The sequence below is a fragment of the Emys orbicularis genome, chromosome 10, assembly GCF_028017835.1.
Source record: "Emys orbicularis isolate rEmyOrb1 chromosome 10, rEmyOrb1.hap1, whole genome shotgun sequence".
NCBI classification, from domain to species: domain Eukaryota; kingdom Metazoa; phylum Chordata; order Testudines; family Emydidae; genus Emys; species Emys orbicularis.
In genome coordinates, this window is record NC_088692.1 from 63,994,434 (window position 1) to 64,130,996 (window position 136,563).

Sequence of the window (136,563 nt, forward strand, 5' to 3'; positions counted from 1 at the left end):
TTCTGTAGCAAGTGGAATAGGGTTTACATTGGTTTTTAATCTCCTTTGTTTACTAATAAAGAGCAGTCAATGGGTCTTATTTACCCCACGGAATAGAGCAGAGCAAGGAAGGGGTGCTTCAGTCTCCATCAATGGAATGTGCTGATGGGAGTAGAAGGAGGTGCTGAGGTTTTATTTACTTATTTTGTTAATATCTTTAGGCCCCAGGGCCCCATTCCTGCTCACCTTGGCTGAAATTCAGATCAGGGCTGTCAGCCTGGGAGAGCATAATACCTTCAGGCTATGGGCCATTTAGAAGTTTTTCTCAGCTCTCACTGGAATTTTTTCCTTGGCTCAGTCAGCCAGTGAAGGACCTAGTGGCTCCCCAGGTCCCTCCAGTCATTCCCTATGAATTCAGTTGCCAGCTATGGTGTCAACTTCAGAGACTGCACCCTGAGAAGGAAACTGTGCTTGAATGCCTCATGTAGGTTATGATCCTGCAACCCTTCCTCATAGATACAGTCCACCAGTACGAGTCTTCCTGTGAGTAAAGGTGGCAGGGCTTGGGTCCTTTGTGTTCCACAGATGGATTTCCCTCTCATGCTGGCATAATTCCATTGACATCAGTGAACTTTCACTCATGTAAAACTGGTGTATAACATTCAGCCTCTTAGTTGGGTGCCTGATCCCAGGCAGCCTCAGGACACACATTATTACTATAAAGATTTAATCACCATAGCTTCTAGGTAACAACGCATGAATTTCATATCAAGTTCCATGATGAAGAGCAAATTGACTCAGTGCTCCTGAACCTCAGCAATAAAGCTACTTACTTAGACCTTGATTCAGCAAGGAACTTAAGCAAATACTTAACTTTAAGCACGCGAGCCGTCCCATTACTGATTCATGCCCCTAACATATGTTAAGAGAATGCCAGCTAGACGAGATGCCCCAAAGATCACCTTACTCAGGCATAGGCTGGTCTCTGGCAGTACAAAATTGCACAACACCAGAACCTTTTGGAGTTGCCCTTTTCTGCACCTTGATTTATCGACAGCTTTATAATTAAAAAGAAAAGAAAAGATACTTTTCTGCTTGTTACGTTTGATATAATCAGACATATCAGACCTTAACCTCCTTCCCTTTGCAGGAGGACTCTGGCATCTGTGGAATGCTGTGGTCATACAAGGTTAGAACCTGAGCTGCTGTTCTCCCCTCCTCCCCCAACTGAAGGAGTTCAACTGACCTTCCATGTGCCTAGAACCAGGAATTGCATTTGGGAGCTGGAAGAGCTGCAGTTCAGGTTATAGTCTATGTGGCATCTCCTTTTGGATCCCCTCACAGATGCCAGAGTCCTCCAGCAAAAGGGGGATCTGATATTTCTAATGAGAAAGAAGAAGCAGACAGAAAAACATTTTTGTGGAAGAAAAGTGTGATGCTTCATAAAAGAACACTAGTGGGCAAACCTTGTAATGTTGCTTTGCGGATTCCCTTCATGATAACGGCAATAGACTTTATGGGTCGAATCCTCAGCTGGTGAAAGGGGAAACAGCTCAACTGAAGATCCAGCTGAGGATCTGGCCCACTTTCTTTATTTTATATAAGAACTGTGGTATCTTAAGTATAATATCTGTTTACTACTATGATTTTATAAGACAAACATATTTTAAGTTGCATTTAAACACTGAAAAACTGTAGAACTTTCTCTTGACTGAATCCCTGATTGACATCAATATTAACAAGGTTAAGATATTTTTCTGCATCTTAACTTATACTGTATGTCAAGCAGCTTTTAAGAGGCATATATGGCAAAGCAATATATGGAACAGATTGCTGCGTATTTTTAAAATAGTTAATTAAAATTACACCCCTGCAAAACTTTAAATGTCACTTTAGAAATGAAAAATAGAAACACCACATTTAGGAATGATTTAAAAATTTAAATATGCTTGTATCCAGTATCTCAATATTCATCAGGCTAAAACTATAAAGCATCATTAAACCGACGTACAATATACTACATGGGAGTTTGCAGGTCAAAAGAGGGGTCAAGGCAACCAATATGAACAGTTTTCACCTATATACAAAGAAAGCATTAAAAGAAATACAGGCATGTAAATTATTTGTGCTACAAACAGTTTGAAGTGGGCCTTTTACTACTGTTTTCCATCAGCACTTTTCAGTGAATTATCTTCCTTTTCTTTAGGAATGAGTAATTAACACTTGGGAAGAATGCTATTAATAAGTAAGACAATTATCCAGAGAATCCAGTCCCCGTGGCGAGATTGGACGGCAAAAATGGCCAGGGTAACTTTGACAGTCAATGCATTTCAAATTAAAGGCCTACGGTGGCAGTCCTCATTTAAGCACAACTTCCATTAATTTCAATGGGAGTTACAAGACAGCATGATCAGGCCCTAAGTTTTCCCCCACATATAGAAGTGAAGAGTATTGGTGCCACATGAGAGGAGTATTTTACAATTATGGAATGAGACATATATAGAATTATAGACATCAGCCATAGGAAACATCGGTTAGCTCCTCCAGTCCTACCCTTTACCAATGCAGAATTGTTCTCTACAGTGCATTTATTAGTACCTTGTCCAATTTAGTTTTATATCCTGCCTCTGCACAGGGGGCTGGACTGACCTCTCAAGGTCTCTTCCATTCTTATATTTCTATGATTCTATGAAAAGATGGGACTTTCCCTTAGGAGACTATTCAACAGCTAATACACCTCAGAGTTAGGAAGTAATGCTTGATATTCAATCTATATTTTCCTTTTCTTAATTTCATCCTCTTGCTCTTATTTATTCCTCCTCACTCCCCAAATACACCACACTCAATACTTCCTTTCCCTCATCAGTGTTTCTACGAGAGTGAAATAAATTACAGTGCATCAGCTACAATGCTGACAGCTTCTAGTGCACAGCGTTAGCAGTAAGAAATCAAGTATTCTAAGGTTTATAATTAATTTCCCCTACTTATAAGCTATAGATCAATTAGCAAGAAGTGAAATTGCAAGAGTGAAGCTTTTAGATTATCATACTTAAGGTTGATTTGTAGCTTTCTCTATACTTCCCTAGCCATCATTTTTATAGTATATAGAAAAGGTCTACAAAGCACAAATTACATTTTTTTAATTAACATGGAAATTTTAAACAAAGATTCAGGTCAGAATAACCAGGATACTGGTTATTTTTAGGATATCAAAGCAGAAAATGTATTTTGCAGATCTCGGAGAGTTGTGATAACATGGAACAAATTCTCTACATAGTACATACATCTGCAAACCTGCATTTCACTAATTCACCCCCATGATTGGCACACACAAGACACCAGACTTTTCCCTCTTTTCAGCACACTTTTGATGGCAGAGGGCCACTTTATGCATCCCTACAATGCAGCTGACAGGCATGATTCCCAGCATGGGTAGACAGACTCGTTCTAGCTCTGCTTGCATGGGCTAGCCATGCGAGCACAGACCATATTCTTAACACAATTACTTTTACAAAACTAAGCAAAAGCCGAAAAGACCCTTTTAAAAAGATATTGGGAAACAGCCTTTTTTTTTAAAAAAAAATTGTAATCTTCTTTCACCACTATTTTAGTGGGCTGCATGGCTGGAATGAATTATAATGCACGGCCAGGGTTTTCAGAAAATGCCCTTCCGCCCAAGGAAAAGTTCAGTTGCATTCTGCTTTAATAGCATTTGGCAAGCTTACACTATTGTTTTTGTATAAACAGAAGTAAATTAGATATGAATAAAAAACTGCATTTAATGTGAATGAAACAAAAATCAAATTCTGTAATCTTCAAAAGAAATTATATACTTGAATGATTAACTATGATGTATTTATAAAACTAGAATAATTGAAAACAGGATTTTAAGGTGATTCATGTAGAGACTGTGCTGAAATATTTATTATTGCAAGTCCAGAAGATCTGTCTGGGTTTTGTCACTGGAAATGTCTAAACTCAGTGTCCAGATGTTTATTTAAGTTGCTCCCACATAGTTCTAATGTCAATTACCAGAGGTTATCAGAGAGCATCACTGTGTATCTTCCTTGACTAATATTCTCATTTCTTCTGCATCTTTGATGTTTTCTTTCATTAAAATTCCTGGCCTACAGCCACAAAAATCTGCTGTGCTAGCAAAAAAATGGTCTGCAGACATGACATATGATGATGCCCTATGTCTGTGCAAGGATAATATTTATCATCAGCTATCATTTAAGTAGTATTATAATCAGTACAGTGCCATTTTGAAACAGCTAAGATGAATAATATGAAACTAGGGGCTGAGAACTTATAACTAATATGAGACAACATAAGTCAGTAAAGAAAATATTATTTCACATAATGAGGATTTGGGGAATCCATATATCTATCTTTTTCCTTACGTGGGGGAAAAAAAACAGCTGAAGACAGAGGCATTTCACACATAATTAGGAATGGATCTGATGGTTCTGTAACTCCAGAAAACACAACTGCACCAAGAAGCTCTCCTGAGACACTTAGGAAACTGTGGGACTTTCATAGTAACCAGGAGGCAACAGAGCATTCATAATCTAACAGAGACTTAAACACGGCTGTCATCTTACACACAGTCCTGAGGTCTTTCCTAAATTCAAATGCAAATATGAATAATTACTGTCTTGCTGGCTAACAGCTTTCTTTGAAAGCTCATTTATGCTCTTCTTCCCCTTGGAGATCAGCCAGCTCCTTTGGCTCATGTGAGTTATAAATAGGACCTTATCAAATTCACGGCCGTGAAAAACGCGTCACGGACCATGAAATCTGGTCTTTTGTGTACTATTACCCTACCCTACACAGATTTCACAGGGGAGACCAGTGTTTCTCAAACTGGGGGTCCTGACCCAAAAGGAGATCATGGGGGAGGGGGGTATTGCAAGGTTATTATAGGGGGATCATGGTATTGCCACCCTTACTTTTGTGCTGCCTTCAGAGTTGGGTGGCTAGAAAGCAGTGGCTGCTGTCCAGGCGCCCAGCTCTGAAGGCAGCACCGCCAGCAGCAGCGCAGAAGTAAGGATGGCAATGGGCGGCCGGAGAGCGGCAGCTGCTGGCCGAGGGCCCAGCTCTGAAGGCAGCAGCACAGAAGTAAGGGTAGCAATACCATACCAGGCCATCCTTACTCCTATGCTGCTGCTGGCAGTGGCGCTGCCTTCAGAGCTGGACTCCTGGCCAGCAGATGCCACTTTCCAGCCACCCAGCTTTGAAGGCAGCACTGCCACCAGGAGCAGAACAGAACAATACCACGACCCCCCTACAATAACCTTGCAAAGCTCTCACTACCCTCTTTTGGGTCAGGACCCCTACAATTATACCACCATGACATTTCAGATTTAAATTATGACATTTATGATTTTTAAAATCCTCTGACCATGAAATTGACCAAATGGACCGTGAACTTGGTAGGGCCCTAGTTATGAAAAATGAATTACAATTAAGGCTGTCAAGCAATTAAAAAAAAGAATTAAACGTGCGATTAATCATGCTGTTAAATAATAGAATACCATTTATTTAAATATTTTGGGATATTTTCTACATTTTCAAATATATTGATTTCAATTACAACACAGAATACAAAATGTACAGTATTCACTTTATATTTATTTTTATTACAAATATTTGCACTGTAAAAAACAAAAGAAATAGTATTTTTCAATTAATCTATTACAGGTACTGTAGTACAATCTCTTTACTGTAAAAGTGCAACTTACAAATGTAGAATTATGTACAAAAAAACCTGCATTCAAAAAGAAAACAATGTAAAACTTTAGAGCCTACAAGTCCAATCAGCCCTACTTCTTGTTCAACCAATCGCTCAGACAAACAAGTTCATTTACATTTGCAGAAGATAATGTTGCCTGCTTCGTGTTTACAATGTTACCTGAAAGTGAGAACAGGCATTTGCATGGCACTGTTGTAGTTGGCATTGCAAGATATTTACATGCCAAATGCACTAAAGATTCATATGACCCTTGAGGCTTCAACCACCATTCCAGAGGACATGCGTCCACGCTGATGACAGGTTCTGCTTGATAACAATCAAAAGCAGTGCGGACCGATGCATGTTCATTTTCATCATCTGAGGCCTGGTCTACACTAACCCCCAAATTCGAACTAAGGTACGCAACTTCAGCTACGTGAATAACGTAGCTGAAGTCGACATACCTTAGTTCGAACTTACCGCGGTTCAGACGCGGTCCACACGCGGCAGGCAGGCTCCCCGTCGACTCCGCGGTACTCCTCTCGCCGAGCTGGAGTACCGCAGTCGACGGCGAGCGCTTCCGGGATCGATTTATCGCGTCCAGACCAGACGCGATAAATCGAACCCGGAAGTTCGATTGCCAGCTGTCGAACTACCGCGGTAGTGTAGACCTGGCCTGAGTCAGATGCCACCAGCAGAAGGCTGATTTTCATTTTTGGTGGTTTGAGTTCTGTAGTTTCCACATTAGAGTGTTGCTCTTTTAAGACTTCTGAAGCATGCTTCACACCACTTCCCTCTCAGATTTTGGAAGGCACTTCAGATTCTTAAATCTTGGGTCGAGTGCTGTAGCTATCTTTAGAAATTTCACATTGGTATCTTCTTTTCATTTTGTCAAATTTGCAGTGAAAGTGTTCTTAAAATGAACAACATGTGCTGGGTCATCATCCGAGACTGCTATAACATGAAATATATGGCAGAATGCGGGTAAAACAGACCAGGAGACATACAGTTCTCTCCCAAGGAGTTCAGTCACAAATTTAATTAACCCATTTTTTTTTTATTGAGTGTCATCAGCATGGAATCATGTCTTCTGGAACGATGGCCGAAGCATGAAGAGGCATATGAATCTTTAGTGCATATGGCACATAAATATCTTGCGACACTCGTAAATATAAACAAACTTGTTTCTCTTAGCGATTGGCTGAACAAGAAGTAGGACTCTAAAGTTTTACATTGTTTTCTTTTTGAGTGCAGTTATGTAACAAAAAAAACCTACATTTGTAAGTTGCACATTCATGATAGAGATTGCACTACAGTACTTGTATGAGGTGAATTTAAAAATACTACTTCTTTTGTTTATCATTTTTACAGTGCTAATATTTGTAATAAAAATAATATAAAGTGAGCACTGTATACTTTTCTAAGTCCCATTCAAAGTCAACAGGATTTAGGCTCCTAAATCACTTCAGCACTTTTGAAAATTATATCCACAGTCCCTATGACAAGGAGCTTACAATCCAAAGCAAGTGACAACTGCAGGGACAGGGATAACAATCACATACAGACTTTTTTAGCAAAAAAATCTTAAACTATCATCATCTGCCCCTCAATCTGTGCTCACCCACTTCACTATCGAGGAGGTATTGGAGCTCTACATGGCTGCCACAGAACATCAGCTCAGGCCCTGGCTGTTGCCAGCCTTCTGCAGTCTGGCTCAGACCCTCCCATCACTGCCAGTCCTGGAAGGACAGAGCTTTACGCAGCTGCCACATACTCCCCCCAGCAGCTGGGCGCTGTCTATACAGGGACCTTGAACGTCAAGCCTTAGTAGGCATAAATTTCTCCTTACTCAGGCCTTTCACACTGCACTTCCAGGGAGGACTCAGCAACGTATTATGAAAAAATAAATAAATCACCAAATCATAAATCTAAGTAACATTGTCATGGAATTGGGGGTTTCCTGCCACAGAATTGGAATTTGTGTCACAGATTAGATAGGGCCTGGGGTTTACTATAGCAGTGGGGGAGATGGTAGAGCTGCAGTTCAAATATTGGTACAGAAGAGGAGATTATGTTATAACCAGCTCTAGGCTAATCCTATCGCCACTGGGCAGTCTTTTAAGTAAATAAAAGGGTATGATATCACTACCATGAGGGTTTCTCTTAAAAAGACATTTTATGATAGACAGCAAAAGTACAAACAGAAATATTTCAACGAGATGGGCAGTCAGCAAAAGTATACAAAGGGAGTCTTATAAAGTGTTCATCTTTAGACTAAGGTTAGATTTTGGATTGCAACTATTTAAGCCTGTTACAAATACACCATTATATTGGACACCTTGATCTAATAACTAACTACATTAATACCATCTGTGTACACAGAGAGGGAAGAAATACAAATATTTAAATTAAACATTATGGACTTCAGTGACCTCAGTGATTACTTCAATGAATATGCACTGATTTACACTATGTGAGGACCCAGTCCATAATGTCAAATTTTAAATGTAAGCTGGAGGGATACTACTTAGTACAAATTCCTGTAACTTCCCACGGTAAGAAACAACTCTCACCTCGTACTGGTATCAGCCATGCCAGTTGTATTTCACAGTTTTAAATATGAGTATTTCCATTTTTCTGGTGAATTTTGATCCCAAAAAGACAAGGTGGGTTAGGTAGTATCTTTTATTGGACCAACTTCTGTTGGTGAGATACACGAGCTTTTGAGCTTACAGAGAGCTCTTCTTCAGGTCTGGGAAATGTACTCTCTGTCACAGTTAAATACAAGGTGGAACAGATTGTTAGATTCTTGTAACAAGCCAGAAATCCAGTGTGTCTATTCAGTCCATGATTTTTAGTATCTAGCAAAGTTATGAATTTAAGCTCCCAGGCTCATCATTTGAAGGTGTAGTGCAGGTTTCCTTTGAGAACGAGGTCTGAAAGGTCAGATGTAGAGTTATCGCTTTGTGAAAAAAGTGTTCACCCAGAGGTGATCACTCAACATCTGGCCACTCAGACTCAGAGAATGAATCTGTAAGGGAGGAAGTCAGCCTGGTCATGGGATTTCAGCCAGAGACACACCACAGCGCAAGAGCAGGACCTGAGGAAGTGGATGTTGAGGGTAAGCCAGGCTAGGAGTTGGCAGAACAGACCTTGTGATGGAAGAGAGAGGAGCAAAAGAGTCAAGGGTGGAGGAGCGTGAAACATGGAGAGAATCAACAACCATATCGACGAAAGAAAGGGACGAGAGGACAAGGAGGAAAGGGCTGAAAGCAGACGAGAACTCATTAAAGCTGATGGACTGGATATCTCAGAAAGGCCAAGAGACAGGGCACTCTGGGGGAGCTGATGGGCGATGCTGAGACCAGATGATAATCATGTGGGAAATCAGCAACAGAGAGATCAGAGCAAGAGCACTGCTAGTTGAAGACCTAGGCAAGTCAACGGCCTTTTTAGTGATAGAGAATTGAACCAGGGCTACATGGTACAATGAAGAGATTAGGGTGAGGAAACTTCCAGATGAGGAATCAGGTGGGTCATCAACGTGGAAGCTGAAGTCACTAGAGAGAGATAACAGGAGTCAAAATCAGAGAAGGAAGCTGATGGGGAAGAATTGGGTGGATGGTAGATGACGGCAACACAGAGGGGAGAGGGAAGAGTCAGATGCAGGGTTGTTCACAACAGAGAGTGGGAAGTAGTGAGAAGTTGGAAGCAGCAGGAACAGAAGAGGAGAAACTCAGCTCCCTCACCATGTCTGATCCGGGGCAGGAAGTCAGAAAGAAGGACAGGTCTCTATAGCTACGTCTGCACTGCAGCCGTGGTGTGATTCCCAGTGCTGGTTGAGACTTGCGCTAGCTCAGCTCAAGCTAGTGCACTACAAATAGCAGTGTGGATGTAGTGGCATGGGTGACAGCTTGAGCTAGGTGCATGAGCTTGGACCAAGGGGGTCAGGTGGGCTTGGATTCGGGTGGCTAGCCTGAGTTCCGGCCCATGCTGCAAAATCCACACTGCTATTTTTAGCCACTTGCTGGAGAATGAGCTTGTGTGAGTCTGTCTACTGATGCTGGAAATCCCAGCTGCAGTGTAGACATATTCTAAAAGAGGGCAGCTGCAGAGCCAGTGTCAGATGAAGGATTCTGGTCTCTGTGAGGGACAGGAGCCTGGAGGGAGCAAGGTATGGCGAGGTCCTAGATGGCTGATCTTTTTAGAGATGGAGTGGGTGTTCCAGAAACAAGAAGAGGAGGGAAGTAGGATAGATGTGAGGTTAGGAATGATTGACTAGAGGGGGGGAGTAGTGGTACAGATGGGTGTGGGAGCTGGAGAGGATGAGGAAGGACCAGAGCTGGAGCAAATCTCATCAGAGATGAAGAGGCAGAGGAGCGAGTGGATGTGAGAGCTGGATTGGTGCTGGTGGGAAGAGGGGCAGGGAGAAGAGGAGCAGGTAGAGCCGGTAGAAACTGTAGACAGGTGATGGTAACAAGGATGGGGAAAATGGAGGCAGCGGGGGGGGGGGGAGGAAGAAGGATGCTATGATGCAGAAGGGTGTGATGGGAGCCTTGGGTGGCAGATGGACAAAGTTACCAAAAAATAAAAATAAAAAGATACAGGGGGAGATACTGGGCCAGGAGAGGCTCCCTGGTGCTTGCAGCAGCTCTCCCTTCCAGGCAGCTATATTGTGTTGCCCAAGGGAGGGGGAAGAAGGCAAGCCTGTTGGGAGCTGCACAGCTGGGAGAGTCAGGGTGGGACAGTGTGGGTGAGGAGTATACTGGGACAGAAGCCTCTTCATAGTGCAAATACTTAATAGGGTGCAGCTGAGATTTAATAGGTTAAACTGAGAACCTGAAGTGACAAATATTGTATCCAACTGAAACTGAAGAGGGACTTTAGATATGCAAAATCTAATATCAGAGCATCCTTACTCTTAAGAGAGACCTGAGATCTACATTGACTAAGAGCTTGACATTTGGTGTTTCTGAGCACCTGCCACACCCCATTGACTTCAACTGAGGTTGAAAAGTTTTAACATTCTGAAAAATCAGATGTTAAATGATCAAGACTACGGGATGTCCCACCTAAAAGATGAAAACTTCAGCAGTATCCCTTAATAGCACAGTCAGACATTGATTCATGAACGAATGAGTGCCACTTATGAGCCGCCAGCACTTCCTACACCACCTGGCTTTGTCCTTGGGAGATTCTCTGCCTGCCCCCCCAGTCAAGAACTGAGCTTAGAAAAGCAAACAAGATCACAGTTTAAAGTGGTATGGTTCCAAGAATCACCAGAAACTAATGCATAAGTAGGTTTAAGTTTAGTGTGGGTAGGGCTTACATAATTAAACAGGAGCAAAATCCAAACTCTTCTGGCAAGTTTGCTCTTAAAACCCACAGGGTCACAAATTAGACATGCTTCCACAGTTCCATCCCTTTAAACATGAGACACTGAGGAGCAGAGTGTTTGCTATTCAATCTTTCAATATACAGGATTCCCCAACTTTTAAACAAATATAACCAATTTCCAGTCAGTTTGCATTCTAATATAATCTTAAAAACCTGAAGATTCAACATATGTTTTCCTAACCAGTTCAACTGGGTTATTTTTGTACTAAAGTCACCAGCAGAATCAAATTTTAAAAGCATGCATAACAGAAGTCAAAATGCTGAAAGTTTTGGATTTAATCAGATGCTTCATTATTCCAGAATGTACAAAATAACTATTCTCACTACATCCTGCAAGCCAAGGCCCTTTTCTTCTTTTCAATTAGCATGCTCCAGTTCCCTTATACAGCAACACAATTTCAGAATTATCCTTTAGACAATAACCTTGCTAGCTATGATTTAGCTTGTTACTTATGCTTGGAAGCTAGAAAGGAATCTGATGTTCAGGGTCACATATTTGAAGGACACAATGCTTGAGGCTTCAGCAACATGCATCTGTACACAAGACAGGTAGCTATGTATGATTTGCACAAAGCGTGTTTTATGGGTGTGAGCATACTTTTACAAGTATGGCACTTCTATGGAAAGGCCCTTAAGTTTCCAGATGTCAGTCATTCAAAGCAGACTACACTATAAGTATATTTAACGCTAGTGGACAAACAAAAGTCTTTTTATCTGCCATGGCTTGAGTTCTCCTACAACAGCTAATGCTATTGCCAATAACTAAGTCAGCAGCAGGGAGCTGTATTCCTTATGCTTCAGAGGAAGCTCATAACCCAGGTCTTGGCAAGTAAAATAAAGAATTTTCTATTATTTTTTATCTGAGCTGTATTTCTTTGTAATTAAGGAAAGCTTTTCACTGGTGCTCTCCACCTTCAAACTTCAGTTGAAACAAAGAAAATGCTACTGTGTTTGAGAGATTTTTGATCTTCAATGGTTGGATAGTTTGCATTACTGAAAAAACACCCAAGACTTTATTTCCTCTAATGAAACTAGAGGAAGGATCTGTTCTATTAATTTCAGCAGACAATGGTATTCCAAAAGTTTAATCAATGTACAAAAATAGTATGGAGAAAAAAAAACACCAAGGCCTTTAATAGAAAATATTAGTCTTCAAATTAATTAAATCTCTTGATTTGCTTAACAAGGGTCACCATAACTGGAGAGAACGTCCCTTAGAGCCTGAAGAGGATTTGAGTTATTTTATAACTCAGAGTTCTTATCTATTCACAATAGGTCTAAGGGTGGAAAAATATATTATTCCTTTTACATTCATTTTCCCTCCAACTATAAGCATCTTCTTGTAGACACTTTGTCACTGCTTACCACAGTATGTTGAACAGCTACTTTAGCTGAGCTATATAAAGCCCAATGGGCAATTTTCAGAGGCACTGAGCACATTCTCTGTCTATGAAAATCAGGCCACAAACACCAATATCATTTGTACTCAAACTATTAATCCCTTCCCAGAGCTGCAATGCCACATCTCCTCTAGCAAACACAGCAATCTACATGGTCAAGAATCCTGGTTATCGAGTTTTTAAAAGGGTAGCACAAGAGATCAATTACACTGTCTATTGCCAGATATTTTCCTTTTTGAACTCAGTCTTCCAATGAATGGTAGTCTTCTTCATCCCTCACTTCTCTGTATTTCATTGAGGTTTCCCCTTCAGGTTCATACCTGACCATTTTAATATTCAACATTTCGGCTAGTTTTTGCGCAGCAAGTTTGGCTTGCGTCTCCTAAAACAAACACACACAGGAAAGAGAGAGACACAAGTTAAACTACAATTTGTTATTCATCCTGGGTATCAAAAAATCTACTAGCTGAAAAATAGAAACATTACAGAGTAACTCGCATGATCACATTAAGTCTCATCCCAGCAATTCCTAATATCTGCAAGAAACAGTGGACATTTCCTTAAAATATCTTTAATATTTTGATTTAGAAATTATTTCATTTTATTACTTAAGCAGCAGCTTCTCATGCTGCAATTCTTACATAAGACCTGCTTCCACTTGAGCAAGATCAGGCCTATGTAGAGATGTGGCCTACCAGAGTCATCACATGACTGAGAAACAGAACTCCCATGCTCCAAACCCAGCTCTGACAAAGACTGTGGCCTTTGGCAACTCCCGTAATTTCTCCAGTTCCAGTTTCCCCCTCCGTAAAAAGGGGAAATAACATTTACCTAACTCTCAGGAATGCTGAGATTATTAATTAGTAAGTGCTTATAAAATATTAAGCAGTACCACACTGAAATTAAATAGCCCAACACCAACAAGTTTTAACTAGCTGTCCAGTTTTAAGTATTACCAGTCTGTCATCATATGGAATTCAATGCCAAAATCCAGTGCCAGATCTCTGTTCAAAATGAAACTTCCTTAACTTCCAGTGACTACAAAGAACTTGGTCATTGCCAGTCACTGTGGGAAGAAAATCAACTGCAATTACTTGCACACATTTCAGATCTATAACACCGGATACTTCTTTTGCCTTCATTAGCATGAATGGGGTATCCAGCACATGCTAGTGACTGGTATGCTTGTTACTGAGTATACTTTTTGAGTTCAAATCACAGAAGTGACAAGTAACACTGAAATGAATTGATCATTACTATATGCAAAGAATAATGCTAAATTTTATTCACTGCTTGATAAACAGCTCTAAAGAATGAATTTGGGGGGGGAAAAAAGGACAGAATCAAATAGAAAAATTAATCTGACCTTATAAAGAGTCTAGAAGTCTCAACTGACTAACATATGAAAGGCATAGCCTTTATACTGTGGCTTTCCAGAATGGTTCCAGCAATATAATTACATTTTCCAGACCAAACAGTACCACTGATTCATACCTCATAAATTTCTTTTTGCTGTGTCTGAATTGCTATTGATTCTTCTATGGATAACAATTGGGTAGGTGCATGATGAAGTGGTGGCAGCCGGGCTGCTGTGATGTCATCCAGATGTTTCTTATATCTAAGACGTCTTTCTTCTTCAGAAATCGAAGACCCAAGTCTCCTAGGTGACCGACTAGGTGAGGAATCATGAGATGAGCCACTCCACTCAGCTGGTAATCTAAAAGGGATCAAATGTGAAGTTGCAACCCATATTTGCAATGTGAATTTAAGACAGTTTTTAATTCTAGAAATAGTCATTTCTGATACAGAAAGACTAAGAAAGAGACAGTATAAATCAGGGCATATTATAATGTACCACATAAGTGAACAATAAGCCAAACTTTCATAGTGCTTCTTCATGTAAAAAAGTAATTAATTTTCACAACACTTTTACAAGGAAGAAAACTTTACCAATGAGGAAAAATTCATGGAGAGGTTAAGTGACTTCCTCGAGGCCACACAGTAAATCACTGCTTCAGCAAGGATTAGAACAGGGGTTGGCAACCTATGGCACGCGTGCCAAAGACGGCATGCGAGCCGATTTTTAATGGCACACTGCTGCCTGCCGGGGTCCCGCTCAGCCCGCTGCCGAACCCCAGCAGCGGGCTGAGCCGGACCCCTGCAGGCAGCAGCGTGCCATTAAAAATCCTGGCCGACCCAGCCCGCTCTTCTCCGCCCCTGCCTACCGCTCTCTCTGGCGGGGGCAGGGGGCAGAAGCAAGCTTGGGCCTACCGGCTGCTGCTGTACGGCAAGCTCAGCTGGCAGCCAAGCTTCCCCCTCCCCCACCTCTTCCCCCAGCGTGCTGCGTGGAGCCCCGCCTCCTCTCCCTCCCTGCCGCCGATGGCCCTTGCGAGGGAGGGGAGAAGTGCAGCCCCAGCGCCCTCGCTGCTCAGACTGGCAAGGAGGCGGGGAAGAGGCAGGGGGAAGGGGGGCAGGAGTGGGGCATATCCCTCCAGCCCCCTGCCGTGAGTCGCTCAGGGGGCTGGGAGCACCCCCCTGATCCCAGCACCCCCCAGCCCTCTGCCCTGACCCCTGCACCCCAGCCCCCTGCATCCCCCCGCGACCCCATCCCTGATTCCTGCACCCTCCACACATACCCAGCCCCCTCACACCCCATGCCTTGACTCCTGCACCCCCTCACACGCCCCCAGCCCTCTGCCCTGACTCCTGCACCCTCCACACCCTTGCCCTGACTGCTGCACTCCCAACACCCCCTGCCCTGACTCCTGCACTCCCCACACATACCCAGCCCCCCCCCACACACACCCCATGCCCTGACTCTTGCACCCCCCCACATCCCCACCCTGATCACCAGGTTGGCAGCAGGCTGAGTGGGGCCGGTGTCTGGGACCCCAGCTGGCAAGGGGCCGGCAGCCAGAACCCCAGACCGGCAGCGGGCTGAGTGGGGCCGGCAGCCGGGACCCTGGCTGGCAGGAGCCAGCGGACGGAACCCCAGACCGGCAGCAGGCTGAGCCGCTCGGCCCACTGCTGGTCTGGGGTGCCGGCCCCGCTCAGCCTGCCGCCGGTCTGGGGTGCCGGCCCCTGGCCCTGCTCAGCCCGCTGCCGGTCTGGGGTTCTGGCTGCCGGCCCCTTGTCAGCTGGGGTCCCAGCCGCCGGCCCTGCTCAGCCCGCTGCCAACATGGGGTTCTGGCTGCTGGCCCCTTGCTAGCCGGGGTTCCGGCCGCAAGCCCCGCTCAGCCCGCTGCCGGCCTAGGTGAACGGAACCCCAGGCTGGAAGCGGGCTGAGCAGGCTGGTGGCTTAAGATCAACATTTTAATTTAATTTTAAATGAAGCTTCTTAAATATTTTGAAAACCTTGTTTACTTTACATACAACAGTAGTTTAGTTATATTATATATAGACTTATAGAGAGAGACCTTCTAAAAAACGTTAAAATGTATTACTGGCACACGAAACCTTAAATTACAGTGAATAAATGAAGACTCGGCACACCACTTCTGAAAGGTTGCCGACCCCTGGATTAGAATGAAGGAGTCCCCAGCTCAGCAATGAGTCCATTAGAATATGCTGCCTCTCTCAATCTACTGAACACTATCTACTTCAATTAACTTCCCTGAGGTTGAGGACATTCATTTTCTCACAGGAAATGCTCCAGCACATTGAAGGATCATGCCCTACTTAAGTACAATCTCTCTCTACACACAGGTTTCTAATACTAACCATAAAATCACATACTACACAGACACCTGGAGTCACTCTTTCCTGCCTTCCTCTGTGATATCTGAAGTTTTTAATCAATGGGAAAAAAATGAACTAGTGATTTCATACAGCTTGTAATCTTCTAATACTTTCAATATACTTTGTAGTGATCTGCAGCTACAATAGGTCCATCTTTTCAATTACATGAAGACACTGTGATGATGCTCCATCATGCATATCAATTGTTTCCAGAATAGCACCTAGTAAAGGTGCAAAGCTATCATATCACCAACTTCTAGCAAATATTCTTTCGGGGGGAAAAATCTCTGCCAGAAGTTATACTTCTAGTTCTCTATTTCTGCTTATTTTCTGCCCATAAAAATGGCAGTGGCTGGGAGTCAGAGAAACTTCAGGTAGTCACTGTTGAAGTTTCCAGACAATTTTGCCAATACAGAAATTAAAATTCAGAGTGATCCTGAAAAGCCACCTGCTATTACAGTTCAGTTGTAATCGTAAAGGAATATTTGCCAGTTAAATAATAGCTTTGTAGCATGGACCAAAAAAAACCTTTTAGGGTTGATGATGATTATTTACTACTTGTGGAATCAGGCGACTAAGTGACACATTTTAAGATAACGTTTGAATCAGGATTTTAGCCCCAGTCCCCAGATGTGGGGGACTAGCACATTAAACTAGCATGCCACTAAATGCCATATGTCTTTTTGATCATCTAATTCTGTTAAAACAAAGCAAAAAAGCATTTACAGTCACCAATTTTATATAGAGACTAGTTAGTCCTGCTATTTATGAGAAACTTCTATATTCTGCAATACTTACACGTTGGTTTTAAATTTATTTTTAGATCTTGGGTTCTTAGCTCTTGATTCTAGAACTTCAATATAATGTGGTTTTTTTGGTGCCACGGTGGGAAGGCTTCCAAAGGGATTATTCTTAAATTTAGCAATGTTCTGTTCTTTTTCTGATTTTCTTTCACTGTTATTCCCATCTCCAACTGCAACTCTTTCAAAGGCATCAACCAGCATGTCACCACTGTTGCCTGAAGCATCCACTGCACTTTCTGTTTCACCCAGAGAACAGTATTTAGGTATCTGCTGATCAATTTTCATCAGGCTGATTGAGGATGAATTTAAATTGGATTTACTTTCCTGAGATTTTGCATGGTCTTCTATCATACTCTCTATTTGATCACGTTTTTTATAGCCCTTTGCAGAAGCTGTATGTGTGTCTCTTTTCTCGGTACATTCAGCTTCCTTGTCTTGCAAAACAGTTTTAGAAGCTTTGTTTACATTAGTAGCAGAGTTTTCATAAATAGATGAGAAAACTTTATTTGTTGATTTGTCCTCACTCAGGGCAACTCTTTGCTTGTTTGTATTAATCTCCTCTTGTTTTGTCTGAAACTCCAGTCTAACAACAGACAACAGTTCAGTTGTCCTCCTTAATTCTTCCTGTTGTGCTATGGCAAGCTTCAGCTTTTCAACAAAATCAGAGATCTTTTTACCTTTATCTGGAAGTCTATAAATAAAAGTCCTAAAAATAAGAAAGAAATAATTATGTGACAAGCCTCAAGTCTTATTTCTGATATTCACATATGTAATATCAAATGGATAAATTTAATAGTTTCATGAAAATATTAAAACATTGCTGGTTCCATGACATAAAACATTCTGAAAACATTAGAATTCTAAAGTTTGCATAAATGCATGACATCTGTAGTTTTATAAGTTCATGACTATAGCAGAAAAAAAGTAATCATTTTGCCAAACAAGTGAAGATTATTCTGAGCTGAATTAATGGATAGCAAATATTTTACAGTGATTTCATTTAAAAGATCACAGAACTGGGAGGGGAAAATACAAGACAGAAGTGAACTGTGCTATAATTACTGAAGATATTTATCAATTGACTTTAGAACTGTGAACATATGTAAAATTTGAGTATACTTCTTAAACTGTTGTCTTGACAGCCTTACCCAGAATACTCTTCACAACTCTATTATGTTATCAAAGCTATCTGTAGCAAATTAATCATAGAAGTGTATGTGTCTGAAATCCAACCTAGAAATTGATGTGATTCTGACACAAATGAGTAGCATTCACAACCAGTAAATTGGGTCCAAGGAAGTTTACCTAACTTACTAACAGGTAAGCAGCGCCGGGCTGGAGCCCAAACTCCTCCTGCACCCCACACCACAACTCACTGCCGCACCCCGCCTGCACCCAAACTCCCTGCCCTGAGCCCCTTGCTGCACCTCGCACCCCTCTCTGCACCCTGCCCTGAGCCCCCTCCCACACTCCACACTCCTCTCTGCACCCCTGCCCTGAGCCCCCTCATACACCCTACACCCTTTCTCTGCCCCAACCCCTTGCCCTGAGCCCCTTCCTGCACACCGCACTCCCTCTCATCCCACACTCCCTCCTGCACCCCAACCCCCTGCCCCGGCTGCAATTTCCCCACCCAGTTGTGGCCCTCGAGCCAAAAAGTTTGCCCACCCCTGCCTTAGAGAATAGGGCTAAAATTGCACTTTTGTGCAGTATGCATGTTTGTTCTAGTTCTTCCTTTTCCCCACTCTTTAGTCTTCCTTCCCTGGAAGGGGGGGGGGGGAAATAGATATGTCTTTATACTAAGTTAGCTACCTCACTGTCATTTTTTAGAGGGGACCAGGCACTGGAGTTTTTACCTCAGCATAGCTAGTTGTAATCAATCATAGCCCCACTAATTGGGGTTTACCTCAACTAGCTATGCGGAGGTATAAAACTACTTGTGTCTTGTCTCCACTACAATTTTACATCAAACTAGCTATCTCGATGTGAAACAAGACATCTTTTTTACAATGAAGACATAGCCTAAGATTAGATACACCTCTCTATATTCCCCAAATAAATTGTGTTCTCCTCCCCACTTTGGCCTTTACTCATTAACACACACACACACACACACACTCCTTTTATTGAAACGAGACTAGAAAGCCTCCTTAAAAACAATGTATTTCTGTAGGTAACATGTCAGATTTGCAAATCATTAAAGCCTTGACCCCGCAAACATGTAAACATATGGGGTGGTTTTACTCATGTGAGGAACCCCATTGACTTTGAATAGAGTCACTCATGCTTAAATGCTTGCAAGATCAGGTCCTACTAAAGCAAAAGCATCATTTATCTATTGTTCTTCACTGGTTCTTGCTCCCAGGCTCAGGATATAAGTGATCACCACGTGTTGGGTCAGGAAGGAATTTTCCCCCAGGTCAAATTGGCAGTAACAAACTTTTTCACCTTCCTTTGCAGTGTGTGGGTCCAGGTTACTTGCCAGGATTAGCTGGGTCTACCTAACAATCATTTCCCTGCCACTACAGGGGCTTTGGGCATTGGTGCACCTCAGTCCCACCTATTCTCTGCCTGTGGCACCTAACAGTCTAGTTTCCTGTAGACTGTAATACTTTGGTCACTGGGTTTAGTGTGTGGGTGCTAGGTGGCGTTGGTAGCTTGTGATATACAGGAATCAGACCAGATGATCCGGTCATCCCTTCTGGCACTGAATTCTACGATAGTTTGATCCTGTAGTGCTTGGACTCCCAAATCCTTCTGTCCCTTATCACTGCACTTGCTGTACTTGGCACAGCCCCCGTGAGGTGGCCCTTTCAATAGGGGAAAATCCTTATGACTATTGGGCCTGTTCTGCCCACTGAGTCTGATCTGTGACCTGGTTGTTATCCCTCTCAGAAGGTCACAGCTCCTGTCACCGTGGTATCCACCGTCCAAAGTGACAGCGGACAGTGGGGGGACGGGTGCTCTTGCAAAGTCACTGGCAGGATCAGGCTTCACTGTGTCATGTCTGTGTGTGTTGGAGGTGGTGGTGGTTGGGGGGCGGGGGGGAGAACAGGAGGCAGGCAGCTATGTGTGTGTGCACGTGTTAATGTAGGGGGGATGATAGCGGTGTGTTGGTCTTGCGGTAGCGGTGCCTCTATCTGTGTATGTATGTGTTGGAGGTGGTGGAAGCTGGGGGCTAGGGGACAGGACGCAGGACAGCTGTGTGTGTGTGTGTGAGGGGGGGAATGACAACGGTGTTGGGGTAGTGGTGTGTCTATCTGTGTGTGCTGGAGGTGGTGGTGGCTGGGGGGAGGGGGACAGGAGGCAGGACAGCTCTGTTTGTGCGCACAGGTGTAAGGGAGATAATAGCGATGCATTGGTGTTGGGGTAGTGGTGAGTCTGTGTGTGTGTGCGTACGTGTGTGTGTCTGTGTTATAGGTGGTGATGGCTGGGGGGGGGCAGGAGGCAGGGCAGCTCTGGTGGGTGCACGCAGGCATGGCGGGGATGACAGTGGTGTGTTGGTGTTGGGGTAGCAGTGCGTATCTCTGTGTGTGTGAGAGCATGTGTGTTGGAAGTGGTGGCTGGTGGGGGCAGGAGGCAGGGCAGCTCTGTGGGGGGGGAATGAGAGTGTGTGTTGGTGTTGGGGTAGCAGTGTGTGCGTGTGTGTTGGAGGTGGGAGGGGCAGGATGCACAGCAGCTGTGTGTGTGGGGAAGGGATGACAGCGGTGTGTTGAGGTAGCAACGTGTGTCTCGGTGTGTGTGTGTTGGGGAGTGGTGGTGAGAGCACATAAGGAGGCAGGGCACCTGTGTGTGAGGCGGGGTGTTGGTGTTGGGGTAGCAGAGTGTGTGTGTTGGAGGTGGTGGCTGGGGGGGGAGTGGGGCAGGGATGACAGCGAGGTGTTGAACAGAAGGTGCACGAGGGCAGCGGTGTGTGTATTGGGGGCAGGCAGTTGGTCCCCGGCGGGAAGCAGTTACGCCGGTTACCGCCCCCCTCTGCCGCGCGGGACCGTGCGCGGGGAAGGACGGGCTCAGCTCAGCCCCGGGATGGTCTCGCTCCCCCCGGCCCCGGGCTCACCGAGCGGCCAGCAGCCTCTCCTGGCGCCTCAGCATCTCCTGCAACTCTTGCAGGCTTCGGCCCCGCAGCTCCCCGCCTTCCCCTGGCGGCGATGACATGCTGCCAGCCGGCCGGGAATGGGCACGTGCCACTGCGGGGGTTTCCCCAGCACCGGCTCCGCCAGCTGCTTCCGTTGCCCACAGGAGACCGCCATGTTACCGGAAGGGACGGTACGGCAGCGGGATCAGACTTTGTTGAAAGGCGGGTGTGTGCGCTGCTGAAAGCACCGCCCCTTCCCTAGGCCCTTAGCCTGTCGTCCCGCCCCTCTCTAGGTCCCGTTCTTATTCCACGCGCACACCCTCCCCTGGCCGGATGGGCCCCGCCCCCCCACATCCCTGGCGCCTTCAGTGCCTACCGTCCACAAACCATCACCCCACCCCCACCCGTGTCTCTCCCGCCCCCCATCCTTCCCACCATCCCAAACGTGCCTAATCCCCCTCCTCTGCCCCCTAAACCTCTGCCCACCTCCCCCCGTCTGACCAGACACCCCCCTCTCCATAAAACCCCTGCATCCCCCACACAGACATTATACCCCCGTTAGTCCCTTCCCCCACACAAGCCCCAGGCTCCTCCCTCCACTAAACTTTCCACACAACCCTTCTCCAAACCCTGATCGCCTCCCCCTCTACATGACCCCTGCTGGATCCCATATACACAAATATACCAACTCCTGAGCAAGCCTCACGCACCTCCTCCTCCCAGGCCCCCTTATCTCTACCCACAACTACTTTGGGGTCTAATATCCCACGTCCCTGCCAACCAGGGCCAGCTTTAGGAAGTGCGGGGCCCAATTCAAACATTTTTGGCTGGGCCCCGGCAGGGATGACTAACAAACAAACAAAAAAGTAAAAAAAAGCCTTTCATTTCTTCCATGTATTATTTACTTTCCATAACTATATAAATAATAAAATTATATATTATATATATTGCATCATATATGCTGTTGATCGGTTATTAATGAGCTCTGTTTCATGTGTGTGGGTCCCCGGCACTCCCTGGGGGAGTGCACATGTGTGGGTCCCAGCTGCTCCCTGCCCCCCTCATTGAAGCAGGTATGCAGGGTTACTGCCCTGGGAACTGCAGGGCACCACTGGACATGGGGCTGGCTGGAGGCAGGGCAGGGGCTGACTGGAGGTAGGGTCTGGCTGCAGGCAGGGCAAGGGGTGCGGGGCTGGCTGGAGACAGGGGTGTGTGGGGCCGGCTGGCTGGCTTCAGGCAGGGCCGCAGGGGGGTGCGGCAGGGGTTGGCAGGGCTGGAGACAGAGGAGTGCCGGACTGGCTGGCTTCAGGCAGGGGTGTGTGGCAGGGGTTGGCTGGAGACAGGGCAGGGGGTGCAGGGCTGGCTGCAGGCAGGACAGGGGGTGTGGGGCTGGTGCGGGCAGGAGAGAGGGTGCAGGGATGGTGTGGGCAGGGGGTGCAGGGCTGGAGGCAGGGCAGGGGGTGCAGTAGGGGCTGGCTGCAGGCAGGTGGTGCAGGGCTGGCTGGAGACGGGCTGGCTGTGGGCAGGGCACGGGGCTGGTGTGGGCAGGGGGTGCAGCAGAGGCAGCTGGAGCCCCCCGCTATCCCAGGGTTCTGGGGGCTATATAAAGGGCCCAGGGCTCCCCTGCTTCTACCGTCCCAGCCCTTTAAATAGCCAAGGGAGCCCTGGGGAAGCGGTGGGGCTCCAGCGGCTATTTAAAGGGCCGGGCCGGTAGAGGCAGCAGGAGCCCCAGACTTTTAAAATAGCCCCCAGAGTCCCGCAGCCCTACCCCAGGGCTCCAGCAGTGCGGCTCTGGTGCAATTTAAAGGGCTTGAGGCTCCAGCCCCTGCTGGGAGCCCCAGGCCCTTTAAATTGCCTCCTGGGGAAGCCGGGCCACCCCCGTACGGCACACTGGATCTTGCTGGTACGCCGTACCGGGGCTTGGGCGCGAGGCCCTCTTAGGTGCGGGGCCCAATTCAGGGGAATTGGTTGAATTGGCCTAAAGCCAGCCCTGCTGCCAACTGCATTCCTGCTTTGCACAGAAGTTCACACTCACCTTCCAGATAACCATGTATAGGGTCATACATTATAATGCAAATGTACTGTTTTTCTCTACCATAGATAAAACTTTGTGGAGCACTGTATCTTAAAAATAAACGTTGTCACAGATGATGTTGGAAGCAAAGCCAGTTGTGAATGCAATCCTCAGTCACCCAATTGTGTTCTACCTGTTCAGACCAATGATGCGGCCAGCTCAGGGTCTGCAATATTTTTTCTACTGAGATCCTGATGTCTCATTTTTCAACCTAGACAATCAACGATTAGATATTCATGCAGTGTTTTAATTCATTAGGGACAAATCCTGTCCATTCCTCCATGACTGCAGGAACGAAGACATAGAAGAATCAGTGTGGTGGTTTCACTGCTCAGAGGGCAGGATCAGGGTGGTTACTCAAGTCTGAATTGTGGTGACTTTTACAAGTCCCTCCAACTCCCAAATTAGCTTCTGGTAATGGCTGAAAAAGCAAAAAAGATGGGAAAGGACAGCATCTATACCCTCCGTTCAGCACTCTTAGCAGCCCGCATGCATCAAAGTGGAAAAGTTGTTCCTTTCACTCCCCCAACCTTGGTGCTTCTGCAGTTAGAAAGCAGACCCCTACAGCCAGATAGAAAATTTCCTCATTCCTGAAGCAAGTCATTTTGTTAAACTTTCTAGTAGTACTTTAAATAAACAAACAAGAATAATAGAAATTAGCTGTCTACCACCCCCAGAGCAACATTTATATAATGTTGTCATATTCACTCAATTATTGTGCAATGGGGCACCCCTTGTAAAGTGACTGGTGTCAGAGAACAGATACCAGGATGAGACTCAAAATGGCAATTTTCAAATACATCTATATTCCCCCAAAACATTAACACAAGACAACCAGCAAAATAGGAGAAATGCACTCAAGACTACAGGGAGTGGGACTTAAACAGCAGGAACCAGGAAGAGAGGGATGGATTGAGAGGAGAAGGAAGGGAATTGAATGAGGATGGTAGGGTGGCGCCAGTTTCCTATTTCAAGCTGAGCGGTGCAGATGTTTGAAAAGATCTGTGGCTTGTGAACCACAGGTTGCTGACTTCTGCACTAAATAAATCAAGCGACCCAATTGAGGCAAAGGGCCCTGAGCCCATCAGAGTTCAACTCAAGATGGATCCCCCGTGTCACAAAGTCTGCATTCTTGAAAGTGGTCATTATGTTCATTGCAAGAAACACATTTTGTAGTAAACTGGATGAAAGAAATGGTAGAGAACAGAAGCAGATACTTGTGTCTGGTGTTCAACAATCAGTTTACTGAGAAAGTAGTGAGGGTCTAGATTTCTTACAAAAATTGATTATTTGCATTTTTCACTGGTAAAAATCTAGCCACTTCCATTTGTTTCAATGGACATTATCTTGTAGCTGACTATAGGAACTTATTAGGACTCAAGATTTTTAATTGTCAGGGATTGCTTAGTAAGGGTAAAGGTGGAGATTACAGGGATTTTTGCAAATTGACATTTTCTATTGACTATTTTTAGTTTGGCCACAAATTTACATTTTGAAAATACAGGTTTTTATAAAATGTAGTGACAATGGATACATTTCTACCTTTTAAAAAAAAATCCCAAATGAGAACAGATGATTTGAAGTAAATAAACATTTCTCTTCACAATGCAAGAGCTAAACCTTGCAACACTAAAAAAACCAAAAGTGAAACTGACTCCATTGACTTTCAAACAGAAATGCAAAATCTAACAAAGAACACAAGACAGTGTCCTTGTTATGTCAAACTTGTTTTAAAATATCTTAGTGCATAATACACAAGGTAAATATAGAACTTCAGACTCCATTGGTTTGCTTATTTTGTTTTTTCTCAACTGGTTGTTATGAGTGCCATGATCTTTATTAAACCCACTCCATCTAGTAGAAATAATAATAAAGCCATTAGCTGAATGGTGGTTCCCAGGTGGCAGATTTGGGTCTTTTAAAGTTTATCCCAATAGAGGCTGCTTGGTCCAAGTACTAGTAAAGAGACACATTTCTCAGAGATTGTTAAAACAGTTGTTTTATGAACAGGATGAACTAAAGGCCAATCCCAGAGGGATTGAGGGAGGAAGCATGTTAAAATGACTATCCACCCCTTTGTTTGCTCAGCTGGAAGGTGAATGGAAAGGCTGAGGGCCAGGGGAAATGAGATTAATCAAGTCGGCAGCTACCCATTGGAAAAAAAAAAAAACACATGATCAGGGTGAGAAAAACCCAACTAAGTGACTATTGAGTGGATTGTATCAGTGCCTGCTGCCCCCAGCCCAGATCATCCCCTCCTGCAGAAAATCCTACAGGAGAAGGAAAAAAATCTCTGTTTGCCCCATTTCTTCCTGATCATTCTGTCAGGGGAGGCAGGTTTTGGCTCTGACAAATAGGCAAGAATACTCCCCCTCCCCAATTTAGATGATCCCATGGAAGCTGTAATAGGCCAAATGAAGGCTCTATTCCCCTGCATCTGCTCTGAATTCTAGCCCCTCCTCTGAACAACTCCCAGTAACCCTTTAGACCTATAAGTGGAACTTTGTTAGCTTACTCTTCACACAGCCAGAGGCAGGATGATGCATATCCCTCAGCTCACCCCCTGCTGCCCTATCTCCGCCTCTTCTCCTTGTGCAAACCACAGAGAAAGAGGTGGCAATGTCATGGAAAGAGAATGCCTCCTTTTTCTGTAGGGGAACAGGGAGACACACATACAGAGGGTTCTTTTCATGCACAGGTCTAGGCGGGATGATCTACAGGTCTATCACTATTATACATTGAGTTGCTGCTGTGTAACTTCAGTTCAATCATTATTACATGTGCAGAAAGGTAATAGCATTTACAATTTATATTTCTAACTCTAAACTGCAACACCACCATGCAACAGTAGGAAAAACGGTGATGGGGATGAAATCTCATGTTGCAAATTACCAACATGAATCATCAGCAATGATGTGCTGGATACAAAACATGTGAGAGTTCCCTTATGGCATCACTCATAAGGACAATCACTCAGACTGTGACATTCATCTGTCTTTAGCTATCATCATTAGGAAGAATACTGAGTATATGATGCCTGTATTAGGATAAGATTTAGAATTCCCTTTATGGTTTAAGTATGATCAGCAATTTAGGTGAAGGTCATCAAGTGATCCAGCTATAGAAAAGAATGGGGTGAATATACATTCCTGGTCGAGTTTGATCTTGTCACTTATTCAGCAGAAGCCATTATGGATGCCTAGGCAGTGGAAAGCAGACGCAAATGCTCAAAGGTAGAAGTGGATCTGAAACCCCCTCCTCACTCCTACCCCTACCTCCCTGCTATGAACTGGCATTTGGAGCAATTGTGGGGAAGGGGAAGGTCATGCATTCTCAGGCCTTGCCAGCTGAGAGTACAGAGAACTGTTTTGCAGGAACGAAATGCCCCAAACAGCCCTGTTTTGAAGACAAGTAGATGTCATCAGACTGAACATGGTCAGCCTAATACAATCTAGGGACTTTGGCCACTTCTTTTTCTACTGGGGTTCAGAAGTAGCATATTTACATTGAACATCAGTAGGGGTGCCAATTTTGGTTGGACGTATTCCTGGAGATTTCATCACATGACATAATCTTTAATTCCTGGAGACTCCAGGCCAATCCTGGAGGGTGGCAACCCTACACATCAATAGTATTTTCACAGCTTGTCTTGAAGAACGTTTTCTTTGTATTAGAGCATGTTTTGCCTCCACATTAGAGGGGAATCTTCCATTCACCTACTATTTTCTTGAACACTTTGATCAGCACTCATATAAGGTGCTTAGTATTTCACAGGATTGGTCCCTTTGTTTCTTATAGTAGTAGACTTTACTATGCTCCCCACTTTGGTTATTTTCCCAAGAGAGGGTGCTATCTAATAACAGCTGACAGAAGGCGATAGTCTGTTTTCCATCATGTCTGAAGTCAAATGCAATTTATTCCTCAATAGTATAAGAACAGTTGCTATGCAATTCAGTATTGTTTGTATGGTAAACATCTTGGAACCTACAAGAAGATCCAATTATAACAAGAGCAAAAGAGAAGAAAATCCACTCTTCTGATAAATAAATTAGAATAAATGAGGTGACAGATGAGACAAGGATAGGAGAGAGGAATATTGCTCTTTATATAGGGAGATTAGGCTTTTAAGTAATTAGGCAATGTATCCAAAAGTATATTGTTTGACATATTACCGGTATACAAGTCATTGGGGACATTCCGATAGAGATAGATGTTTGCATGTGTGAATTTTTAATACTTCTGGAAGGTACCAGACTGAAGCTCTCTATCCACACGAAAGGATTTTGTGTGTGTGTGTGTGGGGGGGGGGGATGTATAGGAAAAAGGCTACAGCATTAAAGCCAGTCAACGTTTTTCAACTAAAAAGTTTTATCGGAAAAATGTGGATGCATCGAAATTTTTGATTTACCAACTGGGAAGTTCTAAAAAAATAAAAAAGCATCTTAATTTAAATTGATATTTCAAAGCAAAACTAAAAATGTTAAATTTTGACTCAAAATGCCATTGACTTTTGGGTTTTGGAAACAAACATTTTAATTTTCCATTTTTATTTTTTTCTGGTATCTCCTACTTAAAAAATAGATGTTTCCATCCTCCTCTCTCCCCCCCCCCCCCCCGGTGGTGTATGTTCCTACACTGATGATGGTGAGATCTCCTGAACAGCCTATGGGCTTAGTAAAGGGCCAAATCCTACACTCCTAACTTTGTACACTTTTTAACCTGCCCATCCACTCATAAAAACTCCCAAATGTCAAATCAGGGACTTAACCCCCCTGCTCCCCCCAAAAAACCCAATCCCCCACTCAGAAAATCCTGGAATTCTTCATGAAAGCTTAGAAGCATTTAAACCTCCATATATTAACAAGATTTTATTAGTGCATTTTGGCAATTTACAGGAAAACCAGAGTCCAAGTCTGAGAGGCACCCCAAAGCTATAAAAAATGCCCATATAAAAGTACATCTAAGAAGGTATTAGCTAAGCTATAACACTTTGCTTTCTTAAGATGAGTTCTGTAAACTAATAACATTGCTCATCATTGATTAGTCCCTGGTTCTAATCTTTGCTATTGCTTGCATATTTATAAGACTTTTTTGATGCAGTCAACATATTATTTGCTTCATTTAAAATATGTTTTTAGAAGACAATATACACATTAATATGTCTGATTAATAATGGAAATTTAAGTTATAAAAAATGGGCCAATTTATTCTAGTGGTATAACTCCAGTGATGTCAATGGAGCATCATCCCTGAGTACTTGGGAATCTATCTTCATCTGCCCTCGGTTTAGACAACAGAATGGACAGTCATTTTTAGAACAGTTTTTTTTAATGTTTGTTTTTTGAGGGAGAAGGGACCACTATGCCAGTTGTTGTGTATCCAAAACAAGTCTACAGTTCTCTTTTCTTTAATTAAGAGCCTCATCTACTTGATACTTAGCTCAAAGAGCAGTTTTCAGTCCTAAACAAGGGAGTGATTTCCTGTTCTCAAGAGTACATCTGCCAAAGGAAACATTAACAAGAAAGTCCAAGAGCCAAACAAATCACTTTCAAATTCATACATGTTTTGCACCTAGAAGGGTTTGTAGGATAAGTTGTTTCTATGATTTTTATGGTAAACTTATGTTTTATTCTAATTAGTGTTGAGACACTAGAGTTTAAAAATTCATATAAAATACACAATATTTATTGCAGTTTATCCTTTTTCAAATCCTACATACCGTAGATATTAAAATGTACAATGTAACTATTATTTATACAGTGTATAGGCAAACTGAATCCCCAAATGCTTTTCTGAGTTAAATACAAGAAAGCTGACAACATGGTTTAAATTACAAAAGAATATGGGGTATGAGCACTGTTTTGTGATCTAAATCAAATGATATAATTTACTCTTACATATTCAATGCACTTTATGGGACCTAGCTACAAGGATCTCATTGACTATTCCAGAAACCCCCTAATTTCCAGTGTTGTAAGACACATTTATCCAAACCAGTGTTGACAAACAGGATATTGAAATATGAAAACACTTTTACAGTTTGACTTAGGTATATATACTCAAAGGCCAGAAGGACCCACTGATCATCTAGTTTGACCTCCTGACAGTGGAACTATGCTGATTTACACCAGCTGATGATCTGACCCTAAAGCTTTAACTGTTCTCTGAGTAACAAACTTTTTTCCCCTCTCCCTCCTTCGTCATCAAGACCACACAGTATCCATCAATCAAGTCTGAACAAAATTCAATTATAAAATCCTTGTCTGTTCTTTTAGTCAGTGATTTCTATGCAGCATATCAGATATCAAGATGTCCTTAACTAGTACATAGTTTCTTCAGTCCTTCTCATTTGGTTTAGAAATTAATCCATATTTCAAATTATTCTATAAATCATAATATATTTTTAAGAGGAAACTTCTACAAGGAAGACCCAAGATCCAGTTGCTCTGAAGCAAGCCCAGTGCAGTTTCACAGTCAGAGTGGTTGATTTTTTGCTTTACTCAGAGTTAATGAGGCCTCTATGACACTTTCAGAAGAGATTCCATTTAACCCTTTGAAAGCATAATGAATTTCCTTTTGATATTTATAATAAAATACAGCCCAACGTTTCCCCCATTCTCTCACAATCTCCAAGCAAATGCCATTTGCTGAGAAACTCCCCAAAATGACTGTTGTTTCTGAACCTTTGCCTATGTAACTAACTGCATTGGGCTCCATTATGACTTAGGGGGGAAAAGCTTAACATCTTTTGTAACCATGCACCTTTCACCCATCTTTTAATTCAGTCTTCATCCAGCCACCTGAAGTTTAAAGATTGCTCCCATATAATAAACCAGCCTCATCACATGATCAAGATAAACTGCTTGTGGAGCCATCTTGCCATGTAAGATGTCAAGAGATGCTTGTGTAATGAACTGTGGCTGCGTACCCATGAGGACACCAGAATCACAAGTGGGATTCCATTAAAAAATCTTCAGCATCAAGATCACAGGCATCTATCACTTGAACAAAGTTCAAACAATGAGGGCCTATCGACACTTGAAACACTACAGCGACATAGCTGCAGCGCTGTAGTATTTCAGTGTAGGCACTACCTGTGCGGATGGGAGGGGTTCTCCCATAGGCGATCCACTTCCCTGAGAGGCAATAACTGAATTCCATCAGCCTAGCACTGTCTACACCGGGGTTAGGTCGACTTAAATACATCTCTCAGGGGCGTGGATTTTTCATACCCCTGAGCGACTTAGCTGGGTCAACTTAACTTTTTAGTGTAAATCAGGCTAAGTTATAGTCTGAATGGTTGCTGCTATCAGCCACCAGAGGGAGTCATGATCACATGCACTAGGCAAGCATACCATATATGCATTGGGTATACAAAAATCAACCACCATCAGAAGAGTTCTGTGTAGCTCGAAAGCTTGTCTTTCGCCAACCAAAGTTGGTCCAGTATAAGATATTGCCTCACCCACCTTGTCCCTCACTATCATCTCTGGCACATATTAATGTATTTGAAGATGCTGCCAATAGTTTCACTTCTCATTTATAAATTCTGATAAACTTCAAACTGGCTGTAAAATGGTGGAATCCCAGTTCAGCCAGCTTAGTCTCTCAGAAACCACCAGGGCACCAAGACTCAGGCACCATAGTGTAATTCAAGGAAAGATCCTCCACACAAGGTTAAAACAACAGTTACCACTGATGTCAGGGTGTGAGTAGTTTCAGTGTACTTGCTACCTGGTCACAAGACAATTCCTCTGGTTTGCAGTATAAAAATAGCTCCTCATTTCAGGGGTCTATAGAAAGTAACCCATTTTAATCAAAAGTAGGGAGCCTTGTCCTCAGGCCCTTTCCCAGTGGAGCAATTTCTATGCCTTTTCACTAGGAGAAAGATTTATCCCTTCACTGGTATTAATGCAGAATCAGTATTTTAGGATTTTTTTTTAAAATGAAACATTTAAGAGCTACTTCTATGGTAGCACAGATTATAATAAAACACTTTAGATAAGCAGATACTATACAGATCTTCATCCAACTGTATTTGAAGTAATTTACACATTCCTTGATTTTTTTGGGTGGCGGGGGTGGGGGAGGAAACAAACAAACAAATACTTACTTTGAATTTTGAAGGTAGTATAATACTGAACTTTGCTTTTTAGAAAATGAACATTTTCAGTGTTCAGAAGTTGAAGTCCAGGTTCACTAGGCCCTAACTCTGCAGATTCACACACACAGTGAGATCTACTGTGCATATGAACTTGCAGAATTGGTGCCTTAGCTGATATTCCATTCCATTGCTTTGGACTCTTCGAACAATTAATGTTTCTGCAAGTGTTCCAAACTATCCACACCAATGCAGACACTTGTGATTCTGTCCTGGAAAATGTGCTATTTTATTTGCCAGTTACAAAGTGCAATTTCAAGACAAACTTCTCTAACAAGCATCCAAAAACATGAAAAACTTGGGAGTAAGCAAGGCATTTATTAGATGTAGATTATTGATCATTTTAATTAAAAACACGATCTCTTACTTTGTTTCTACAGCTGGTGCCGAAGTTTAAAATCTTGGGTTAAGGTTGGGGAACACATTCATATTGTGAGAAACCCTGAGGCATGCCTAGTGTCCTCCAGTAATAATATGAAATGCTAGAGCAACATTAAGTAACAGTACATTTTTTAAAATAAATGCAGCTGTGACTAATATAAAGTTACTCTTTTTAAAAACTCATTTTAATAAAACCATAAGAAAACGTTTAAAAATAAAATTAGCATTATTTTTTAAACTCTGGGATTATAAACAAGATGTGAAAAATCATCCCTGTATTCAAATACTCACATGTAGAGTAGATGGAGTAATTTCTGCTGGCACATGGAAGTTGGGCATGAGATGTTAAGCCAAATTTTTAAGAAATAGGCTTCTGAATCAAAATCACATAATAGAATAATGCAGCTACTGCCCTTTGAAGGCAAAATTCTGCTCTGTAGTTATCCATTCCTCTTTCCAGGGCAAAATGGACCAAGAACAAATCCAAATCCAAATGTAGGGCCTTGACTACAGGACTTGGTCCTGATTCTACAAACATTTATCACTGAATATAATTGCTTACAGCTAACTGTAGTACAAACCGAGGTCTCAGTCCAACAAAGCAGTGAAGCTTTAGTACTTACTACTGAGTAGTAAGCAATATGTTCACTAGCAAGTGTTTGTAGGATCATGTTCTTTGATAGTTACCTAAGGTACACAGCTCCGCTGTAAACATTCTGCAAAAGAATGTTGGATACTAGTGCACCTTTTTTGGGCAAACAGAGCCCTTAGGACTGTAACAGGTGATCCATCCAAGAAGAAAAGAGGTGGCTTGCAAATCAATGCCCTTTTACAGGAGAATTATAGATTATATTAGATTGAAAATAAAATAAATTACAGTTTCATTTTACAGAAAGAATTACAACACACAATCAGAAAAACTATACAGCTGTACAACAGTCTCTCCTTCAATGTGTTTGAAATATGACAAATTGCACTATACAGCTTCCTCTCAAGAAGCAATACATATTGCATTTTCACGCTGCTCTTCTTCCACAACCCCATGCAAAACACTGTCGTCAGTAGCAACTTCAGATATGGAGCTACTAAAAAGCTGCACACAGAAAATGTTGAGCAAAACTCTCGGCTGCTGGTCTTCTCTGTGGCTGCTTAGCTTAATTCTTATAAGCTGCAAAAGGCACTTGCTTATTTGTCAGGAATGCATTGACTTGTGTGTTTAAGATGTACTATTCTTCACAGTAAACTCCAGGACTCTCTTGAATGGGGTGTATGTCCTCACAGGTCTTGAAGTTTCAGGAGACCTTCTGCTGTCGATGTTTGTACTACTAAGAGATGAGAAAGACATTTTAACTGTCAAAGTCTGTGGTGTTCAATTTGTTTTGCTTGACATGTCATTTTGCGCAGCTAGACTGTAAACTTCACTGCAAAGAACTTGTGTCTCGAAGGTTCTTTTTGATACTGGCTCTAGAAGCTGTAATGCACGTTAGATACATGCCAGATATCTTTTTAAATGTCACGAAGAACTCTTGATAATCTTATGCCAGATACTAGCAAGTTTGAGATGTGAGCATCAACAAATCACATATTAGACTATATAGCAACACAGGTGCTCTAATTTAGCATGCTTGAGTCTCCCTAAAGCCATAAAAACTAATAACATGGAATTAAAAAATAAAATTGACTGTAAAATGTTTCATAAAAACTAAACTAGGTAGATGTCACGGATAAGTTTCAAGAATGGGAGAAATCTGATAGCTATGCAAAGGCTGCTTTGAGATCTAAAGGGGCCCCAAGAAGCACCACAAAGAAGGGTTTGTCAGCTTCATGGTGCCATTAAATTATGCTCTAGGCTCAAAGTTGTCAAACAAATTGAAAAACGGACATGGTAGTTTTTATATTAGGAGGGCAAATTATATTATACAAGATAATTTACTGATTTCATGTGCCTACCTGCATTCCTCAAAATTAAATATTTATTTTGCAGGGCTGTTAAAATGGATTAATGTACTGCTGGGTGTTTTAAAAATGGCAAAGCTATTGGGGTTTATTGTTCATGGACAATTATTACTTTTTATTTTAAGTGAGTTTTGAGCAAGTTTTATCCCCCTCCTAATGCAAGTGCACAGAGCCTTGGTTATAGCAGAACAAACATGGTTCCACTGAAGCATGTAAGAGAGAGAGTGTAGCCCATACAAATGGGCTGTGAAGACACCCTTTCCCTCAAAGCAAAGAAAGCAGTTTAGGTAAAGGCTCAGAAGATAAAACATAACTACGCAGATCCACTGGCCAGTCCCCATGTAGGGCTGGGAGCATGTACAATAACTACAGCAGCCTTAAAAGGAGCTCTACTGCCACTACTCAACCTTTAGAAGGAGTCACCACTTTTTCCTCCCACCCCTGAAGCTTGTATTAGTCAGGCTTGGAACAGGATTCACCTAGTTACACACACGTAGTTCAACAGTTAATATGTTAATAGTTATATTGTAATAGCTTTCAGAGGCGCTCTTACAGCAAACAGTGGTCAACAATACGTTATTTCCTATATTAGGTTCCTGTAGTATTTCAGATAATATCTAGCAATTTTAAGCAAACACTGACTTTTTAAAATAGTGATGGACCATGTATGTTTTGAACACACAACATTAGCCTAATTTGAATTATGGATCAGCCAAATTCCAGTACTGCCCAACATACTAGGTACTTTATGCAACCCAACTGAAGTGCTAAAGTTCTGCTGCTATGTTCTGCTGCACTCACAGTAGGAAAACTTGAATGCTATTTTTCCTATAGGTCACAAGAACAATTCTTTGATATCCCCCAAAAGGTGGAACTCTAGGGGTCTAGGTTTAACTCCCTGCTCATTTCAACCTTTTGTGGTTAAATACTCCAGGAGTCTCTACCATGCTCCATCATTTAAAGGAAAGAAACATGTTTGTTGTAGGTGTCAGAAATTAAGTCAATGGTAAATATCATTTCTATGCTGCACACCACTCTGTATGCCATGAAGAAAAAGATCATTAAATAAAAGTACGTTAACTATTAGACTGCGGATAAGTTCTTGAGAAATTACTGTTGGTAGAGATATAAACTATTGTTCCAAATCCACATGCTGTTTTAATGGATAGGTTTATTGACAGAGTGATTTTCTGCAGAGAACCCTTTCCAGTAAATTAGTTGAAGCTCTGAATACCTGGATGGAAGATCACATCCTACTCCGATCTCTCTTGTTTCTACATTAGTCCTTGGCTGGGTTTCCATTAAGTAGTCCAACCTGTCTTGTAATTCTTTATTCTGGAAAAGAAGGATTTTCTGCATGACCTTTCAAGTTGCATTTTCCGAGAAGACAAATAAGTTTAAATGATTTCAGCTCATTAACATTGTATTCTCTCTTTTAATTAATAAAGTCCAGTATAAGGCTTTCTTCATCAACATTCTAAAAATATTATTTAGAATACACAAAATTTATTTATTTTTGGAAAATAAAGTTACTGTGACTGTAAAACATAAGTCAATCAATGACGTTCATATAGAATGCTAGATTTTTTTAATGTCTCTATAGTGTAAATGCATAACTATGTTACAGAAGTTCAACATGAATGTGAAGATTATTTGTTTATTACATGCATTCATGATGATCCTGATGTCACAACTATTTCTGTTTCCATATTCAAGACCAGTTACTACATACAGTGAATTTACATAAAGAAAATATCAGACCGCATGGTTCTAACTTTAACAGTTCTTGTAAATCACATCAAAACAATTTTAACCCTTAAAAGAGTAAAGCTAATTTAAGTCCTTACCTCGCATTCTAGGAAAGAGATTTTTTCTAGAAGCTGCATTATAAACAATTCCTTTTGCATGATCTTTTTCTTTAGTATTTCGATCTGTGAATGAAAAAAATAAGGAAGATCTTAAGGCAGAGGTAAAAAAAAAAAAAAGACTTTATTCCATAAACAGAAACCAAAAGTCATTGGATTTCAGTGTGCAGCCAATATTGTACTTTCTGTTCTAGAATGTGTATATATTCCAAAACAGTCTGAATTCAAAAGAGTCAGCTTGGATGGTTTATACCATGATCACAGACGTGCACTAACATGGCTTATGGAAGATGCCATGATCATACATGTGTACTAACATGGCTTCTGACACTTCATGCATTTTTAGAATATGGAAGGTAAACAAAAGTTTTCAAGTAACAACTAGCTGATATAAAAATATGTAACAAAATAAAACAGGAACTCCATTACAGGGTTCAGAGGACTCTGCTCTCAGGGGTTTTGAACTCACCCAAAACTTTTATTATATGGTTGCTAATCTCTTGCCCTTTATTTGGCATAGCATGCAAATTAAAATATTTCTATATGAAAACGTTTATATTTCATAGTTGGGGAAAAAACTCATTACCAACAATTGCTTGTCAGATTGATGATAAAATAACAATAAGAGGCCACCTCAATAGTAATGTGACATTTTCTGTGCTCTGTAGGGAACATTAACATTGATATAGTGTTAATAACTTAAGATTCTCCCTTTCATTAGGGCAACCTTTCAATTTGTGCAAACTTGTCCTAAAGCTAATTTACCCAGCTACAAGAGGATCTCCCTGGAGTAGTGGGATCCTTGCATATTCTACAGCCACTGTAGCAATTTTTATCACACGTTCCTCCCAGCCACCACTGCAATGGATGTGGCCAGAGAAAGATGGGCATGGCCAGGATGCCACAGAGCTCCCCAGTTGCAGTACCAGTCCCTTGGGGTCATTGGTAGCTGGCTCAAGGCTGTTCTTAAACTGGGGGGCTGGTTCGGCTCAAGTAGCCTCTGAAAGCCTCTATTGTCCCCCCTTTTGTCTCTCTGCCAAGTTGTGCTGATGCTGCTTGCCTGCAGCTGAGGTTCTGGCCCAATATGTGCATTTCTGTCTCTTGTGAAGGAGTATTTTAAGAAACCTGTTGACTGATTGCTTAAGTGAGTTCCACTGAAGTTGATCTGAATGTTGTTTAGAACAGAACACTAGTAAACTACTCCATTTTGTGTTTTGAGCTGACAAGATTGAAGAGATGAGCACTGAAGGCTTTGCAAAAGTACATTCTAAAAATCTAAAGGAGAAAAAGGAACGCAGCTTGTTGTGCGTGTGTGAATATGAACTGAATGATGTAGTTTCAGGCACGAGAGAGACACAGCATCAAGAGTGACAGAAGATAGCCCAGGTTACAACCTACGTTACAAAAACTACACTTTTCAAGAACAGTTTCAGGTTAACTAGTTGTGCCACTACAGTGGACCTGTCATAGCCTTAAAACATTGTTTTAAAACCATTCATGATACGGCTAAACCATGCTAGCCGTGATGGTTGTTAGTACACAGTTTCTGTAGTATAGGCTAGTACAAAGAGGGAATTTTGGAGAGAGGCCTGAGAGGAGCAGCAATGGACATTTTCCAGTATTTACTACATGTATGTAAGAAGTGATACCTGAACACTGTACACAGAGTGCTGCAATGCAAAACCAGTGCTACATTCAAAGTATATGAATTACTTTGTTGCTCCAGATTTGTATGTTGTATTAAAGGGCCATTGTCTAGACTTTAGGCCTGAAATTTAGGTTATTAGTAATACACTAATATGTATTAGTAATAAATGACTTAATATACGAGACTGTATCCCTTGAAGAACAAAATGACACTACTTAGTTATTCATCCTATTAACAAATAAATATTTTAAAATTAGTTTTTAAGTTATTAGTGATATTTTCTAAACTGTTTAAGGATTCCTTAATGGTCTGGATGAAGGGACGCTGACAAGTTTTATGTTACTAGAACCATTCCCCTATATTATTAAAACTGAAATTTCTTTTAAATCTAGTTTTTTTATTTGCTATATATACCTTTGTTTACTTAATTTTTTTTCCAGCACGGATAATAATAATGAAGTCAGATTAACTTTTAGGTAAAGCTGGTAGAAATTTTTCAACGAAAAGATTTTTGAGTGAAAAACAAACAAAAAATAATTAGTGAAATTTTTTCACGGGCTCTGCTTTCAGCTTCTGAATACTGTAATGTTTTGCTTCCACTGCCTGGAAATACTTAACAACCTTTTCTAGTGGTTTTCTGAAAGGTCACATTTCTGTTTACATCCCAACTATATTTTGGAATTTGAGTCAATGGTGCCCCTCTAATATAAAATACAATTGTTGGCATAAATATAGCTTTTAATCTAAAAAGAATATATTTTAAAGGCTGCAAGTCATGTCCTATGTGCAGCAAAAGGGCTGAAAGCCAATAGCATTTACTGGATTCTGCAATCTGTATGAAGCTAAGTCACGTCAGGACTTAAACAATTAAGTTCCAGTCCACCTTTACTGAATAATCAACCACTTAAAAAATCAAAAGATCACATTAACAACTGGAATCTGGTTTCACTGAAGTCAGGATGAATTTTGATGTTGGATTTCCATGGAAGCAGAATCAGACATCAAGTTAGACTTTTAGCAAACCTAGGCCCCATTCCTGCCTACTTCTGCATGTAGTATGTCCTCCTGCTCATGGAGTGCCCCATTGACATAAGTGATTTTACTGTTAACCATAGATGCTGGAATACAACATATGAAAAAAAGTCATGCATCCAGATTCTTCTTTAGACCTGCTATACTAGTATACAACCTAGCACTGCGCAGATGAAGGAAGGGGAATGCTACAGGACCTGCCGCACAGCAAAACTGGATATGCCATAGCACAAAAACCTAAACATTTCCCCCCACACACAATTAAATTCAATAGTTTGGGCTGTGAGCCAAGAAAAATTACATAAATACCTATAACTATGTTGCCATAAGAAAATTATAAAAATACCCATGAGTAATAAAAATAGGTATTTTCTATAAAATTCTCATTAAACTAAATGGATTTTACCCTGTCAGATTGCTGAATGGCCGTGACCTTTACATATAATTTTTTTAAGGAAAAAAAAGTAAAAAACTATTTATTCATAGAAGTGCAGTAAAGTTTTATTTTATTTAATTAAATTTAAAAAACAGCCAATCAGAAGGCAACGGAAGTTCCAAATAATTCAATTTCCCACTTATAACTGTCACTGTGGTACACTGGAGAGATAGGGTGTTTGAGGTAATATCATTAGCATGCATCAGAGTAAAACAATTTCCAAAAGCCTGGCCAGCTTTCTCTCTCTTTCTTGATTTCATCTTTTTGTCCCCTTTTTAAAATTATTTTTTATTAAACTGTTTTTTGCAATGAAATACACCTTTCTATGTAAAACTCTCTAACATATCTGAAAATAATCAATAAAAAAAGTTTCAGAGAAAGAAGAAAAGAATCTGAAAAATTCAATTTAAATATTAAATACAATGACCATCACTTTCACAAAATATCCATTGCAAACCAATATAAAAAAAAAAAAAATCAATGAGTGCAAAAAACCCCAAAACAGTTCTAAAGAGAAAGACCTGGAAAAGGTTAGAGTCAAACACAGATGAACAAAAACAAAAACAAAAATGCAAAGAACTTAAAGCATAAGATTTGTGAAGACAATAATAAAAAGAAGTACAGCCACCATGGGTATTTATCTTAATAAAAGTGATGTGTCTAATTTGTATTTTTAATAATTTACTTTCAATAAATTTGTCATAAAAAGAGATGCCAATTCAGTTATTATTGAAAAAAAGGCAAGAGTAAATTCCATACTGTAAATTTTTCAACTAAATGATAATGATAAAATACATAGCAGTGAAGAAATGCTATGATCAACTCATCCATTTCTTTGCAAATAGGGGGTTTATTTTCAGTTCAAGCTGGTGCTCCTTCATCTGTCTTTCACTTTAAATAGCAGATTCTTCTCTGGCTAAAATATAGTTCCATTAGCATTGTCATTTAAAACTAGAATTTAAGTGATCTTTTCAGCTTTCATATCTTCATAGAAAAGTAATGTTTATAGCACCTGCAGACACTTGACAGCTATTGATCCTGGTCTTTAATTACTGCTGTGTCTAACACTATAATTATAATTATAGTTCAGCCAGCATTTTTATTATAAGTGGGTTTAGTCTTTTCACAGTTTTGAAAGTGGAATATATGGTGGTATTTGGCATTAATATTCTGTTCCCCTGCCATGCACAGAAGGAAATCATTTTGGTATCAGAGATCTGTATGTGTAGCGAGAGCAGAGGTTCAGCTTGAAACCAAGTACAGCTGTGTAATCAGAGGACAATTTTACCCTTACTGAGGCAGATCCTGTTACTGGAGATATTATACAGTAGTCGGTGCCAAGTCTGATTTTTAAATTAATTTGGAAAACAAATGTTTTTATTTAGAGTAGTAATCTAATTAGACACCAATAAACATTTTTGAAAGCGAACTAGGGCCTTACATCTTTAACTTTTCATAACAGCTTATCTTACTGGTTTACATAGAGTGATTATAATTCAAAAGCTTTATACCATGAAAGATAAAATTGAGCAAAGAAGCTGGTTCAGTATCACAGTCAGGTACAAGTAGATGTAGTCTGATTAAAATGGAATCAATGTATATATTCATACATATTCCACATCTATTCAGAGTTAACACTGTATATACAGAGCTGAATGATCTGAAAATGGTCTAGGGAGATTATATCTAGAATTAAAAGGAACATATTGAAATCCAGAATGGAACATCAAAATGGAAAGCTTGATGGACTCTTCCACCTCTCCCCAACATGGTATTCTATGATTTGGCATCAGATTTACTGCATTTGTGGTCCAACGCAGGAGCCACTAATGGCTCTGGAGACTGAGCTAAACACACCAACAGCAACATATCTTGGCTCATTTTAACATGGCTTTATGGCTACAGTTAAATTCTATTAATCCTTTTTTTTCAGTTCCTTTGGAGGACTGTGCTAAAATTGTAGATGAGTAAGTATACAAGTGTACAAGAAAAGCAAAGATTCCTATGGCCTAAAAGCATATTTGTTTATATCAGTAAAAACAATATGGGGTAAGATCAATAGAGGATCTGATTGGACCATGTGGATTACACTTGCAGTGAGTTGTTACACAAAATACCTAATTCCTCAAATCCTAGAACACTGATATTTTATATATTATATATAAGTAACACTTAACTCAATCCAAGATTTTAGCTATGTTGACTAAAATGATCCTAATCCAGTAGGGGCGAAATACACCCACAGACGTCTCTCCACGGTGCAGGGAGGAGGACAGAGGTGCAGAGGGACTTTGCACCCCTAAATGTGGCAGAGCTATTCTCTGTGCCAAATGCACAGAGGCCAGCATGGAGGATGAGCAGGAATGGAGCCAGTGAGCTTGCAGTTATTCTGACCCTTTGAAGGGGACAGTCAGGGTCTTGGCAACTGCTGCAGTCCAGGACCTGGAGGAGCCACGGCCACCACAAAGGGGCTACAGAGCTGCTGAAGCCTTGTCCATGAGCTGATAGTGGATTTAGACCTCCACATCCCCTGGGTAGAATTCTCCATGCGGGCCTGGTCTACACTATGACTTTAATTCGGATTTAGCAGCAGTAAATCGAATTAACCCTGCACCCGTCCACACAACGAAGCCATTTATTTCGAAATAAAGGGCTCTTAAAATCGATTTCTGTACTCCACCCCGACGAGCGGAGTAGCGCCAAAATCGATATTGTCATTTCGAATTAGGGTTAGTGTGGCCGCAATTCGATGGTATTGGCCTCCGGGAGCTGTCCCACAGTGCACCATTGTGACCGCTCTGGACAGCAATCTGAACTCGGATGTACTGGCCAGGTAGACAGGAAAAGCCCCGCGAACATTTGAATTTAATTTCCTGTTTGCCCAGCATGGAGAGCACAGGTGACCACAGATAGCTCAGCTCATCAGCACAGGTAACCATGCAGGCCGATAATCGAAAAAGAGCACCAGCATGGACCGTACAGGAGGTACTGGATCTGATCGCTATATGGGGAGAGGATTCAGTGCTAGCAGAACTTCGTTCGAAAAGACGAAATGCCAAAACTTTTGAAAAAAATCTCCAAGGGCATGATGGAGAGAGGCCACAATAGGGACTCAGATCAGTGCCGCGTGAAAGTCAAGGAGCTCAGACAAGCCTATCAAAAAACAAAGGAGGCAAACGGTCGCTCCGGGTCAGAGCCGCGGACATGCCGCTTCTACGCCGAGCTGCATGCAGTTCTAGGGGGGGCCGCCACCACTACCCCACCTCTAACCGTGGATTCCGAGGCGGGGATAATCTCATCAGCTACACCTGAGGATTCTGCGGACGGGGAAGAGGAGGAGGAGGAGGAAGAGGAGGACGAGCTTGCGGAGAGCACCCAGCACTCCATTCTCCCCAACAGCCAGGATCTTTTTCTCAGCCTGACTGAAGTACCCTCCCAACCCAGTATCCAAGACCATGACCCCATGGAAGGGACCTCAGGTGAGTTTACCTTTTAAAATATAAAACTTGTTTTAAAAGCAAGCATTTTTTAATGATTACTTTGCCCTGAGGACTTGGGATGCATTTGTGGCCAGTACAGCTACTGGAAAAGTCTGTTAACGTGTCTGGGGATGGAGCGGAAATCCTCCAGGGACATCTCCATGAAGCTCTCCTGGAGGTACTCCAAAAGCCTTGCCACAAGGTTTCTGGGCAGTGCAGCCTTATTCCGTCCTCCATGGTAGGACACTTGACCACTCCATGCTTGCAGCAAGTAATCTGGTATCATTGCATGACAAAGCCTGGCAGCGTATGGTCCCGGTGTTTGCTGGCATTCAAGCAATATCCGTTCTTTATCTCGCTGTGTAATCCTCAGGAGAGTGATATCGCTCATGGTAACCTGGTTGAAATACGGGAATTTAATTAAGGGGACAGAGGTGGCCGTTCCTACTGGGCTGTTTGCCTGTGGCTGAAAAGAAATCCTTCCCTGCAGTTAGCCAAGCGCGGGGGGGTGGGGGGGTGGGGAATTGTCCCTGAGCTTTTCGCGTTTGGCTAGCAGGGATCTTCCCTGTTACCAGCCACGCGGTGGGGGGAGGGGTACAGCGATCATCCCAGATAATTCATGGCGGGAGGGGGGAGGCGGGGGGGGGGTTAGTTTGGTTTCTGCAGGGATCTTCCCTGATACCAGCCACGCGGTGGGGGGGGAGGGATAAAGCGATCATCCCAGAGAATTGGATGGGGGGGGGTTTAGTTTGTTTTCTGCTGCTGAAGGTTAACAGGAAAACCGCAGCATTCAACGGGCTTTGCTTGGTATGTGGGAAAGGAGGGCGCAGAAGCCGAAAGACAATGGCTTACCATGGCCGCATGCAAGCTGAATTCTGTTGCCCGGACCTGCGTCTGTGATCTCTAACACCAAAGCCACAGGCACTCAATATTAAGATGGAAAATGCGACCTTGTACTGAAATCACATGTGCTATGTAACATGAATAGTGTTGTTCACCATGAAAGAGTATAAGCATTGTTCTGTAAAATGTATCATTTTAAAAACTTCTCTCCTTTTTTTCAACCCTCCCTCCAGCAGCTGCAAATTTTTCAAGCCTCCCTCCTCCGTCCCGAAGGCTCTCTCAGATAAGGCGGTGGAGAAAGAGGACGCGAGACGAGATGTTCACGGAAATAATGGAATGCACCCGCAATGAAAGAGCTCATTTGAATGAGTGGAAGGACACGGTATCTAAATTTAGGAAAGATGCCAGTGAACGTGAGGTCATGAGGGACGCTCGAGATGAGAGGTGGCAGGCTGCAACGCTGGGGCTGCTGCGTGATCAAACGGACATGCTCCGGCGTCTGGTGGAGTTTCAGGAACGGCAGCAGGATAACAGACTGCCGCTGCAGCCGCTGTATAACCTCCCTCCCCCCTCACCATGTTCAACATCCTCCTCACCCAGACGTGTAAGAACGCGAGGGGGGGGCGGGGGAGAGGCTCCGTGCACCCTCCCACTCCACCCCAGTGGACAGCCCAACCAAAAGGCTGTCATTATATTGAGTTTTTTCAGTGGCCTTTTACTTCCCTCCTATCCTCCTCCCAAACCTCACCCAGATTACCTTGTCGGTTCTCTCCCTATGTTTATAAATCAATTAATAAAGAATACATGACTTTTAAACGATAGTGACTTTATTTCCTTTGAAAGCAAGCTGGGGGAAGGGGGAGGGTGGGTTCCTTACAGAGAATGAGTCAATAAAGGGGGCGGGTTTTCATGAAGGAGAAACAAACAGAAATTTCACACTGTAGCCTGGCCAGTCATGAAACTGGTTTTCAAAGCTTCTCTGATGCACAGCGCTTCCTGGTGTGCTCTTCTAATCGCCCTGGTGTCTGGCTGCGTGTAATCAGCAGCCAGGCGATTTGCCTCAGCTTCCCACCCCGCCATAAAGGTCTCCCCCTTACTTTCACAGAGATTGTGGAGCACACAGCAAGCAGAAATAACAATGGGGATATTGGTTTGGCTGAGGTCTGAGCAAGTCAGTAACGATCGCCAGCGACCTTTTAAACGGCCAAATGCACATTCTACCACCATTCTGCACTTGCTCAGCCTGTAGTTGAACAGCTCCTGACTCCTGTCCAGGCTGCCTGTGTATGGCTTCATGAGCCATGTCATTAAGGGGTAGGCTGGGTCCCCAAGAATAACTATTGGCATTTCAACATCCCCAACGGTTATTTTCTGGTCCGGGAAGTACGTCCCTTGCTGCAGCCGTTTAAACAGATTAGTGTTCCTGAAGACGCGAGCGTCATGAACCCTTCCCGGCCAGCCCACGTTGATGTTGGTGAAACGTCCCTTGTGATCCACAAGTGCTTGCAGCACCATTGAAAAGTACCCCTTGCGGTTTATGTACTGGGTACCCTGGTGCTCCGGTGCCAAGATAGGGATATGGGTTCCATCTATCGCCCCACCACAGTTAGGGAATCCCATTGCAGCAAAGCCATCCACTATGACCAGCACATTTCCCAGAGTCACTACCTTTCGTAGCAGCAGCTCAGTGATTGCTTTGTCTACTTGCATCACAGCAGCCCCCACAGTAGATTTGCCCACTCCAAATTGATTCCCGACTGACCGGTAGCTGTCTGGCATTGCAAGCTTCCACAGGGCTATCGCCACTCGCTTCTCAACTGTGAGGGCTGCTCTCATCTTGGTATTCTGGCGCTTCAGGGCAGGGGAAAGCAAGTCACAAAGTTCCAAGAAAGTGCCCTTACGCATGCGAAAGTTTCGCAGCCACTGGGAATCGTCCCACACCTGCAACACTATGCGGTCCCACCAGTCTGTGCTTGTTTCCCGGGCCCAGAATCAGCGTTCCATGGCTATAACCTGCCCCATTAACAGCATGATCTCCAAAGCACCAGGTCCCGCGGTTTGATAGAATTCCATGTCCATATCCTCATCACTCTCGCCACCGCGCTGCCGTAGCCTACTCCTCGCCGTCTGGTTTTGCAGGTTCTGGTTCAGCATAAACTGCACGATAACGCACGAGGTGTTTACAATGTTCATGACTGCTGTCTTGAGCTGAGCGGGCTCCATGCTTGCCGTGGTATGGCGTCTGCACTGTTCACCCAGGAAAAAGGCGCGAAACGGTTGTCTGCCGTTGCTTCCCTGGAGAGGGGGGAGGATATACCCAGAACCACCCGCGACAATGTTTTTGGCCCCATCAGGCATTGGGATCTCAACCCAGAATTCCAATGGGCGGAGGAGACTGCGGGAACTATGGGATAGCTATGGGATAGCTACCCACAGTGCAATGCTCCAGAAATAAACGCTAGCCCCGGTACATGGACGCACACCACCGAATTAATGTGCTTAGTGTGGCCGCATACATTCGACTTTATACAATCTGTTTCCAAAATTCGAATTATATAAATTCGGATTAATCCCGTAGTGTAGACATACCCTAAGAGGCCATTCACTGCATCTTTGGATAAAAGGTGTTAAATTCCCACCCTATGGCCTTTCATGTTGGGAAAAGCCATTAAGAAGCAATCAAACCTGATTGTATAAAAGCTTTAGGGGACTATGATACCCCGATGAGGAGATGCTACATTTAAAAGGAAACATGGGAAAGGAAGCAACAACTTTGGATGAGTATAAAAGATATATTAAATAAAGCATTAAATTAAACACAATACGTAGGTACAGTACATTGACATAAGTAACATTGCATAAAGTGAAAATGTGATCTTCACTATGTGAGGAATGTAACAAGGATATTGGCTCAAATACGCACTCTTTCTGGTAAAATGTTTTTAAAATAACAGCAGTAATACTTCAATCTTCCATAGTGCTTTACATTTTGCAAAGAGCTAGGCAAACATTAACTCATGGAAACTAATCTAAAACACACACAACATCCGAACACACAGAAAAAGAAGGTATTTGGCATCAGCACTGGCAGCGTAAAACAGACACACAGTATGTGGGGCAAAAGACCAAAAAGCCATGAAGTCAGAGTCTTAGAGTAGGGATATCTTGCAGAAAGAAGTGGGTTTTAAGCAGCCTGTTCAGGGCATAGATGAATATGTATAGGGAGAGAAGGAGCATGACAAGTTAAAGATGATAATCAGGCTGAGAGCCTGACAGGAAGGATGGCAGAATTATCCACAATGAAAGGTGTGGGTGAGAAGTGTGGAGCAGTTTGGGACAAAAATAATCCTCAAACTCTTCTCAGACTCACTCCTGGATCCACTGCAATCTGGCTTCTATTCTCTGCACTCCACTGAAAGTGTTATCAACAAGGTCTAAAAGGACACCTTTCTGGCTAAGACTTGGAGCCTCTAATCCATTCTTATTCTTGATCTTTACTTAGCCTTCAGTACTGCTGGTCACTCCCTACTAGACATCCTGTCCCCCCAGGTGGTTTTCATGGCATTGTCCTCTCACCATTCTCCTCCTCCTTCTCTGACTGTTATTCCGGTATATCCCATAGCCCCTCTCTGGGGGAGCCCCAGAGGGCTCTAACCTAGCACTTGACACTATTCCCTTTACACCTTCTCTCAGCTGTTCTTATCTTTTCTCACAGGTTCCACAAACATCTCTACACAGAGTCACAACTGTTCCTCTCTTCAGACCCATACTAGCCCATCAAGCATATCTGACTATTTCTCCAACACTGTTATTTGTATTACAGTAGAGCCTAGAGATTCTAATCAGAGCTCAAAGCCTCATTGATGTGCATCCCCTAAAACATTCTGGATGGCTAGTCATCAGCTCAACTTTAATATGGCCTCTCTAAAGCCCTTTCTTCTTCTTCTCAATGCTCGCCATCTTATCTCATTTTCTGTTGTCATTGACCACACGCCCATCCTCCCTGTCCTGCAACGTCAAGGTCATCTTTAACTCTCAAGCTCTCACCACACATCCAGATCATCATCAAATCTTGTATTGTGTCTCTCCACAACGCTTAGAAAATCCAACCCTTCCATTTCATCCCATCATTGAAGATGCTTGACCATGCTCTTCTCTCTCACCTTAGATACAATGACTCCTCAAATTCCCTTCCTTGCTAAAACAGACTGTCAATCCTCTCTTTGAAAAATTGTTCCCCTGACTTCTCCTGGCCTAGGCACTCAAGTTTAAACCTTTCACTTTTTGCTTCAAGGCTCTACCAAACTTCACCCTGGACTACATCTTGGAACTCTTTCATGTCAACAAAGATGCTGGTTTTGACATCTACTTAATTTCTTTTGCCCTCTCCTGTCCTCTTCTATACTGCCCTCTGTGCATGGAACAAACTCTCAAAGTAAGTGCATCAGGCTCTCACTCTCTCCTCTTCCCAATGTCTTTCACAGACCCACTCTATCTGAAGCTCCAAACAAGGTTGAGAATATTTTAAAAGAAACAATCTAATACAACTCCTTCCCCTGGGTCTCCCAGAGCGCCCTGTCTGTACTGAAAAGTTAATATTAGTTTTATACAATTCGATCTTGAGATGGTGAGAGACATCTGAGAGGAAATAGCCAGAAATGTAAGGTTAATGGTGGAAAATTTGATTTGGGCATCATCAGCATAAAGCTAGGTATCTGAACCCATGAGAGTGAATAAGATCATTAAAAGGAGAAGTGAAAGCAAAGAACATTGCCCTGGGACAAAGATGTGGGGAAGGAGCAGAAGAAGATCTGCAAAAAGAAATGTTGAAGGAGTTAACAGTGAGGTTAGAGGAGAATCAAAAGAGTACAAAGCAATAAAAAGCCAAGGAAATGAGAATGACAAAAAAAAATATTTAAGAGAATGATAAAATCATGTCAATCTTTGCCTTTTTTAAAAAGGGACTATGTAAATGGCACAACTTTTACATTTTTTTTTTGGCTAAATATAATCCATTTCAGAGCTGGAGGCTTGAACATGTGTATTGATTTATCAGGCTGGATTAGATCCAGCAGTTATTTAAATTCACCCAAGATTTACCACATGATGATATCATCCAGTTGAAGTTATTTCTCAGTACATCACATTGTACATTTACATGAGTATTGTATATTATAAAAGCCATTTATATTTTACTGTTCATCTGCCATTAGTGAATTTGACAGCAGTAACATGGTGATACATGACAAACAAAAATGGACAAACCGGTTATAAACATGATGAAACTTATTACATTACAAACACACAATGGACTAAACAATACAGGACCGACAAGACATTACAACATTGACTAGAATGCTCAGCCTTTGTCATCTTTTTAGGAAGACAGTTGCTGTACAGGAAAGACCAGATTTCATTCTAAGAGTCTGATGTTTCATTCAACTTTAATTTTTAAATAAGCCATGTTTATTGTATTCTAGGCATTAGAGCTGAGATTTTTTCAAGGGGCTCTATCAAAAATCAGTAAGAATGAGCATCTTATTCCCTCCAGACTCAGATAATATCTTATACTTTTTTTAACATCACCGTTTTAATTCTCTCTCTCTCTCTCTCTCTCTCTCTATATATATATATATCAGTAAAAACAGATTTAACATAGTTGTAGTAACAGATATTATTACTCAAACTAGGTTTAGTGTAAGTTATTGCACTAATTTAGAAAGTCCCTAGGATGTTGGACTGTATAGCTTCATTTCTTAGATTCACCTAGGAATTCCAAATGTTTATGATTCTCTGCCATTTCTGCTTTGCAGTTGCTCTTCTTAAGCCATGTTCCCATACTGCTTTTCTTTCTATGTGTGGGCTCCTTTGTTGAAAAATATATAGATGTTGTATCCCACACAAGTATAGAGTTTTGTTAATAAAAATACAGCATCCCAGTTTGGATGGTGACTCCACCTTCCATGTTTCAGTGCTGCTTCTTTTACAGTCTTAAAAGTATTTCCATATTAAAACTGGCGATACCATGTAATATGCCTGGAGTTTCTGAAATGTCTTGATTAAGCAGTTTTCAGCTGGTTATATAGCCTTTTTTGTCAAGATTCCTTCTCTTTTCCATTTGTTCAATATAATGTGTATCTTCATTATTCGGGGTAGGAGTCACTCCTTAACAGATGGTATACAAATATTCTCCCTTTCATGCCAATATCTGCTACAATAAAAAAAAAGGATATAGCTTCTTTTTCTTATGCCTGGCCGCCACTTATTTTCCAATGAATCTGAGACTAAATGTGGAGAACAGCTCGTGTGCCATGACCTGGAGACAGTTCAATTCAGTAGGTTAGGGGAATGTCATTCTAAATTTCTATTCTGTAGATAATTTCTTGCCAAGGAAAAAAACCAATTATTTCCCCTTTAAATCTCTCTCTTTCCCAAAATGCTCAGTTTCAAATTTCAAATTCATTCCTCTCAGTGATGAAATGCTTTATTATGTCTAATAAAGTCCCTTGTGTAATGAAAAGGTGATCTTGTTTTTACAGCATAATAATCAAAAGCAAAGGAAAGAAACTTCAGATCTTTTAAATTTCACCAGGTTGAAATTTCGCACATTGTCACTCAGTGTTTGTTTTAAAAAACTAAAAATAATTTGATTTAAATTTTTATGTTTCATTTTAAGTTCTTTTAAGTTGTTGTTTTTCGTAACTTTAAGTCCCTGAATGAGGTTTTTTGGGGGATGGAGGCAATTACATCTATCCTCCACCAATACAAGAGAAGGAAAAGATCACTTTAAAGAGCAAGATTTCACCCAGGTCCCTTAGACACCTGTTTCAGTTTTTAAGTAGACAAAAAAAGTGAGACAAAGGTTTGGCAGCAACACCATTACCAGGTCAGAAGCACTGCTATCATCTTGCCTCAGGTCTCATACGTTTGCATCTGCGTGCCCAGTTCTGTGTCATCTTATTGGTGGCTGATCTCTCCAGTGAAAGTGTTTTGAAGAAAATATTTCTGCCCACTTCAATGTGACAGTTCTGCCTAAGAGTTTCATCACCTTTGACCTTTCTTTCACTGCATTCAGGAGCCCTGTCTGGCTAATAACCAAGTGGTTTCTTTAAGATGTATACACAGGAGAGCAAGAAACAGACTATTGATAAGAGTCTCTCAATTTTCCCATATTAATGCTCACTTCGATGTATTCACCGAGATCCAGATGATCCACCTTCTCTGACAGTCTGTCTCCTTTCACTTCTTCTCCTAAAAGCACCTGCACTGTAAACTTCCTAAAGTTGGTACAATTTCTTTTTTAAAATACGAATATGCCATGTCGAATATGCCATGAATCTCAATGTCACCAAACATTGAGATTCTCCACCTGCCATGGTGGTGGGGTCTTTCACATGTAGCCATTGGCATGGTAAGTAAAAAGGAAGTACAGTGTATTGTGTGAGGGGGCAGGGCCAGAGGACTATAGGAAAGTAGTGAGAAACAGGTATATTAGCCCCAGGCTAAACAAATCCCTGTTACCATGGTAAGCAAATGGTAGTTGCTCCAGATTAATCAAGACACCTGGGGCCAATTAAGATATTTCTAGAAAGCAGTGGAGACAGCTAGGTTGATTGGGACACCTAAAGCCAATCAAGGGCTGACTTGAACTAGTTAAATGCCTCCCAGCTGTAGGAGGAAGCTGTGCTGCTGGAGAAACTGGGCAGGACAAACCCTATCAGGCACAAGGAAAGAGGCCCTGAAGTAAGGGTGAAGTAGATGTTGAGGAAGTGGGGGCTGCTGTGGGGAAGTGGCCCAGGGAATTGTACTTGTCCTGTTTCAAAAAGTCAGCTACAAATAGCTACTACTATTAGGGTCCTAGGCTGGATCCTGGAGTAGAGGGTGGCCCCGGGCTCCCCCCACTCTCCCTGATTAATCACAGAGACTGAGAGACAACAGAGACTGTATGAGGGAGGGTTGCTTCTTCCCACCTCCCTTGCTGGCTTATGATGAAAGTGGCTCAGTAGGCTGTGACCCTTCTCCCTAGAGAGAGAGAAGGACTACATGGAGGGTTACAGTGAGCCTCTGAGGCTAGTGTAATCTGCCTGGAAATGTGGGACCCACTGAGACAAGGTTGGAGGTTTGTCACAATTGGGAACACATTTATTTAACAAGTAAGTTCTGCTTTGAGAAAATCTGTCAGTGTTAAATCATCTGCAATTCTTCCCTACTTATAACACCAGACTTTATTAATATGCAACAACAACAGCTGGCAAGAAAGTTCTCTAACCAACAATTATCTTTTTTGTGTCTCACACAGTAAAGAAACCCTATGAGTCTGCAAAATGGCTTTGTGTGGGATCAAATGCAAAGAGACGTTGAAGGTCACAGACTCCAGTAAACTTCCATTTCATCTCTAATTTAAACATTTATTTTCCTCTCGCAGTTTCTGTGCTTCTGTTTAATTTATGTCTTGAAACTACTAGTAGTTTGTCTAGCTCAAGCTGACCAAACTTTTACTAAAGCATGTAAGATGAGGGTTTATTTTAAGATAGGGAGAACTTTGGGGAAAACACTCTCTTGGCATGTCGAACACAGAAGGTTGATCTCGGGCTTGATCTTTGGTCCTATTGAAGGCAATGGCAAAACTACCATTGAATTCAATGCCAGCAAGACTGGGGCCTCTGTGAAGAGCAGGGTTTAATAGCAGTATTTTATGGGACTCCTTCTGCATCAACTCTTAGTCACTTTGTTCATCTTCCCTCACTGCTTTCCTACATCCATGCTTCACTTCTGACTGCTCCTTTTGGACATGTCTAGACTAGGGTTGACCACAACCTGCTAAAACTTTCTTTTAAATCTTGGACACTGTCTACACTTGTGTTTAAAAACATATTAGGGAAAGTGTACTAGCTAGCATGTTTCCTAATCTAGACAGCGCCTCCGTCAGCCCCTTCTAGTTTCATGCAACCCTTCACGCTTGTAGCATCCCCTTAATTATTGTTTGCCGAGTGCCCTCAGGCTCCTCTTACAACAGAACTGAAGATTTACCTATTATGTGGAGCACTCTAGCCATAAAAAATCCTTTCCAGTCAGTGCTTGCTCAGTTTTGGATGCTTCTCTCTCTTATTTATTTGGCACCTTCTACACGTGGGACACAGAATACACCTCTACCCCGATATAACGCGGCCTGATATAACATGAATGCGGATATAACACGGTAAAGCAGCGCTTTGGGGGGACAGATCTGCGCACTCCGGCAGATCAAAGCAAGTTCGATATAACGCGGTTTCACCTATAACGCAGTAAGATTTTTTGGCTCTCAAGGACAGCGTTATATCGGGGTAGAGGTGTCTATGGGATTTCACACAAACTCTTGGTACAAAGGTAAGGGCTAGCACAAAGCTGCCTCTATATAGGAATAACAATGGAGCTAGGCTGAAAAATTGTAAAAAGGAAATATCTTAACTTTTTCATACAGGAAAATCTTATGGCAGAGGGAACAAGAATTGGGGAAAATAGGAAAAGAAATTGGGTAGAGGGGTCTAAGTTTTGATATTTGCTTCTCAAGGTCCCTCAAATCCTGGTGTGAACAGTGAAAACAGATCCCCACAGGGTTGATAGGTCTGGTGGGAAGACTGCACTCCAACTTTGGGGCACCCGGTACCAGACCTATCTCCTATTAGAACCTAGAGGAATTGGATCAGGCAGAGATGAGGCACTATCTGGCTGACTACGCTGTACAGTCTCCTGGGATCTAACAATCATCCAGTTGGGATGGTGCCATATTAAGATGCTTCTATGGCCCCCATTACCATAGTGTCTGAGCGCCTGACAAACTTTATTGTATTCATCCTCACAGCACCCCGGTGATACTGTCATAATAAAGATGTTCAATTCAGACCTCAACTATCCCTCATTTTAAAGGACACCATTCATCTTAACCTCTCGCCACTTATATTCCACACAGATTTGTTGCGCCTTCACTTTTACTGCTGAAAATAATTTATATCAGAATAAATAAAAAAACTGAGTTTATAGTGTTCTTTACACTGAAAGAATGAATCTCATAGCATTTAAGTCTATATTTGGGTGCTGAGATGTAACAAAAGCTTATTCTGTAGTCAAGCAAGCAGATGCTTACCTGAGCTTCTAACTTAACTCTATAGATTAAAGCTTCTTGTTAAAAAGAACATATTTTCCTTCACCTGATAGAAGCATTGTTGATATTTCAACAATCCATCTAATTTAGATACCACATATTGCTGTTCTGGGGTTCCTAGAGTAACCTGTTTTCTTAAAGTCATGCCACAGTGATATCAAATTGCATTATAAAATAGTTTCCTAATTGTAAAATACTTTATCACTCTTTTTCAATGATACTACTTAAATGGATGTTATCATTCTTCATAAGATGAACACATCCCTATAAACAGTAGGATGGGTTTTTGTTTTTGAATAGAGACGAGCCATGAATGTACTGCAATAATGACTAAAAGTACTTTAATAAATTTTACCTCCCCAAGTTACTAGCTATTTCCTTTTCCATTATCTAAATATTTTAAAAGACTAACAGAAGGGGCAGTTCTGGGTATACTCTGTTGAACACATTTTCTGAACCTTACCTAACTATGGAGCTCTAAAATCTCCCATATTTAGGAGATACATTAAGTATGTTTGACATCATTTAATTTACTTCCAAACCAGTGGTGCCACAGTCGTCTTAGACACCATTTCCATGGTGTCCATTTCTTCAACGCCCCACCAAAAGCAGAAATATTGGTGCTGACATCTCAGGTATGTCAGCAGCACTGATTCGCTTACACAATGAATCCACTCCAAGAAATTCTGTTTGAAGCTTTGATTTCAGAATGGACATAAAAGCATGACATCTATTGTGCTTTATCTATAGGTAAATCAAGTATTTAAAGGGGGTACACAAGCAACTGGGTGGGAACATTAACACCCACCTCTTCCCCATTATGGACTGTTCCTTTTTTGCAGCAGCTCTAGTTTCTATTATATATAAGACTGCTTTACTCTAGCCTTTTGAATAAATACAACCATTTGAATACAGTAATAATAATAAAAAAAAGCAGGCTGACATGAATTTAGATGTAGCCTGAAACACAGTACTTCAGAATGCCTGGGAAAGTATAAATTAACCCATATCCTTATGCAGTTAAGGAAACAGGGCTCCCAAACCTATTGCAGAATCCATTAAGAACTGCAGAAAGTGGAGAATACAGCTCTAATTGTGCTCTGGGATGTGCACAGAACCCTGACTGTAATAGAACTCTATGTGGGCACAGCAATCCACACACACAGAGCTCATTGTAAGTTCAGGACCCAAGCTTGTATCTGGCATTATCTGATCTGATGAGGGATGACCAATCAAACTCCTGCCTTGGGAATGCCAAAAACTGTTAGTGGTGAAAAAGAAGAAACAAGTAAGGGAAATTGGTTCACCTTAAAAGAAAATGAAAAAGAAGAAGGTGCCACTGAAAAGGTCCATGTGAAGCTCATGATGAAACTGATTAACAAAGATGCCAATAGTTTCTTGTAGTTTTACATTCCTTATGGCTGTGTGACAATATGAATTTTCCCAATTGCCATAATTTTAAAAAAGAATTCAAGGCAACAGCCTTTTGTCTTACTAAGTGGATACTTGCATAAGGGCCAAGAAATGACTTGGTAGGTGTTATATGACTTTCTATTCTCTAGGATGAATACAGTGATTAAGTTATACATCTGAGCAGAAAGCTTGTTTAAAAGCTCTGTGATTCAAAAAGGTATTCCAAGATGAATATACTCTTCTATATTATAGGGATCCAACCAGACAAACTCACCCTTCAGTTATTTTACTGAAGTTTATGAAGTTACACTAGGAATAAATTTGGTCCAATATTTTTGTATGTTTTTGCCAAAACACTCAATATGGAAAGAATGTAGTTGTAGAACCTCTAGTGAACCAAGTAGGTACAATTATGTTGAGGCAAATTACTAACAAGTTGCACCCATGCAATTTAGTACATATTTCGCATTAAAGACCAAAAATTAGCTCATCCTATTTAGCGTTTCTTCACAAATATTCCTGGAATCACCTTGCCTGCCCTGCATGTCATGGCTAAAGAGATAATTCTAGTAGTTTTGTGAAAGAAGAATCTGCAGGGTGCTTGTTTGCTTATCTACACTGAAATGAAATTCTAGTAATAATTCTTAATATGTTTTGCCAGTAATCAATTAAATAAATGAGCACTGGAGAGGGAGAAAATGAATCCCATCTGTGCTGTGGTATAAAGGTTTTAACAACATGTTTGGAGTGGTTGGTTGATGTGTAGGTGGTGAAGCCATGAGTTAGGCAGGTCATCCAAGCGAAAGTGCCAATAAAACCTTTATACCACGGTGTTATGCACTCAGTATATGCCACAAATTTTACACCCAGAAATAGATATTTTTGTATCCCTATGCCTACTCATTTTCTTGCTACATATTTTTGTATCCCTCTGCCTGTAAAACTAGGCTCCCTTAATATTAAATGTACAATTATATAGGAAAATTATAACTAATAATTAAAACACCTCTAAAAATGGCCGAAAACATCTTTTCCACGTTTAACACTATCAAACATTTTAAAATCAAACATCTCAAGACTAGAATGGGTTGAAAATTTTCCAATTTTGTCAATTTTTACTCTTCAAATATATTTTTGTGAAAATTGCATCAGAACCAGCTTTAGTTAGGGGGCGTTCATGATTAGAAGGAAGTGCTGCAGGGCAGACCCTCAGAGTATAAATCATGATAGGCCCATGGAAATCAACCAAGAATAATTCAACAGGGAATCATTTCCTCTTTCAAGTGCCAAAAAATCTTACATACCTAGGCCTGTGAAATACTGGACCTTACACTTGTCACTGCTCTAGGATTGAACACTGTCCACATTTCAGGGAAGGAGGGGACCCATTTATTTAGCAGCACGTTTTTTAAAATGACAGCTTTTTGAAACTGCTCTGAGGTTGGGAACGTTAGAAGTAATCTGAGGAAAAGAGGAATCGGTGAGAAGAGCACGTGAGGCAGTCAAAGGCACATGATAAATGCAAATGAGCAACTGCTCCACAATTTAGCATACGAGTTTCACAATACCATATGAAGTGTGTACATATGTATGCATGATGTATATGTATGTTGTATATTAATGCCTTTTATTTGCAGTTTTGAATGTAACGTCAAAATATAAATATTAAATTCTACATTTGATGTGAGGAAATGTTCAGACATTTAAAATTATGACTTGACAGCCGGCTAACGTTCCAAGAACAAGGGCAAAACATCCCTATCCAGAAACCTATGTAATCATTGTGTGTCAACTCCTGATTAGCAGCAACGCTAAGCATTGTTTTTAGCAGCAGTGTAAAAAAAAAAAAAAAAAAAAAGTTAAAATGAATGTTCTCATCTTTGGAACTAGAAAAACAAACCAGGATAGAGAAATTTTCATAGCAAAGCAGTAGTACCACAATACTGAATTAAGGGATATTCAAATCAGCAACAGCATCCATAATAATTCTCCACCACGTTGAATGTTTGTCCAAATCTAATTGAACGTGAATCTTCAGAGTCCTCCTTGACTACAACATTTGGGCCCAATACACTAGTGCAATTTGGCTGCCCTATGTCACTCCAATTTAAACCCAATTTAATGTCCAAAACCCTATGCCATACCATCCCAGTCTGGTGGCCTGGCTGCTGGAACAGCACTGGGGCACAGGCCGCTGGTAAATCAGAGCGGAATTCACATGGAAGACTGCTTTACCTTCCATTGGAGACCAACCCAGCCCCAGCTGGCTCCAGGATTAGAGAAGCATAAGGGTGTATTAAAGCCACCTCTTCTGCACAACATGGTTCATAGATATATTACTAAAAGCAAATAATCCTTCAGCTTTTTCATTCCACAGACCACTTGTTTAGAGAAGGAACCAACCTCCTCACCCACTCACCCAATCCCCAACCCCCACTATTTGTGTGCAGCACTTCTCCATTACTCACTGCTTTATTCTGAAAGAGTTTCATTCCATGGACCACCTGGAAGGGATCCAGAACTACCACTGATACACGGACTATAGCCTGAGAATCACTGGTATAAACTGTTTTAACTTCCTCTTTCTGCTTTGCAATATACAAATGCATAGCTCATCCACTATTGATGCAGTAAGTATCATGGTGTAAGAAGGTAACGTGCTAAATAAAGCAGCAAATAACATGCAGGGCTTTTGGTAGTGGAACAGGCAGAAGGACTTAGAGAGCTCCCTCCTGGGCTATGTATTCAGCTTTATGGCGTACAGTTAAAACCTCCAAGCAGCTGTTTAGGGAATACATTGTTTTGATAGAGCTCACCTCTTCAACCATATGTTTGACTTTCTTCTGTTGGCAATGGACCATGTCATCCAGATGTTTGATTCGTTCTCTAAGACCAGCTGCAACCTCTTCCAGATGCTGTGACCTGATATAAGATATAAGAACTAAGTAAATATGTAGGAAGCCATGCAATGTAAACAAAAAACAACCAAACAAAAACAACCAAACAAAAAATAAAAAACACAACGCCAAAGTAGATCAAGAAAAGGAACCTCGTTAAATAAGCCAAATTCCCCTGACAAATGTCATTTCCTATATTCGTCTAAAGTTCATTTTTATGGTTATCTGTTTGGTCATTAGTCATTGTCAGACACCACCCACTTAGCTCACCTTTACCTTACATATCGGAGCTGCCAACATTTAGAGAAGTTTCAAACTTGTTCAAACAGAATGATGATCTGGTATCTTCTAAGCACTCAGCCCTGGAGAGCTGCATGCACATTATGGTTCGTTTTAGCACTTACAAACCATTATCTGATTAAATCCCCACTTCATCACCAAGAGGCAGCTATTAACCCCATGTAACGAATGAGAAAAGTTAGAATTCACAGATTGTCCTCACTGAGCTGTCCTACAGTCCAACATAGGATGTGGTACAGAAATTGCTTTTTTTAAAATGTTGTGAATATACATACTAGAGAAAAAGGTAATTAAGATATTGATTGCAAGGATCCTAGCAGCCTGATTTTGGGTGCTCAGCCCTTCTGAAAAGAGTCAGGCCTTTGTCTTTTATATCTATTTTAAAAAAGCACCACAGATGTGCATGAAACGATACTGACCTAAAAACACATATTTCTCAGCAATGCAATGTACTCTACCTAATCCATCCTGATTGCAATCAACTTCTCTCACAAATAAAGCTGAGAAGGATGAGTTTTTGCAAAATAAATTCTCTTGCAGTTTTCCTACATAAAATAAGGCAAATATAATTTGGGAAGGAATTATCCAGCTGGAATACATTACAACCAAAGATTCAGGTTTGAAAAACTTAACAATGCTAGAAATCTCAGTAAGGAGTAAAAGCTCACCTCCGTCTGCCTGAATGGGTTTGAGATTTTGCTCCAGATATCTGGATTTCATGTTGTACCAGTTGTTTTTGTAGCTGGTGGCGTTCCTAAACAAGAAAATGTTATTTCTCCATTTCTTCACATTGTAAATTAAACTCCATTAAGTATATTTTATTGTGATTTTAAAAGGCCCATAATATGTTAAACAAAAACAGAGGCTGATTCAGCTACAAGTTATTACTATATTACAAGTGGAGCATGTATTTCCAACAGCCAAGAAGCACAGAATGGAAAAAACAAAGCTTGAATAAAGAGAACCTGAGTTCTCAGCTGAGCACTAAGATAAATAGCAATGTTTTCAGTATTCAGCACCAGTTTGCCAGTGTCAAGGGGCAGCTTTGCTTGCAATTTTGTATTTTGAAGGTAAGTGCGACTCTGAAGGATAAAGACATGTGAGCTGAAATGCAATTCTGAAAGAACATTATCTTTCTGACCCACAAAGGGACTCCATCCTTCTAAAATTATTATAGGTCGAAGATATGATTACATTTAAGGTCTTGGATGCAGAGATTAAATGAACCACATGACCACTGTTGATTATATGAATATCAAATTTTCTATATTGTTCCTCCAAAAGGATCTCCTGATCCAATGTATTTTGGCAGAGATAGGAGGCGTCTCCCTATTTTTCTCCCAAAATGTCCCTACTTATACTGTTTAAATGTTACCCAGCATGAGTGCTGAGAGGATCCGTGCACATGTAGGGTCTGATCCTGCTCCACTAGAGTCAAAGCGAGTTTTGCCATTCATGTCAATGAGAGCAGGATTAGGGCCTTAAATAACAGCCAAATATTTAAAGAGCAACACAAGCATAACAGCAGGTGTTTAGCGCTGACTGCATAAATTAATGAACTAAAGTAAAGTAAAAGTACAAATGTATTTCCTAACACCAAGGACCATAATGTACCATTTTACTCATTGAATACCACCTTGTAACTACGAATAACTCCACTAAACTCAGTGGGATGACTTGTAGAGTAAGGAATTACAATCTGGCCCAAAGTGATGTATCCAACATTACTGCTAACTGTTAATATAAAATAAATGAAGCTATGTCACAGCTAGATCTTAAACTGAGAAGAGTCCACCTAAGTAGTTATAATCCAGTCAATGCACTTTTGTTAGTTAGGCAAAGAGGACATTAATATACTACATATAGTTTAAATAAGGGTTAGTAATTCCATCTAGCCAGCAAGTGTGGGTGGTGATGTTTGTTTCTCTGTATTAGCAAATAATTAGTGGTTAGATTTAAATTGAAGCTAAAGCACAACAAGAACATAGCTTTTAAGAATTGAGTTTTATTATGTTTTAGGATTAAAATAACCAAAACCCTATGTTCTTGTCACCACTCAGGATTTCTAGTGAGTCCTTACTTATGCATTTCTGTCTTTTAGACAGTAAATTCTTTGGCAGGGATTGTATTCATTTTCATATACTGAACAATGCCAAACACGCTGAAGGCACTAAACAAATAATATTGCAGACTCCATTACTGAATATAATGGAATCACTGATAATTTCAGACTAATAATTACAATGAAATTGCCTTTGGCTGACACTGGGGGAATAAACCTGTTTCAGACATCAGGGAACTTCCAACAGACAAGATTTGGATAATAACTGTATGTGTGAGTAGAGGCACTGCACTACTACTAGACTTACACTAGAACAATTATCTCAAAACCAGTATGCGTTTCGCCCTGGAACAAAGTCCATAAAATAGAAGAAGGCAGGGCAGGGGATATAAGGAAATGATAGAAAAACTGCTACAACTCGTTCTACAGCAGTGCTGCTAACGTCACAAGAGATAAGTATCTGGCAGCATTTCTGCTTCCAGGGAGTTACAAGTCAATTGTAAAAATATGCTCAAGGCTGCAGCATGGTAGACCATATTTGAGCCAAGGAGAAAAACATTTGACAATATTGAGTGCAGAGGAGTAAGGAAGAACCTTTTTATAGATCAGAAGTAGACTAAAAACTGAAAATCTGGGGTCACTGTCAGAGTATTTTGAAAAATAATCTAAAAATAAGTTATGTGCATGGAAACATAGATGGTTGTTATATGCACAGAAAGTTTGACATCAAAATTCAAAAGGAATTTTAGTTGGAAGTCTTAAGAGTTTCATCCTGATGTGCATGAACCTCAAGGTGCAATTCCAGTTAAAACTAATTACAAGAATAGGTTTTTTCCTGATGCATTTAAATAAAAATGTTTTTATATATATGCATTTGTTAGCCAGGTAAGCTGTACATTTAAAAGATTTTATGACTGTAATGAATAAAGGACCATAAAGGATCCAGAAAAACTTGTACAGGCTATTAGGAGATAAAATGTGGGTTTTTTTTAAACTGTCCTTTCAAAATAAAGATTGGCCCCTTATGTGTCTCAGCTCCGAGGCAGCCCTGAACGTTTTTGCAAGTAACAGCGCCTACAAACAGTAGAGTGGGCAAAGGTGCCAACTTGCCATCGTGTGCCCTCAGCAGTCCAAGTGCTAAGAGCATGGATGGATGCAATAATTTTTGATTTTATTAACAGGAAGAAGATAGAAGTGGTGAGTGGGGGAGAGGCCATTGGAGGAGAGGGATGTTGACCCACAGAGGACTGAAGAAACAGGTGCCCTCCTATACAAGTCTTGCGTTTCTGCTAAACAGAACGTAGATATTGGCACCCATACGTTAACATTCTGTGAGCAGAGAAAGTTACCTCTTCCATGCGCTGAATGAACCGATCCAGCTCTCCAATCCTCTTGTCTTTTTCCTGTATACTTGTCTCTGTAATTTGCATCTTCTTATTTGCCTCCTCAATGGCCTTCAGAAGTCGATTTGTTTCTGCCTTTGAACAAACAGATTTATGTTCATATCCACAAACAATCAATAAAATTGATGAATGAAAAGTAAGGAGCTGATTTCTGTGCTATACAATGGGGTTGGTTTTTTTAAAAGTAGACTCAATAAAGCCAATAAATCTGGGTGCGTAAGAACTGAGACTGTTTTTGCAAACCAAACATCTAGCTATAGCATCAAATATGAGTTTTGTGGCACACAAAATTTGGGTGATCAAAATTGTGAAGTTACTTTTAATATAGGGCTGTAAGCCTTCTCAGCAATCAGCTTTAAAAACAAAAAATGTTTGCACACCACATGAATATTTGTTCTCCCCTCAGTGGATACACAAGTACTCAGTACTGAGAGAAGAAAATGTGCTATTCCCAAGAACAGTATGTTTAGTTACCAAAGCCTGTCACTTTTAACTGCATTTATATGTGTATCACATTAAGGCTTGAGAGACTGAATTCAGTCTCGGTGGCTATCTGTGAGTGGTGTTAGATAACCTTGTTGTGATTGACCAGAAATATACAAAACAACATGATCAGAGGAAGGTTTTGGGAAGAAAAAAATGTTCTCACAGGATTTCTCTATTGAAATTAATTTTTTTCTCTTGAGATTTCACTAAAGTCACAGGATTTGTGCTTTGCATTTTCTAAGACCAGGAGTAGAAAAACATCCACTTCATTTTCATTTTGAAATTTAAATTTTTACTGTCCATTATGTTTAGACGCCCTCTTTCTTCAGCTATAAAGCTCTAATGACTACGGAAGTTTAAAAGTTGCTGTAACAAGGCATGAAAGGAAAAGAAACTGGTGTACAAATAAATGTAAGACTTCGATTCTGGTGTTACATTTGTCAATATAATTTAAGGACTGTACTTCAAACACTGAACTGAAGAACACTCTTACAGACTGGCTGTACATACTATTAGAGTTTCTTTCTCGGCTATATGTTTCTGTTCTTCTTGTTGTAGTTTTTCTTCATACTGGCTGTACAGTCTTCTGGTCATCTCTCTCATTACATCAGCATTGGCTTCCTGAGAGCATTCTACCTATAGGAGTAAACAAAAGAGAGAACTTCTACAGCTGAACCAACTCCAGGTGAAGCATTGCGGGAGACAAGAAAAATGGAGCTCAAACAAACCAAAAGGTAGAGATGTAACTGATGTTTTTATAGTTAGACTTCCCCTAGTATTGTTACAAAAATATACTCTACTACTAAGCCTGAGTCTCATTTACACCAAATCCACATTACAGCACTCTGGCAGTGTAAAGGGGCCTTTCAAAGGGGTGTAAGTTACAATTACACCAACTTTAGAACCCCTTCACACTGCCAGAGTTAAAGTGCTATTAGTGTAACCCTCTCACACACTTGAAGTTTGCTCCCTGGTATGAAGAATAATTTGAAATTCTCTAATTTTACATGAGTGTAGCTTAGAAATGAGCCTGAACCAAAACCCATATTCAAATGCCCATGAACTTTGCAGTGATCAAAATCCAGATCCAATATTTACACTTTGAGCCCATCTGTGCTGTAGACTGAAATAAAAGCTAAATAAAAAGAACTAAACAAAATAGCTTTGCTAGGACTTGATTCTCCTCTTACTTGCTCTGCTGCAAATCTGGAGTGACACCATAAAAGTCATGGGAGTTACCCTGATCTAAGTGAGAGGAGAATCTAGGTCTACAAAGCTGTTATTTACATTGGTGTTAATCATGGTAATAAGAAAAGAATCAGGCACTTAGTGATTAATGCTGGTACACTCAGTGCTCATGGTTATAAAAGATTTCTGTTTTGAGCATCTGGGTTATCTTGTTTCAAGGACTGCAAGATTTATCAAACCCTTACACTGTCTTACTCAGTGGGAACAAACTGTTCAAAGCTTATTGCTCTGCATAAAAATAAAAAGATATTTTGTCTTCTGAAGGGGGACAGATCTCTCGGAAGGATTCCATTTGCACTGTAGCTGCCTTCTGTGGCATCTGACCCAGATCGCTACATTAGGACAGAGAGCAAGTTTCTGCCAATACAATCAAAAGGAACAGGAATTAAATCAAGTTTCATTAAAGTATACACTGAACCCCCAGAGTTACAGTAATGTGATTAGAAACAACAAACTAGGAAAGCAGAGTTGAAACAGTTCAACCCTAACCACCCTAAAAAGCGTCAAAGTGGAGTATAATTTCTTGTGCCACCTCTCCCACATTCCTTTGTTTACAATTTGGGTGGCCACTGCACTAACTACAACATTCTCAGGTGAGATTATAAAAGAAATGATTCAAGTAAACAGAGAGAAACAGACCCGACTGACAGTAATAAGGGAAGTTGGTATTTTTTGCCTTTTCACAGCCAGCCCCCACAATGTCATATCCTCTTCTTACGTACCCCCCCCGCCAAAAAAAAAATTAAAAATCAGATCCTGTGGATGTTTCTGCATATGACTTAACAATCAGCTTTCACTATGCCAGCATGTGCTTAACTTTTAGCACATGATCACATTCCATTGATGCCAACTTGCCTGACGTTAAGCACATGCTTAAGTGCTTCACTGAATTGAGGCCTACAAGGCTGAATTCTGTCCTGAGTCATCACACATAGATTTCCCTCACTTCATGTTTGGGCCAGGACGTGTCCTCAAGATTAGGATAAACTACAAATTTCTGTTTTGAAATCCTGATTTCTTTTCCTTTACTCTCTTCCTTTGATTATCCGTTCCTTCTTTTTATTCCCTACAGACCACAGCAGCTGCAAGCAACAAATCTACTCTACACAAACCTTGTAAAACTATTGTTGAAAGGAAATTAGAACATAAAAATACATTAGTAAGCTCGTACCCTCCCCCCTTAGTGTGATGGATCTGGGCCATCTATCACTATGCACCAATGTAGGATACAAGAGCCCCTAAGATAATCATCTGTTTCTGACTTATTTAAATGTCAGTAAATCAGTGGTCACCTAATTTCATGGAAGGGATTTAATGTATTTTTTAAAAATATTTCTGATACTGCACAATTGTTCCAAGTTATTTGAAATGCTGTTAACTGCTCCGATATGATTTAATGGAAGCTTCCAAATGCAGGACAGTTGGACTCATAAAAAAAGGCCCATATGATAACTCCAGCTTGCGTTTCATTCCCTTGTGCTTACCTGAAAAGCTGTCCCACAATAACTTCTCTTTTCAGGGTAATTTGCTGTTAGGGTGCACCTCTGTTGCCCAATAAATACAGTACATGTGCACAAAACATAACAGATTTCTGATGAAAAATTGTGAAAAGTACAGTACTGGCTGTCAATAACACTCCATGGATGGTCGGTGAAGAACTCTACACAAATGAGGCCAAATCTCTTTTTCCAAGCAATTAATCTCATTGCCTCAGCAATGTCCTTATTGCACAATATGAATAAGGGGAGTTTACATACTGTACCTTTAGTTTCAGTAGCTGATTTTCAACTTGGGCTGTTTCCAGCTGTTTTTGCTTTTCTTTCAGTTTTTCCATGGACTGCTCATGTGTGTGTTTTAAATTCCTTATTTGATCCCTTATATCTGTGTTCTCCAAACTAACATCCACTAAAGTTTTCTAAAATACACACAATGAAATACACAATTTGAAGTAGTAATAACAACAAAACAAAAATCATGATTTGACCAACCTACCACAAGAGGCTTTCTGCAATATTTAGAATATTTTAGAGTTTACTCTTTTGTTGACATAGTATTAACATAGTTAATAGCTTTGGCCCTTTAAAATTATGGTTTCCAATTATTTGCTTTACCAAAAAAAACTCTCTCCATAGGAGCATGTTCATTCAAATGCAGTTCCAGAGAGCTGTGATCCAGAGGAAGAGACATGCATGCATTACAGTGCAAACACCTCTTCTGTTTTATACTGTAATATAACAGAAGTGAAATGTTGGATTTTCCCCTCCATTCTTCCCCTCTCCAAATGCCAAATTTTAAGATAATAAACCTGAAAACACTGAAGTTTGACACCGGGGGACAGGAGAGTTGAGGAGGCTAGCTGGGATGGATGCCAAGCTGAAAACATTTTTATAAACAAGAAAAATGACTTTTGTATGTTTACAGGAGTGGCTACTCAATATTTGTAAAATTAAAAAAAAAAATCATTGAAATTTCCATCAATAGAAAACAACAGTGGGACAAAATCATTCGATGTGTCATTGGTTTGTAAAATATGGAAAGAGTCTCAGTTTCACCTTTAATTTTCCATTAAGCAAAGGCCAAGGGCTTTCACCAGCTGCAATGGAGTGAAACAACACTTTACTAGTGTCAAGTATCAGTGGGGTAGCCGTGTTAGTCTGAATCTGTAAAAAGCAACAGAGGGTCCTGTGGCACCTTTAAGACTAACAGAAGTATTGGGAGCATAAGCTTTCGTGGGTAAGAACCTCACTTCTTGCATCTGAAGAAGTGAGGTTCTTACCCACGAAAGCTTATGCTCCCAATACTTCTGTTAGTCTTAAAGGTGCCACAGGACCCTCTGTTGCTTTTAACACTTTACTGTATATTATAGTACAGCCTTTTAGCCAGCAAAACTCCTGGATTTTTCTTAAGTTCATCATTTATCGGTTTTAAATGTTCTTAGTGACATTTGATGGTTAAGATCCAAATGTGTATCTAACCATCATCCATCCCTCATGTATACTGTTAAACTGATGGCACAAGAGGGAGTCTAGGATGGTGGCTGATGGATCAGGCCATCCTCTTTGATAGAGCTATTAACAGCATACCTGCAACTCAATTGATGCCGATGTCAAGGAGCTGTTCATTTCACTGAAGCTGTCCAAGGCTGCAGCCTGCACTTGCATGTGACTCTCTAAGGATTCCTTTTCAACATTTGTTATCTGAACAGATTAAGAAAAGATATTAAAAAACAATCCTCAAATTTTAAAATTCTTTCAAAAGGATGATAGCTGCCACCAGTTTAACACTGGAGAGACAACAGGTTAAAAACAATGGGATTAAAAGGAGTTTTAATCTCTAGGTAAAATTCTCTATTGGAAATCTTGTGTTAACCAAAACTTCATTTTAAAAGCTTAAATTTTGGCCTTGGAAGCAAGTTATGCTGAGATATAGAAGCAGTTTTTCAGTGTCTTCTCACAATGTGTGCCATCATGCACATTAACCACAGCAAGGACTTAGGCTCTAACTCTTGTGGTCATGAAAAGAGAACTTTCCTCTAGCTAAACTTGGTAGAAGAAATTCATCCTTGTGCAGAGGGAATTCATCCCTTTTGGTGCTTAATTGGGGCTTACCCGGTGCATGGGCCTCGTGCTCACCCTGTGCACAGAGGCAAGTTTCACCCAATAAGAACGCCTGCAGAGTTTGTCTCACCTTGAAGTTGTACTTTGCATATTTTTAAATTTTGCCTGTTTTCAAAAAGAAAAAGGTTCTGGTTTATAAAAAACATTGCGCATCTCTAGAAACTGCTGTGAGGATCTCCATGAAAGATCAGAACTGAAAATGCATATAAGAGCATTCCAGCAGGTGAAACAACACTCGTACTCATTTATTGTTATTTAGATAGCATGGTAAATTTTCACAATACTTTAGAGTAGCTAAAATATACAGACCCCCAAATTGACAAAGTCTCTGCCCCAAACAGTACACAAACCAAACACACACAAAGAGATACAGGACAGCTGTTTATTAGCTGTCTGTGTCTTCAGTGCACAACTGAACAGGTAGGAGTAGGAGTAGGAGGATGTTTGACAGCTGTTTACTGGGAAAGCTGCTTTAGGCACACGGGGTGAAGTGCAAGAGGACATACAGTCAGGAGTAGGTGAAGGAAAGAAATGGAGCAGCTTAGAAAGAGGCTTGGGTGGAGTGCAGGGAGCACGACATGGTATAGGAGGAGACGAGACCAGGAACATAGGGAAGCAAGTAAAAAGCTTTGAAGATAAGAAGCATGAGCTTAAATGTGAGAGTGAGCAGTGGGGAGGAGCCAACACAAATATTTACTATGTTTGAACTTTACAGAAGAAAAGATGATCAACCAACCAACCATAAGGTGTCCAAGAACATAAAGGAAGATACAACAGACCAAACAGTATCAATGATTATGAACCAAGGTCTAACCTTATCACGCACACAAGCAAACAAGGTCTACCTCTAGATAAAATACACAAGCATTGTGAACCAACCTTCATAAGTATTTAACAATTAGCATTTACTAGCCAAGCCATGCACCAACTGGGCCAGAGCATATAGGAGAAGCCAGTGCTCAAGGCTCACTTCACAGAGGTGTGTGTGCACATGTAAAAAGTGACCAAAGAAAGTCTGTTTGGGACAGATTGCAGACGAGAGGTGAGATGGGAAGGATCCAGAAGAAAGGTTCAGTGACCAAGGCCAGGATTTCACTGTGCACAGGCAAGAGTTTTAACAATAGGGATAAAAGTGAGGGGCAGTTTTTGGAGATGACAGACAGACAGAGAGAATTTATAGCCAGGGCCCAAAGGTGATGGGAGCAGAAATAAAAGGATTCTAAAATGTTGCCAAGTATGAGAGCCTGGGTGTCTGGGAAGATGGTGGGGTGTCAAATCCACACATAAGATAGGGAGAAAAGGAGGTTTAGGGATAAGAAGTTCAGTCTGGGGAATGTAAAATGGTGGTTAAACACCCAGAAGGAACTACTGAAGAGACACTGGACTACGCACTTAACTATCACTATGTCATTCCCTTGAAATGCCACACACAATTCATTTGACTGAGCCAGGATCGCATGACCTAAAAAGAGCTACATGTTACTGCTCTTCCTAACTACCCAATTTATGGCATTGTGATCTATTGACAAGCTAGCATTATCTGAGAAATGATCCTATCATCATTAACTAGAAGGGGGAAGCTCAGCACAGGATAGATGGAATTCCATGGCACATCTGACACACTTTACAGAGACAAAAATGGTGTGTCAAGAGGTTGCCTTGGGCCTTGGACAGCCCTTTATATTATTGTAGAAGTCCAAATAAACAAATAAATAAATAAATCCATCCAATAATAGATCCCAGAGACATTTATATTTCTCCCATATTTCAGACCAAATCCTGATCTCTTTGAGGTCAAAGCAAAAACTCCCATTGGCTTCAAGGGGATCTAGTTTTGTCCTTATCAGCATTTGGGACACAATTCTCTGATCTTTGGCTACTTTTTGGGCTTAGCTTCCCTTCTACAGGACACAAACACGGATGGAAAAAAGATTAAGTGAAAGAGAAGCAAATATTCATATTTTCAGACATTCCCAAGTATCAGGAAGTGGTCCAACAATGTGCTAAGGAATGATGATTTTTTTCCTTCAATTTTTTAAGTTTGCTTCCAAACCTACAGAGATCATTATGCACACTCCAAGATAATGACTTGCAGAAGCTAAAGGCTCCATCAGGATAGCATTAGAGCACATATTTAAGTCCCACTAACCTAAAGCTAAGCATATGCTTAAGTGCTATCCTTATTAACAAGGCTTTTCTGAATCAGGGCCATAGAAAGAAATGTTGCAGTTGGCATCTATAGCATAATGGTTGAACCAACCAGTTTTTTGAACTAAAGAACTCAGTTTGTATGATTCAGGTAAGAACAATTTTTAAAGTGCGTGTGGGGGGGGGGGGGGAGGACAATTTTCCTGACACCTGTCACTATTATTGCTGCAGTGGAGCTTATGACTGAGAGGGTCACCATGAGCTAACATGGAGAGGCTTCAGCAGAGAACTGAGGTTGCAGCACTTTTATGGCAATCAAATATATTTAAATACTGTAGTAAGTTACAAAGGCTGGAATTTAGTTTACTGGAATGACCCGTTGAGTTGCAAAAGTGACCTCCAGTAAGCAACAGACATCAGATTCTTGTATAACCCAGAGTCAGTTAATTTGTCAGCCCACAGGACAGAAGCTTTCTATGATAAACACCATCCTCCAGTCAGTATTGGAATATTAATCATACATAATCACACAGGCAATGTAATCAACAGTAGTCTTTATTTACAAAAAGTAGGTAATGGGGTGGTTCTGTCATGCTCCGTTACATGATCAGACCTGAAGAAGAGCTCAGCGTAAGCTCAAGAGCTTCTCTCTCTCACCAACAGAAGTTGATCCAATAAAAGATATTACCTCACCCACCTTGACTCTCTAATGCTCCTTTACAGACAGAAAAAACCTCTGCCCTGTTTTCATTTTGCTTGAAAAATACAAAGTACTGTGAAGGCATGAAAAATAATGAACATAAATGGCTCTAAAACATGATTTGTTTCATGCTACATACTGTCTTTCATAAAAAAGGTTTATAGGTAACCTTGTTTGGTTCACCTCTTATGACATCATTATAAATAAATGTGAACTTACTGTCAATTCATTTGTAAGTTGCTGTATTTTCCGTTTCATTTCACCATACTCTCCATACATTTTCTTTCTTACTTTTTCCAAAGTTGCTCTCACCTGTAGTCAAACAAATTATAAGCCTTTGTTATTCAGCCTTTATTACAAATATAATTTAGATTAGAAACCAGACAACAATGTGCTCTAAAGACCAGGGCTGGCTCTAACTTTTTTGCCGCCCCAAGCAGCAAAAAAAGCGCCGCTCCACCGTAACACCCCCCCACCGAGTGCCACACTGCCAAACCCCCCCGCCGAGCGCCGCGCTGCTGAACCCCCCCGCGTGGAGCGCCGCCGAACACCCCCCCGCCGAGCTGCTGAACACCCCCGCAGAGCGCCGCGCCGCCGAAACCCTGCAGCCTCTGCCCCCCCGCCGCGCTGCCGAAACCGCCCCCCCCGCCCCACACGGAGCACCGCCAAACACCCCCCGCCGAGCGCCGCGCTGCTGAACCCCTCCCCGCGGAGCGCCGCCGAACACCCTCCGCCGAGCGCCGCACCGCCGGAACCCTCCCCCCCCGCCGAGCGCCGCGCTGCCCCCCGCCACCCCAAGATTGACCGCCCCTTACCAGGTGCCGCCCCAAGCACGTGCTTGGTTGCCTGGTGCCTGGAGCCGGCCCTGCCAAAGACCAAGATCACCTACAGTGATCAACATTGCTAAGCCAACGCTTGCTCACTGTGACATTTGTAATTCCCTGGCAGAAGTGTCTTAGATACCACGGTGTAGTAGCTGAGGGTTAATTTACCTGTTAAGGCATCTATCTGTATAAACACTCATTTGCATTAATTTAGAAACATAATTTCATCACTAGATTCCAAAAAATAGGCTATTCACCAATTTGATTTTAATACAAAAATTAAACATAATTAAAAATAACTGCAGGTATAAATTGTTATTTCCTTTATGTATTTTTAACACTGGAAACAAAACTGAGTTAGCTACGTTAATCAAACATGAACAGAAGCAACTTTCTAGCTCAGGATTAACTAGTGTTTACAAAGGCCACATCTAAATATATAAATGTTCACTTACATGCTACCTTCCAGACACATAGTTAGAGGTTGCCCTTTTCACTCAGTCATATGATTACCTATCAGACTGATTAGGTATAGTACAACAGTGAGCATAGTTGGGCTTATGCACAGCTGGAGTCAGGTGTGGAGGCACTGAAAGGCAGCCGCATTCATGTGTACGTGTAGCGGGGTGAAAGCCCGCTCCAGTCCTGAAGGGGTTGGAAAAGCCCTGCAGAGGGCTGGGGCTGAGTAAAGGAGCAAAACCCCGGCTGATTGGGGAAGTGGCTGCAGCTGGGGCCACGCCCCAAACTGAGCCACTTGGCCTTATAAGAAGGCCAGGGTAGCCAGAACTGAGCAGTCTCCCTCTGACAGAAGAGAGAGACAGGTCTGGCTGCAGGGAGCTCACCTGGGGACCTAGAGTAAGGCAGGGCTGGGAAGCCCTAGGCCAGCAATTCCCCAGGCTGCAGGGCCTGGTCCTAGGCTCATATAGGTATTGGGGTTGCAGAGGGGCAACCTGAGGGTGAGTAAAGGCAGCCAGTCCAAACCCCTTGTTGCCTGTGATGATTGGCTGATAGTCTGCAGTCTGCCCCAAGGCGTGGGGGCTAGATGGTGACTGGCAGTAGCCACAACTGAGGTAACATTGGGATAAGGGTGGGGGTTCCCCTGGGTGGGGAGACCCAGAGAGAGAGTGGGGTACTGCCAGGGGGGCAGCACCCACGCCAAGGGCACCGGGGTCCGGGAGGGACACGGGGGCCAACGACAGGTGGGACACTTGGCCTGCAGAGGGCGCTCCGGTTGCTGGGTGAGCTAATTCCCATGGATGACCAGCAGGAGGTGCTGCATGAGTGAGTCTGCGCCTGATTACAGTACGTATGTAATAAAGCGGTTCTCAGGACAAATTTTTTGGTGGCCTCAGAGTGCGGCCACCAACTCTTGCTGATGGTCGGTCTCACTTTTTCCTAAAATACTTAATTAGTATTAGGAAAAAAATTAATATGCACATACACATGTCCAAATCATTGTTATTTATTGCTAGCTAGTAAGTCTGTTGTGAAAAGTGATATTAACAAACATACAAGTGTCACTTTTCACAGCAGACTTACTCAGCCCTGCCAAGCCTGAGGCCAGGGGAGGCAACAGGGGACTAGAGCCTGAAGCCCTGCTGCCGGAGCCTGCTGCTGTACAGCCGGAGCCCAGGCCTGGGGCCTGAAGCCCCGTGGCCAGAGCCTGCCACCCCAGGGCTGAACCCCAAAGCCTGAGCCCCACCACCCCTGGGAAGGTGGGGAACTCACTGGGTGCCTGCTCCTCCCGTGTTGTGCCCCAGGTTTCTCCAGAGGGGGGCAGGGCCCAATCCCTGTTGGTGACCCCAGCAACCAAGGCAGGGCATCCAGGAGCAACAGGGAGGGGGAGGGAGGCTGTGGCCGCAAGAAATGTCCCTGGTGGTCGCATTTGGCCATGGTGGCCGCATTTGAGAAACGCTGCTTTAGGGGGGCACTCTCAGAAAGGAGTTTGTGCTGCATGGCCATGCCCCAAACCCTGTAGTCCTGCCTCCTTTGGAACATGCACAGCTGAAAGCACCGGGAGCTCTCTCTTCTTCCCCTGCCACACACCATTCCTTGTGCTCAAATAACTCAGTAGAGTCTCTCCCCACTAGTGCACCTACCCAGAGAGCTCTGATTTGACCCAATATTTTTAGTCTAGTTTAAGTTTAAATGTTAAACATCACCTTATATGCATATATGTAGTGAAAACAGACTTTGATTTAACACCTCGTTGTGCTGCAAATATGCAAGTCATCGGGAGGAGGGGGGAGTGAAGCTTTACATAGAGAGAGGGAGGATCACACCTACCCCCAACCTCTATACATAATACTGCCAGAATCAAAGCCTAAAAATTTGTTCTTGTCAGCCTTTTATATTGGATAGATACACAGACAGACAGGCCGGCCCTTTTGGCTGTTTTTGAGAATCTGTTCAGACAACACTGCTGCCATCCTTTTGATTGGAGGACACACTCTTCATTTTAATACTTGTCTGGACCTAAGGCTTTGATCCAAATTATAAGTGTGCATTTACATAGTATCATACTTCAATAGGCACAAAATGACGGGGGGGGGGCATGGGGAGGGATCTGAAGTTTTAAACAGGACATGTCTGGGAGCTGGCATACTGTGTGAGGAAAGGCCAACGACGATGACAGCATTAGGGCAAACCCAGCAAATCCAAAGACAAGCTGTATAACTGTCTAATCAAAGTTCTTTGGGGCAGCATCTGTCTTTGTTATGTGTAGGTACAGTACCTGGCACAATGGAGTCTGGATCCATGATTGGAGCCCCTAGGTCAGTGATCTCCAACTTTTTTACACCCAAGATCACTTTTTGAATCTAAGGGCAACCCAGGATCTAACCCGCCCCTTCCCCGAGGCGGCGCCCCTTCCCGCTCACTCCATCCCTCGCTGTCCCCCACACTCACTCACTTTCACCGGGCTAGGGTGGGGGTTGGCGTTCGGGAGGGGGTGTGGGCTTTGGGCTGGGGCCCAGGGGTACGCAGTGTGGGAAGGGGCTCTGGGCTGAGCCTGGGGCAGGGGGTTGGGGTGCAGGAGGGGGTAAGGGGAGCAAACTCTAGGAGGAAGCTTGGGTGGAGGAGGGGGTCTCCGAGCTGGGCAGAGTGTTGGGGTGCAGGAGGCGGTACAGGGTGATGGCTCTGAGAGGGGGCTTGGGCTGGGGGTTGGGGTGCAGGAGGGGGTTTGGGGTGCTGGCTCCAGGCAGGGGCTCAGGGCTAGGGGTTGGGTTGGGCTAGGGGCAGCACTTACCTCCGGTGGTTCCGTAGGCAGCGGGTGCAGTGAGGCTAAGGCAGGCTCCCTGCCTATCCTGGCCCCACACTGCTCCTGGAAGGCGCCCCTGGGGGGGAGGGGAACACGTGGCTCCACATGCTGCCCCTCTCTGCAAGCACTGACCCCACAGCTCTCCCAGTCAATGGGAGCTGCAGGGGCGGTGCTTGCAGGCAGGAGCAGCACGCAGAGGGAGACCCCTGCCCCCCGGGCAGCGCTGGCTGCATCCGGGGGCGGCGAGGGGCCAGGGTAGGGAGTCTGCCTTAGTTGCTGCAACGCTGAGCCGCCAGAGATTGCAATCGACTGGGAGATTCTCAAGAATCGACTAGTCGATCGCGATTGACCGGTTGGTGACCACTGCCCTAGGTGCTACTGCAATAACAATACCACCACCATTTTGGCTCCCATCATTGTAGCATTTAAATATCAAGGCAGTAGGCTGATAATGGATCAGCTCTGCTCACTTGCCACTGCCCTGCATCCTGTGTAGTCATTTACACCAGTCAGAATGAGAGCATTTGACACTTGCTTTTCACTCACTTTTCACTGGTGTAAATGACCATACAAGGGACAGGTCAATGGTGAATTGAGCCCAGAATATTTAGAAAGAGGGCAAGTTTCCTCAACTACAAGAAGCCACTTGGTAAAAGAGAGTCAGTGATTCCTGACTATTAGAAAATGGCCTAATACCATATGAAGATACAGCCTGCAAGTGCCTGTAAGCAAAAACAAGCAGATATTAGGAATCAACATTATTACATCCCCTTAAATTGTTAGCCTGACTCACAGCGATCCTCTCTTTTATATGAAAGTTGATCTGTGATGAAGTGGGACTGTTCTTAATGTTTCCTCTGAATACTGTGTGGGTGCCTCAGTTTCCCCTATGCATTGCTTAAGTCTCCAGGAAAGAGACAAAGGCCAGAAAGGCGGGGCTGGAGGGGGTTTCAGTTGGGAGCTGGCTGGGGATAGGAAATTAGTGCAGACAGGGTTGTCTGGCTCACTGGGCCCCAAAATGGACCCGGCTGAGGGATCCTGTTCTCTGTACCTACAAGCTCTGTTTTAGACCATGTTCCTGTCATCTAATAAACCTCTGTTTTACTGGCTGGTTAAGAGTCACGTCTGACTGAGAAGTGGGGGTGCAGGACCCTCTGGCTTCCCCAGGACCCCGCCTGGGCGGACTCGCGGTGGGAAGCGCACAGAGGGGCATATACTGAATGCTCCAAGGTCAGACCCAGGAAGGTGAAGCCGTGAGAGCTTCTTGCCCTGAAGACAGTCTGCTCCGAGGGAGAGGAGGCTCCCCAGAGTCCTGACTGGCTTTGTGGGGAGCAGTTCCAAAGCATCGCCCGGGGTCTCCGTAACATGATCTCTTGAACTTGAAATCAGTAGAGCATCATCTGCACTGGCCAGCTTCCGTAAACTGGCTTCATGGGTGGGATGGAGTAAAGAGAGAAGGATGGATTATTTGCTTTGTGCTAATTAGCGGAATTACTAACTAAGCCTAGAGAGTCAAAGATCAACAGATGAAATGTTTAGCTCCTGCATGATTGTGGCACTGAAGTCAGTCTTACCAAGGCCACTGAATTTACACTTCTCTTTCAGGAGAGCTGTTACTTATAGTTACCTATGGAAATGTTAGTTTCTCTTATTAGTCAATACTATCTGTACAGTAAAATTTGTGCAAGAAGCCACTGTTATTAGGCAACCCCTTACCTTGAAACTGCCCCAAAGTGTCCTTAAATGAATTGACTACTTTACCATTTGTAGTAGCCCACCCAGAACTGGAGAGGATGGATTTGATCAGTCTTTCAAGTGCTGCTTAAACAATTTTCTATGTATTTGATTTCAGATTATAAGGGCTTTGGAACAGAGACCCTATGACTTGTTTGGCAGCTTACTTGCTGAACAGAAGCAGAAATGTAATGCTCTGGTCAGTGTGTGCATTAGGTATCCCCCTCGCTCCCAACCCACGGAGGATGAGAGTCTGTTACAGTCCCCTGCTACAGAACAGAGGTTTTTTTGCTCAGAGTGTAGAGACTCAATAAACAACAACATTATAGAAAGGATATTTGAGAACATCTTTTAAATTAAAAAAAATATATAACTCACATCTTTAATGTAATTCATCTCTTCTTTCAGCTGATGAGCTGACCACCCATAAACCACCATTTCTTTCTTATGGTTATTGTCAGTCCTGTGCACCACACCATACACCATGCCATCAGATAACTTCCCTGTAGACATTCCATTCGGTACATGGTAGGGTTGCTATTTAAAAACAAAAAAACCAAACATCTTTTACCCTAATACTAAACACAATAACAAATTCAAAACAGAAAAAGGGGGCATGCTACAGACCTGCACAGAAGGACACAGACATTCCTTAGGTCTTATATACTTGCATCATCGAGGAATGAGAGAAGTTTCATTAGTCTTAACAGAAATTACATGTGTATGTACAACTAGAGGACAACAGACTGGATTTCTGGGTGAGAGAAAGTTATGGGGTTATTAAAAAAAGAATTAATTGTTCAAGCCATTGACTTACTCAAATTCATTACCAAGATTTGCTCTTTTACACTTGTGTATATGTATGGTTGGGTTTGAAGGCTAGGGGTAAGTAGATGTGTAGGCACAGCCCATAGCAGCTGTTTTCCTTTGCCTGGAGCTGCTCTCAACTTTTGTTTATAATTTATTTTCAAAATGTTTCTTTATGCACCCTTTAAAATAAAAATATCCTGGAGGAAAAACCAGGAGACACGACATGTAAGATGTTTTATTGCTCATTTTAAAACTTTCTCATGAAGAAATACACGATAGATGCAGGTTTTATAACTTTCTTATGCAAGGTCAGTGCAAGTAAGAATTACGGTGCAAAATATTTAGAAACTTATGAATAAACGTGGGTCATTTATACATACAAACCCTTATTTAACTTAGTTCTCAGGAAACATCTGAAATTGAAACTTTCAATTTAAAAAAGGAATACATTAACTGCATTTAGAACATGAATTTTAGATTATAGTGGTTTGATATTTAGTGCTCAAAAAAATCAGGAGTTGTTTGTACTATAATTTGTTTATATTTTAAGCAGTTCAGTTCACATTTGAAGTTTTTTTTGTTTGTTTGTTTTTTAATATATAAAGCTGGCATACTTTCATGGTATCCCAATACTTTAGGTTCAGGTTCTGTTTCTCCTGCAGGATTTAGTAACATCATTGGAAGACTTGAAGTAGGGCAATGAGCTGCATGGTATTTGCACATATTTGTGTAAGTGTTAGGAATGTTATCAATTCTTGTAAGGGGGACACAGAACTCGGAACTCAGGTCCTAGTAGGTAAAAGTACAGAGGAAGTTAAACTAAAAAATAGATATGCATGTGTGTGCCCCAATTTCAGAGGAACACTGTGTCCCCGATTCAGGCTTTCAACACCTCTGAAAAGAATTAGGTACAAGGTGTCACAAATTGGACACCCAAAACTGAAGTGCACAAAATTAGTGAACACTGCTGAAAAATATTTATGCATCTGCTTAACTCTATGCACATGAACAGTCTCATTAAACTCAGCACATAATGTAACTGTTTGCAAGATTGGGGCATAAATCATTAAAAATTACAAACATACATTTTTAGTTTTTTTCCCCTCTCTATATACTTAGCAGGACCTGGGTAGATTTGGGAACATTCCTGAAGGTTGCCCTCAGTCCCTCAGATAAAGATTTTGTAACTAAATAAATATTCCCATTCAACAATAAGAGCTTTTAAAGCTTTTAGGTGTTGAAACCTATTAAGTTTTTAACCTCCATCACATTTCAACAGTAAATATTCTCCTTCCCCATCAACTGAGGGATGAGAAAGCTGCAGCTCAATTTTCAATCTCTTATGATGTCACATCCCACTAGCTCTTCAGTTCTTCAGATAACACAGAGAAATAAAGACCAACCCAGCGTGCTATTTCTAGTGTAAAAAAGCTAAAATGCTGGTGGGGGATGAAGAACAAAGGGGATGATTGGAGTTCACCTTTAAAGTACTAATGTTAAAGGAACCAAAAATACATCTCCTAGAACTATTCACTCCACAAGACAATGAGCTGGCAACTGTAATACATAATTTGTACTGTATTCTTAGACACAGTACATGAGTTAATCTCTCTGTTTAGAGATTGTTTTTAAATGATACCTTGTACTGATTTTGAGCAAGCTGGTTTGTCTATATTAGATAATCACACTCTACATTAGCTGTACATGTATCTGTGAAAACAATAATATTTACCACACAAATGAAAAGGAAATATTGCTGTAGCTTTGACATTTAAAAAAATTACATAATTGTGAAATATTTCCAAGCTTCTGTTACCCTGATATTTTCTCCCCAACATCGTATACAAACTATCACCCAACCCCCTCCCACCACATTAAAAGAACATTAAAGTTACACGGTCAAGCCCTCCACAGTTAGGAAGTGCCAGAAATAAGGTTGCCTGTGTAACCTTAATTCAGACCCTTGTGCATATGCATTATAATACATTATCTAATTACATGCTCACATGCTGGTTTTTTTCCAACAGGACCTCTACCTCATTCATTGTACAAGATGGACGTGCTTGGGGGATGAATCAGGATTGTGTAGTAAAGGTGGCTGTTGTCTATAAGACCCCTGCCTCATTTATTGTACAAGTTGGAAGGTGTGTAGTTAATAAGGCACGGCGGGAAGAGAAGGATGGTCTCATGCTAATAGCAGTTGAATGCTGCCCTGGACAACTGGATTCTATTCCTACCTCTGGCACACAGAGTTCCGGTGTGATGCTAGGCAAGACACTTAAAAATCAAAACATTTCACGGGTAGTCATTACTTGTGTGTTTCTCATTTTCTGAGTGCCCAGCTTGAGACCCTGGGATCTGATGTACAGAACACTCACACTCTGACTTGCTAAACTCTCACAGCTGCAACTGAAGTCAAGAGGAGCTGTTATTTGAAAATATCAAGTGCTATATACTGCTAAGCGCCTGAAAAAAAATCAGGTCTTAGACATATCTAATTGAGCATTGCCTCACTACCAGTGCCAGTCTCTTTGACCAGACATTCCCAGTTCCTCCCTCCCTTCTCTTCATCTGGTCCATCTCTTCTCTCCCCCCCCCCGCCCCGTTTCTCCCCTCCCTGTATTTTTGCCCCAATCACCCCACTCCCTGGCTCTTTGTAGCAATCTCTTTGCCCAACAGCCAGCCCCAGTTTCCCCCATGCACATCCTGGCTCCTTCTCATCTCTTTCTCCCCCAGCCCCTGCACTCATTCACTCCCCACTCCTTTCCAGTCCCAGTCTCCTCCTTCAACCACCTCCTGTCTCCCCCCTCCTCTAAGCAATGATCTCAGTGTTGTCATTCCTCCCCAAATGGCTCCCAGATCCCCCATTTTCTTTCACCAGCTCCCAGTCCCAGCCTCTCCCTGTCCCAGTCTCCTTGCCAAACAAGTCTCAGCCTCCTTTTTCTCCCAACCCCAGCCTCCCAATCCCAGTCCCACCTCCACCTCACAACTCCCAGTCAGTTTCTCTCTCCCCCTTTCCTCCTCCTGTCCCAGGAAGTCTCCTTGTCCCAACTACTCCTTTCCTTCCTCCCTGGTACAGTTCTTCTCCCTTCTGCATTCCTCCTCCATGCTGTCTAACCTCATTCTGAGAAATGACTGAAACCTATGAAAAATTCAGAAAGCCTTTGACAAGGTCCTCATCAAATGCTCTTAAGCAAATTAGGGAGTCATGAGATAAGAGGAAAAGTCCTCTCATAGATCCCTAACTGACTAAAAGATAGGAAACAAAGGGTGGGACTAAACAGTCAGTTTTCACAGTGGAAAGAGGTAAATAGCAGGGTCCCCCAAGGACCTATACTGGGATCAGCACTGTTCCACATAGTCATAAATGACCTGGAAAAGGGGGTAAGAGTGAGGTAGCAAAGTTTGCCAATAATACAAAATTACCTTATAGTAAGCTGTTCCATACCCCTAAAATCACTTTTGTTGCCCTTCTCCATACTTTTTCCAATTCTAATATACCTTGTTTAAGATACGGTCTCCAGAACTGCACGCAGTATTCAAGGTGTGGGCATACCATGGATTTATACAGTGACGTGGTATTTTCTGCCTTATTATCTATCCATTTCCTAATCGTTCCAAATACTGTGAGCTTTTTTGACTGCAGATGGACATTGAGTAGATGCTTTCAGAGAACTACCCAAGATGACCCCAAGATCTCTTTCTTGAGTGGTAACAGCTAATTTAGAACCCATCATTTTGTATGTATAGTTGAGATTGTGTTTTCCAATGTGCATTATTTTGCATTTTCAATATCATTTTATTGCCCCATTACCCAGTTTTGTCAGATCCCTTTGTAACACTTCACAGTCTGCTTTGGACGTGTCTATCTTCAATAAGATCATAAGAACAGCCATACTGGGTCAGATCAATTGTCCATCTAGCCCAGTATCCTGTCTTCTGACAGTGGCCAATGTTCTTATGTTCTATAAAATCATGAATGGTGTGGAGAAAGTGAATAAGGAAATGTGATGTGCTCCTTCATATAACACAAGAGCCAGGGGTCACCCATTGAAATTAATAGGCAGCAGATTTAAAAAACAATCATCAGGAAGTATTTCTTCACACAAAGCACAGTCAACCTGTAGAACTCATTACTAGGGAATGTTGTGAAGGCCAAAAGTACAACTGGTTTCAAAAAAGAATGAGATAAGTTCATGGAGTATAGGTCCATCAATGGCTATTAGCCAAGATGATCAGGGACACAACCCCAAGCTATGGATGTCCCTAAACCTCCAACTTGCAAGAAGCTGGGATTGGACAACAGGAGATGCATCACTCAATAAATTGTCCTGCTCTGTTCATTCCCTCTGAAGCATCTGGCCCTGGTCACTATCAGAAGACAGGATAATGGGCTACATGGACCACTGATCTGACCTTGTATGGCCCTACTTATGTAAATTCAGCATGCGGTAAACACCCAGAGCATGGAAAATTTCAACCCAAATGGTTAAAGTTTCAGAAACTTATAAGCAACTGTAAAAAGAGTCTTATAATGGGAAATGTTGGGCAACCTTAATAAAAAATGGTGCTAACAACCTTATCTACTACACAAACGCAAATGCACAGTATAGCGCAACTATAAATATACAATTCCATGCTAAAAAAAACTATCACAGGCATATTTTTGTATCCCAGTAATCAAAGCTACATAATCACATACTACTCTACCCATCATTTAAAAACCATTTGCTTTGTTGAAAACAGAGAAAGCAAGCTTGTTTTACAGGAACTGGGTGGGACATGATTCAACACTGGCTTTTCATTTCCTGGGTTGTACAATTCGTTTGGTAGTTTCATATGAACTCCACCCTTAAATAATTACTTGCATTAGAGCATTAAATAATAATTTCCGTCTCCCAGACGCCCAAGACAGTAATCATTTCAATTGTGGCAAATTACTTCAGAAAGTAATATGCTTCTAAGGACCTGAACATTATCCATGGAATAGCTACTGCCTAGCAACAGTAGCTTTCAAAGTCACACAATTGGTTCATTATCATTTTAATGGCACTGTAGTAGCTGAACTTGTTGAGCCCCAGCAACAAACTTCTACTGGGTATCCAAAATGGTACAGGGCTCATTTAAAAATCTCGCTTATAGGCATTAACATGGAGATTATGCATAGAGCTGTACAAATGACTGATTTTTTCCAGTTTTCTGGCAGTTCCAAAAAGACAGAATTGTTTGACAAACTGAAAAGTTAAAAAAAATTGCTCTGAATTTTAAGATTTGTTTTAAAAATTAAATAAAATGAGGACCTTTATATGAAATGTCATTTTGAATAGAAAAAAATGAAAATATTTTGTTTTGAAAATGTGGAAACAAAATGTTTAGATTTTTTCTTCCTTGTTTTCAACAGAAACAATTCATCAAATTCAACACAAAATCATGAAATGTTTGGGTGGATCCAAATGTCAATTTTTTGCAGAAAAATTTTTCAGTTGGAAAATTTCAACCAGCTCTAGTTATAAACTTTCTGGCCACAACTGGGCTTTTCCTATGCCAGGCAATGTATCTGTGCAGAATGCCTTGGGAAGATCTTTTCTGGCAAAGATCTAGTAGATTCAAACTAATCAAGATCCATATCCATTCAAACCACACGGTCCCCCAAATACACTTATTTCCCATTAACACACAGGAGAGTAGATGTACAATTCCATTGTGCGGTAAATGTGTGACATGTAGGTATATATATTACACAATCACTGCTTACACCTCTAACCATGCCTTTTGTTATCACCGCCTGCTCCAGGAATTGTGCCTCCTTTCAGGCTGTTCTGTAAGTTTAGAACAGTGTCCCAAGCTTCCTCCCTCTCTCACAAGAGAGAGTTCAAAAATTCCCCTAGTTTGAAAAGCATTCCACATCTAATAAGTACATGACATACATTTGTTCTCTGCTTTACACTGTATTGTTTTGGTTTATGTAGTTCCTTCATATTGTGAACTCCCAAGGGCAAGGATCGGTTACAGTTTTGGCACAGTTTTCCCATTGTTCAATGCTGTACAAATTGACAGCACTATCTGTTATATTCTCTTTTACTGTCATTTTTCTCTGGTCTTTTCCCTCCACTCAAATCTCTTTCCACCCCTGCCTTTCCCACCTCCCGCAAAGAAGTTGGTAGTTCTATCATTTAAAGTTTATTTTTTCTAAACTATTTGTAGCAGGGTATAAGGGCACTACCTGGCCATTGTGTTAATCACAATTCAGCTGCCTGTTTCACTTGCACAGCTACTCAGGGGAAGGGCTAGTGGAGTGGCCGCTTGGAAGGCGGAAAGGAAAAAATTCATTGGGGAAGTTCAGGTTCACACCCAGGGGTCAGAGAATGTCTTACCGATTATCTTGACTTATTTTACATTCTTGCTATAAACACTTGCCACGTTACAGGAGAGGATCTTGCTGACTGCAACTGTTTTTTCTCATGTTATTCCACCGGCATGCACCTGACATTACACACCTCTTCCAATTTGCGTTCTCTGAGCACTTACTTACCCCCACCTCTGGTCTGTGTTTCTCCATCAATATTTTATCATTTTTTTCTCCCCCTTTCTTTCTTGTTGCCCTATCATACCTCCTCCCTACCATATTCTCTTTCTCCCAAATCCCCGGTGTCCCCCACTCCCCAACCCAGCCTCATAGAGCACTAGAGCCTTCACAGCCAGTAAAATCTGTTTAACACGTGTTTACAGCCACACCTTTTCCCTATTCCAATGCAGAGGGGAGCCAGGCTAGTAGATCCTCTCCCCCTGTTCATGTATTCAGTGATAAAGGGGTGGAAATGGTAATCACCACCTCTCTCTGCTGCATGGTCAATGGTGAGGCAAGTGATGGATCTCTCAGTTGGTGATATTAAAAGTCAATGAGTGTCTTCAAAATATTCAGGACCAGATGAGCACTGGCTAGGATCATTGCACTCAGCTGCTGAGCTAGCTAAGCCAAGTTGTCAATGCTAGTGGACTTTAAAGCCAAGATCCAGTCTAACCACCCCCATTTCTGGTCAAAATCATCAACTACTGCTAGAGAAATATAAAGGAAAGAGTTTTAGCTACCACGGCATTGCCACACACTCATCACTGTGATATCCGAGCACTTCCCTGAGCAGACACTATAGAAAAAGCGCTGAATTTTATTTAAAAACTATTCTAACATGCTAGCTGCTGACTTAAAATTACAGGCTTATTTTCAGTGATTTCTGAGTCTGTGCTGCAATGTAAGTTAGTAGTGAGAATATACCATTTTCTTGCACAGCAAATGCTACATGAATCTATCTACAGTAGCTTCCAGGGATGTGCTTTGACTCAATGTGCAGTAGCACAGACACAATACGTCGGGTTATGTCTCATAGCATATCCCAAAGAAAAGCAGATAGTTATTTATTATTATTCAGTTCCTTGCACTATTTTAAATAGACATAGACACCTGAGATGTTGCAAAATTCCTGCTAATTACCAGATGTCCAGTTTATCTCTCAACCCAAATAATAGACAGTTTGGTATGAAGCAGAGCCACCATAAAAAACAGTATGAGGTGCAATAAAGTTCTCCTCAGAGCATAAGTGCTGCTTTTTGCTTCCTCTTTTATAGGCAGGCATGATGCCTATTAATCTACATGTACAATAAGAAACACGTGCCAAGGAGAGATTTTCCCCCAATCCATATCCAATATTCCATTTTAAAATCAAAAGATATGTTCAAGACTTTCTTATCACTCCACATTCCTCCTAAACAAGAGCTCAAAGTACACTCTAGGCATCCTTTTTAAAAAAAGAGTAAACCCATCTAATTTAATGATTAAGACACATCTTGGTGTGTTTGGATCAGTGGTTCTCAACCTATTTATCATTGTTGGCTCCATCCAATGCTACCTATATGGCCCTGAGGATGTCACATGGACCACAGCTGTGTGCTGACTGGGCCACAGGTTGAGAACCACTGGTTTGGATACACAATAACAATGGATTCATGTAGGGGTGGGTGCGGGGCCGGCTCTAGGCACCAGCAAAGCATGCAGTTGCTTGGGGCAGCAAATTTGCAGGGGCACAAGAATCCAGCATGGGAGCTGAGAACCAACAGGAGGCCCTGGGAGCTGTAGTTCTTTGGTTAGCTCCCTGCCTATAGAGCCAGCCCTGGAGCAGGGAAAGAACTACATTTCCCAGCATTCCCTCGGCTGCAATTAACAGGAAAGGGAGGGGGAAGGAGTGTGGAACTGAAACCTCATGCTGTAGCTTGTTGTGAATGGTAGGGACAGAGCCAGCTCTAGGTTTTTTGCTGCCCCCCACCCCAGCCCTGGGCTCCCCCTGCACCCCCATGTTGCCCCAGCCCTGGACTCTCCCCTGCCCACACCCCCTGCCGCCCCAGCCCTGAGCTCTCCCCCCACCAGCATCTCCTGCCACCCCAGCCCTGGGCTCTTCTCCCACCCGCACCTCCTGCTGCCCCAGCCCTGGGCTCTTCTCCCCCCCCACACCTGCACACCCTGCCGCCCCAGCTCTGGCCCCCACCTGCACCCCCCTGCTGCCCCAGCCCTGGGCTCTCCCCCCACCTGCATCTCCTGCCACCCCAGCCCTGGGCTCTTCCCCCCCCCCCCGCACCTCCTGCCGCCCCAGCCCTGGGCTCTTCTCCCCCACCCCCCACACCTGCACACCCTGCTGCCCCAGCTCTGGCCCACCTGCACCCCCCTGCTGCCCCAGCCCTGGGCTCTCCCCTCACCAGCATCTCCTGCCACCCCAGCCCTGGGCTCTTCTCCCACCTGCACCTCCTGCCGCCCCAGCCCTGGGCTCTCCCCCCCACCTGCATTTCCTGCCGCCCCAGCCCTGGGCTCTTCTCCCCCCCCACACCTGCACCCCTTGCCACCCCAGCTCTGGCCCCCACCTGCACCCCCCTGCTGCCCCAGCCCTGGGCTCTTCCCCCCCCCCACCTGCATCTCCTGCCACCCCAACCCTGGGCTCTTCCCCCCCCCCTGCACCTCCTGCCGCCCCAGCCCTGGGCTCTCCCCCAAAGAAAGAATTGGGTGGACTAAATGGACAGTGCACCTCTCTATCTGAAGCCTAGCAAGGGAGGTACGTGGATCCCACTAGAATTTAAAATGAAAAGTAAGGGAGGGGAGGCTCTGGACCTGGGCAGCTTTAGATACAGTACCAGGCACGTAGGAGGATTTACACTTCTGAGCCATGGAAGCAGAAATTGATTTTTCCTTTCCAGATTTAGCTAATATTCAGAAAGGGAATCTAGCACCTGCCTTCCAGATCTGAGCACTCCTGAATTTTGAAGTGTTCAAGCTCAATTTGGGCAGCTGTTACTTCATTTCTCCCAAATCAAATATACTGATCCACTGTAACTTGCTGTAGAAAAAGTAGAATAAATTGAGCAAGAAATGCTTCCCAGTGGTTATTAGGACTGGAATTGCTGTTTTCAACAGCCATTGCTTTTTTTTTTTTTTTTAGTTTTGGTTTTATTTGTTTAAAAGGAAGACAGTGATATTGCATTGGCAAATTCCCCATAGAAACAAAGACTGGAACAAAAGAATAATAAAGGCACCTCAACTTTTCCTCATTTATGTAGGACAGTCTTATAATATGCATCCAGATATCCTTCAATCACACAAGCTGAAAATTGTTCCACTTTACTGCAGTTCTGTAACCATATGGGAACCAATCCTGTCTGTGTTCTGTGCACATCCAAAATTCCTGCTGAATGACCCGCCCTGGGAGCGAGTTACCAGTGACCCAGGGCTGGGGTGGCAGGAGGGTGCAGTTGGGGGGGGAGGGGAGAGGAGAGAGAGAGTCCAGGGCTGGCGGGGGGGCAGCCAAAATTTTGGGGCAGCAAAAAACCTAGAGCCGGCTCTGGGTGGGTGGGTTAAATAAGAACTTAAAAGTTTTAGCAAAACCTAACTGTTAATTACCTATAATATCTCAAATCAATTCCTTTGGCAGCTAGTAAAAGTAGTTAAGATATGTTTCTTATTTCTTCCTATTCCCAGAGCTATCAGAGTATCTGCTATATCAGTTCTGTCTCCCTTTTGTTTATAATACAGTTACCAATGATATAGACAGTGATAATGTTCACACAGTTGATTAAGTTACAGATTTCCTGTAAAGAAGAATAGCATCTTTATTATATCTATTCCATCAGCCAAAATTGCTCTACTGTGATGAGAGATTATTATTTTTCTTGATATTACTTTGGTGTTCATGAAACTCATATTACATTCAGCCTCCTTTGCAGATGCTACATTATATTTTTAAATGCATTATTGATATGGAAAATGTGCCAATACATATCTTTTCAAGCATTATTTCTTGAAATGCAGCATATATTAAATATAGACTGAAAGAAATATACAAGTTAACTTCTATGATTCTATACCATTTCCAGGAACTGTAGAAAATTCAAAGAGTACCACAGTTAGCAAAAACTATCACATATTTATCTACCAGTGAAGTAGCTGATTTTATAACATATACTGTAGCCTAGTAGTACCTAGCTATTACATACTGCTTGTCATCAGTAGATCTCAAAGTGCATCACAAAGTCTACTTTAGTGGTGCTCAACCCTGGAGAGTCTATGTCTCATCCAAAGGAGGTGCAAAGAACCCAAAAATAGTCAGAGAGACATCATGAGATCATATTAGTGCAACTCAAAACCACTTCTTATTAAAGGAGTATCAGGTAGAGAAGTCTACAACCCAGTGCCATCCCACGGCATTTTTATAACTCTCTGGCACTGCCTTTGACACAATACTACCCCTCTAACTCTTATCATTCCCAAGCAGCTGGCAGAGATGGGAAGGGAACCTGGGAATTATCCATTTGCTCATCAATATTTCTGTTGCCTTGTCACATGGAAAGCATTCTGCTGATGCAACTGTTGTGTTTGCTCTAAGAGCTCCAAATCAGATCTGTAGACTCCACAAGAGTTACATGTGGTTCAACAGTCAGGTGGAGCTTCATAGAGCAGAATAGGGCAGTGTCACAGGGCATGCGACCTCACCCTTTCTCTTTGCAAGCAGTCCTCACACACTCTTAAGTTCACAATAGCATATTTTATTTATGTCTCATGCAGTTTCATGTCCCATCACCATAAGGCTTTACCCAATCTTCAATGTACTCCTTGACCGAGGGATGATTGTCTCACTTTTGAGATCCTGATCTTCTTCGCCCTTCCTTCCAGCCTTTGCCCCTCTCTTCCTGTTTTTTTTTAAATGTCCCAGCTGATGAGCTGAATCACCTTGTTAGTTGTTTAGTCATCCAGTCCCTAACCAATTATCTCCTCAATTTGGCCCATGTGGGGATATTTGCAAATTGCATAGAGGGATGAGTCAGCCTTAAACTAGTCACAGGTTCGTAGGCCTTCTCACTGCATTGTTAGCTTGAGCTGTAACTTGAGTTTTGCACCTAACCTGACTACAGTCCACACAAAAATCTCTAGCTCAATTTAAATGGTGCTTGAAGCCCATGCTAGTTAGAATGGGAATGCAGTATCTTGAATTACAACAAGTCATCAACTACTAATCCAATCACTCTGGGTATGTCTACACAGCAATTTAAACCCAGGCTCAATCTAACCTCCACCTTGTATCCACACGGCAAATGTGCTAACCTAGGGCTCATTCCCAGGGTCCCAGGCAATGTTCCCTCTATTTTTTTCCATCCATGTGCAGAATAAATTTTGTTATGTGCACCGTGGTGATGTGCGCCACTAGTAGAAACAAAAAACTTAAATATATATTTTTAAAAAGTTACCATAGGTATAATTACTCCAGCCAGGATAGGTTAGGCATTTTAGATCTCACTACTCAAAGAATTAAATTTAAGTGTAAGAGAAATAAAAATTATGAAATGCATAGACCAGTCAAAAAACGAAAATAACACATTTTGAAAGAGTAAAATTGCACACACACACACACACACACAGTGTGTGTGCTGGCTGCTGGGGAAGTTTCTGAGAGACACTGTGCCCTGTCTCTTTAAAGCACTCACTGAAAGCTCTTCTGCTCCTGAGCCCTGTCCCCTCTCCCCCACTCTGCAGAGATTGGGGGACACGGGCAAGGGAGGGAGAGAGAGAGAGAGAGAAAGCACACGCACACTGGCTGCTGGGGAAGTCTCTGAGACACCGTGTGCTGTCTCTTTAAGGCACTCACACCACCCAGAAGGCTCGTTCAGACCTCAGACCACAGCACTCTCTCCTGCTCTGAGTCCTGAGCCCTGTCCCCTCTCCCCTGCTCTGTGGTGATGGGGTACAGGGGTGGGGGGGAAGGGGACACCCTGACATCACCATCCTCCTCCCCCACACTTTGCACAGCCAGCAAGAGGGTCCCAGGAGCAGCTGCATGAGCAACGTGGCTGCAAAACAGCAGCGGGGAGGGGCATCTGAACACACGCTGCCAGATGTGCTCTGCTAATCAAGTGCGTGGCACTTGAATCACTTCTGAGAGGCTGCACGGCTTAGAAGGTACACAGGCCAAGACCCTTCAGGGCTGGAGGGTCTGAGCCCATAGTAAGTTGGGACCTAGGGTCTGAGCCCTATTGGTCTCCTGTGTGCACATGGCTTCAGCTTGACTTGGGTCCTAGAAGTGCTCCTGTGTATCCCAGAGTTCCTGGCAGCAGAGGAGCATGCAGCCAGGGAGCAACCGGAAGTGCCATTACTGTCTGGCCAAGCATGCTACCCCTTTCAGCTCCTCCCGCAGCAGCGGCTCTGACTCCTCCTCACAGCTGTGTAGAGCTTGCCCAGAACAGGGAGCAAAGTTGACAGGCAGGAGGTGGCTCCCTGTCACTGAGATGTTGGATTAAAAATGCAATGTAGATGGTCAAGCCCAGGATTCCTTGCCACAGGTCAGCTGACTTAAGTCCCACTAACCCTCGGTGTACATTACTGTGTAGACATAGCCTCTGTGAAGGTATTGTTTTGCAGTGTGATCACTCTCAGTAGGCTTGAGTGGAGCAAGTTGAGTGTACTAACTGCAGTAAAGACAAACCCTTAGATGCTACAGTATGTAACAAAGATGGGTATAAAATTCAGTAAGTGCTCAAAATAAGGTCTTGTCTACACTATAGAGTTTTGCCAACAAAAGTTTGTTGGTGATCAAAAAGCGCTATAACAAGATTGTTATTGCATGTTCACACTATGCTCCCTCTGTCATCAGAAAACGTCCACAGTTGGTGCTCTAGCATTGTAGGTAGCTATCCCATTTCTGCAGTTAGGACTTGTGGGAAGGCGGAGTGGATCGCAGCACATCATGGGGGCAGGTTCAACATCCCATGATGCATTATTTCCATCCCAGCATTCCATGGTCTTCCAACTGCATTTTGTGACATTTTTCATTGGCCTCTGTTTACTACGCGCCCGCCATCTCTGTGTGAAAGGATGGATCCTGCACTGCTCCTGTTGTGGTCACTGTTATGAACACATCGTGGATGGTCATGCATTGTATCACGAGCTCCCAATCTGAACAGGAATCAGAGTTGCGCGACCTGCTGTGTGCCATGGAAAGAAACACCAGATTAACTTTTGGCATTCACGGAGCAGCTGCACACAGTGGACTCCTGAGCTTTTGAGCTCAGGAAACAAACACTGAGTGGTGGGATGATGAGCAGTGGCTACAGAACTTTCGGATGTGGAAAGCCACCTTCCTGGAACTATGTGCGGAGCTCACCCCAGCACTACAGCACAAGGACACCAAAATGAGAGCTGCCCTCTTGGTGGAGAAGTGCATGGTGATCACAGAGTGGAAGCTGGCGACTCCAGTCTGCTACCAGTCAGTCACGAATCAGTTTGGAAGTCGATCGTGGGTGTCACGTTAACATGAGTGAACAGGGCCATTAATCACATCCTGCTACAAAGTACTGAGACTCTTGGCAATGTGTGTGAACTAGTGGATGGCGTTGCAGCAATGGAATTCCCTAATTGTGGAGGGGCAATAGATGGAACGCATATTCCAATTTTGGTCCTGAACCATCTAGCAACAGAGTGCATCAATAGAAAGAGGTACTTCTCTATGGTATTGCAGGCTCTTGTGGATCACCATGGGCATTTCACTGACATCAACGCAGGCTGGTCCGGGAAGGTACATGACGCATGTATCTTCAGGAACACTGGCCTGTACAGAAAGCTGCAAGCAGGGACTTTCTTTCCAGACCAGAAGATTTGGGGGGGGGGGGGGAGGGCGATGTTGAAATGCCCACAGTAATCCTGGGAGATCCAGCATACCCCTTACGCCCATGGCTCATGAAGCCTTACAAGGGAAACCTGGACAGCAGCCAGGAGCACTTCACCAACAGGCTGAGTAGGTGCAGAATGACCATGAAATATATATTTGGCAGATTAAAAGTGCATCTTTATGGCAGATTAGATCTAAGTGAGGAAAACATTCCCATAGTCATAGCTACCTTCTACCTAATCTTTGCAAGGAGAAGGGTGAAAAGTTTGACCAGGGGTAGAGCGCAGAGGCAGATCACCTGGCTGCTGATTTTGAGCAGCCTGATACCAGGGCTATTAGAAGGGCACAACAGATGGCAATTCGAATCAGGGAGTCTTTGAGGCAACATTCTGATAATGAGAACCAGTAATGTATATTTCTGTTCACTAATCTGTTCATTATTTTGAGTTTTCTTATTTTGCCTAACACTTGTGATGTTTCCCGAGTGGGATTTACCATAAGCAAATGATTAAACTGCATGCATATGTTTTACTACCAGCAGCTATCACTACATGTGGGACACAAATAAAGACTGGTTATCTTTCAGAGAGTTTGTTTTTATTAAATACCAATTAACATATACAAAAGGCTTGGTGGGAAGGGAGTTAGCAATGCAAGGCAGTGGATGCTCTCATAGCTGTGCTTAAGTCCAGCTCTCATTTTGGAAGCTGTCCAAAGGGGTGGAGTGAACAGGATACTGAGATGTTCCAAAAAGTTGGAAGGAATGTGTGGGAGGAGTTTGGAGAGGACATGGAAAACAGTTCTGTATTGGCTGCGGGTGGGGGGGGGGGGGGGGGGAGGGAACGTGAGCACGCATCCGTTCTGACTGAAGTGTGATGAGGAACTTCGGCATCTCTGTTTGCTTCTCCATGACTTTTATCATCTGCTCATGGGCCTTTTGAATGTGCTCCACACTCTCCTTTCTATCCCATCTTTCCATTTCTCTCCCTGTGTTCTCTTTTTTCTGCCTCAAGACGATTGGAGCACCCCGCAGAACATGTTCTCCTTGCTCCACCTTGGTCACTTCCATATCTGATGGAGGCGCTCCGCCGGTGTGTAGGTGGTTCCCCTGAAGGCCACATCTGCATAAACACAAGAAACAATAATACACAGAAGCATGATTGTTAGTGCATGCACAGCACTGAATCATTACGTTAAAATACATCTCTTTTCACATATGAATTGTTTCTCACTGTCCCTGGCAAGCAACAGCTCGGTGAATACTCTAAACATGGTGAGTTTGACCCGGAGGCGGGGGGTTGGGCATTCAAGATGGGGCAAAGGATCTAAGGTTTTTTTTAAGGGGATCACTGGAGGCGAGTAGGGACAATATTGTAAATTCTGCCACCGTTTTCCACAGGTGGGGATCACTGAAGCAGATATCTCACTCCTGATGGTAAACAAGGATGCAAGGGTGCATCTACTTCATGCATGCAGCTTCAGACCTGGCTCCTATGCTGTTTGCCTGTGTGCCGCTTTGGTCCCTGCACCAGTGATTGTCGATTGGCCCGGGAAAGTTTCCTACAACAGGGAAAGGAACAAAGCAGCTCTGCCAAAGAACCTTCGACAGAGAATTGGCGAATACCCCCAGGAAAGTTTCCTAGCGATCTCTCTGGAGGATTCCTATGAAATCTCAGTGTGCATCAACACACTGTTCCATCACACTGCTTAGCTGCACAGGGAATGTGAAGCACACTCAAACACACTTGTCTTCCACATTTCTATCCCTTCACCCACTTCTACAGGATACAAGGACACCTATATGTCAAATAAGCGAGCGGCATCAGCTCAAAAAGATCACTTACCAGGAGTCTGCTCTCCAGCATCTTGCTCGCTGGAGACGGAGTGCTGGGACTAGCTAGACACCTCCTGCATGGAGAAGAGTTCCCGATTTGCAGCACCACCAGACGACCCTGCCGTGGGCTCCACATCATCCTCCAACTCCACCTCTACGCCATGACTTTGTCCTCAGGGTTAGGTCCACTGTTCACCACCTCCAGCCCCGTCGAAGGATCCAGAGGGCTCTTGGCAGTGGAGATGGGGTCCCCGTGGGGATGGCGTCCAGCTCCTTATAGAAGCAGCAGGTCTTCAGCGCAACACTTGAGCAACTGTTTGCCTCCCTCGCCTTATGGTAGACCTGCCTCAGCTCCTTTATCTTCACTCGGAACTGCGCAGTGTCCCGATCGTAGCCCTTATTGCACAAGCCATAAGAAATCTGCCCATAGGTGTTGAAATTCCTTCAGCTGGAGCGGAGCTGGGACTGGACAGCCTCCTCTCCCCATATACTCAGCAGATCCAACTGCTCCAACTGTGGTCCAAGCGGGAGACCATTTGCCCCATGGAGCCACCATGGTCAGCTGGGAGACTGTGATGTGAGCTCTCCACGCTGAGCAAACAGGAAGTGGAATTTCAAAAATGGCCTTTAAAGATGGAGGGATGGATGCTTGTTTACCTAGCTGCAGGGCAGCGGAGTTCGAACTGCTGACCTGAGCGGTCAGGATGGGCATTGTGGGACCTCCTGGAGGCCAATTACAGTGACAAAACCAAGCATGGTGTCCACACTGACATTTTGTCGACAAAAACTTTGCCGCAAAAAGCTCCATGCCTCTCATCGAGGTGGTTTTATTTTGTTGCCAAACAGGAGAATTTTGTCAGTAAAAGTGGCATTGTAGTGTGTACACCTCCCCTATTTTGTCGACAAAAGCTGCCTTACTTTCATATCCAACACCAGTATTTTTCTGAATGTTTTTTCACAATATCCAGTATTTAAAGACAATACAACATTGTGCTCATACAGCTTTGCTGTCCAGTGACTGTCATGCTGTTCCTTTCGGTTCTTGGCACTGCACAGCTGTATTTGCATACTTTAATTGTTAAATTGTTAAATGCAAGCCTGAAACTGAACAGTCACCTAACCCCTGTCTCTATTATCCCTATTTATAAAAGGCTATAATTCCCTGTCTCACAAAGGCGTTCTGAGGATTAGTTAATGTTTGTAAGACACTTTAAGAATAAAGTTGAGTCAGTCGAATATGGGTGGATCAACTCAGATATTTGATCATGATATCTTGAGATATATAAAAGTATCTTATCATTCTTCAAATAAAATTTAAAAAAAGAATAAAGAGAGTCCTGTCTGCATTCCCAGTTAATATGCAACCAGATAGGGTTTATACAAGCAATCATTACAGTGACAATAAAATCCATCAGTAATAAATTACAAACTTCTCTTGACGGTATTAGGTGAAAACCGATTCACAGTCAATAACTTTTTGCAGTTGTTTGTTTATATGGTGATATGCATTTATCTATCTACAATGGCCACCAGATACAATCTGATGGCATGAGGGGTAAAATGCTCCACATGTTTTTGAATATTTAATTGCAATGCCCACTGCCAACTAAATATATACTCTTGAATATCAGCAATTATTATTGACAAGAATTACTTACCTTTGGAAAACGATCAGACTGTTATAACTCAATGCAATAAGATCACACAGCTGATAGATAATTCTGAATTTAACTAATATAAATCATAAAACAATATGTAGGAAGAATCCAGTGTCTTGGGAATATGTAAACAAACTTACCACTTTGCATTCTAGACTATACAGAGGATTAATACCGTTGCTCCCCCTTAATACATTCTCTGGTATAAAACTGCCAGCCTCAACTTGGGTTAAATTTGCAATTTGAATTTACAGTTGTAGGGGGAGAAGGTGGGAAATCTCATTTGCTTCCTTTAAATTCAAGGCCCTACAGTGAAAAAGACTGTCAGAAATAAAAACTGTCTCAGCTCTGATTATTCATGGGCCTCTCACACTTCTTTTCATTATTGTTTCCCACATACTACAGTTAACATATATCCTGCTCAAAAACAAACTAGAACTACTCTTAATGTGGGTGGACCCTACATCCATTGCCCTAATTAATTAGCAGAAATTCCTTGGGTATCGGATACAAATGTGGAGAAGATTTAAAGTGGAAAAAAGTATTCCACATGCTACAACTACTCAGTTTAAATATTATGGGTTTGATTCTAATTGACACTAACCCATCTTCGAGTGAGTGCAAGTCACACTTACAGCCACTTTAAGACCCCTTTAACAGCGCCAGAGTGATGTCAAGGGGCTTAGTGTAAATAAGAATCCAAGCCTGTATCTTTGCACAACTGATATTTGATAAACCCCTTACGTTTTGACAATTTTGAACAAAATTGAAAGTAGGGAAAACATTTGTCTCTTGCTGAATCAGGCTACAGTTACGTTAATTTAGAGATACTATTAAGTAGTTGGGTTTTGAGGTGATCCTAGTGCCGCATCACAATTCAAGCATTGTTCTGCTAATTTCTTGTTTCGGTTTGGTTTATTAAAGTGTTCATGTGGTCAAATAGTAAAAGATGCCCAGCTTTCCTTTTTAATCCTGGCTTAAGACAGGATAAACATATTTATGGCACTAAAAATCTGGCGCCAAGTACTTTTTAAAAGGTGTTTAGGTGCCTAAATAACTGTAAAAATCTGGCCCTTACAGCTTGGTCTTGCACCCCTAAACTCACAAAGCTTTGCCACTGCTTCTGTAGGAACAGAACTGGACCCTTTGTCTCTTTCTCACCACACTGCTCTCATACCATTTTCTTTCCAGAAGAACCTTGATTTCCTTCTTTTGTATTTTCCCCATCAGTATTGGTCTATCTCCTCTGTGTAATATAGTTAACAACTTATACTTCACTTTTTTTTTCTTTTCTTCAAAAAGTCATAGGAAAGCCAGTTCAAATACACATTTTTAAGGCCCCAATCTTGCAAAAAACTTAAGCACGTGCATAACTTTACACACAAGTAGTCCCACTGAAACCAATGGGGACCATTCATACATTTAAGACTTTGCAGGATCAAACCCTAAGATGCTAAACTCTTTGAGACAAGGACCTTGTCTTTGCATGCACTAGTATGGTGCCTAACACAATGGGGCCCTGATTTTGATTTGGGCCTCTGTTACAAATATTAAATAATAAAATCTTGAAAGTACCTCAGCTGCCCATCACCTAGAGCCTATGTGCTGCAAAGCTGTTCTAACCCTTTTATCTCCAGGCACAATTTTGCTGCCCCCAACTTCAGAGCTCACCCATACCTCAGTTTTGAGCACAGTATAACTTTTATGTGAAATGTCAATTTTCTTTTCTTAAATTTGCAAAGATGTTGAAATTCCCATCAATATTAATCTCAGTTTCTGTGGAAGGGATGAAACACACATTCTGATTGTTACCAATTGCATGCTGGTAAATGCCAGCCTACACACAATGCACTTACTTTTTTTGTTCTTTCCAGTTTATTTGCTCCTTGTTCAGAAAATGAGCCTTCATCAGGTGGCACTGTTAGGCGTAATCTACAGACATTCATCTAGAAAGGAAACAAAGGTTTTCTTTCAGTTTTAAGAATGCTAAGAAAAATCATTTTAATAGACTCCTCTGTAAAATAAGATGTGCTAGCTTTCGAGTTTTCATCCATGCCACAAACAATGGAAAAAGTTACTTTTTAATGGCTGGGTTTTTTAGCTGGCAAGAACTAATTCAAGGAGAACATTACATACCTGAAATAATAACATGCTGTTGACTGAAATGGGCTTTTGCTATGTTCACCCAAATGACATTGAGAATTGAAATACACTAACACTGAAAATAGTTTTCTTCTGTTTCTCTGTTTTGATTGCAATTTGGCACATCTTTGATCTTTAAGATGGGAGATTCAGTATCTGAGAACACAAAATGCTTTCTAGAACAGACCCTGTTTTTATGTTGAGGACATACCAATAGCTTGATCCTGGAAACACTCATGAGTTTAGTTCCACTGAATTCAATGAGATTAATCACATCGGTAAATTATAAACATGGCTAAAAGTTCATAAACTCTTTCATAAAAAAGTGTAATCAAGGTCCCTCTTCCTACCTGACCTTGGAAAAGTCACTTCCTCTTTGGTGAAACGGGGTTAATAATACTGTTTTCCCCTCACATTGTTTCCCTTTGTTGTCTGTTTAGATTGTAAGCTCTTTGAGGCAGGGGCTGTCTTTTACTACAAGTTTGTTCAGTGCCTAGCATGACAGGGCCCCAGTCTTGGCTGGAGCCTTTAGGTGCTACAATAAAAAGCAAGAATGATTCCTAAGCAATAGATACCAACTGTTGAAATGCAAAACACACACTGTCCAAACTAAAATCCCAGACACTCTCTCTGACATCTCCTTGTGGATGTCTAGCTGTCAGCTCAAGCTCAACATGGCTAAAAGAGAGCTCTTAAATTTCCCCCCCAAAAATCCTCCCCCTCTCTCTCAGCCACTATGGACACCACTACAGTCCTACCTGTCACTCAGGCCCAAAATGTGGGTATCATCTTGGATTCTGACCTCTGTGTCTAATTCTTCACAATTCTTTGTGCATAACATGTCTAAGATACGGCCTTTTCTATCCATCCACACAGCTAAAATGTTCCTCCAGGCCCTCATGCCTCAATTACTGCAACATCCTTTTCTCTAGCGTTGACAAATGCAATCCTGTTTCACTCATGTCCACTGAAATTGCTGCTGCACAGATCATTTCCCCAGACTGTTGCTTTGACCATTTCATCCCTCTTTGCATCCCTCCATTAACTCCCCCTGCTCTGTCACTATGAACATAAGCTACTTGTCTTCACTTTCAAGGCCCCTTAGATCCCTTTAGATCAGTGATACTCAGACCTCAGTGGTTCAGGAGCCAAATTAGCGATCAACATTACCCAGAAGAGACACCGTAGCGTGAATTCATTGTTTCATTTACTATAGTGCTATATATTCATATTTCAACAGTATGACGGGAAATATTTAGTTTTTACTCCCAGCAAAATGACTGACCATGTATTATTTTATCAACTACAGTTGATTAATAACATTGTAAAAACATCCTGATTGGTTAATAATTAAATCACAGTGTTTTAATATCATGTGCTGCAAAGAGCTGCAGGAGACACATTAAAGAGCCACTTGTGGCTCGCAAGCGAGCCTCAGTCTGAGTATCACTTATTTAGATCTTTAGATCCATTTGCAAAATTTATATATATTTTTTTAAATACAAAAAGAGCTCAATGCCATTAATCAGCATTCAATATCAAACCTACAACAAGAAGCCAAAGTGCATGTGATGAAGGAAGTTAAATTTGGTAAGGAAACATTTTAATTTCCAGTTTCCAAAGGAATTATAATAAACAATGTGATTTATTTTTAATGATGAATACAACCTTGACTGTAAAAAGCAACAGAGGGTCCTGTGGCACCTTTAAGACTAACAGAAGTATTGGGAGCATAAGCTTTCGTGGGTAAGAACCTCACTTCTTCAGATGCAAGTAATGGAAATCTCCAGAGGCAGGTATAAATCAGTATGGAGATAACGAGGTTAGTTCAGTCAGGGAGGGTGAGGTGCTCTGCTAGCAGTTGAGGTGTGAACACCAAGGGAGGAGAAACTGCTTCTGTAGTTGGATAGCCATTCACAGTCTTTGTTTAATCCTGATCTGATGGTGTCAAATTTGCAAATGAACTGGAGCTCAGCAGTTTCTCTTTGGAGTCTGGTCCTGAAGTTTTTTTGCTGTAAGATGGCTACCTTTACATCTGCTATTGTGTGTCCAGGGAGGTTGAAGTGTTCTCCTACAGGGTTTTGTATATTGCCATTCCTGATATCTGACTTGTGTCCATTTATCCTCTTGCGTAGTGACTGTCCAGTTTGGCCAATGTACATAGCAGAGGGGCATTGCTGGCACATGATGGCATATATAACATTGGTGGACGTGCAGGTGAATGAGCCGGTGATGTTGTAGCTGATCTGGTTAGGTCCTGTGATGGTGTTGCTGGTGTAGATATGTGGGCAGAGTTGGCATCGAGGTTTGTTGCATGGGTTGGTTCCTGAGTTAGAGTTGTTATGGTGCGGTGCGTGGTTGCTGGTGAGAATATGCTTAAGGTTGGCGGGTTGTCTGTGGGCGAGGACTGGCCTGCCTCCCAAGGTCTGTGAAAGTGAGGGATCATTGTCCAGGATGGGTTGTAGATCACTGATGATGCGTTGGAGAGGTTTAAGCTGAGGACTGTAGGTGATGGCCAGTGGAGTTCTGTTGGTTTCTTTTTTGGGCCTGTCTTGTAGCAGGAACCTTGACTGTGTCCACATATACTGGCTTTTGACATTGATTAGGTGGTATCTGAAACTGTCATTAGAAGAGAATTCCAGATTCTTCCTTTCAGCCATTATAACAGAGAATTTTAAGGCACTTCCTGTTTATAAGTTAATAACCATACCCTACGCTACTAAACTCCTTGACTTTGGAGTTTATTGGCACAAAATATGATTATCAGGAAGCCCATTATACACTTCTTCTCACCCCTTTTCCCCCATCCCTTTAATTTTCACTTTCCACTGTTCTTTCCTCCCATCAACTTAGCAAGGCTCTTCTCCCTAATACATATTTGTTTACAAGCATGAACCAGAAGGGAGAGGCTGGCAGTCTTCCAATATAAGCAAACAAAGACAAACATTTATGATTGTTCTTGTGGAGACAAGCACCTTCCTGACCTGTAGGACAGCAAGGGAAGACAAGGGAATTTAGGGGGTTGCAAGGGAAGGTGATGAAAGAAAGGAGGCCAAATCTTGCTCCCACTGATTTCAGTGGGAGCAGAACTGGACCAGACAGCATTGAATGCAATCTCCCTTTCAGTGATTTGACAACCTGTATTTCTTTGATTTTAGGTATTTTTCTTGTTCACTGACAAGAGAACGAGAAACAGAAGCATACACCATCTTTGAAGCAGGCAAAGAGCTTGGCATTCAACACAGGAGCCAGTGAGCATAGAGAGATTATAGCAGTTGATTTAAATATTCACAGTACAGTTATTTGTCAGTAATCATACTGAAATTGTACAAGTCCCTGTACACTGATTAGTGAACAGTGACTGTCTGCCAGAGTACAGGTAATGGGATTCACATGCTATTTGGTTACTGCACCCAAACAATAATTATGCAGACCCACAATCAGAGTGCAGGAAACTGAATAACTGGGAAGAGTAATAAATTAGGGTTAGCAAATGTACAGCATCCCCAGCTCTTTGACTGGTTCTTTCATTGGCTCTTTGGTTGGCTGAGACCATTCCACTTTGGTATTTATATTTTTCTTTCTCTTTTCTTTTTCTTTAAGTTTAAAAAAAATTCAGGGTAGCACCCTTTTCATACTTCATTCTGTATTATCCCCCCAAAACATTACTGTATTTATATTACCATAACACCTAGGAGCCCTTCTTTTCTCTGCCCTTCACTTCCCTATCCCCTCAGCCTCATAGCAGTACGCATATGCACACACACTCCAGGAGATCATATTTTCATCAGTATTTCTGCCATGAGTACTGCAAGCAGCAAAGTGAAACAAACTTTACTGTTTTGCATTTTAGCTTGTAATGCTCACAGAATACTAAAGGCCAGACTGTTGTAGAGTTTGTCAGTTGACAAGACTGGGATCCTCCATCAAATTCTACAGACCCTTTAGGAGACATAGATGAAGAAACTGCACGTCATCACCCTGCAGAAATGGAATTTTACCAAACAGGACTGTACTCAGACTTTCACAATCACCATACATCCCCAATTAAATCAGAACCCATGCACCAATCCCAACATCTCTGCAAATGCTACAGAAAACAAGCACACATTTTCAAACAGAACCAGTCACTAGCCTTTTGGAGGAACACCAGCCTGAGGGTTTGTCTCAAGGGGCACAGGAAAGAAGTAGCTGCATGGCGCCATAAAACAGATTGGGCATGTACTCACACAATTTCACTTGGGATCCCAGAATCTCTGATGCCACAAAGCATTGAACCAACTCTCCATTCAATTTTAATAGAAAATGTAATTGAAAGATTTTTCACACAGCTACATACACATGCAGCCAGATCCTCAGCTGATGTTGCCTCTTAGGGAGGTAGTGCTTTGCATCATTTGTTCGCAAATTTATTGGCCAAAAGAAGGAACAACTGTGATGGGCTCCAGAGGGAATCAACCCCAGCACTCTTCAGCTGTGGGGATGGTTGCAGAAATTCCTCAGAAAAGGACGGGGTACCTCAGATAAAGACTAGGGAGAGACTGACCTAAGTGCTGAGTGAAGGGGGGAGAAATATGACTGAGTTGAAGAAGAAACGGACAGAAACACTGGGGTTATGTGGAAAGACCCTTTCAGTTGTTATAACAAGTATGGTGTTGCTGTAGAGCTTGTAGCATAGACATACTCTGAGTAGGCAGCCAAGTTAGGGACTGGAAGCACTGGCCCATCTACCTCCATGTCATCAACAACAGGTTAGAATGAAATTGATCGTATCATGCTATTACTGAACTCCTGGTAGATGTAGGGGTGTAACTTTGGTTTTATAAAGAATCAGAAACAATCTAAAAAAATCCATAACTTGTAAACTTTATAATTAGCAGTGACCACAGTTTTAAGAAACTACTCAATGATTAAAGTAATCCCAATTTGACCAATACTATGTGCCCACTGTTTACTCTGTGATAACCACCAACCCATGAGCAATATTCCCAGAGCTACTCTGGATGTCATCTGTGAGACTGATGCACACACAGGGAAGCAAAGACTGGTTCACTCCAGCTCTTAACATTAGTTTGCCAAATGGAATGGAAGTTAACAATTGGAGACATGCTTATCAACTTCTAAGAAGCTAGTAGGTTATCACCAATGATAGTTTGTTGCAATATAGAATTTAAAAAGAAAACACTGAAGGTTAGTTTAAAATTTTAGAGTATATTAAAAAAATATAGGGCCCCACTTCCACAATCCTTATTCACATTGAGCAGCATACTCCTTGAATAAGCAGGGGTCTGCTTTACACAAGTAAGACTAACTGATGCAAACCCTGAACGATTATTTTGACAAATGTTCTGCAGACTTTTTTTTAAAAAAAGCAAAATACTAGTGAAATATGTGGAGCCAGAATGCCAGCAATAGGGTTAGAATGACCAAAATGATATCTTTTTTTAGCAAAATAATTAATATTTGTCTATTGATAATCTGTCCTATCCTAAAATCTCCATACTGCTCCCACTGGAGAAAGATGCTCAATATTGACCCAACCACTGAAAATGGCAAAATTCCCACTGACTTTAGAGGGTGTGGGATCAAAAAGCTGGAGAGGTTTTCGATTATGCCAGCAAAGATACAATTGCTTCTGGCACTCAAGTGGTTTGGGGACTGGAATTTTGTCGAGTAATTGCCTATTGCTTGCCTCCATAGCCTATTTTTTTTTTTAATCTTTACTTAATGGTTGAAGCTGAAGAACCACTCACTCTGCATAGGGTCGGAAGTTATTCTAAACTTCTGAAGACAAGACAAGAAACAAGTCTCTCATTTCAGTCAGTGCAAAAAGATTAATCTGGTGATAAGGGACTATTGACAGACAATCCGTGGAAAAAATGTAATTATAGCCATCTTAGATTCATCTCTAAAATAATATGATTAATGGACACTTTTCCTGTGATAGATGGGACTATGACATCTTGTCTTGGGTGTAATTTTACTTAATTTGTTATTCTAAGTGTTTTCATTCCCTTGTTTCAATAACCATGTTTGGGAGCTAACATTTCACTACAAAAGAGAAAGGTACTACTCTAAAGAGTTTTACTTGCAAATTAATTCTGTTGTTCCCACTAGAAAAAGGTATTGTATTCTTACAAACTACCAAAACTACGTATGTTTACTTTGTCCTGGAATATGTGCTAGAGTAGATTAAGTTAAAAAAACAAACAAAAAAAACTTGTATTCTAAAATATATTCTCAATATTAACCTGTTTAGAAGAAAGATATCAAACATGAAACTTATTATGAATAGTGAGGATGGGAATGACTTTATTCTAAAGAATTAGGAAATAAGGCCACATTATACTATGTAACTCTCCATTAAAATATCTAATTTCCTTATTATTACTATAATAATAATTGCAGTTTTCAAAGCTTTCTAATTTTCAGTTTTAACAACTTTGCTTCTCACCCACCATGAGTCTAAGTTTGTGTACTCCTTATATTTGTGATGAAGAGTGAATTCAGAGAGTTAACTGGCTCCTAGCATAAAAAGGCAGATGACTTTGTTACAGCAACTTCACCAGTCTCACTGGTTACTGTATGCAACAGGTGTCATGATAACATTCCTCACTGGTTTTGTTTTCTCTGATGAACAGGTGGGTGTTGCTGTTAGATGAACAGAGAACTATTATGTATTCCAAAAACAGTACAGACTTGAAGAAGAGCTCTGTGTAAGCTCAAAAGCTTGTCTCTCTCATCAACAGAAGTTGGTCCATTAAAAGATATCGGCTTTGCCTACACTAGCACTTTTGTCAGCAAAACCTTTATTGACCACGGGTGTGAAAAAACACCCCCCTGACCAACATAAGTTTCACTGTCAAAAGCACTGGTGAGGACAGCCCTATGTCACTGGGAGAGCATTTACCACCGATATAGCTACTGCCACTCGTTGAGGGTGGTTTAATTATGCCAGCAGGAGAGGTCTCTCCCATCGGCATAGAGCGGCTACACAGGAGACCTTACAGCAGCGCAGCTGCAGCCGTACAGCTGTGCCACTGTAAGGTCTGTAGTGTAGACATACCCATTACCTCACCCACCTTCTCTCTCTAAAAACATTACAGTCACACAACACTGGTTTGTAATGACAAGCTCATCACCTGATCCTTGTTGTTTTTATTGCCACTACAGCAGGTAAAGAATGTGTGTCCTCTCATGATAACAGCCTATGTTGTTATACTACTGAAAAAGCTATTTAAAGTAGGGTGGGCGTGGGAACATTCTTGTCACTATATCTGCCAGGATTTTAACAACATTTAGAAGAGTTGCCAAGCAGATTCATACATCATCATTACTGATCTTATCTTGATTGTGAAAGATTCCAACATATTTAAATATTGTTCTATTTAAAAGGCTCATGGGTTTAAATGAGCCTTTTAAATAGCTAGCTACATCATCTAAGGCATTCATTTAAGCATCCTTAATCTGTAGTCATCTGAATGTGAAAGTCCTTGATTCTTTAAATCCAGCTGGATGTTTACAAACAACCACACACAGAATGGCACACCTCCCCTCCTGGAAAAACTAGAGCCACAATATTATGACTAGTAAAAGAAAACCTCATTGTAGAGCCCACAAAATTTGACCCTGTTTTCAGTAGTTAATTAGATTGGAACAGAAACAAAGATGAAGCACAGATTGGGGGGGGGGGAGGAAGAAGTCTGCCAAAATACATAGAGGGAAAGTTTGTGCTCTAAACTAATTAGTGAAGATTAAAACAAAAACAAAACACACACACACACCATTATTTTGCAGTATCCTGCAATATTTTCTTTGAACTGTTCTTGGAAATCGTGCATTGTCAACCTTGATTTTGCTGTCAAGTATGTTCTCTCTCTAAAGTAGAAACATTAATTTTGAAAAAACGTAACATAAAAAAGAAAAGCACAGGTCCAGATCCTCAAAGGGAGTTATACTCCTAAATACCTTTGAGGATCTGAGGCACAGTGGGTGTTTCTCTTGAGACCAATACGCTTTCTTTTACAGCTCTAGTCTTTGCCATGCAATAAAATATATTTTCGCACATTTTTCCTCTAGTCAAAAGGGAAATCATTAGTAAACTACATCTTCCTCTAAACATGTATAGCTAGAGGCCAAACACTGCTGGGCAAATATATGTTCTGCCCTTTAAAAACAACCCTTGTTAAATTATGTCCATTAAACCAAATCACACTACTTTCTGTCATTTGCTCTCTTCTGTAGTCTTTGTCTAAGCCTGCTGGCTACACGGAATAGAAATGGGGAACTAGACTTTGGCCCTACATTGTAAAAACTCCTTTAGCGAATGGGGAAGAAGAAGAGAGTCGTGGACTTCTGTTGCGCTCTCCAGAGAGCAGAATGCCTGTAGTCTCTCCATTCCTCAGCGCCAGCACTGGCCGAGCCTGCGGTTGCTAACCGGACCCCACACTCTAGGGCTCACGGTTACCATTGGAGAGTCAGGATTTGGGCAGCCGATTGAAGCGGGATGAGGGTGAAACAGCAGCAAGTTCCCTAAGCAAAGGCGAGTTTAAGGCCATGCACCCACCTCTACCCGAAATCCCAGCTAAGCCAAGCGGGAGGCAGCCCCCGCACCATGCCACAGACGGAGCCTGATCCACCCGGTGCCTGGTCAGTGCCAGTGGCACAGTTATCCCGAGGAGCGGCCCCAGGCCCGGCTTCTCCCCCAGCTGGGGGTCAGCAGCACCGCGCGGGAACTAGCCGGGGGGGGGGGGCGCGGCCGAGCTGGGCAGGCTGAGGGGCCGCAGCGGGGAGAGGGCTCCCGGGTGACTCACCCGCTTCTTGCCGGGGCAGCTCTCGCCGGCGGGCGGCCTGGGGACGGTGGCGGTGACGGTGAGCGCGGAGCTGTAGCGCAGCATCTTCCTTGGCCGCCTTCCCAGCTCACTGACTCGCGGCCGAGCTGCCGCGCTCCGGCCAGGGGTGGCAGGTGCGGCTCCAGCCAACGCCCCGGGGAGGGGCCGCCGCGGCGGCCTGACGAGCACGGTGCTCCCCGGACTCGTCAGGCAACCAGCGTTTTATCGCTCGGCCGGTGTCTAGCCAGCAATGCCGCGGGGCGGCCGGCGTGTGCCCGGCGTGTTAGCGTAGGGGTGTGTGTGTGTGCACGGGGCATCGGTGTGTACTGCAGCTGTGTGCACAGGTGCCACGGGGCATGAGTGGGTGTGTGCGCACGGGGTAGTTGTGGGTGTATGTACAGCTCTACCGTGTGTGCAGTAGGCATTTATGGGTGTGTGCGCACACAGCAGGTGTGTGCACAGGGCATTTGTGGATGTGTGCATGCACAGCAGGTGTGGACACTGGGTACTGTGGGTGTGTGCATACACGGCAGGCGTGCACACTGGGTATTGGTGTTTGCACAGCAGGTGTGTGCACTGGGTATTTGTGGGTGTGCATGGGTCAGTAGGTGTGTGCACTGGATATTTGTGGCTGGGTGTGCACAGGTATGTGCATAGCATCTGTGCACTGCAAGGGTATTAGTGTGTGCACAGCCCATGTACACAAGTTATTCCTGTGTGTGCACAAGTTATTTGTGTGTGCACAGCATTTGTGCACAGGGTATTTGTGTGTGCACATGTGTGCCTAGCAGTGTGTGTCACATGTATTGTGTCAGGGTGATGAGTATGTCCATCTCTGCATGCATATGTCTGGCGTGTAATGCAATTATGGGTGTGTTCCAGTATGCAACAGTTGTATAGTGTGTATGCTGCATGTATGGCAGGCTTGTGTGACTACATTGTCAGTGTGTGCTTAATAACTGATTATTGCATTATTGTGCACATTGCATGTGTATATTTAAAGTGTTAGTATGTGCATAAATATTGCATCTACTGTGCTGCATGCACATGTGTTTTGTTTGTTAATTATTACTTGTATTGCAGTAGCATCTAGAAGCCCCACTCATGGACCTACCATAGATTTATATCATATTTGCGTACAGTGATTGTTCATAGTGCATAAGTATTTGTATGCATATAGTGTGGCAGCATAGTGCATGTATGCAGAGTGAGTGCTTGTGTGTATGGATGTGGATATTGTGAATGCACAGTATATAAATATATATGCATTGTGTGGCTGTTTGAATATATACAGTGTGCATATACTTGCATGTATTATATTTATTTGTGACAGATAGCCAAGCATTCCATCTTTTACACTTAGTAAACAGTATAAAGGACATAAGTTATTTACTTACAGTGTTGTAGGTGTGTTGGTCCCAGGATCTGGGGGCGGGGGGAAGGTGGGTGAGGTATTTTTTTTTTTTAATTGAACCATTATCTCTTGGTGAAAGAGATGCTTTGGAGTTCCACAGAGCTCTTCTCTTGTTTCTTTCACCAATAGAAGTTGACCCAATGAAAGATATTACCTCATCCGGTTTTTGTGTCTCATGAATTATTTATGTAGTCCCATAAAATGATATAGCATTTTACTGACAAATAAGATATGGCCCATTCCCCAAAGAGTTTAGATTCTAACAAAGGAGGAGAGGAAAGAGACAATAATAAGGTTTATATACATAGAGTGGGTTGTTGTAATCCCAGGTTATGGGTTAGTTTGGTTTTTTAAGCTTATTTAGCTTAAAGTCTTTGATTTTTGTTTTTCCTGTTTTCTCTTTCTTACTTCTTTCTTATTCTCCCTCTCTGTGCTTGTGAGAATAGAATTGAAGCAATTATATAGCCTGGACAAACACCGACATATTAACTGTCAATAGTATGGTGCACAGCAAATGAGACAAGGGAACTGCAAAACCCCTGTCTCATTCACCATGTAACTTTGTGTATGTATACACACAGTTACTTTCTTAGGCTCTGTGTGTCTGCCATATGCAGTGTAATCATGATAATAGGATGTTACACCTGAGGGGCAAAAGTTGCAGAAAAATATACCGTATTTGAGATGTATGTAATAATATATTTAAGGATATCATTAGCTTTGGTGTTTTCTGATTTCAAGAATGCTAAAGAAATGGAACTAATCTGAAATGGAAAAAGGAAAACTTTGCAGTGAACTATCAAGGTTTCACCCCTTCTGCCTCGAGTGTCCCCCTGCCCACCATCACCCTTCCCTAGCCCGATATGGAGAGCTGTCTGCAGAGCTGGGAACCACGTGGACGGAGAGGAGTTGCACAGGCTTTTGATAAGGAGTAGTGAAGGTCTCAGGTTGGTAGAAGTGGGCTAGGGAGGATCCATCCCATCCTCCCCCCATCCTCACACATATTCCCTGAAAAAGATAATATAACTTCTTCAGAGTCCCTCCAGACTGGGAAACTCTCTTCAAGGTGATCAGAGGAGCTGTGCTGTGAGGGAGGGGACCTACAAGGCCTCCATACAAATGGCCGTGGGTTCCTGTGAATAAGCAGGTTTGAAGGCCAGACCAATGGCTCTTCCCACACAGGGAGGAAGTAAAACTTCCTTCTCTGATTAATGAGGAGACAATTGCAAAGAAATCCTTCCAGCTCGCCTCCCATGGGCGTTTCTGTAGGAAAGGGCAATCTAGCCTTGAATTAAAAAAGGCAGATTTTACGATGCTGTGAAGTGTATATGTCTGTGTGTAGGCATTTTAAAAGGCTGGATTCTTCTTCAGCAAAGAAGCGCCACCCATATTTCAGGAAAGGCAAGTCGCTGGCAAGGTGTGAAGGAAGTAAGCTGTGGAAGGAGGAGTGATTGTTTGGCAATGCCGTGTCAAATGGAATTATAATGCTGTAGGATCCACATCAAAGCATGGACACACACGTGGGTTATGAAGCCAAACAAAATCCCATTTTTTATTGCTACACAAAGGGCTAGTCTACACTAGAATCACTACAGCGGTGCAGCTATACTGATATAGCTGCTCCACTGTAGCACTGTGAGAGCAGACACTCTATGCGGATGGGAGACAGCTTTCCCATCAGCATAATTACCCCACCTCTCCAAGTGATGTTAGCTATTGCAATGGGCAAGTTTCTCCTGCTGTCCACACCGGTGCTTAGGTCTGTGTAACTTGCATCACTTTTCCACACCCCTGAGTGACTTAGGTTATACCGAAGCAAACGCCAGTATGTACAAGTCCAAAGAGTGAAGTGTTATACTTAAGCTTCTGAAGAGCCTTCACTTGCCAGTGAGATTAAAGGATATGCAGCCTTCATTGTCCCTTAGCCCTGAAATTCATTTACAGCAAAGACTATCAAATGAATAGAATCATGTAAGGTATTTAAGACCCCAATTCAACAAGATATTTAAGCATGTGGGTAGCCCCACTGACTTCAAATGTAATAGTGGAAAGTGTTTCTGTATACGTATTTCATTTTGCTCGGTTCTCACTACCCCTTCTCTAGCTTATTGAAATTATTTTCAGTTACTGTAGGGTTCAATCTAAAAAGGAATTCCTGGGGTTAATCTCTATTTATATGATACATTTCATATTTATATGAAAATATTAATGAGAATATGGAATTGTGTAACAGGATTGCATGATTTCTCATTATCTACTGTACTTTTAACAATTATACCACTTTAAACCTACACAGAACCTTTCTGCTGAGGTTCTTGGAGTGCTTTATAAGCATTAATAAAGGCTCAAAACACTCCTGTTAGATAGGTGAAGTATAATAACACAATGATATTGTAGCGAGTGATTTCCTGTGTGAGAGATAGGAACCAGAAAAGAGAATGTCCCACAAACGATTAGTCGCTCAAAGCCTCATCTGGAGTGGGTCTGAGCACCTGCAACTCACTTAACCAAACAGACAATGCCAATAGAAATGGGATTCAACTGCATGCATTTGTGCGTACATGTAATTGTACACACTTTCACAGTGTGTGTTTGTGGGACTACTCAGAGCAGGAAACACTGCATCAGGTAGATGTTTTCAGGATCTGGTCCTTAATGATCATTCTTGAGCAACACGCAGTCTAACAAGAACTACAGCCAAGGTTTTAAAGCATGACTAGTGTCTTTGGTTGCCCAATATGTGATACTTTGAAGAGACCCAATTATCAGAAACCCAATTATCAGTGCTTGGCATATACCCTCTGAAGAAAAATCAAGCAGCTTTAAAGTTCTTAGTCCACTAAAGATTTTAATTTTGGGAAGATTTTGCTATTGGACATTAACACACACTCTCTCTCTCTCTGTATATATAGCACTTGTACATACACACAGAGCACTGGTTAGGTAGATTTAATAACATTTAAAAGTGTAACTTATAGAAGTATATAGATATACATGTGCAACTTCATCCATCACGGATATGTGGCCACCTCCTGGGTGCAATGTGATCAAAAAGCATAAGGCTACAAGTTCTTAAGGCTTCAGGTTTTATGTTCTATCCAGAAGATGAAATCTCTAGTGACATGTGTGACACCCTGACATCCCAGTATTCACCACTATCATGTAATTAGGATATGTTTTGTACAAAGTATGCCTTGGGAAGTATCATTCTAAAAGTCTTGACCTGCTAGACATTAATATCTTGTTGGATTGTATGTGCTATCATCTATGTGAAGTTTTGAAGTTTGGCTATGTATGTGTTACTGAAATACGTTGTGAAGTTGAAAACACCCACAAAGTAGCCTTTCAGATACAACAGTAAAAAGGCCAAACAATGTTAATGGCTTATTGAGGAAATGCACACAAGCACAAGGATTACCCCAGGAATTGTGTACAATAGAAACCTCTCAGAGATAGCATTACACAATGGGGACTGTTTGACCCAGGTCACCGCAAAAGAGCTTTTCAGCAAGTGTGAAGAAGCTATAAAAGGGGGAAAATGGCATCATGCTGGGACCTCACTCTCCCTACAACAACACACCTAGAACAAAGACTGAACAGGGGGAAGTGATGGTCCCAGGCTAAAGGGCTTTATAGCCTGTGTATGAAAACCTGGGAAACCCAAGCTGCAACGCCAAGGCAGCTTGTGCCTTAAGAATCTGCCAGGCTGTTTATTACTCAGGGTGAGAATTTGCTAATTCATATCCTACCTATCTAGTATGTTAAGCTCAGTTTGCAGGTTTGTTTATTTACTAGGTAATCTGCTTTGATCAGTTTGCTATCACTGATAACTACAAAAGGATAGATTTTTAAATGATTAATAAACTTATTTTATGTTTTAATCTAAACCAGTGAGCTTTGACTGGAGTGCTTGGGGAAAATCTCTGCTTGGTTACCACAAGTATGCATTGTTCTCTTCACATTGAGGGAGAAGCAGACCAGGTATTAAACCCATATATTGGCCAGATTTGACCAGGACAGGACGGTACTGCTCTGGGATCCCAGGCTGGGAAGCTGGTGGTTAGAAAGCCTGTGTGTAACTGCAGCTGGGTGTGTCCTTACCTGTATGAATGCTGGTGAAAATGCAGGCTGGAGGGCTTTGCAGCTTGTCACAGCAGTACAGTGTAAGAGGGAGCCCAGGCTGGTGGGTCGGGGGGCTCAGCGGTACCCTGTTCCAGGTGGCACCCCGGGGGGAACCCATCACAGCACGGTGCCCATTCCCACCACACTGTGGCATTGTTTCAGTACTGACTCAATAGGAAGATTAACACCTGCGGACTCACCATCTCCACTTCTTTTTCCTGTAGCATTTAGATTATGCATGTAGATCTCTCCTCTAAGTACAACCAGGCCTGACAACCTGCTTAGCTGTAAGAAGTGAAAAGGTCACAGACGATGGTGATAAGTTGAAGAGTACAATGCAATGATAGAAGATACTGAAGTATAAACACTGGCACAAAATAAATGAGTAATAGATTTACTCCCATAAGCATACACAAAACAGAGGTGGAAGGACAGTTTAGAAGATTAATCGCACTGTTAAACAATAATACAATATCATTTATTTAAATATTTTTGGATGTTTTTTACATTTTCAAATATTGATTTTAATTACAACACAGAATACAAAGTGTACAGTGCTCACTTTATTTTTGATTACAAATATTTGCACTGTAAAAAACAAAAGAAATAGTATATTTCAATTCACCTAATACAAGTACTGTAGTGCAATCTCTTTATAATGAAAGTTGAACTTACAAATGTAGAATTATGTACAAAAAATAACTGCATTCCAAAATAAAACAATGTAAAACTTTAGAACCTACAAGTCCACTCAGTCCTACTTCAGCCAATCGCTCAGACAAACAAGTTTGGTTACAATTTGTAGGAGATACTGCTGACTGCTTCTTATTTACAATGTCACCTGAAAGTGAGAACAGGCATTCGCGTGGCACTGTTGTAGCTGGCATCGCAAGATATTTACGTGCCAGATGCACTAAAGATTCATATGTCCCTTCATGCTTCAACCACCATTCCAGAGGACATGTGTCCATGCTGATGACAGGTTCTGCTCAATAACAATCCGAAGCAGAGTGGACCGAGCATGTTCATTTTCATCATCTGAGTCAGATGCCACTGATTTTCTTTTTTTGGTAGTTCGGGTTCTGTAGTTTCCGCATCGGAGTGTTGCTCTTTTAAAACTTCTGAAAGCAAGCTTCACCCTTCATCCCTCTCAGATCTTGGAAGGCACTTCAGATCCTTAAACCTTGGGTCGAGTGCTGTAGCTATCCTTAGAAATCTCACATTGGTTCCTTCTCTGAGTTTTGTCAAATCTGCTGTGAAAGTGTTCTTAAAACAAATATGTACTTGGTCATCATCCGAGACTGCTATAACATGAAATATATGGCAGAATGCAGGTAGAACAGGAGACATACAGTTCTCCCCCAAAGAATTCAGTCAAATTTCATTAACACATGATTTTTTTAACGAGCATCATCAGCATGGAAGCATGTCCTTTGGAATGAATGTTTGAATGTTTAGCATATCTGCCACGTAAATACCTTGCAACGCTGGCTACAGAAGTGCCATGCAAACGCCTGTTCTCACTTTCAGGTGACATTGTAAATAAGAAGCAGGCAGCAGTATCTCCCGTAAATGTAAACAAACTTGTTTGTCTTAGCAATTGGTTGAACAAGAAGTAGTACTGAGTAGACTTGTAGGCTCTAAAGTTTTACACTGTTTTGTTTTTGAGTGCAGGTATGTAACCAAAAACAACAACAACAACAAAATCTACAGTTGTAAGTTACACTTTCATGATAAAGAGATTGCACTAAAGTACTTATATGAGGTGAATTGAAAAATACTATCATTTTTGTTTATCATTTTTAAAGTGCAAATATTTGTAATAAAAATAATATAAAGTGAGCACTGTACACTTTGTATTCTGTGTTGTAATAGAAATCAATATATTTGAAAATGTAGAAAGATATCAAAAAATATTTAGTAAATTTCAATTGGAATTCCATTATTTAACAGTGCAATTAATCGTGATTAATTTTTTTTAATCGCAGTTAATTTTTTTGAGTTAATCATGTGAGTTAACTGCGATTAATCAACAGCCTTATTTAGAAGAATGCATGTCATTTTAAAAATGAATGACATGAATAGCAACATTACTGAACAAGGGGCAGGTCTCATGACTGCTGTGCAAGTGAGCTAATTAGACAGGTAGTGGAGCAGAAAACAATAGACACACCCATTGCTACTACCACAGTTATGTTGTGGTATACTTCCTAGATGCGATATCAAAGGTTAGATCACTTCCAAAATGCTACATGGCTTCAGTATTTTTCTTGTCAAGTGAGGTTTGGAAGTTGTGAAGGCAGAAATGGGCATGGAACGTGCATCATACACGTACCAGAGTAGAGTATGCTTTAAAAATGACAGCGTGAGGAAGGAAAGCTAATGTGTTTATATGTACATACTGTATGTAATAGTTTTTGGGAACAAGGGACATTGAAGTATTTTCCTTCTGCTTCTCCATAGGAAAGGGGACAAAGGACAGAATGGCATTCCTCAGTTCCCTTCTAGCTTTGTTTTGTGATATTGGGCTAGACCCTCAGCTGATGTAAGCTAGCTTTGTTCCAGTGCAGGCAATGAAGCTACATCAATTACAGCAACTGAGGATCTGACTCATTGGTTCACATCTCCACCACATGAGTCAAGGTGCAGCTCCCTGCTCCTTGGGTGCCCACCTCTGCCTGTAGTTAAAGCAGCAAGGAGCCTATTCTAATTGCTGTAACAGAGCATACACCAGTTGAAGGTCAAGTATAGTGGAGCTCAGCCCTCCCTCTACTCCCCCTTACACTAGTAATGAATGAATCTGGCATTTGTGCTATATAAGCAAATTGGCCTTAGCCAGCAAAAGAATCTGGCCTATTGTCTTTATCCTCTTTCTAGACACCAAAAAGAATAAACGTTCCTACAAGAGAAACTCACTACAGTATAATGAGCCATATTCACCTTGGTGTAAGTCCCCTGATATCACAGGAGTCCCATCGGAATAAGCTTGGCCAAGTGATTCTAGAAGAAAACGTAGCAGGAATTCCCATCTTTATCAAAGATTCAAAGAAATCCCCCAAATTCCCAAAAGGTCACAAGACCAAGATTTCCCTGGCTTCCCCAATAAATAAGTCACTGCAATAATAGAAAGAGGAACATGGTTAATAAATTAAACTATGACTATCACAGAAGAAAATATCTCATTGGACCTAACTGGTGTGCAGTAATTGGAGGGCAGTTCACCAGGGGATTGTTTGGGTTCTGCTTTATTTTGGAATTTCAGGGAGAAACACCTACGAGTAGCTTTGTCTGGAGAGGCATTACCTAGAAATACTTTCCATTGCAAGATTTTTGCCTACTGAGGCATTAATTTCCCCCATACATTATAACCCAGTTTCAAAGTTGTACTTAGCAGAGATATGGGGAGCCTCACAGAACAGATACAAATGCTCCCAAGCTCTGGAGATGTTTGGATCTATAGCTGGGATTTCAGTTCATCCCATTACATAGATGGGGCTTAGCCCCCGAATTCATATCTGGACTTGCACAAAGTTAAGGTGAGGTTGGTGCCATGGTTTTGGTCTCCTTCAAAAATATTTTCAATTGTGAAAAAGTTTGTGTTTGATTGCAATGTAATCTGAAGCATGGTCAGAAGGGAGACTAAATAATCAACAAATAATTTACCAATAGTGCAATTTAGTGAGTAAACAAGTTACATGGGGAAATGCACCTTTAATGAGATATCCAGGAAATGAGATCACACACCCAAATAATTTGAAACTTTGCCATGTGTTTTACCCGTAAACCTGATCAGCCACTCCCAGGATTTCCAGTGCATCATCCTCGCTTGTCCATCTGCTCAGCACATGGGTTAGGTTTATTTCTCTTTCACCTACCTCTTTCAGCATTACAGCACATCACCCAATTAGCAGGAAGCCAATTGTGGGTAGAACCACCCTGCTTCTGAGTCCAGGTAACATAGTACAAGACCCAGTCATTCACCTTCAAGCCGTATCCCACACTCTGATAAGGGTCCAGACAACAGCAGCCATCAAACCAGTAGGATAGGATTTCTAACATACATAGGCCTGGAGACGCCACAAGATCCAGATAAGCCTGAGGTCTGCATAGGAAAAATATTACTTTCTGAAAATGACACAGGGTTTGTCTACATAGGGAAATTGACCAAAACAGCTGTTGTGGAATAAGCTATTGCACAATAGCTATTTTATTCTGGACTAATTAATGAAACAGTCATTATTCTGGTCAATTTCCACATGTAGACAAGGCCTCAGGAACAAACAATGAAGGCCTGATCTAAAACCTATCAAAATAAGTAGAAAGACTGCTATTGGACTTCAACGGGCTTTAGATCATGTCCTCAGTTTGTTCCCAGCCCTCCCAACCACCAAGCTTCTTCCTCCATCTCACATTCCAAAATGTTATTATGATGGAGACACAGGGTAAGTGAGTCCATGAGAAAGTGCACTGGATCCAAGTGTAACACGGAAACAACAGCAAACATTCAGATCAGTATCAAGTGCTGACCAGGTCATTTAAAAGATAACACTATCCAGAGCTGACCCTAGACCAAATGGTGCCCCAGGCGAGGAGCGTCTTTGTCGCCGCCTCCCTGCTCCATTTGTTCAACTTTTGAATATCCTATGAGATTCTACAAAGGTGCAGAACATTCTAGGACAGGGGTAGGCAACCTATGGCACGCTTGCCAAAGGCGGCACTCGGGCTGATTTTCAGTGGCACTCACACTGCCCAGGTCCTGGTCACGAGTCCGGGGGGCTCTGCATTTTAATTTAATTTTAAATGAAGCTTCTTAAACATTTTAAAAAGCTTATTTACTTTCCATACAACAATAGTTTAGTTATATATTATAGACCTTATAGAAAGAGACTTTCTAAAAACGTTAAAATGTATTACTGGCACACAAAACCTTACATTGGAGTGAATAAATGAAGACTCAATGAAATGAAATGAAGACACCACTTCTGAAAGGTTGCCGACCCCTGTTCTGGGAGGTTAGTGAAAAATGAAGCCACATACGGAATACCTGAAACATGTTGCTTCAAATATTCTATTTTCCCTTTTGTCATTAACAACATGAACAGCACCCTGAGCCCAGCACCCAAGACGGTCGCATGGGTCACCTGCCCCTAAATCTGGTCCTGACACTATCCAATGACAATTCCTAAAATTCAGACTTCATACCCTCTTCTTGAACAGTCTAGAGCAGTGTTTCCCAAACTGGCAGTACGTCCCTCGGCCCACGCCGCTTCCCGCAGTTCCCATTGGCCTGGAGCAGCGAGCCACGGCCAGTGGGAGCCGCGATTGGCCAGACCTGTGGACGCGGCAGGTAAACAAACCGTCCCGGCCCACGAGGGGCTTTCCCTACACAAGCGGCGTCCCAAGTTTGGGAAACACCGGTCTAGAGAAATCCACTCCTTACTCCCTCTCACGCCTTTGCTCCACTCAAGTCTCTGAACTAATTTTTCCCTCTGTATGAATCGCCCATCCTCATCTTTGTGGTTATCCATACAGCCTCTTATGATTACAACCATCTTCTCCTTATGGTACTCCCATTCTCTCTGTGCAGTGGGTCACTCTTATTGTCCAAAGCTATCCTTAAAATCCACTTCTTTGACAGAGCATTAACAATAATCCCTAAAATAAAAAAAAATAAAAAAAATCACACATTTTACAAGATTTAGGCTAAAGTTAACATTTTCTGTAGCATCAACTGGGAAAAATCAATCTAAGCAACAACAAAAAAACCATTGAATTCCCTCCCCCACTTTACCATTGTAATTTCCCTTGTAGATCTTTTTCCTATCATCATTCCACTATGTTTGGGTGTTTTGTTATATTCTTGAACTATTCAGATTCTAAGCTCTGTTGGGTGGGCACACCAGGGGTTTGCAGGGTGCTCTTACCTATATAAAACCATGCATACTCAGAGTAGCTACCCATGGGCCTGAGAAACATTTGGATTAAGTTTAACAAGATATCTTGTTGGTCCTAATTAGGCTGGAGTAGTAGGAGGGCAGATCACCTGTGCACGGTTTGGGCCAAGGCATCATTTTGGGCTCTTGAAGAAACAGAACTAGGAGTGGCTTTGGCTAGAGAGGCAGCCCCTAAAGCATTGTATGTTGCAGGAGTTTTGCCTGGATGGGGATCCATTGCCCAGAGGCTTTCCCCCCTAGTAGAAGGGGTACTGTGGTATCATTGCGTTTTAGGATTTGTGATGCATGCTTTGGCACAAATTAAATATTGCAGCATAGAAGGGTCAGAGACTTGGGACTGCTGTATTTACCCCAAGCCACAGGTGCTGCCACATATAAATAATAACTGAAAAAACTTCCCCATTAGCTTTGTCTGAATCATATGTCTGTAACTCATGGCAATTTTATGGACAAGAAAGTTGACCCAAAACCTAATATTGTGTTTCAGTTTGAATAGATATGTTATAGATTTATTTTACAACCACATTGTTATAAGAGAGAACAGTAAAAACAGATCAGAGAGAGGTGTTTAAAATAATAAATGGCTTAGAAAAGACCTGTCTGGAGCTCCTATTTTCCCTTCACCATAATACAAGACCAAGGGGATATCAGATAACATTAAAAGGCAATTGGTCAGCTTCTGATCTCATTTGCATTGATATAAGTCTGGTAATGGTCAAGAAGTCAAGGGAGTTACTCAGGATTTATCTGTGTGTAGCTGTGATCAGAATCTGGCTCCATAGGTTTAAAATTTGAAAAAAGGAATTATTTGAATACAATATATAATTAATCTGTGGAACCCTCTACTGTAGCTTATTACTGAGGCAAAGAACGTCAAAGAGAGGTTAGCCACCCAAGCATATGAAATTAGGCTATGGTCAGATAAAAGGATTTGTTTGCTAGGATGAAAATGACCAGGGCTATCAATCTGGGCATACCCTCATAGCCAGCTAGGGTCAGAGAGAGATTTCTAGTAGTACAGTATTACACAATTGGCATGAGACATGATGTGGGAGATGGAGAGGAGGGTTTGTCTTCCTATGATGAATCATTGGTAATTGGCCACTGTTGCAAACAGGATCTTGATCAGTGGACTATCGCCCTGTTCCATCCTGGCAACTCCCCTATAATTTAGAAAAATAGTAATACAGGGCAATCCTGCTCCCTTTGATTTCAATAGCAAAAGTCCCATTGACCATCGCAGGAGCTGGATTGAGCCTATGGTGGTAGGTATTTTGAAGTAAAATATAAACTGGAGAGATAGGAAACACCTGGTGTTTGTTTTATTTCTAGCTTATTATTAGAGTAAATATTTGGGGAGATGAGCACTTTAAAAAACCCTTTCAATTAACTGTTCTGTGGTATATCACTTGTTTATGTTAAATTATTTGGGATGCAAAGTTCAGCAGAAAATTCTGACTGCAAATTTGACAATGACCTCTTGTAAAGAAGGTAGGGCACGTTTCTCTCCTGGTTATTATGATAAGCTGTCTTCAGATTAGTGGAGGAGCATGATCCAGTTTGTTAGTGTTTTGGTTTTCATATGCTGCTGCATAGTTTCAGAATTCAGATGAATTAAAAGAATAGACAGAAATTCACCCTTATGGAATATTCCCGTAGAACTGAACAGAGAAGGAGAAACTCTGGAACACTCTGCAGAATTTAATTGAAGAATATTTCCCTGCTATTGAATTCTATGGTATGAGAAGCCTATAGAAAGTCTCTTCCACATAAAAGAGCATGCATAGCTGAAGCTACCTTCCCAATCAAAGGCTGATTTTTAACAGGTCCTCCTTGTTACAACCTCCACAAAAAATATCTGACCCACTGGAATTTCAGTTGCCACCTCACATCCTAAGGAAGTTGGTAACACTCAGAAAGGAGATGAGAAGGGTTCGAAAATATCTCTTTTGTTCACATTTGCAAAACTTTCCTCCCTTTTGGGGCTCATGATGGGTTGGATCCTCCACTGTGTTGCAGCTGCTGTGTGTCAGTGTAATGTGGTCTGATTGAACCAGCCAATTTGCAAATGCCTCCATGTAAAGGTGACATGGAGCTGATGTAGCATGGAAAAGAGGGAGTGGCCAAGACATCCTTATATTATACGGATCCTCAGCTGTAGTTTTGGCTCCCTGTGCCTACTGCAAACTGGCATAAATTACAGCAGTCTTTAGGCTGGCTTAATGCAGTGCAGGGGGACCATATCTGGATGTTGCAGTGCCAGGGAGCTTATAAGATTTTCCATGATCTAGGAATTTGATTGGTTTACAGGGAGTGGGGAGAAAGAGCTGAATTAATGGCTGACTTTTCACCTTTGGAGACTGTCTGGCTTAGACAGTAACTGAACATTTGACAATGACATCCTAGCCTGGGATTTTCAAAGAAGACCTTGGGAGTTAGGGACCTAACTCAGTGGGAGTTGGGCACTAATGACCTTCGGCTACTTTCTTTTTATGGATCTGTCTACACAGCAGCTTGAGGGTGCTTCCCAGCGTGGGTGGGCAGACCTGCACTAGTTCTACTGGAGGGAGCACTACAGACAGCAGCGTGGCCATGGCAGTAGTGGCAGTGGCTTGGGCTAGCTGCCTGCCCCGGGGTACGTATTCAGCCAGCTAGTCCAAGCTGCTCCGTCTACACTGCTACGTTTGCCGCGCTAGCTCAAGCAGAGATCGCGCATGTATGGCTCCTCCATTGGGAAGCACCCTCCCAGCTGCTGTGTGGACATAGCCTATGACACATGGATGCCCCCCTCACTGCAGTATCTCTGCACTTCACAACTTTGATGGATTTATCCTCACAACGTCCTTGTGAAGTAGGGCAGTGCTACCATGCCCATTTTACAGTTCTGATGGCCTGTCTGAGCACAGGCCCAGGACGGCCACGAGTGATTCACTGTTCCCGTAGATTGCTGTGGGAGCACTCTAACCCATGCAGGGAGTCAAGTTGGACGGGGGGGCTATCCCCGTATAAATGTAAAGCGTCGATAGCAACCTGGTGGAAATAATCTTCCCCTCATATTTCCGTAGTGAGAGTGGAGTTCAGCCTGGTGTAGAGTGGCAGCACATGACCCTCTGCTCAGTATGAATGATTTAGCACTGTTGTAGCACCTAGAGGACCCAGTTGAGGTGAGGACCCAATGTGCTAGGTTCTGTAAGAACACATTACAGTTCTGTCCTTCCCCTGAATGATCTAATAAACAACGCAGACAAAGGCTTGGTCCATTTATTCCCTTCCTTTCCAGCTGTAATACACAGGCCCCTCACCCATGTGTGAGAGATGAATGTCTTTATTTTGTGGTACTTTACCTGCAATGTAATTTTCCAGACTGTAGCAGCCAACAGACTGGAGTAAGGTCAAATAATTATGAAGCAATGCTCTCTGCTACCACCTACTGGATAAATTGCAAGACTGACATTGATTTCAACAGGACCAGGCTTAGGCCCAAGGTCCAGAACTAAAGTCTAATGAAATATAACTAACACAAAAAGGAAGTAAACAGAGGGCATTAATGGAAGAATAAATTAGCCTAAAATATCCACCTTATTCTCAAACTAACATTTAATTGTTTCCTTTGATGTTTATGGATCTTTTATTGTAAGGCTTTGTTCATTAAGCCTTTGTGATAAGTACATCTTCCATTTGCAGTATCTCACATTAACACTTCCACAGTTTGCATGCTTACTAGAGCTGGCTGAAATTTTTTAGTCATATCCTTTTTTAAATGAAAAATGGCCTTTTTTCAAAACCAAAAACTTTCATGAACTTTGTGTATTCATCCTCAGCTGCTAGGAAAACACAGGTGCCATAAACAAAAAGTGCAGGAGCCCACATTGCTGAAGAGGCAAGAAAGAGAAAATACATATATTTTGGGATTGATCCTCCCCTTTGCAAGGAAAATGCTGTTCAGAGTAACAATTGTTAGACTTACTTCACAGTACGAAGGGAAGTAACTGGGCAGGAGGGTGAGGCTTAAGATAAAGAGCTATGCACAAACACACTCTTCCATCAAGCAGTGATTTTGTGCCAGTCACAGATCTGGGGTTGGCTCTTAGTTTATTTTTCCATCTTTAGCTAGCTGGCAATCAGGAGGGCAAGAGACGCAGGTCTCTGTGCAAGGAAAGTGATGGCTGAGGAGCCAAAAACCTAGAGTGGTGCCCTAGAGGGACGGGACCAGGGAAGGGGAATACAAGTGCATTTGCCCTGAACTGTGACAGAGGGCCCTAAGAAACTCCTCCACTCTCACTTCGAAAGCCTGAGGGGAAAGATGGGCTTTGCAGCACATTTGGAGGGTTAACAAATCTGAGCTTTGGCTGTGTGTGTCTCTCTCCATTCTTTACCTCTAGGTTCATTAATCACTGAGCTCTGCCCTGAGTGAGATCCTTCCTCCTGCTCGAGAGCAGAATCCCAAACACAGCTAATGTCATGGTAGCATCTGATTGGAATCAATGCAAGTTCAATGGCAGCAAGACTGAAGCCTTGGTCAGCAAGGCTGTACATGACATGGAATTTATGTTATGTTATGTCTGATGAACCAGCTTAACTATTTGCGCTGGAACATAGTTAGCTTCCAGCTTCTTAAGCACTCCTTAAACTTGTGTGGAATCAGCTCTTTTATCACAGAAACACTTTGGGCTGAGCATTTCGTGCCAGCTAATGGCTGGCGTTGCCTCACTCCCACAGCCAGTCAGGAAATACCTTCCATGCTGGTCATTATTGTTTTACTCCTGGGGGCATTCTGTGCCAAAAAAATAAAAATTCTAGGCACACAGTTTTAAAATTCTGAAAAAATCTGCAAGTTTTATTTGTCAATAAATAAATGCAGAGGCTCCAGCATGGCAGTGCACAAAGGCGGGAGATCACCCTGCAGCCTCCCCACACCCCATCCCGGGGACACGGACTCAGTGGTGAGGCTGCACCTGCCCCAGAATAACCGTGGGACCCTGAACCTCTGCGCCAGGCGCAGCAGGTGTGGGGCAGGCAGGCTTAACCAGGCAGGATTCAAGTGTGGAGGGATGCAGGTGTGAGGTGAGAGGATTTTGTATGGGACAATCTGGGTGCAGGCAGCTCAGTGGAGGGTCTAGGTGGGGGGATCTGGATGCAGAGAGGCTAATGGGGGGGGTTCTAGGTGTAGAGGCAATGGGACTGTGCAGAGGCTTCCAGGTGAAAGTGGTTGGGGTTCAGTGGAGGGGTTTGGGTGTCGGCATCTCAGCAGGGGGGTCTCAGTACTGAGGGAGTGGGGCTTTGTGGGGTGGGGGTCTGGGTGAAGCTAATTGGGGGTCAGTGGTATGGGGGTCTGGATATGGGGGCTCAGGGTAGTGCAGGGGTGTGGAGATCATCAGAGTGGGGGTTTAAGTGCATGGAGCTCAGTGGGGGGTGCTGTTTGTGCAGGGGTGGGAGTCTGGATGCAGGGGACTCCAGATGCAGGGGATGAGGTTCAAGGGGGTGGGGTTCAGATATGGAGGGCTAGGGGGGTTCTGGGTATACAGGCTGAGGCTTGTGGGGGTGTCTGCGTATGGGAGGTTTGGATGCATGTGGTCTGGGCGGATGGGAGAGCAGCTCCCCATACAGTGACCCCTCCCTCCCGCAGCTGGACAGCAATGGGGGCAGGAAGCAGGGGAGGATGCTGAGCTTCCTGCAGCTGGGGAGGTTTCTAGGGTGGGTCTGACACAGCCTCCACCACTCCTTGCAGGGGAAGAAGTCATCCCATCCTCTCCTGCCTCCAGCCCAGCCGGGGATTAGCAACTAATCCCAGCTCAAGGTAGGAGCCAATAGCTGGGGTGTCCCCAGCCCTGTGGTGATTTACCTCTCCGCCGACTGCTCCAGGTGCCTGAAACCAGGGCCGGCTTTAGGCCGATTTCGCCAATTCCCCAGAATCGGGCCCCGCACCGAAGAAGGCCCCGCTCCCCCGGTCTGAGCCCTGCAAGCCCCACAGCCCCGCTCCCCCGGCCGGAGCGCCGGCCCGAGCCCTGCAAGCCCTGCGGCCCCACTCCCTGGTCAGAGCGCCAGCCGGAGCCCAGCAACCCCGTGGCCCTGCAACCCCGGCCGGAGTGCGACAATCCGAAGTGCCGCTGAAGACTAGGAGTGCCGCTCAGTGAGTACAAGCCCCACAAATCAGGCCCCGCATAGGGGCAGTCCGGGGGCTTGGCACCCTGCCCCCGCCCCAAGTGCCATCCCTGCAGCTCATTGGCTGGGAACCAGGACAGGGCAGCATGCGGAGCCACCTGACCATGCCTCCGTGTAGGAGCCAGAGGAGCGACTTGCCACTGCTTCCGGGAGCTGCTTGAGGTAAACACCACCCGGAGCCTGCACCCCTGACCCTCTCCCGGACCATAACCCCTTGCCCCAGCCCCTGCCCCGATCCCCCTCCCGTCCTCCGAACTCCTCAGTCCCAGCCTGGAGCACCCTCCTGAACCCAAACCCCTCATCCCCAGCCCTACCCCAGAGCCCACACCACCAGCCGGAGGGCCCCCCCCCCACACCAACCCCCTGCCCCAGCCCTGATTCCCCGCCCGCACTCTAAACTCCAAGAATGGTAGGAGGGAGGAACAGCAACATAAAGACAATGGATTCGAAGAAGGCCGACTTTAGCAAACTCAGGGAGTTGGTAGGTAAGATCCCATGGGAAGCAAGTCTAAGGGGAAAAGCAATTAAAGACAGTTGGCAATTTTTCAAAGAGACATTATTAAGGGCACAAGAGCAAACTATTCCCACTGCATAGGAAAGATAGGAAGTATGGCAAGAGACCACCCTGGCTTAACCATGAGATCTTCAGTGATCTAAAAATAAAGAGAGAGTCCTACAAAAAGTGGAAACTAGGTCAAATTACAAAGGATGAATATAAACAAACAACACAAGTATGTAGGGACAAAATTAGAAAGGCCAAGGCACAAAATGAGATCAAACTATCTAGAGACACAAAGGGTAACAAGAAAACATTCTACAAATACATTAGAAGCAAGAGGAAGACCAAGGACATGGTAGACCCATTACTCAATGAGGGGAGAAAAATAACAACAGAAAATGTGGAAATGGCAGAGGTGCTTAATGACTTCTTTGTTCGGTTTTCACCAAGAAGGTTGGTGGTGACTGGAGGTCCAACGTAGTGAATACCAGTGAAAATGAAGTAGGATCAGAAGAGGCTAAAATAGGGAAAGAACAAGTTAAAATTTACTTAGACTAATTAGATGTCTTCAAATCACCAGGGGCTGATGAAATGCATCCTAGAATACTCAAGGAGCTGACTGAGGAGAAAGCTGAGCCATTAGCGATTATCTTTGAGAAGTCATGGAAGATGGGAGAGATTCCAGAAGACTGGAAAAAGGCAAATATAGTGCCAATCTATAAAAAGGGAAATAAAGACAACCCGGGGAATTACAGACCAGTCAGCTTAACTTCTGTACCCGGAGAGATAATGGAGCAAATAATTAAGCAATCAATTTGCAAACATCTAGAAGATAATAAGGTGATAAGTAACAGTCAGCATGGATTTGTCAAAAACAAATCATGTCAAACCAACCTGATAGCTTTCTTTGACAGGGTAACAAGCCTTGTGGATAGGGGGGAAGCAATAGACGTGGTATAACTTGACTTTAGTAAAGCTTTTGATACTGTCTGGCATGACATTGTCATAAACAAACTAGGGAAATGCAACCTAGATGGAGCTACTATAAGGTTGGTGCAAAACTGTTTGGAAAACTGTTCCCAGAGAGCAGTTATCAGTGGTTCAGTGTCATGCTGGAAGGACATAACGAGTGGGGTCCCACAGGGATCAGTTCTGGGTCCGGTTCTGTTCAATATCTTCATCAATGATTTAGATACTGGCATACAGAATACACCTATAAAGCTTGCAGACAATACCAAGCTGGAAGGGGTTGCAAGTGCTTTGGAGGATAGGATTAAAATTCAAAATGATCTGGACAAACTGGAGAAATGATCTGAAGTAAATAGGATGAAATTCAATATGGACAAATGCAAAGTACTCCTTGTAGGAAGGAACAATCAGTTGCACACATACAAAATGGGAAATGGCTGCCTAGGAAGGAGTATTGTGGAAAGGGATCTGGGGGTCATAGTGGATCACAAGATAAATATGAGTCAACAGTGTAACGCTGTTGCCAAAAAAGCAAACATCATTCTGGGATGTATTAGCAGAAGTGTTATAAGCAAGACATGAGAAGTAATTCTTCCGTTCTACTCTGTGCTGATTAGGCCTCAAATGGAGTATTGTGTCCAGTTCTGGGTGCTACATTTCAGGAAGGATGTGGACAAATTGGAGAGAGTCCAGAGAAGAGCGACAAAAATGATTAAAGGTCTAGAAAACATGACCTATGAGGGAAGATTGAAAAAAAAATGGATTTGTTTAGCCTGGAGAAGAGAAGACTGAGAGGGGACATAACAGTTTTCAAGTACATAAAAGGTTGTTACAAGGAGGAGGGAGAAAAATTGTTTTTCTTAACCTCTGAGGATAGGACAAGAAGCAATGGGCTTAAATTGCAGCAAGGGAGGTTTAGGTTGGACATTAGTGTATCATTCCTTGCCCAGTCAAGCACCTGTATTTCCAGCAAATAGCCTTGAGCAATACTGTCCTTTCGAAATGAACTCTCTGTTATTGAATATGAATAGGCAGCAATACAAAATAAAAGAGCAGCAGTTGTTTGTTTGGAATGCTTGTGATTTTGCCTCGTACAATTACAAACACTAAAAACAAACAGAACAATGAATGTCTAGTATCAGTGTGAGAGACAAGGTGGGTGAGAAGGAAGGCTCTGGGTCGCTCGTAAGCTTGTCTCTTTCACCAGCAGAAGTTAGTCCAATAAAAGATATTACCTCACCCCCGCCCCTTGTCTCTCTAATATCATGAGACCAACATGGCTACACCACCATTGCAAACATAATACCAGTGTGCTCATTCTTTCTATGGGTGTGTAAGTGGCCAGGGCCACCCAGAGGATTCAGGGGGCCTGGGGTCTTCGGCGGCAGGGGGCCACGGCCGCCGAATTGCCGCCGAAGACCTGGCACTTCAGCGGCGGGTCCCGGAGCGGAAGGACCCACTGCCGCTGAAGACCCGGAGCGGAAGAGCGGGGTCCTTCACTCGCTCCGGGGGCCCAGGCCCCGTGAGAGTTTTCCGGGGCCCCCGGAGCGAGTGAAGGACCCCGCTCCAGGGGCCCCGAAAACTCTCGTGGGGGCCCCTGTGGGGCCCGGGGCAAATTGCCCCACTTGCCCCCCCCTCTGGGCGGCCCTGTAAGTGGCATCTGGACATTTCCTGTCCTAGCAGTTCAGTCACATCACCACAAAAGGAATCAGAGATCTCATACCATTCAGCTGACTGGTCAGTTAGTGTGTAAAAGCTGGTGGAACGACTTAGCCGCCCCCCTCCCCCCCCCACACACACACACCAGTTGCAATCAGCAACTAAGAAAATGACTAAGAAACCCCCAAGAAAATGATGCATAAAGTAAAACAACCATAGATAATACATAGGGGAAAAGAAAGAGGAAATTCCCCGGTTTGGGGCTTTTATTCTATAATTAATGCCATCTCCCTTTCCCCCACAGCTTGCCAAATGGCTAATATTATATTCCTTTCCCTGAGCACCTGTGGAAGAGTTTGGAGAGGATGAAATGAGATTAATCCTTGTTTCCCAGAGATCAAGTGCTCCTGCATCCTGTCCCGGTGGACACGGATTCTCACAACACATTTTTTGGTGGTCTGTGTGTGTGGCCACTACCTCTTGCTGGTGGCCACTCTGACAAACCCGTCTCTCTGTCCTTGGCTCCCACGGCCAGTCAGCGAGAGCCCGCCCCGAGGAAGGTGGGTCAGGAACTCACCAGCTGCCTGCGGAGTCCCAGGCTCCCCGTGCCTCAGCCAGGTGGGAGTGGGGGAGCTGCCCAGAGGAGCACCCCAGTGACCGAACATCCACAGCCACCTCCACCACCAAGAGTCACCTCTGGCAGCGCACCAGTAGGCCCCACATGTCTCCAAAGGTGCTCTCTGGAGCCCCCGAGGAGGCTGCGTGGTGCAGGGCGCTGATCCCTGCTGGCAGTGCCAGCACAGACACCAAGGCGGCGCATCTCACTGCCCCTAGTAACAGCTATTCAGGAGCAACTGCTGGGCGCTGCAGGGAGAAGCTGCTGCTTTACTCCCCCCACCGTCATCTCTGCTCATGCTTTGGAGTCTGTTGTGGCCTCAAAAAAATCCACTGGTGGCCGCGTTTGAGAAACGCTGGCTTACATCACCTTGAAGTCTAGTTTGGTAGCACTGTCACCGAGCACTTGGCTTCCCAAATGCACTGAAATCGAAACATGGTTTTAGGAGCCGATTTTCAGAAAGCTGAGGCCCAAGTCCATGCACATATGCAATTGTGGGCCTACTTTGTGTGCACTGTTATCGCCATTGCATGTACAAACTGGGTTCTTCATGCATGTATGAGTAATGCATGTAATTGTAGTGACCACATCCATATATCATGTGCACAACTGCATGTGCATTACCCAGGTTTCAGTTTTCGGAAACTTTGGTCCTTCGTGTTTGTGAGCTTGTTAATTGCTCAGGCCCTTTGCCACCAAAGATCCTAGACTAATTTTATGAGGCTGTGCAAGTATATAGAGACGTATGTGAATTCTTCATCATTCCAGCTGTCACAGCTTTGTAGCCCTGCGAAACAGGCTAGATTTCCCTATGAGGCAGTGTTTTCAATGAACAGGCAGTAGTCCAAACACGTACTTACTCAAGTATGCATATATTTAAATTAAACCTAATTAACCTTGTGCATGTGTCACCAACCCACTCAGAAGAGGCAAGATTCCTAAGCCATTTTTTTTCAAACTTATAACGAGCACCTTCCTGTCTAAAGGAAGGAGTTGGGGCTCTGACTAGAACAGAGCATACCTGCTTCCCAGGTAAGGATTCTAACTTGCACTGTAGTCCATTCTCTCAATGGTGAACCAGGGCTGTTGATCAGTCGATAGCCACATGGTAACAGCCTAGATTTCAGCGATGGAATCCTTGGAATGGAATACCCCATGCCTGAGGAACGAGAGAGGCAGGCTGTCTTTACTCACTTGACAAAAGAGCCTGTCACAGTTAAACAAAGCTGGTGGCTCTTTGGCTGTCACACAAAAGGGTCGGGTTTGTTGGATGGTCTCCAGGATAGCGCTCATGTGTCCCCCCAGAACAATCAAACAGAACTGGTATAAAAGAGCACTTCATCTCCTCCTCCTCCGCTAGCTCCTTGAAAGCCCATCCTTGGGGTCAGAGCAGTGACCTACAAGCTCCACGGCTATTCTGCAAACTACAAAGGTGTGTTGTTTAAATACCTTACTGGGACTCTGAAGTTAAGAACAGGAAGGGCACCTTTCCTTCACTGGGCATTTCGCACCAACTTTAATACCCCAGATATAGAAAGGGATCACATTTTCTGTACACTAAATCATCTTGGCCACTAGTGAGGCTGGAGGGGAGGAGGCCAACCTCCATTCAAAGATCATTCTCAGGACCAGAGATGGGCTCATTCTCTCTCCACCTCAGATTGTTGGTTGAAAAAGGCTCCTAAAATTGCTTTGGTTTCTGCCAGAGCAGCTTGACTCTCCTGCTGTCAGTTCACACTCATGAGACAGATTGAAAGGAATCACTGTCCCCAACAGGACAAGAAATTCTGGCTGGGCCAGTTAAAGGTGGAGGAAACAGTGACGTAGGAGTGGCAGAACAGGAAACAAATATAGCACTGACTGGAGGGACAAAACCCAGGTCAGTGCAGACAAAGCAGGCTAGCGTCAGGGAAAATTTCTCCTTCCTGTGGCTACGCTGCATTGGTTCCAATTCAGAACTTCCTTTGAAGTTAGATATGCAGTGTAGTTGTAGCCGTGTTGGTCCCAGAATATTAGAAGGTGAGGTAATATCTTTTATTGGACCAACTCAGGTTGGTGAGAGAGACAAGCTTTCAAGCTTACACAGAGCTCTTCTTCAGATCTGGGAATGTCACAGCTAAATACAAGGTGGAAAAGATTGTTCAGGATAAGTAGTTAACGTATTTCAAGGGACCATTCAAAGTGATGTGGCCCATTAATACATCTCCATTCATAGGCGAGAAAGGGAAGGTGAGAAAGGGCAGCTGGAGGGCAGGAATGGTTAATGGGTTATAGATTGTTGTAATAATCCATAAATCCCAGTGTCTCTATTTAGTCGATGATTTTTAGTGTCTAGCAAAACCATCATCTTAAGCTCCCAGTATTGTCTTTTGAAGATGTTGTGCGGGTTACCTTTGAGGATGAACACTGAGAGGTCAGATATAGAGTGATCTCTTTGTGAAAAGTGTTTGCCCATGGGTGATACGGCATTTGTCTTTTATCATTGTTCTGTGTGAGTTCATTTGAGAGAATAGTGATTGTCTGGTTTCACCCACATAGTTGTTATTGGGACATTTAGTGCAGTGGATGAGGTACACCACGTGTAGGACCCATGGATCTTGAAAGGTGCGTTGTGGAGGGTTTTGATCATTGATGTAGTGTAGATATTTCTACAGGTTTTGAATCTGTTCTTCTGGCAGAGTCTGGTGGGAGCTTGCATCTGATGATGAGCTTGGAGAGGTTGGGGGGTTATTTGAAGGCCAGATGAGGGAGCTCAGGAAGATTTCTTTCAGGATGTTGTCCCATCGAGTTTGGATTGGAATTGTTTAATTACACCTAGTATGGGTTCCATTGTGGGGTGGCAGATGACAAATAGGAGTGTGCAGTTGGATGGGGTTTTATTTCTGGATTGAAGCAGGTTCTCTTGTGGTATTTGGGTGGCGTGTTCCATGATGCAATCTACTTCTCTGGTGGGGTATCCTTGTTTGGTGAAGACGGATTTAAGTGTGTTAAGGTATATATCCTGGACTTTGTTCTACCGTATTCTGTGGTATGAGTGCATGGCTATAGATAACAGACTTTTTGGTGGGCTTACTTGATCTGTCAAGGTAGCGTGTGGTGATTCATAAGTTTCTTGTATATAGTTGTCTGTAGGAATCGATTGTTGAAGCTGATCGTGGTGTCCAGGAAGTTGGCATCTACTTCCTGAGCAAATTCAAGAAACAAATAATCATCCCCAGAGGTCTCACCACCTATAACCCTCTGACCACTACATACAACTCCATATATGCTGAGCAACTCTGCAGAAGGACTGCAGAAAAACTGAGGAACCACTGGGCTTCACATACTTCACAAAGGACCACCTCAAACACTTCATCACATGCTCCCTTACTCTGGAAGAATCAGGAAATGCAAGAAACCCAAAACAACTATCAAAAAAACTTGATCACAGCCATCCAACACAAAAACAAAAAAGCAGAACCAACTACAACAACTCCACAACTTACAGAATAAAACTTCTGGGAAAAACCATGGCACCAGGACCCACCACATGGACACTACATAACATTCCAACATCATCAAGACTATCCCTAACTGGAACTGAATTAGCTATATTCTTCCAGGGATTGAATTTCTGCCCCCACCACAGAACCTGATACCATACTAATACGTGAAGAACTAAAAGAATTCTGCCACCAACTCCGCCTCAAAAAATTCTTTCACAACAATGATGAAACCACCCACAATAACCAGCTCCCCCCAGCAGAACTATCTGAGTGGACACCCCACTGCAGATGAAACCCACTCATGATTATTACATTGATTGCTTCAGGAAAAAAATTGACTGTGAAATCCTTAACAAACATCACATCCACCACAATCTCTCTACCGCCGAGAGGACAGCTATACAGTCCCTGAAATTCAACCACCAGATAGTGATCAACCACCATCCATCAATAAAACTCTGTCTAGAACACTCCCACACTTACTTTGACTTCCTGGACAACACAATCATCTTCAACAATGGAACCCTACAGACAACAATCCACTTATTACCACATCCATAGGCGCGGATTCCATGGATGCTCCAGGTCTGGAGCACCCACAGAAAAAAATCTGTAGCCAGCTCCTTCCCTCTCCCCCAGCGCCTCTCGTCCGCTGGCAGCCCCTCCAATTAACTCCTCTCCCTCCCTCCCAGTGCCTCCTGCCTGCTGCGATCAGCAGGAGGCTCTGAGGAGGAGGACCAAGGATGGGGCGCGCTTGGAGGAGGGGGCGGAACTGGGTGGGAAGAGGTGGGGCAGAGCAGGGGTGGGAAGAGGAAAGGTGGGGGTGGGAGCTTGGGGGAAAGGGTGGGGTGGGGGACCACACCTACCTGTCACAGACTCAGTAGCCACCCCACACACAACAGACACCTTCAAAAGAGGAGCCTGGGAGCTCAAGTTGATAACTTTGCTAGATACTAAAAGTCATGGGCTGAATAGGGACACTCATAGGTGCCGACTCCATGGGTGCTCCAGTGCTGGAGCACACACGGGGAAAAATTAGTGGGTGCTCTGCACCCACCAGCAGTCAAGTTCCCCCCTCCTCGCCTCCTTCTCCCCTCCCCGAGTGCGCCGCGTCCCCGCTCCTCACCCTCCCTCCCAGTGCTTCCCACCGCCCTGCCGCCTAACAGATGTTTGACGGCACTTAGGACTTTCCAGGAGGGAGGGAGAGGAGCGGGGATGCAGCAAACTTGGGGGAGGAGGCGGCAGAGAAAAGGCGGGGCAGGGGCGGGGACTTGGGGGAAGGGGATGGAATGGGGGTGGGAAGGGGGCGGGGACTTTGGGGAAGGAGTGGAATGGGGGCAGGGCGAGGGTGGTGCAGGGGAGGGGTCAAGCACCCATGGGGAATAGGGGAAGTCGGCGCCTATGGGGACACTAGATTTATGGTTTATTACAACAATCTATAACCCACTAACCCTCCTCCCTCCCCCCAGCTGCCTTATTTCCCCCCCCCCCTTCCTTTCCCCTCTATGACTGGAGAGGTGTTAACAGTTCACTTCACCTTGAATGGTCCCTTGAAATACCTTGATCTGTCAAGGTAGCGTGTGGGTCGGAGTACATTTCCCAGACCTGAAAAAGAGCTCTGTGTAAGCTCAGAAGCTTTTCTCTCTCACCAACAGGAGTTGGTCAAATAAAATATATTACCTCACACACCTTGTCTCACTGAATTTCATGAATATGGCTAGTGCGGAATATGAAACAGAGGCCCAGATCCTGCTTCCTGCTACAGCTCCTTTGCAGTATTTTAGAAAACTAGCCTGCTGATTATTTCCCCACCTTGGGGGAAATCATAGGAGGTATAGACTGGTTCAGTTCTACTCCCTCCCCAATGACATGGATGTGGCTGGGGGGGGGGAAGGTCTATGCTGGAAGACTGCTGCACTCTGACTAATCTCCAGATGGCAAAATGGCCCCTTGTGGGCTGGTACTGGTTGTCATAACTTAGAAGAACCCTGAAGCTGTTCTAAGTTGTACCAGCAACTAAACAGTCCTAAGAGTTGGGGTGCTCAGAGCTCACTAAGCTCAGCTCATCTGAACCCAAGGTTCAAGGCCACAGAGTGCACATAAGACCTCTGAAGTGCAGACTGGAGAGAAGAATTCTGTCACTACCTTTCAGGAAGCTGGGACTGCCTGAGAAAGGGTGAGGCTCTTCTCAATCTGAAAAACATTTATCCATGCACAGACCTCCCATTGTGATCCCCTCTCCCCCCATAACATTTAATAAACTCATAGGTCAGACAGAAATTTTGACCTGGATTCTGAGTCTAATTTTATCTTAAAATTAGCAGGATAATAGACGCAATATTTTCTAAAACAACAAGGCACAATGAGTTGGGTTTAAAGTCAACACCATGGCCTTATCCAGGAAGTTTCCTGCTTTGGTTGGCTTGTGTTACAACTTTTGCATTGTTTTATTGTCTTTTTTAATTCTCCCCCATTCCTCTTTCTATAGCAGTTATGACTAACACAATAAACCATTTTCTTCTTACTTCAGATAAACAAAAAACTTAAAATTCCCACTAACCCAGAGAAATCTAGACTTAAGTCTGCAGCTTTGTCTTTAAACCACTCTCCATTGTACATAGGATATTGCATGGACTGCCCAACAATGATTTGGCCTCTCATAGGGGTGGTGTGTCAGATCAGCCACCATTTAGAGACCACTGCAACATACCACAGAGGCACTGCAGAGTGAAGTACTGAGTTGTAGCACAAGCTCAGTGGACCGATTTGCAGAAACTCACACTCTTTACATGTCCTTTACTTATTTTTTTATGAAATTGTTTACACAGGAAACCTCAGCCCAGATACAGTATCTGGTTTTCAAGGAGCTCTGGTTTTATGTTCCGTTTTCTAATCATGTTGACAAAGGCAGAAATAGATCAGACAGCGAGTCAGTGGCTCAGCTGGGATTAGAAACCAGTATTCTTCTGGCTCCCAGTGCTTTGCTCTAAACTACTGGACCACCCTGTCATTCCTTTGTGGTCCAACTTCCTTTGTTTGTTTTTCATGTGTTTAAGAAAAGAATTAAGTGAAATCTAGGAACTCTATGTTGATAGCTCCTTCACTTCGGAGATATCCATGGACCTATAATGATTCAGATCTATGTAACTATTTTCTGCTGGGTATTTATACTACACTTAGCACCATGGTAGCTGATGAGCTTTGGATATCTCATACATGATTGTATTTTCTTCTGTCTTTCAAACCAGATCTGATATTGCGCCAGCAAGAATGCACACACAAATATTTGTTGACACCATTTTGTGAGCACCTGCACTTGCATGCTTAAATCATAGGAGTTGGATACCCAAATGCATGGCTTCTTTTATTAAACAATCTGTGCACTGCTTCTTGCATAGAACTGTGAGGGAGAACAAAATTAAAAACATGCTAGTCCCAAGGTCATCAGCATTACACATTTATATGCCAGAAAGGTGCCAGCAGGCAGCGAGCCCCAACAAGTCAAGTGCAAGGCCTCAGTCATTAACTTCAAAGTGAAAAATGGCTGGGGCCCAAAATATCTAAAAGACCATGTAAAGCGGTAGGGTGAGGACCGTAGTTAATAACTCAGCTCCATGTGCACAATGGCACTCCCATCCAAGGGTAATGCTAGTGATAGAACCTTTGCAGGATCTGGTCCCAGACTGTGGAACAAACTCCCACAAGAACTAAGATCCATCATAAACCTCCCCACCTTCTACTCTAAGTGCAAGTTGCACTTCTTGGAACTGCCTTCTGTAACATATGTACACACCCCTTTGGGTTTTTTTTAATTAAAAACAAACAAAAACCTCCTCTGCCAGAACACTACATTGAATACAGAATTTTCATGCTGTGGAGAACGACTATGAATCACACATGACAAATGGTAATAATATTGCTTATGTACTCACTACTGGCAGATGTTCAGGTTTTCCCCGATGAGCGTGATATAAGAACCTATACAGAACAGAACAGCCAAAATGCACACAGGAACATACAGCAAACCAGCATTCCCACTACCAATTTACACATAGGAGCGCATGGCAAACCAGCAGTCAGCACAAGCAACATTTGTCTATGCGGGAGCTACTTTCCTGTGTGTTCTTAGGTGAATTTTTGCTAGAGGAGCATGCAGGAAACAGGCCCAAACATAGCCTGGACTACAAGCTTAGGTCAGTGCCATCTCTTCCCTCCCACCCAATCCTGCACCTACACCCATCCCAACTTCAGTCAGATCTGTAGGGGGAAGAGGTTTGGTGACCTCGACTCCTCTGGCTTTCCCTCCCCAGCTCTTTGAGGGGTAGAGTAGGGACAGAACATGCCAGGTCACTCAGAGCCTCTGCTCCCCTACCCCATCCACATGTTCTTTACTCTCCATTTCTCTTTCTCTTTTTTTGCCCCCAGGTCATGTTTCATCCTAGAGGGAATGTGCATTGCCAAGGGGGGTGCCATTCTTGGAGTACCAAGTCTCAGGAGGTGCTAAATCTAGCAGGTGGTTCAGTAATGCTGGTTGTGCATTGTAACAGACTTCAGCTTTTCCTTAGACAGAAGAAATGCATTGACTGAAGACATCTTCTTTATCACCTCAGGGTGGTCAGTGCTGAGAGCATTGTAATTACCTTTTAACAGAAATTAAAGATACCAAAATAGAGGCTCAACTTAAATGTATACCCCAAATTAAAAAAACATAGTAAGAGAACCAAAAAAGTGTAGCTAAACAGCAAAGTAAAAGAAGCAGTGAGAGGCAAAAAGGCATCCTTTAAAAAGTGGAAGTTAAATCCTAGTGAGGAAAATAGAAAGGAGCATAAACTCTGGCAAATGAAGTGTAAGAATATAATTAGGAAGGCCAAAAAAGAATTTGAAGAACAGCTAGCCAAAGACTCAAAAAGTAATAGCAAATTTTTTTTAAGTACATGAGAAGCAGGAAGCTTGCAAAACAACCTGTGGGGCCACTGGATGACTGAGATGTTAAAGGAGCACTCAAGGATGATAAGGCCATTGTGGAGAAACTAAATGAATTCTTTGCATCAGTCTTCACAGCTGAGGATGTGAGGGAGATTCCCAAACCTGAGCCATTCTTTTTAGGTGACAAATATGAGGAACTATCCCAGATTGAGGTGTCATTAGAGGATGTTTTGGAACAAACTGATAAACTAAACAGTCACCAGGACCAGATGGTATTCACTGAAGAGTTCTGAAAGAACTCAAATGTGAAATTGTAGAACTACTAACTGTAGTCTGTAACCTATCATTTAAATTATTTTCTGTACCAAATGACTGGAGGGTAGCTAATGTGACACCATTTTTTTAAAAAAGGGCTCCAGAGGTGATCCTGGCAATTACCTTTGGTAAGCCTGACTTCAGTACGGTGAAAACTGGTTGAAATATAGTAAAGAACAAAATTGTCAGACACATAGATGAACATAATTTGTTGGGGAAGAGTGAACATAGTTTTCGTAAAAGGGAAATCATGACTCACCGATCTACTAGAATTCTTTGAGGGGGGTCAAAAAGCATGTGGACAAGGGGGATCCAGTGGATATAGTGTACTTAGATTTTCAGAAAACCTTTGACAAGGTCCCTCACCAAAGGCTCTGAAGCAAAGTAAGCTGTCATGGGATAAGATGGAAGGTCCTCTCATGGATTGGTAACTGGTTAAAATATAGGAAACAAAGGGTAGGAATAAATGGTCAGTTTTCAGAATGGAGAGAGGTAAATAGTGGTGTCCCCCAGGGGTCTGAACTGGGACCAGTCCTATTCAACATATTCATAAATGATTTGGAAAAAGAAAAAACAAACAAAAGGAAGTATTTTTCACACAATGCACAGTCAACCCGTGGAACCCCTTGTTAGAGGATGTTGGGAAGGCCAAGACTATAACATGGTTCAAAAAATAACTAGATAAGTTCATGGAGGATAGGTCCATCAATGGCTATTAGCCAGGATGGGCAGAGATGGTGTCCCAAGCCTCTGTTTGCCAGAAGCTGGGAATGGGCGACAGGGGATGGATCACTTGATGATTACCTGTTCTGTTCATTCCCTCTGGGGCACCTGGCATTGGTCATTGTTGGAAGACAGGATACTGGGCTACGTGGACCTTTGGTCTGATGCAGTATGGCTGTTCTTATGTTCTTAATTAAGTTTCAAGGTTTCTATTAACTCTCCCACATCACAGACACATCCAACACAGGTAGGTGCAATAATGAGTATATAAAATATAGCGCTATATGGTTAACAGTCACATCTCCATAGCATTTTCCCCCCATGCCTGTATTTCTCTGTCCATTTGATATTCTTCATAAACTAACTCTGTAAGGGCCCAATTTAATATCTATGAGTCTTTCTATTGACATGAGTGAGATTTGCAACAGCCCTAAATTTGTCATCTTGTACTGCAATATCTTTTCATAGAAGTGGCTAAAACTGTCATTTACAAGGCTTTGGTTGGGGAAAATCACACCAATGTGAGGTTTTTATCCATAGTGAGAACTGCAGGATTGGGTCAGCATAGGATGGCGCACAGGGTTGGGAGTTCAGCCGTCTTGAGTTCTAATCCTAGTTCTACTACTGACTTGCACAAGTCATTTCACCTTTCTGTTTTAGTTTCCTCATCTGGACAATGGAGATAATCCCACGTACTTCAAAGAGGTGTAGTAAGGAGTAATTAGTCAATGTTTGTAAAGCCCTTTGGAAAAGTTAAGTGTTGTAAGAGTGCTAAATATAGCTAAATTCAGGCTGCTTGAACTGAACCATTGCACAGTGACAGATGGACACGGTAACTTTTTCTTGTATTATTCTGCATCCATTGAAAAATGCGCATACTATTTCATGCTCATATGGCTCTTGTTTGTCCTTGTACTTCAACAACCTGTATGTAGTCTCTGAATATAGGACAGATCCATTCATGTATCTGTGTGTATCCATCAGCACTTGTAGCTACATTTGCTATGAATTAAGTATGA

General features: G+C 42.7%; 1 protein-coding gene across 1 annotated transcript; it reads right to left on the reverse strand.

Annotated features, from left to right (window-relative positions):
* Nucleotides 1–12,118: 12,118 nt before the first annotated feature.
* On the reverse strand, nucleotides 12,119–104,766 carry MYZAP (myocardial zonula adherens protein). Its single transcript, XM_065412707.1, has 16 exons — nucleotides 104,683–104,766; nucleotides 95,584–95,673; nucleotides 76,677–76,832; nucleotides 75,612–75,770; nucleotides 69,636–69,728; nucleotides 66,035–66,148; nucleotides 64,714–64,866; nucleotides 62,214–62,339; nucleotides 61,164–61,292; nucleotides 58,421–58,506; nucleotides 57,372–57,477; nucleotides 35,546–35,629; nucleotides 34,933–35,033; nucleotides 17,047–17,757; nucleotides 14,005–14,227; nucleotides 12,119–12,892 (listed from the first exon to the last, which is right to left on the reverse strand). The coding sequence occupies exons 1-16, from the start codon at nucleotides 104,764–104,766 to the stop codon at nucleotides 12,752–12,754; spliced, it is 2,556 nt and encodes an 851-aa protein (XP_065268779.1). The 3' UTR covers nucleotides 12,119–12,751.
* Between the last annotated feature and the right edge of the window lie 31,797 nt (nucleotides 104,767–136,563).

Coding starts and splice junctions, on each gene's coding strand:
- MYZAP (XM_065412707.1), bottom strand. CDS start 104,766: ATGCTGCGCTACAGCTCCGCGCTCACCGTCACCGCCACCGTCCCCAGG. Junction 76,833..95,583: donor AACTGGAAAGAACAAAAAAA/GTAAGTGCATTG, acceptor TTTACCTACTAG/GACCTGAGTTCCGAGTTCTG. Junction 14,228..17,046: donor AATAAATTTAAAACCAACGT/GTAAGTATTGCA, acceptor GATCCCTTTTAG/ATTACCAGCTGAGTGGAGTG.